Source organism: Peromyscus leucopus, chromosome 23 (genome assembly GCF_004664715.2).
Source record: "Peromyscus leucopus breed LL Stock chromosome 23, UCI_PerLeu_2.1, whole genome shotgun sequence".
Classification (NCBI taxonomy): domain Eukaryota; kingdom Metazoa; phylum Chordata; class Mammalia; order Rodentia; family Cricetidae; genus Peromyscus; species Peromyscus leucopus.
In genome coordinates, this window is record NC_051082.1 from 4,306,561 (window position 1) to 4,450,143 (window position 143,583).

General features: G+C 51.6%; 4 protein-coding genes across 4 annotated transcripts in view; 1 reads left to right on the forward strand and 3 right to left on the reverse strand.

Moving 5' to 3' along the window:
• The window catches only part of Coro1c (coronin 1C), a 73,892-nt gene extending 57,973 nt beyond the window's left edge, over positions 1–15,919 (reverse strand). Inside the window, exon 1 of the mRNA XM_028861680.2 lies at positions 15,802–15,919. The gene's annotated coding sequence lies outside the window, so the exon portion shown is untranslated. The remainder of the gene's footprint in view (positions 1–15,801) is intronic.
• Positions 15,920–47,448: 31,529 nt separating this feature from the next.
• On the reverse strand, positions 47,449–107,513 carry Ssh1 (slingshot protein phosphatase 1). Its single transcript, XM_028861678.2, is given in 16 exon segments — positions 47,449–50,269; positions 52,832–53,387; positions 56,604–56,804; positions 58,210–58,356; positions 59,466–59,512; positions 61,691–61,716; positions 61,719–61,818; positions 63,564–63,657; positions 65,538–65,732; positions 67,713–67,778; positions 69,093–69,161; positions 74,896–75,017; positions 75,400–75,464; positions 79,199–79,302; positions 102,763–102,803; positions 107,389–107,513. Coding segments are annotated over 16 exon segments (3,135 nt in total). The 5' UTR covers positions 107,458–107,513; the 3' UTR covers positions 47,449–49,036.
• A 9,436-nt stretch (positions 107,514–116,949) lies between these two features.
• On the forward strand, positions 116,950–135,051 carry Dao (D-amino acid oxidase). Its single transcript, XM_028861679.2, is given in 12 exon segments — positions 116,950–117,172; positions 121,056–121,255; positions 124,356–124,470; positions 125,397–125,473; positions 126,452–126,494; positions 126,496–126,518; positions 128,503–128,557; positions 129,953–130,057; positions 130,823–130,905; positions 132,154–132,271; positions 133,409–133,507; positions 134,450–135,051. Coding segments are annotated over 11 exon segments (1,041 nt in total). The 5' UTR covers positions 116,950–117,172; positions 121,056–121,064; the 3' UTR covers positions 134,582–135,051.
• Positions 135,052–137,101: 2,050 nt separating this feature from the next.
• Positions 137,102–143,583, reverse strand: part of LOC114686978 (SV2 related protein) — a 69,096-nt gene continuing 62,614 nt past the window's right edge. Inside the window, 5 exon segments of the mRNA XM_028861683.2 lie at positions 137,102–138,645; positions 139,162–139,251; positions 140,751–140,832; positions 141,934–142,045; positions 142,785–142,892. Coding sequence (XP_028717516.1) covers positions 138,439–138,645; positions 139,162–139,251; positions 140,751–140,832; positions 141,934–142,045; positions 142,785–142,892 — 599 coding nt within the window. The 3' untranslated portion in view covers positions 137,102–138,438.

Below are 143,583 nucleotides of genomic sequence, written 5' to 3' on the forward strand. Positions count from 1 at the left end.
CACTACTTAGTCAATGGAGTTTTTCCTCTTGCAATAAAGTTTTAATAATTCTTTGGAAATTTCATTGTTTCAAGAAATGAAATTACTAAATTCTCTGATTTGAATAATAAGATAAATATGAAGGCATGTTTATAAAGAACCTCTTAAGACTAGTCATAGATAAAACTAGCAGCATCTCAAAACAAAACCTAGCCAGGCATAACCCTAGCCCAGGGATGCTGAGGTGGGAAGGCCAGAGTGGTAGGCTGGCCTGGAGAAGCAGTCAGACACTATCTCAGCTTTTCAAAAACTTAGCTTCAGCTGAAGACTTCTGGTCGTCTTTTTGATACCCTATGTCAGCAGGGATACATGAATACACACTCCTGAGGGTGTGTCATAGGAAGCTGCATGTGAACACAAAAAACTATGGTTCTGGTGACAGACGAGTTTATCCTGACTGCCATCTACCTGCCTAAGTCCTTCTGGTCGCCTGGTTATTGTTTCTTCAGCTATAAACTAGGAAACGAAGGTGAACTGTTTCTTTATCATCATACAAAGTCCAAGTCTACAGACTGTCCGTCCGTCACTGAGACTCATACACACCTCCCTAGGAAACACACACAGGCCACTGAGAACAAACTCATCTCTAGCAACCACGGGGTCCCACACAACACACTTAAATGTGAATGATGAGTAGGTCCTTAGAGCTCTCATTCATTTCTTCAACAATGACTTTTAAGCCCTAGCCATGTGCCTGGACCATGTTGGACACTGTGGGAGACTGACAAGCCCCTGCTGTCACAGAAGTGGCCCTTGAGTTGAACTCTGAGCAGGGGCAGAGGTGAACTGGACAAGAGGCAGACAATGGCATGGGAGTCTGCATCAAGAGCCAAGCAGTCTGAACATGGCTGGCTTCAGACAGCCTGAGACGTGGCAGTGCAGAACGGATGAGGCGAAAAGAGGGCAAGACACCAGCGTGCTTAGGTCACACCAGGCTTTAGACCGTGTTATGGATTTCATCTTTCCCTGCAAAGCATTGGGAGGCACATGCACTGCCCCGACACACTCACACACCACTGTTGAAAGTCCAGTGTATGGGGTAATCAGTGTGGCATTTTAATAGCTCCTTCTGAACACAGATGGGGAAAGGATACAGGTGGGAGCCCTGTCCAGGCCGGAAGTGGCAATCCCAGTGGAACCAGGACAAAGTCAACTGGGTTCCAAACACCTAACTGATAAGAAGGGCATCAAAATTGATCCTGGCATTATAAGGAAGCCATTCACTGTGAGTGCAGAGGCGCACACACTACTGCATGTGTGTGCAGGACAAAGAACAACTGTGGGAACCACATCTTCTCCTCCCACCCTGTGGGCTCTGAGGACTGAACTCAGTGGCCAGGCTGCATGGCAGGCCCTTTCACCCAGTGAACCGTCCCACTTTTGATCCGCACAGACAGACAGATGGCTGAGAGCACACCCCTCCTCCCACCTCAGCAGCTGCTCCCAAGACCCTTCTCATCACAGCCAGGTGCTCAAAACCAGGACAAAAACAATGACCTCTCACACCGACACGACACAGCGGGGCCTGCTGCTTTAAAATTAGAGTACTTGGGGCTGAGGGATGCTCAGAGGTGAAACATCTGCCTAGCGTGTGGGAAGCCCCAGGTTCAACAGTCAACCATCCCACACATACAAATACAGGGGGAGGGGGAGGGAGGGAGAGCGGGAGGGGAGAGGAAGAGGAAGAGGGAGAGGGGTTCTCTAGTGACAGAGGAGAGCGTGAAGCACAGTGACAAGTGTTGACAACAATACTCTCATAAGTGGCTGCATTTACAGTCTGGAGGAATCTCTAAAGAGTACCAGAAATAACAAACACCTACAGATTCACAAATGTAGTAAACTCTAAAAACTGCCACAATGACATACAAACACCCACGAATACACAAATGCAATTACTAAACAATTCATTTTTGTTGCCATTTATAACACTGAGGCCCACCGTTTTTCCATACAGTGTGTACAAATGAGTTCTTAGTGACTGGGACGGCACAGACGAAGCAGTGATGCTCCGCCCTACCTCACTAACCTGCACTCCAATTCCTCTGGGAGGGACCAGGAGTCCCCAAGGCTTCCTCCGCACCAACTCCTCCAGGGCAGTGAGGACATCTGCAAGGTGGCCAGCATGTCGAAGGAAGGGGCACGCTTACCCGGATACACACATGGCTTTTCCTGAATCCACTTTGACAGTGACTCCAGATGGTCGCAAACCTCCACCCGGAAGTGAGATTAGTTCTTGTTTAAAGCTAAACTCACTACAAAACCAAGCTGTAAGCATCCCCAGCTGGTAAGACGCAGCAGCCTTTGGTCTCAGACTCCAGAGGCTGAGCAGGAGAGTATCAACCGCAAGACCAGCTAAGGCTATACAGTGAGTGTGGGGCAAGCCTGGGCTCAGAGCCAAACAAAACAAGGGGCTGGGGAGATGGAGCAACCTGCTCTGCAAGAATGTGGGTATGAGTTCCGGATCTCCAGCACCCACATAAAAATCCAGGGGTGGCCAGGCGGTGGGGGCACACACCCTTAATCCCAGCACTCAGGAGGTAGACAAGCGGATCTCTGTGAGTTCAAGGTCAGCCTGGTTACAGAGTGAGTTCCAGGACAGCCAGGGCTACCCAGAGAAACCCTGTCTCCAAACAAACAAACAAACAAACAAACAAACAAACAACCCAGGGGTAGCTATACCTGCCTGGAACCCCAGCACTGTGGAGCTGCAATGGGCAAGTTCTGAGAGACTTCTAGCCAGCAAGCCTAGCTGAAATGGCAGCTTCTGGTTCAGGAAGGACCCTGTCTCAGCGCAGTAATGCAGAGACTGATGAGGAAGATTCCTAATACTCTGACTCTGGCACACTCATGTCCATCACATACTGCAAATATTCAGAATTTATTCAAGAACTCAACCAAGTAAATTTGCAATAACCAAACTGTGAGCTGGCGAGATGGCTTAGTAAGAGTAAAGGTGCTTGTGGTTAAGCCTGATAACCTGAGCTCTAAATCCCATCCTCCAGACCCACATGGTAGGAGAGAACCAACTTCTATAAATTGTCTTCTGACCTCCATATGTATTCAGTGGTCCATGTGCTAAATAAATTAATATGGGTTGTTGAGGGGTTTTGTTGTTGTTTGGTTTTTGAGACAGGGTTTCTCTGTGTAGCTCTGCTATCTTGAAACTCATTCTGTAGACCAGGCTAGCCTGGAACTCAGAGATCCACCTGCCTCTGCCTCCCGAGTGCTAGGATTAAAGGCGTGCACCACCACTGGCCGGCTTTTTTTTTTTTTTTTTTTTCTTTCTTTCTAAATTTTGAAGAAAGGAAAATACAAGTAAGTCTCTACCCACAAGTGTGTCATACAATTATTCAATTATTCAATTAATATGTATTGAGCACCAGCTGCATGCAAGCTAAGTTATACTGAGAAACAAAGACACAAAAATATTAAGCATCCTTAACCTTCAAGAAATACAGAATATAATGGTACCGATGTTCCCATTCTCCAAATAGAAACTAACTCAAACTTCACTTAGTATTTAATTTCTATTACTTTAATCTAAAAAGTAATTAATTAGTGCTAGCAGAAAAGCTACTAACAAGCATCACAAACTAGCATCTACTTTTGTAGCACCATGTCTAAACTTCACTTTTTGGTTTTGTTTGTTGTAGTATGGTTTTTGTTTTTTGTTTGTTTGTTTGTTTGTTTGTTTTGAGACAGGGTCTCCCTCTATAGCCAGAATGATCTCAAAATCACAGGGCACCTGTGAGTGGAATGATAGAGCCTGTAGCTGTCACAGCAGTCAATCACTGGATAGTCTGTGATAACAAGTGAGACCTAACTCAAGCCATCTGCTTGGTTCCCACCATTCAAAGGTCAGCTGAACCAGGGGAAGAGGAGCTTCAGGAAGATGGAGATGAAGGTAGACGAAGCTCTTAGAAGGCCAGAGCAGACATGGAAGACTGGTCACTGAGGCAGGAGGCCTTGGGATGCGTGTCCTGCAGAGAAAAGTTAGGGACTGGAGCATGGCTCCTACTTCTCTTCCACATGAATCTTGGCAAGCAAGATCCAGGATTCCACCACTGCCATTAACAGTTTAATACTACTGAACATTGAACAGATTCTCTCCATGTAGGCTGGGAACTTGCTCACAGGTTATGATGTTGAATTTATATTCAAAACCATCTGCGCCCAAATACACAAGTCAGTCTCTGGACTACAGGGAGTCCTGAGTTGACGAGGGACTGCAAACACTATCTCCAGGCAGAAATGGCATCTGGGCTTGGGGCCATTCAGGACTCCATGGTCACAGCTAGTTCTCCTGACAATGCAGCTCAGTCCAGGGCATTCAAGACACCCTCACACTGCATGAAACCGAAGTGGCAGTCTTAAGGAGGAAAAAACCCAAGCCTCCCAGCTTTCCCAGCAAAGCTCTGCTGTAGAGTAGCAGTGTCCAGCACGAGAGAACCCAGGGCAGCTACCCCATTCCTCAGAGACAACGGGCCAGCAAGACAGCCCAGAGAGGAAGCCACTTGCCACGAGAGCCTGCTGACCTGAGTGCGATCTCGAGAATCGAGGAGAGGTGGAAGGAAGGAGAGAGCCAATTCCACCAGCTGTCCTCTGACTCGACAGCCACACCACGGCACGGGCACCCCGAGAACACACACAACGCGCACTCACACACAGTAAATTTTAAAACAGACAACACATCTTACCAAGTATCATCCAAAGAGCAGCGGCCTGCCCTTGCTGGCTCCAGCCATTCTCTTGCTTGCCAAGAAAAACTAAGATGACAATGCTAAGCTAAAGATACTACTAACTACAGAATGAGCTCACTGGCTCACTTTAAAGCAACTGTTCTCATAAATCCCAAGTTTGGATCTCAGCTCAGGCACCTGAATTCACATGCACACCCCCATACACCGAGAGACATACATACATACATTATATGTACACCCCCACCTCTGTCACACACAGACATATACACATAAATACACTATATATATATATATATAAATTTTAAAAATAAAGTTTGAAATCCTTCTGCTTAATGTAGACAAAACGTTATATGAAAATGCACAAATATCACCCAAAATGCTTTATGCCCTTTATTTATTTATTTTAGTTTTTTTGAGACAGGGTTTCTCTGTGTAGCCTTAGCTGTCCTGGAACTTGCTCTGTAGACCAGGCTGGCCTCGAACTCAAAGATCTGCCTGCCTCTGCCTCCTGAGTGCTGGGATTAAAGGCATCTGCCACCACCACCCTTTTTATGCCCTTTATTTTTTAAATATAGAAATTTCATTTGAAGTATGTTCTAGTTCTATAGAGCTTGGCTATTTAATAAATTCCTAGAAATATTTTTAGATTTACTTATTTTTATTTTATGTGTATGAGTATTTGTCTACATGTTTATTTGTGTCCTACATGCTTGCCTCGTGCCCTCGGAGGTCAGAAAAAGGCTTCAGGTCCCTTCAGGTCCCTTCGGGTCCCAGGCTTCAGGAACGAGAGTTACATATGGCCGTGAGCCACCATGTGGGAGCTGGGAATCAAAGCTGGCTCTCTGAAGAACAGCCAATGCTGTTAGCCACCAATCCTCTCTCCAGCCATAGCCATTCACTATCTTTACGGAAGAAATGCTTAATTCTGGAAAGGTAAATGCCTGTACCTACGTCTGTGCCCTGGGCACTCCCAATTCCATCGCCTCCTTTAACTGATCCTGTCTTCCCTGCTGGGTTAGGAAAATGGGCTGACAGTCCAAGAATTAGAGGTTATATAAAAATACTGCACATAAACAGCAGGCACAAATATTTACCAAATGATTTCAAGTTTGGTCTAAAATAAATATTTGGCTATAGACTTAGTACAAGTGTTTAATTGCAGCTTGTTCTTAAGTTGGAGCAATGCTGCTTCTAGTATCCCTTTTCTTTGAAAGCATTATAAATGTTAATAAAGCCTTAATTTCTTCTTACTCTATGTTACAATAAAATGTATGTTGAAATAGAAACAATGTAAAATTTAAAAATACAAATAATTAAAAATAAATCTCTCTGCTTAGTGGGGATGACAGCTCAAGTTCACATGTGTCCCCAGGCACCACTTGGGCAGCATGCACACTTTCATATGAATAAATCGGTCTCAATTCTTTAAGTCTCTAAGAATGACAGGAATCAGAATCTTTAACTGGGAAAGAATGCTGACGGTTATGAAAAGGAATTTCAGTGTGTCTTGTGTGAAGTAAGCAAATAATGATTAAACTTTCTTCCTCAGAAGAGCTGCTTACGAACACTGTCAAGCACTCCCCAATGCCAAGAGCTGGGAAGCACCCCCCCCCCAACACTCTCATCATGCTGGTCCAGAAACAGCTACAGCTCTGTTCACCCGGGATGGGGGACCTCAGCAGCTGTTAGCACCTGGGGACTCAATTCCACAATGTGGCTGTTGCTCCTCCGCCAAGCCACCATGTGACTAGACTGTCTAGTCACGTGACAGGCTGTCTTGGCTCCCCAGAGGCAGGGACAACCCCAGTGGGAAGCAGTGGTCTTCACTTGGCCTATCAGAATCCTTGTGGCTTTAGCAACAGCTGCAAGTGCTGTTTCCCTGGATGGTAACTCGGTGTTTTCACGTGCTGATGGTGACTGTGCCATCTCCAGCAAGATAAAGTCCCTTTAACTAGCCTTTAAAACAGTTAAAGAAACTGTGATCACTGCTTAGCATATTGAAAAAATAAAAATGAGTAATACTGTCCACAATCCCCAGTGCCATCAATTCATTAATTAAAAAGCAGGACATCTGCCAGATGTGGTGATACACACCTGTCACCCCCAGCACTCCAGAGGTTAAAGGAAATGACCTCTAGCTCAAGGCCATCCTGGACTACAGAACAAGTTCCTGGCCGGCCTAGGCAACATAGTAAGACCCTGTTACAAACAAAACCTAGGAAGTGAAGTCTACCAAAGTTTATCCAAGACCTGCCACACCGTCACATTTCTCTGGCAAGCATCCACAGTCCTGAAAACATGGACCAATTCACCAGTGTTAATCCAGGCACAACCAGACTCTGAAACCAGCATGCAGCAGTACACTGCAGTGACCAGCCCAGTCCCTGGTCTCAGTCAGTAGGTCTGGTAGAAAGAAGCCCACAGTAGAAGTTAGGAGAAGGGATGCATTACACTGGCCCAGACCCTGACACTGGCAGGGCTCACTGCAAAAAGGAAATGCTGTTTCTAACTTAAGGACTCATACTGTACTACACCCATCCTACCTTCAAACTGTACATGAAATTCAGGGGAAAGATGAGTCTCGAAGGCTCCTGGAGCACAGCTCTGACAAAAATCTAAAAAGCCAGAGGCAGAACAGCTGGTGTCTCCAGCGCTGACCAAGAATAGAGCTACTAGGAAGCTCCAGACAGGCAGCTGGATTCATGGAGGTCAACAGTGGTGCCTCCCAGGCAGCCAGAGTGAGGACTCTCTCTACTAAAAGGACATACTCCTTAAAACACAGCCTGATACTACAAGAAATGTCATTCACAGATTTTAACAAATCTTTTTGTTTGTTTGTTTTGTATTTCGAGATAGGGTTTCTCTGTGTAGGCCTGGCTGTCCTGGAACTCACTCTGTAAACCAGGCTGACCTCAAACCAAGAGATCAGCCTGCCTCTGCCTCCTGAGTGTTGGGATTAAAGGCAAGTGCTATCATGCCTAGCTTTTTTTTTTTTTAATCTTAAAAGGAAGTGTTTGTAACTGCCCAGTGGCCTCTGATGCCCTAGAGGTGGAGTTACAGAGCTATCAGCTGTCCACTGTGGGTAGTGGGAACTGAATCAGGTTCTTTGTTAAAGCAGTGCACACTCTTAACCCCTGAACCATTTCTTCAGCCTCTGATTCATGGTTTTATAAAACAGATAACTGCATGTGTTATTTTGCAGCAAACAGGAAGAACTTGCCTTTCCTTCCCCCAGTACTGACAATAAACCTTGGGTCTCAAGCACACTGCCCTAGAGCTCCATTCAGCCTCAGCTGTAGTTGTGAATTCAAAGGTTCAAAGGCAGGCATGGCAGTCATTCCCAGCACTCGGGATGGTGAAGCAGGAGAATCCAAAGTTTGAGGCTACAGAGGTTCTTCTCCCAGAGAACACTCCACTTCCCACAGCACTGTCAGCCACATTACAATGCAATCCCTTCCAAACTCTGAAGAGACCAGTCTTGTACCTGGAACTAAGTCCGTGTGTCCTTGAAACAGACAGAAGGAGAGGCAAACAGACCAAACAAACACAAGCGTAAGGCCGAAATACAGACACACATTTGAACAGGCATCTCCTGACAGGTGCAAAAGCACAGACCCATCACTTCCCCCTCCTAAAATTAAGCATTCTTCCCTCTTCAGAGACTGAACTTGAACTCAATGTCTAAAATGCTCAGGCAAGGGCTGGAGAGATGACACCAGTATATGAGCCCAATATGTGCTCTTTTTTTGTTTGTTTTGTTTTGCCTGACACTGTAAGAAATGTCATTCACAGTTTTTAACAAATCTTTCTGTTTGCTTGTTTTGTATTTCAAGACAGGGTTTCTCTGTGTAGCTTTGGTGTCTGTCTTTCCTGGAACTCACTCTTTAGCCCAGGCTGGCCTCGAACTCAGAGATCCACCTGCCTCTGCTTCCCAAGTGCTGGGATTAAAGACGTGCGCCACCACCGCCCAGCCCAATATGTACTCTTATAGCTCAGTTCCTAGAAGCTATGACAGGCTACTCACAACATGACAGGATGGAATGCCTCAGGCTTCTGTGGGCACCTACACTCATGTACATGCATCATGTACACATACATACACACACACACACACACACACACACACACACACACACACACGAGCATGTGTGATCACGGGCTAAGGTGGGACTGAGGACCCATCACGTAACAGTTTAGCAGAAGTACATTAGCTCACAGATTCTCCTCTCCATAGCTGCACTCTCTGACAGACATTTAACAGTGAGAGAACAGGAAAGCGGTTGATGTCTACACTGTCCTATACACTTCATGTGCCTTTCCTTTCGACTGATAACAACCCTGCAAGGTTGGGTGAAAATACTACAGTGGAGGAAACTGCTCAGAGGGACTACGGGAGTGGCCAAGCCACAGCTAGTCAACAGTGGTGCTGAGGGCGAAACCCTGGGCGGTCTGGCTGTGAAAGCCTACACTGCACGATCCCTGGCCTCGGAGCCACTACACCCAGTCTTAGAGCAAGGCTCTACCATAGGACCTGGAGCTCACCGAGACTGGGTCGTTGGCTAAGATTTGGAACTGCCCTCCTCTTCTTCACCACCCTGCCACTTCAGTGAATGAGAGAAGATGTATCCCCAAATGGTTTATCCTTTTGCAGAAAGACAGTAAGGGAGTTGTTTTTAATTAGAATATCAGGAACTAACATAGGTGAGAATATTCACTCCAGTCACTGCAAAATACACTAGAGCATTAAACAGAGGATGAGAAGACACCTTTAATCCCAGCACTCTGTGAGTTCCAGGCCAACCTGTCTACACAGTGAGTTCCAGGATGCCAGGGCTTCATAGAAATACCCTGACTCAAAAGAAACAAGTACGTCACCTTAGGATTTGAGGTCTACCCACTCCTCTAAGTGCACTACACTCTGGCACTTGTGGTGGCTACCACTGACCAGTGCCATCAAGGCCAGCCTGTATGCACCTAGTGGTTCAATCATATCACACCGTTTGCCCCATTGAAAGAGGCTGTGTCCCAAGCATTACCGCTCATCAGATGGAAGGAGCCCAAACAAGTATGGCCTGGCCTCAGGGAAAGGTCTCCAGCTTCAGTTTGACATCTGAGCATTTGATACCAGTAGGCAGAGAGGAATTACCTGTCCCTCATGCTCTCTCTATAAAGGCAATAAAGATGTCAGCAATCAGGAAACCTACTGTCTTCAGGATAATCCCAGCTAACTTGTAAATTGTCCTTCACCCAGTAAATACCCAGTGGGCACTAGTGACTAAGCTGTGAACAGCAGAACGCCAGTCTGCCTTCCATGGGGCTCTTCCTCGACCTCTGCATTCACCGGGAAGACAGCTTCCTACTGCCTGCTCAAATCCATGTCCAGATCCTTGTATCAGACAGCAGTGGTCTGTTATGATAGTTAAGGGCAGGAGCAATGGCAGCCAGTGTGAACCTGTCAAGGAGTCAAACCACACACACACACCCCCAGACAAAAAGAGTCTAGAGAGCGGGAGGGAGTGGAGTAATAAGCTCCTCAGGAGACTTGAGAACTGACAAGTCAATGAGGAGCCTGGAGAGGACAAGGCAGGATGCCATCAGAAACGATTTCCATCCACAGCCACATTAAGAAGTCTGAAGCTGGCAACACAGCTCAGTGGTTGAAGACACTCAGAAAACAAGCCTGCAAATCGGAGCTGGATCCTCAGAACCCACAAAGCTGGAAGTTGTCTTCTGACCTCCACAGGTATTTATTCTGTGGCAGATGTGCCCACCATTACACATACATATGCATGCAGACACATGTGCACACCATTCATACACACATATTTCACTCATACATACACATCATTCACACATGTACACCACTCATATAGACACATCATTCAGACACACAAACATCATTAGTACACAATAAATGAAATTAAAAGAAATAGATCTGGACTTACTTTGGAGGGTGGACAGCTCCAGTATCTGAAAAAGCAACACTTTTTGCTCTACAGCCCCTTCAAAGTGAATTAATTCAATTCTTTCCTCAACTCTCTCACATGTGGCTTTTAACTTACAGAACTAAAATGTCAGATCACTTGGGAGGCTGCGGCAGGAGAACTGGTGTGAGGTTGAGGCTAGCCTGGGCTATAGTGAAACCCTGCTGCAAAACAAAATAAAAAGGAAAACAACAAACCAGACAGACAGACAGATAAAAATGTGGTTTAAGGTCTAAGTAAGTAATTTTTAGTTTGTAAGAACTTACTACTTTAAAATTTTAGTTCTGGTGCTTCAATGGGCACTATTTAAAAAAAAAAAAAAAAACTAACTCACAAATGTAACTGAAAGGGTGTGTATAAAAATAACCTTAAAAATAAAAACATGCTGGACAGAGGTGGCACATACCTTTAATCCCAGCACTCAGGAGGCAGAGGCAGGTGGATCTCTGTGAGTTCAAGGCCAGCCTGGTCTACCAAGTGAGTTCCAGGACAGCCAGGGCTACACAGAGAAACCCTGTCTCAAAAAAAAAAAAAATTTTTTTTAATTAAATTAAAACACAGTATCAGTTTTAAAAATATACAAAGAGTATAAATAGGTCTCCAAAGAAGACAAGCAAGTGCTGGTGGACCTCATAGAACAATGCTCGCTATCGCCCTACAACAGAAACCAGGCCCACATGGTACCACTCACACTCAGAAGATGGTTAGAATCTAAAGGGCAGGGAATAACAAGTGTTGGTAAAGACGCAGAAAACTGTAGCCTTCACTCATTGTGGGTTAAAAGTGCCAAACACTGTAGCTGCTTTGGAAAACACCATGACAATTCCTCCAAATAGTTAAATACAGGCTTACCAGATAACTAACCGGCAATTCCATTCTCGGGTCAATATTCAAGAGAAAAGAAAATACATTTTCACAAAGAAACTTATACATGAATGAATGCTCATAGCAGACTTACTTGCAGTAACTAGCCCAAAAGGCAAACACCCAAATATCCACCAACTACAAATGAATAAACAAAATATGGTATGTCCATACAATGAAATAGTATTCAAGCATAAAAATATATCCCATATATACTACAGAATACATAAATGTTTTTGTTTGGTTGGTGTTTTGTTTTGTTTTGTTTGAGACAGGCTTTCACTGTGTTGTGTAGCCCTGACTGTCCTGGATCTCACTCTGTAGCCCAGGCTGGCCTCAAACTCACAGAGATCCTCCTGCCTCTGCCTCCCAAGTACTGGGACAAAAGGTGTCCGCCACCACTGCCAGGGCATAAATCTTAAACTATGTTTAAAGTGAGAAACAAAATCCACATACTGAATGTTCTAGACACAGTATGTCCAAGGAGGGCAAATCCACGCGGAGGTAGATTAGTGGTTGCTAGGACTGGAAACAGAGAATGCACATGGGACTTCTCTCCTGGGTGATGAAATACTTTAAATTGAGTGTAGTGATTAAATGGCCGAACTACTCTGTGACAATCCTACACCCTGGTGAACTGTGTACCTTAGGTGAGTTAAACTGCACGGCATGTGAATTACAGTGCAATAAAGCCACTATGAAACAAAAAGAACCCACCGTGCACTGTCAGAGGACTAGGCAGGTGCTAAAATAATAGAGAATCTTGTCTGTGAACTTCAGAACCTCAACTAGGGCAACGAAAACCCAAGAGATTCCATTACTCAACATCTAGGTACTAGGCCATGCTGAAATATTCATGAAGAATTCCATGTTTTAATACAGAAGGCTGTCTCTAGTTTAAAAGACACAGGCAACTACCAGAAGAGTTCTGATAACTCGGAGACGCTGACGCAGGGAAGTCACCCAATGGAACACAAGCCCCAGAGCCTTGACCACATGGGTCAGTAGACAGTGTCAAAGTGGCTTTCACTGCACCACCCAGGAGAGTTCAGGCATGGCAATCACTGTTTCTAAAGCACCAGTTTGTGACATCGAAATGTTAAATGAACATCGTGCTCTCCTAAAGAACTGAGCTTTTCACATCCCCACTTATTTAGCTAAGAAACTAATACCTTACCACTTCAAACATTCTATCACATAAGCATTAGAGCGACTCCCCACACGGCTGGAGTAGATCCCAGAAGTAATGTTTAAAAATGCTATTTAACAGGCTGGAGAGATGGCTCAGAGGTTAAGAGCACTGGCTGCTCTTCCAGGGTCCTGAGTTCAATTCCCAGCATCCACATGGTGGCTCACAACCACCTGTAATGAGATCTGACACCCTCTTCTGGTGTCTCTGAAGACAGATCACTGATATACATTAAATAAATAAATAAATAAATAAATGTATTTAACAATCCTGAATCTAATCTTAAGTTATATATAGACACAAATACTGATTAACATAATCTAGTCAAAGTAACAAATAGCCATGAAAACTTTAATGCCGCCCGCAGTGACATTTCTGCACGATAATTATGTTAAAACTCATGACACTGGGAGACTGGAGATATGGCTAAGTTTGTTTTTTTTTTTTTTTTTTTTTTTTGAGATACAGGGTTTCTCTGTGTAGCTTTGCGCCTTTCCTGGAACTCACTTGGGAGCCCAGGCTGGCCTTGAACTCACAGAGATCCGCCTGGCTCTGCCTCCCGAGTGCTGGGATTAAAGGTTTGCGCCACCACCGCCTGGCATGGCTAAGATGTTAAGAGCACTTGCTGCTCTTCCAGAGGACCTAGGTTCAGTTCTCAGCACCCACTCAGGTGGCTCACTATCATCTGTAACCCTAGCACCAGGGGATCCCACTTCTCTGGCCTCTCAGGGTGCACTCATATGCACATACCCACCACACACACACACACACACACACACACAAACACACACAAAACATAAAATAATAATAAAAATCTCTTAAATTCATCAGGCTTTAATGTATAGTCCACATTTAAAACATAAGTAACACATACATACAGAGAAAACTTGTTCTGGTTTCTTTTATTTATTTATTTTTTTATTTTTATTTTATGTGCATTGGTGTTTTGCCCGCTTGTATGTCTGTGTGAGGGTTTCGGGTCTCCTGGTACTGGAGTTACAGACAGTTGTGAGCTGCCATGTGGGTGCTGGGAATTGAACCCTGGTCCTTTGGAAGAACAGTCAGTGCTCTTAACCTCTGAGCCATCTCTCCAGCCCCATGTTCTGATTTCTTAAAGCAGTGTGCATCTGACCTTTATATCAGTCTGTCTGTCAACTACCAAAAGACAGGGCACTTCTAGACCTATAGTACAAGGCAAGTCTGCTTTATGTTTTTTTTTTCTATTCATGTATGTGTCTTAGGGTTACTATTGCTGTGATGAAACACCATGACCAAAGCAACTTGGGGAGGAAAGGGTTAATCCAGCTTACACTTACTTCCACATCATAGTTTATTATCAAAGGAAGTCAGGACAGGAACTCAAACAGGGCAGGAACCCGGGGGCAGGAGCTGATGCAAAGGCCATGGAGGGTACTGCTTACTGGCTTGCTTCCTCATGGCTTGCTCAGCCTGTTTTCTTATAGAACCCAGGGCTAGGAGCCCAGGGGTGGCCTCACCCATAACAGACTGGGCCCTCTTCACATGAATCACCACAGGCTTGCCTACCACTTGATCTTACGGAGGCATCTTCTCAGTTGAGGCTCCCTCCTCTCTGGTGACTCTAGCTTGGGTCAAGCTGACAGAAAACTATCCCAGTACAATATGCAACCTCTTAGATCCGATGTTTCATATCAGGCTGTCTACCCAAACATTGCTGAGTGTGAAACACACCTCCAAGTCTCCCTAGGTCAGTCTTCTGACATACGCAGAACCAAACACTCAACAGCCTTTAGCCTCGGAGCTCCTCGGAGGCTGCGGGAGGGAATATGAACTACCGATCTGTCTTCACAACTGAACAGGCGGCAGGAAGCAACTGCTTGTACTTCATCGTGTTCCTGCCTCTACTAGCAGGCCCTAGTGTCAGGGTTCTGCCAGACAAGGACAATGAGACGCTTTATTATATAGGGTGACTAAGAGCCTCCCGTTTTAGAATATAATCCTGGCAATGAAGGCCATGGTAGGGGGGTTACAATATTTTGTGCCAACCATTTCCAAAACTAAACATATGTGGCACGGTGTATAAACACGCTCTGCGGTCAATTCTTTTTAAATGCTTACAGGAAGGGAAGGCCTTAGGATCTTGCAATCCTGGGAGAGATGAACAACTTGCAATTTGCTTCTCACTCCGAATCCCACGGCCGAAATGTGTAGAGCAAGCCGTTCCGGCACCACAAAACAAGGGCAGCCCACATGAAGGCCAAATATAGGATGCGATTCTAAACCACGATGGAGCGAAGCTTGCATTTCCTTTTCCAGCCTACAAAAACCCTTTGAACACTCCCAAAAAAGGACGTCGGGGCCGGCACCTCCCTCCGGGAGGAAGCCCCTTTCTTCTCGGCAAGCCCTGCAGCCGGCCACTTCCCCCCCAGCGCATTCACATCCCTGAAGAACGGGGCTGCTGTGCGTACACCCGCGGGGGGACCGGCGGCGGAGCCGGGCTGGGCGTCCCCACCCTCCACCTCTGATGTCATCCTGGCCATCTCGGCGCGGATGAGCCCCACCTGCCCCGCGGGTCATTCGGTTCCGCACCCGGCCTCCCTCCAGGGTTAGTTAGTCCTCCGGGCCACGCCGCTGCAGCCTGCCCCCGCCCCAGCTCTTCAGGGTCCAGGAAGGCCATGCACCCCGAGCCAGGCGGAGCCCCGGGCGGGCGGGCGGGCGGGCGGGCGAGCCGGCGCCCTCGCCCCGCGCACCCGGCCCCACGTGAGCGCCCAGCCCCGGGCCTCCCCGCAGCCCTCAGCTACCGCCTCACGGTTGCCGGGCCCGAGGCCGAGCGCCCGCTGCCCGCTGCCCGCTGCCCACCGCCCGCAGACGGCCATTCCCCGGCCGCAGCACCCGGGCACGCGCGTGCGCCCCCCCCCCCTCCGCCGCAACACTCCGCGCCGCCGGCTCCTGTCAGCCCTGGAGCTTCACACGCCGGCCCCCCGAAGGCCCGCCCGCCCGCCCCGGCTCGCTCCCGAGCCGCCTCGCCTGGGCGCGCGCCGCTTACCAGAGCCCGGGTGCCCGAGGCGCCGCCGCCGCCGCCGCCGCCGCTGCCGCCGCCGCCCGCCGAAGTCCCAGCTGCAAAGCCCCGCGAAGCCTCCAACCGCTGCCGCCTCCCGCCTGGCACTGAGCGCCGCGCGGGGGAGGGGCGCGGCCGCCCGCCGCTGCCCAGGCCTCCTCGCGCAGGCCCCGCCCCCCCGCCCCGCGCCACGCCCAATCAGCGCCGCCGAAACGCGCCTCGCCACGCCCACTTCCGGAGGTGCGGGGTTAAGAGGCCCCGCGACTCCTTAGCGCGCCCCCTCTGGTAGCGTGGGGCAGCGCAGGGAGGCTCCGAGCCCACGCCCGCTTCCCTGGGCATTTGAATGGCCGGGCGGCCACGCCCATGGGCTCCTTCGAGCCCCGCCCAGTTCTTTAGAACCTGAGTGGGCGTACTTAAGCCCCGCCCACCGGCCCTGTGGCGCCTCCCTATGCACTGGGTCTTCTGGTCACCGCTAACTGCCCATCGAGCCCGCGATCCAGGCCCGGCCCCCGCAAACCTAACTTCCCCAAGCTCAGCACCGCAAATCCCCCGCTCGGAGATCCAAAAGCCCGGTCCCGGAACCCGTCATCATCCCTATTTGCTGCACCCCAGGCCCCGCCCACGGCCCTGCTGGTCCTGAAACTGCAAGGCCCGCCCCCAGATTCTTAGAAGCCCCGCCCCCAGATTCTTAGAAGCCCCGCCTCCGTCAGGGCCGGCTCACGCTTCTCACCCACGCCCCATTCCTCCCACTACTGTCCTGAATCACAGCCCAGGACCGGGTGGCCGCCCTTGGGCTCGGCCACACCTTACCCGAGAGAGCTAATGACTCCTGTCCTCAGGTGAGGCAGTGGAGACTCCCTGCTAAAGTCCCTCCGTAAGTCAAGAGTAGGCGGATTCCAGTCCCAGCCCTGTTACTATCGGACGGAGCGGCCCAGGGGACAGTTTCCTCACTTCCTTGGGTCTCAATTTTCTAATCTTGAGTGTGAGGTTATCCCATTCCTAGCCAACGCCTTTCAGAAATACCGAGATCTAAGGAAACTGGGACTAGGGAACTGGGCCAGCCGAGGGGCTGGGTTGTTTCTTTCCCAAAGCGAGGCATCTTTACAATTCACAAGGGGGACGGATTTTCACTTTGTTTCAGCCTCAGAAATGTCCAGGAATCTAGCTAGGGTCGGTGCTCAGTGGTAGAGGCTCTGAATTCCCTGTTGCAGGACCTGCGTTAAGCTGCCAGCTCAAAACAGTAAGCAATGGGACCCGGTGTGGTGGAGCATGCTTTTAGAGTCAGCACTCGGGAGGCAGAGGCAGGTGGATCTCTCGGAGTTTGAGGCCAGCCTGGTCTGCAGAGTGAGTTCCAGGACAGCCAGGGCTACACAGAGAAACCCTGTCTCAAAAAACCAAAAATCAAAATTTAAAAAAAAAAAAAGCAGTGTGTGTGTGTGTGTGTGTGTTGTGTAAATCAAGGTCTACCAGAACCAAACAGCTTTCTCCGCAAGTTTTTTTTTTTTTTTTTACTCTCTTCAATGCTCTTTTAAAGACGTTTATTTATTTTATACGTGTGCACCTGCATGCTTGTCTGCCATTACCTAGTAGGTCAGAGGACGCTGACAAGTAGCCCGGAACTGGAGTTACAGGGGCTTGTGGGAGAACCACAGTGGGTGCTGGGAACCAAATTCGAGTCCTCTGCGAAACGCTCTTGAACACTTCTCCAGCCCCAAAGCTTGATTTCTTTATCTGTGATATGGAAATGATGACGGCCCCTCCCGGTCAGTGCTTAGTTTCTGACTTGTGACACCCAGGTGGCACCTGTGTGGTGACATTGATAGTGTGGAGAATGGGTTTTGTCTAAGCAGCCGATGCTAACAGGAGGGACTCAGTATTCCACACCCAGCAAGCTTTGCCACCCCACTTAAGTGAGACAGAGATGGTAAAGCTCCTATCAGTCGCTGGAGTATGGCGATGCGGAAAAACCAGTTGCTCTTGTTATGATCCTTTATTTAGTTAAACGAGGGCATAGATTCTGGGGGCTGAGTGGGTCAGGGAGGATGAAGAGCAGCAGACTGCTTGAAAGAGAACTGAGAAGTACCGGGAACACTGACCACGCCTTTGGAAACAGATGCTTATCCAACACTTACCCATCCCTTCCAACAGCAGGCACTGGGTGCCTGGCCATGAAGAATTGTCAGAAATTCTTCCAACAACCCTGTGGCCATAGGAAGAATTCTCAAAATCCAGCTATAAAGGTGAAGACACAGAGAATCAGAGACATGAACTTGCCTAAGGTTGCCCAGCACAGACCAGGTGAAACCCACATGACTCTAACTACATCCTCTGCACTCTTGGGAGCTGGTTAGTCATTACCCCAAACTGCCTCAGGGGCAGCAGACAAAACCGGGGGAAAAAAATAGGGACTTTGGATTTTGACAGACAGATTTAGTCACCGTCTGACAGATATTAGATCACTTCCCCTCATCTTATTTATTGGTGTGAGTGTGTGTGGTATATATGCACCTATATGTGCAGGGTGTGTGTGTATGGGGAAGTCAAAAGAAGACACCAGGTATACCGCTCTAGTACCGATTTCCACCTTATCCTCTTGAGACAGGCATCTCACTGAACCTGAAACTGGGCTGGCAACCTTGAGAAATCCCCAGATGTTCTCCCTCCAGCTGTAACAGTGCTGGGGTTATAGGAAACCACAGCTGTCACCAGCATTTGACATGGGTATAAGGATTTGAATTCAAGTCCTTCCTGCACAGCAAGTGCTTTTCCCTGATGAGCCATTTCCATGGTCCATTTCCTTCTTTTCTACACTATATATGGAAATGCAAATGCTTACTTCAGGAAGTGATTTGGAGGAAGGAAGAGTCTGGGATTTTGTCCAGAAAAAAAAAAAAATGACAAGGGGTGGTGGCGCACACCTTTAACCCCAGCAATCGGGAGGCAGAAGCTGGTGGATCTCTGTGAATTTGAAGCCAGGCTGGTCTACAGATCGACTGAGTTCCAGGACAGGCTCCAAAGCTACACAGAGAAACCCTGTCTCAGGGGGGGAGGGGAGTGGGAGGGTTGGGTTTTTGTTTGTGACACAGAAGATCTAACCTAGGGCCTCTACCAGTGAGTTCACCCCAGCCCTCCCAATTTAATTACCCTCCCACCCATGTTGGTGGAGGGTTGCACTCATATGTATGTGTCAGGGGACAACAGTGAGAGTCTTGATCACACCCAGTCTTATTTTGGTTCTTCTTTGGGTTTTTGTTTTGTTTTGGGGTTTTTTTTTTTTGCGGGGGGGGGGGATTTGGTTTTTTGAGACAGGGTTTCTCTGTGTAGTTTTGGTGCCTGCCTGGATCTTGCAAGGCTGGCCTCGACTCACAGAGATCCGCCTGGCTCTGCCTGCTGAGTGCTGGGATTAAAGGCGTGCACCATCTCCACCTGGCTGGTCTTATTTTTTGAGACAAGGTCTCTGAGTAGACTTGGAATTTAGCAACTATTGGCTACTATTGTGTAACAGTTTCCCCCAAGATTGAAACATTCCATTCTGCTGGATGCTCCTCAAGAAAGAAGACAAACAACTCAAAATAGCTTCAGGAAGTCCCTGAAACTTACCAGATTCCCTTGGCTCCTCCCTGCCAGAGTAGGCAATAAAAGCCGAGAGTTCTCAGAGGAGCCGAGCTATAAAGGAGAGACTCTGAGAGTAGACTAGTTGCCTGGGAGAAACAGAAACCAAGCTAGCTGCCCGGAAGAGCTTTAGACCAACTGGGGCACCTGGAAAGGACACCCTCCAACCTGCTGAGCCGCCTGCAGGCTGTGCAGTGTGCTCCAGTTCCCAGCTTTATCAGCTGCCACCCGTGCTGGGGCAGGCTTCGATGATACACCTGTCTAAGTCATTTCCTTTTCTGTAAGCAATGCCTCACCCATACACCTGTAAGTGACCCCAATAAAACTCATTAGTTCACCAAGTTGGACTTTGGCAGTATCTGTGCTTTGGTATGTCATGGGTTCCCTATCTGGGGTGCATAGACATGTGTGCTGTGCCTCCCCAGGAAAAGTTCTGTCACACAACAGCTAGACTGGATGTCTACCTGTCTTCATACCCCAGCACTGGGGTTATGGGTGCACGCCACAAACTTACGGTTTTGCGTGGGTGTTGGGGATCCAAACTCAGGTCCTCATGCTTAAGTACTTTACCTGCTGAGCTAGCGATCCATCTGTTCTCCCTCTCCCCTATTCTTTGAACGATGAAATTAGAAGTAAGATATGTGATAACAGCAAATCCCTGCCGGTGATACCACCACAGCACCAGTCTCGAGGACTTCACTTCCGCACTGCCCATTTCTGTCCCTGGTTTTGTCCCTGGATTGGTGGGGAGGGGACTGTCATATGGAAACATGGAAAGCCAGATGCAGTGCCACCTCACCTTCCTCCACATCTGCCCCACATGTGACCAGCTAGCTGCTCCATCAGGAACAGAAAGAAAACTGTGTAACCCTTTGCTGTGAGAGAATTCTTCCACGTCCCTGAGGTTCGGTTGAAAGTAAGGCCTGCGTGGACCTGGAAGAAACCTTCAGTCTGTGCCTACTGGCCCTGTGCGAAGGGACTTGGGTCCAGGTAAGGATGCTGCCCTTGAAAGCTGGTGGTACCTCAAATTGAGAGATATTTAAATGACAAAAGATAGGAGTGAGTCCCAAACCACAAATAGACAGGTGCCAGCTCATGGGCCAAGGAGAATCACAGGACCTGCATACAGACTTAGCAAATAATTTTTCTCTACCAAATGGGGACATGAGTCTTAAGTTGCCAGGGCAACTGGAAGCTAATGGATTAGCCCCGGGTAGCATTACCAAATAATAATAATGATAATGATTTACAGACAGACAGACAGAAAGACAAGAGGTTTGAGTAATCCCAGAGCTCATGTTTTCTAATTGATCAGTAGAAGATCTTACAGTCTATTAAAATTCACCCTACATTGACCAAATCTCTGCTTTGGGTATTTTGCTCCGCAAAATAAGAAAAGCAGCCAGGGGGGAGGGGCGGGGGGAGGCAGTGGCGAACGCCTTTATCCCAGCACTCAGGAGGCAGAGCCAGGCAGATCTCTGTGAGTTCGAGGCCAGCCTGGTTACGGAGCCAGATCCAGAACAGGCACCAAAACTACACAGAGAAACCCTGTCTGCAAAAAACAAAAACATAAACAAAAAAAGCACTGAATGAGTAACATAGGATGCTTTTTCTTTCTTCCCCCACCCCCAATGCTGGGGATTGATCCCATGTTAAAAATGCATTCTTCTATATTCTACCAGTAAGCTATACACTCAGCCCTAGATCCTTTTCTTTCATTAGTTTGTAGAGCATTATAGAGTCACTTGTAGATGTAAGAACCAATATGAAATGAACAAATCACATGGAGCCTTCAGATGTTTTCTGGCAAAACTGTAATACAGTATTAGGAATCTGTCATTGATATCCACATAATTAAGATAGAAAATACTCTCATCCCCAAAAGGGTCTCCTCTGTCACATTTAACCACATCCATCCTACATCCCACCCCCTTCACCACTGGCCACCATTCATTGGGTCTACATTTCTAGAATTTTGGCTTCCAACACTATCATAGAAATGGAATCATATAATCCATAACCCCTAGGAACCAGTCCTTTACACCCAGGACAAATCTCCGAAGCACACATGAGTCTTTGCACGTATGAATAGTGTGTCCCTTCTTAGTGTTGAGTAGTGTTCTGTTGTATATATGTATTTCAATGTGTAAATATTAAAAACATTCTAGTTTTGAGGGCTGGAGAGGTGACTCAGTGGTTAAGAGCATCAACTGCTCTTGCAGAGGACTAGGGTTCAGTTCCCAGCACCCACATGGCGGCTCACAACCACCTGTAACTCTAATTCCGGGAGATCTGATGCCTCCATGGGCATTAAGCACATGAATGGGACACATACATGCACACAGGCAAAACATTAATGCACGTTAAAAACATATATTTAAGTCTGGGACTGGAGAGATACCTCAGCCATTGAGGACACTGGCTGCTCTTCCAGAGGACCTGGGTTCGACTCCCAACACACACAGGGTGCCTCACAACCATCTCTAATTCCAGTTACCTAAACTCTCTGAGGTTTGTTCTTGCCATTTATGAAATCAGGATAAAACAGTTCACAGTGAGAGACCTTGTCTCAGAAAAAAAGAAAAAAAGCTGGGAGTAGTGGCACGTGTCTTTAATCCCAGCACTTGGGGGGCAGAGGCAGGTGGATCTCTGTGAGTTTGAGGTTAGCCTGGTCTACAGAGAAAGTTCCAGAACATCCAGTGTTATATAGAGAGATGTAATGTAAGTAAGTAAGTAAGTAAGTAAATAAATAAATAAATAAATAACCAACAACAATAAAAAAAATGGAGAATGAGGAAGACATCCAAGGTCGGCTTCTGATCTCCACACACGGATTGGAGCCCGGCCTGTTGATGACACATACATAATGCCAACACATGAGAGGCAGAGGCTGGAGGATCCCTGTGAGTTTGAGGCTACCCTGGTCTACATAGGAGTTCCAGACCACTAGGGCTACATCCTGTCAAGATCCTGTCCCAAAAGTAAATAAACTATGCATGGCAGCTCAAGCCTGTAATCCCAGTACTTGGGGTTCAAGCCTTTACTACATAGTAATTTTGAGGCCAACCTAGGCTACATAAAACCCTGTCTCAAGAAAACATGTATGTCTGTGTACCACTTGTATGCCTGGTATTTGTAGGAACCAGAGGGTATCAGATCTCCTGGAACTGGAGTTAAAGATGGTTTTGAGCCACCTGGGTCCTTTGGAAGGACAGCCAATACTCTTAACCACTAAGTCATCTCTCTGGCCTGTTTTTAAGAAATAAATTCATATTCATATTCATAAAGGCGTGGTGGTGCAGGCCTTTAATCCCAGCACTCGGGAGGCAGAGGCAGGTGGATATTTGTGAGTTCGAGGCCAGCCTGGTCTACAGAGCGAGACCCAGGAAAGGCATCAATACTACACAAAGAAACCCTGTCTGAAAAAAACAGAAAATAAATAAATAAAATAAAATTAGGTATATGTGTGCATGTGTGTGTAAGAGTATGTGCACATGAGTGCCCGGGTCCTCTGAGCCACCTGATGTAGGTCCTGGGAACTGAACTCAAGTCCTCTGCCCTAAACCACTGAGCTACCTCTGAAGCTCTGTTTTGTTGCATTTTTGAGACAAGATCTCACACAGCCTGGGCTAGCCTCACTATGTAGCTAAGACCGGCCCTGCTCACACTCACGTGAACTAATTCACTCAGAGAGCCCAGTGTTAACTCCTCCATAGGCAATGCCTCCGTGACCTAATTACCTGCCTTTTAAAGTTATACTGAGCGCCTACACAACTGTGCCATGAACCTTAGCATGTGAATTCACAGATGTGGAGTCCATGAACAGTGAGGATCAGTCACGTGTGTGTGTGTGTGTGTGTGTGTGTGTGTGTGTGTGTGTGTGTGTACATACATTAAACTCCCTTCCGCCATGGAACCACCTTCGCTGTGCAACAGGAGGAAACAGGAAAATACATCTCAGTGCTCTCAGCTAGAGATGTCATCAGAGGAACAGGGTGTGGCTGGGTGCTGGAGGCAACCTGCACCTCACCCCGGAGGCAAAAGACAACTCCCAGGACCCAATCTCTGCTCAACCCCTCTTGAAGTCAATATCTCTGGCCTTCCAGTGTCCATAACTCCTGGAAAGGCTTGTGGCTCAGTAGGAACATGGAGTGTGGTCTCAGGCTACTCTCTCTGTGAGGGAGAATAAGTAGTCCCAGGCTACCAGAAGCTATGGAAGTTTCTTAAGCAGGAAACAAAATAATTTTGTAGAGAAGTATTTGTTACTTAATGATGTACAAAGACCTTCCAGATGTGCTAGATAAAAAGGGGGTCAGGAAAGAGTGAGTCTTGTTTTATAAAAAAACAAAATAAGACGGGTGTTGGTGGGGCACACCTTTAATCCCAGCATATATGGATCTCTTGAGTTTGAGGCCAGCCTGGTCAACCTAGCAAGTTCCAGGACAGGCTCCAAAAGCTACACAGACAAACCCTGTCTTGGAAAAAAAATAAAATAAAATAATGGCAATTATTTCTGAGTGATAGAATTTTGGGCATATTAGCCAATGTTCCACTTAGGGGGGAAACAATGAGCTAGACAGACAGGTAGATGATAGATAGATAGATAGATAGATAGATAGATAGATAGATAGATAGATAGATAGATAGACGGACAGGATAGATTTTTTTATGAAGTTTGTTTCTCACCTGATCTTGGAACTTGAGAAGCCCTACACTCTGCCACCCTCCTTGGAGACTCGGGGAAGCAAGAGATAGAGCTCAAACTCCTGAGAACCAGACAGCCAATGGAGCAGATTCAAGTTCAAGTGATAAGTCCTGAGAATCAGAAGCGTCAAAGGCACAGGCGTCCCAGCTCAAAGAAGCAGAAGGAAGTCAAGCATGGTGGCCCAGGTCTATAATCCCAGTACAAGGGAGGTAAAGACCTGAGGGTTGTCTTCGCTACATAATAAGGTCAACCTGGGCTATGTGAGACCCTTTCTCACAAACAAACAAAAAACAAGCAGATAGAGAAGAAATTTTACCTTCCTCAGCCTTTTGGCTTAGGTCCTTTGTGGGCTGGATATGTGCCTATGTAGGGAAGATCATCCACAATTAGTGCATCCATTTAAATGCTAATCTTTTGCTGGTGGCTCACACTCTTCACCCAACACTAGGGAGGCAGCTGGCTCATAAATTTCAGGGCAGCCTGAACCCCCCCATTGCCTCTGGGAACCCCTCACATACTCCCAGACACACCCAGAAATCATATTTAATCAGCTACCTGGACATCTATTGTGTCGTCAAATAGACACCCAGGATCAACCATGATGGTGGGTTAACTTCCTGTCCCTACTTCCTGGTCTGTATTATCTCATTTTCCCGCAAGCGTGTCAGTGAGTGGTTGGCCATCCTACAGGAACAGCATTCCGTAAATCCATGGTCCCTAAGCCCAGTTGACAGTCCCCAGCAGAGCGCCAGATGGGAGGATTTCCAGATGAGGCAGTACCCCAGATTTTCCAAGAACTTGAATATGAGTCTTGTCACCCAAATTGCTCGCTTACCACGAGAGTCTCATTATGGCAACAATAAAGCTTGAGACGGCCACGCTTTGTGTCAAGGTGCCCGCCGGCGGCACATCCAAAGCCCAGCCAGGCTAGCGCCACTCAAATAGGAAGCCTCTGGCACCGTGAAACGGGAATTAATGCTAATTAATCCAGCAAAGGCTTGCGCCCGCCCGCCCAAGGCTCTCAACTGCAGGTGCCTTGCTCCCTGTGTCCCCCAAGGGACAGTCGGTGATATTTAGAGACATTTTGGGTTGCAGCAGGCAGAAAAGTGGACCTGGATTCTGGAGGGCAGAGTTGGGAATGCTCTTCAAAACAATCTACAGTGTGAAGGACTGCCCCACAAAGAAGTGTTGGGCCCCAAACACTGAGGAACCCTGTCCATTCAGACGTATGGAACCTTACTGAGTCCCACTGGGTAAGGGACTTTGAGGAAAAGATTTTTAACCCCCTCCCCCCACCAGCTATGCTTAGGGATGGGGTCTGTTATGTCTACCCTACAGTATAGAAAACAGAGTAGGGGTTGGGGATTGAGCTCAGTGGTAGAGCGCTGGCCTAGCAAGTGCAAGGCCCTGGGTTCAGTACTCAGAGGTCCTCTGGTGGGGGCAGGGGGCAGAAAAAGAAAACAGAGGCTTCCAGCGTGGAAAGGACTTGAGAATATATAGTTGGTATATCTTGTGCAATCAAGGATCACATGGCAGAGCTGGTAAGATGGCTTAGCACACAAGGTGCTTGCACACAAGCCTGAAGACCTGAGTTTGATCCCAGGATCTCCAAGGTAGCAAGAGAGAACTGATTTCCACCGATGTTCTGTGGCACGGATGAGCCTGTGCTTACATACAAGCAAAAGTAAATAATTAATTAAAAAATAAAAGTGTTGCCAGGCATGGTGGTACATGACTTTAACCCTAGCACCTGGGAAGCAGGATGTTGTTTATAACAAAATCTCAATCGTTCGATGTTACCAATTAAGACTTGGGAGTCAGATGCTGGGGTGAAAGCCTGCTAGCTCAGAGAGGCAGAGAAAGCACCCAGCTGACCTTCCTCCTCAGCCGACACCCCAGAAGCCTTTCTCTTCTCCTATGCCACCTGAAATAAAACTTCTCGAACTCAATGTCCCTCCCTTCTACTTCCTGTGTGTGTCTCTCTCCATCCTCCTGACTCTCTCTTACTCTCTATGGTTTTTCCTGTCAACTGGTCTCTTGACCTATTTAATCCTGCTTACAATATTCAAGCAGAAAGCTCTTGGATTGAAAGTGTGTGCCAGGGCTAAACCACACCACAACTAGAAACAGGTTTTTTTTCCAGTAAATAACACAATCTCAGGGTTCACAGTGTGATCAAATATCCTTTAACACAGGTAGAACTCTGAGTTCAGGGCTAGCCTGAACTACATAAAGAGTACCAGGTCAAGTAGGGCTATGTAGTGAGACTTTCTTAAGATGTGAGTATGGAAGCCGGGCAGTGGTGTCTCACATCCTTAATCCCAGCACTTGGGAGGCACAGGCAGGCAGATCTCTGAATTAAAGGCCAGCCTGGTCTACAGAATGAGTTCCAGGATACCTAGGGCTACACAGAGAAACCCTGTCTCAAAAGAAACCACCACCACCACCACAACACACACACACACACACACACACACACAAACAAACCCAAAACGTAAATATAACAAGTTCAAGACCAGAATGGGCTTGCGACCCAGACAGAGGTTCTCCTGCCCCCTACTCATGCTAGAAATGAACTTCAACAAGGACTGGGAAGCCGTAGAAGGGCTGGCCGTGGGTGTGTCTTGTTGGAATCCATCAGGCTGCTCTGGCTCCCAAGTCCCAGCTCTCCCAGAATTGATCTGTGAGATCCTGGGCACATGGCTCATGTAGCAAGTTTCAGACGTTATTAGGAACCGGGTATGTTTGCTGCTTTTATACTATGGTGTATGTGCGTAGTCTGTGTTGTAGAGGATCGAACCCAGGGTCTCATGTTAGTTAGGCAATGCTCTGCCACTGTACAACACCCCCGAGTCTGGCTGTTCTTTTTGATTTTTTGTTCTTTATTTTGTTATTCCAGACAGGGTTTCCCTATGTGGTCCTGGCTGTGTAGCTGGTCCCTGGAGTTCGCCTCCTTCTCTTCTTGTTCTTTCTTCCCTTCCTCCCAGATTTTTCCTTCTATATCGTCTCTCTGCCTGCCAGCCCCACCTATCCTGTCTCCTGCCTCGCTACTGTTTGTTCAGTCTTTATTAGATCCTCAGGTGTTTTACACAGGCACAGTAACACAGTTTCACAGAGTTAAACAAATGCAACATAAACAAAAGTGACACACCTTAAAATGATATTCTATGCCAGGCGGTGGTGGTGCACACCTTTAGTCCCAGCACTCAAGAGCAGAGCCAGGCAGATTTCTGTGAGTTCGAAGCCAGCCTGGTCTACAGAGCGAGATCCAGGAGAGGCACCAAAACTACACAGAGAAACTCTGTCTCAAAAAAAAAAAACCCATAACAATAATAATAATAATCATAATAATAATAATAATAATCTACATGCATGCATGGTTATAAATCCTTACAGCCATTCACTCACCAGTGTTCCATCTTACCTTCTGTCACCTCACTGTCCTCATCTGTAAAATGGGGACATAATTGCACTTACTCCAGGGGGGCTGTCCAGGGCTGTCTGGAAGACTTCATGTATCCATAGAGACTCGGGGCAGGAAAGATGCTCACAACCACCTGTAATCCCAGGTGCAGGATGATCTGAAGACTCTGACTTCCACAGAGACATGCATCCAGGAGCCTGCGTATACATGGCAAATACATGCACACGTGCAGCACACAATTACAAGTAAAATAAAGCCATATAAAATCATAAGGGGCTGGAGAGATAGTTCAGCCGTTAAGAGAATGGTCTGAGCCAGGTGGTGGTGGCACACACCTTTAATCCCAGCACTCGGGAGGCAGAGCCAGGCGGGTCTCTGTGAGTTCGAGGCCAGCCTGGTCTACAGAGCGAGATCCAGGACAGGCACCAAAACCACACAGAGAAACCCTGTCTCAGAACAACAACAACAAAAGAGAGTGGTCTGCTCTTCTCGAAGGGCTGAAATCAGTTACCAAATCCCATTTCAGATGGCTCACAACTGTGACCCAGTCCGGGAGGATCCAAAGCCTCTGGCCTCTTTAAGCCCCTGCAGGTGAATCTCTATGAGTCCGAGGCAGCCTGATCTACACAGCAAGTTCCAGGCCATCCAAGGCTACATCGTGAGACCATAAATAAACAAAACCCTTTAAAAAGAGAAAGAAATTGAGACAAGGGCCAGCTGGTCCCTACCGTGAACACTGTCATTCACGAGAGCGGCCCGAGCATGCAGGAGGTGACTTCTTCAACCACTAGTTTCATTAGTCAATGCTGAGGTGGAATTCTGGAAGCTTCTCTAACAGACAACCACAGCTTCATCCCTTCTGGAAGTTCCAGGATGATCTTCCTCCCACCCAGGGACACTTCTTGCAGACCAATGGGGGTTCCTGCTCTGAGGTCAAGTTGAGGATGTGCTGTTTAAGGTCCCATGTGCCTCCAGGGATGGCTGCCTGCCCTGTTCGGAATCAATACTCAGAGCTCACAAAGCCTTCGACAAGGCTAAAGCATCACACTAGGCTGCAAATGATCCCTGGATGCCCTCCCCTACAAAGAGAAATCGTGTGCACTGTGGACCTCCTGAGTGTGCAGCACCTACCTGAATCCATTGCTTCATTAATCTGTATCATGGTTCAACAGAGTGCCTTACAGCGGGCCTATTCTACAGATGAAGAAACTGAGGCTCTGAGGAGTGAAGGCCTTTAATTCACACCCCACAGATGGATTCAAAGATTGAGCCTGTCTTATTTTGTGACATAACCTCACCAAGGCGCCATGGGATTGTCTAGTAGCAAAGAATTGTCTAGGAACTGGGCAGGTGTTAGTACACTCTAGGCTAGGTCCTAACATGCGCATCCCACCTAAGATATTTAAAACAAAGCCGCGTGACAGTAGCACATGCCTTTAATCCCAGCACTCAGGAGGCAGAGGCAGGCAGATCTCTGTGAGTTGAAGGCCAGCCTGGTCTACAGAGTGAGTTCCAGGACACACAAAGCTACAGAGAGAGATCCTGTCTTGAAACAACAACAACAAAAACTTAAACAAAATTACAATTAGTGTCTCCTTTTAGACAAAGAAACTAAGGGTCAGAGAGGTCCAAAAACTGACCCAGGGTCACACAGCTTGTAGGTAGTGCAGCTAGAATTTGAACCCGGTTCCAAGTGCAGTTCTGTGGGTGTTTTATTCCATTTGCTGCTTCTGTAAGCAAGTTTAAGTCAGACACCAACATGAGTTCCACTCCTTTAAAACATTCCAGATCCTCCAGTGCCTGGGATGCTGAATAAGTATTCATGGAACACACTGATGAGACAAATCGAGGCCCTGGACGTCTTCGAATGCCCTGGATCTGTGCATCATACAGGGGCAGCTCTCAAATGTGAGTGGCAGAGAAATGGAAATCTATTTCTTTCTGTAACGCTTATTCCAGCGATGTGGCCGCTGCTGAAGCCAGATGTTTTTGCTTACTCTGCTCTAGAGGATGCAGAGAAAAGCAGCATTAACTTACAGCAGGCTGGGCTCGCTCGCTCGCTGCCCAGCATGGTCTATTAGATGGTTTAGCTGGGCACGAGGAACAAGCTGTGAACATCTTATTGTGGACACGCTCACGGCCACAAATCAAAACCCAATCTCCGAGAGGGGGCAGAGCAGAAAGGGCAAGTGGCTGCAGATGTGGCGTCCAAACACGCCCCGTGACACAGGAACTCCAATCAGAAGGTTATGCGAGGTCACAAATAGGCCAGTCCCTGGACAAAACAGGAAGCAGCGATCTGGTGACTGAAGCGGGGAGACTATGGAATGCTGGGTCATAAATCTTAAAGGCACTCCTGTCTTTGATCCATTATCTATTGCTGTAGAAGAGACACCAGAACCATTGCATGACAGAAAACCAGCACGCCAATGTTCTATTTCTGTGGTTGGGAATCATCAGGAAGTGTCTACTTCATGGGTTTGGCTCTGGTAAAGTCTTTCCTGAGGTTATCATCAGCTGAGAGCTGGGGCTGTAGACAGCTGGAGGCTTGATGGGGACCCATGGCCTCTCCCAAGTTAGTGGAGAGGTTCAGGGGACCAAGGGAGATGGGCGTGACTGAGAATGCCTGCAATGGCGGCATCTGGAGGCTGCACTACCGTTTATGACCTCACATCAGCAGTGTTCTGTCAGTTCTGCCGTGTGCTCAGACCAGCCTTGATCGACAAGGAAGGGATGTGTCTCAGTCAGCTGGAACTGCTGAAGGGCGTACCACAGGAGGATGGCTTGAACACGGAGACCAGATGCTGCCAGAGTCAGGTGCTGCTGAGGGTGCGCACCCTGGCTTACACATTTACCTTCCCACTGAATCCTCACACGGAGGAGTCAGAGAGTGCTCTGTTCTCTTCATTTTCTTACAGGGGCATTAATCCCATCACAGGGTCTTAACCATCAGAACCCTGTCCAAACTACTTTGCCAAAGTCCCACCTCCAAATCCATCACACTGAGGTTGGGACTTTAACCTGGTGCATTTTCAGGAGACACAAAATATATCTTAGAAGTGAACGTTAGTGGGCAGAGCTTGTTGAGGCCCTCTTAAAAGTAGGCTGCCACCGGGCAGTGGTGGCACACACCTTTAATCCCAGCACTCAGGAGGCAGAGACAGGTGGACCTCTGTGAGTTCGAGGCCAGCCTGGACTACAGAGTGAGTTCCAGGAAAGGCGCAAAGCTACACACAGAAACCCTGTCTCGAAAAAACAAAAAAAAAAAAAAAAAAAAAAAAAAAAAAAAGAAAAAACAAAAACAAAACAAAATAAAAAGTAGGCTGCCATTTCTGAGACTATTGCCTAGAAAAGGTATCAGAGGGGTGAGGAAGTGGCTCAGTTGATATTTATTCAGCACACATGAAGTCCTGGGTTTGATTCCCAGGGCCGCATAAACCAGGCATGGTGGTGAATACCTGTCATCCTAGCACTTAGGAAGTGGAGGCAGGAGGATTAGAACCTCTAGGTCATTCTTGGCTGCATAGTACATTCAAGGCTAGCCTGGGCTACTTGAAACCCTATCTCAAAAGCAAAACAAAACACACACACACAAAGAAAAAAAAGAGCCGGGTAGTGATGGTGCACACCTTTAGTTCCAACACTCGGGAGGCAGAGCCAGGTGGATCTCTGTGAGTTTGAGGTCAGCCTGGTCTACAGAGTGCGATCCAGGACAGACACCAAAACTACACAGAGAAACCCTGTCTTGAAAAACCAAAAAAAAAAAAAAAGAAAGAAAGAAAGAAAGAAAAGAAAGGCGAGAAATAGAAATATATAAAGGAAAAGACCACCAGAGACGAGACGGCAGGAGTTAGGACTGTTTCAGGCAAAAAGATATTCATGGGAGCTTGATTTTCAATAGGAAGAATTAGGAGGTGTCTTAGTCAGGGTTACAATTGCTGCAATGAAAACACCATGATCAAAAAGCAACTCAAGGAGGAAAGGGTTAATTCTGCTTACACTTCCACATCACTGCTCATCAGGGAAGGAAGTCAGGACAGGAACTCAGTGCAGGAACCTGGAGGCAGAAGCTGATGCAGAGGCCATGGAGGGGAGCTGCTTACTGGCTTGCTCCTCATGGCTTGCTCTGCTGTGGATATTGTTCTATATAAATAAAACACTGATGGCCAATGACCAGGCAGGAGGTAGGTGGGACAAGGAGAGAGGAGAATTCTGGGAAGCGGAAGGCTGGGGGAGAGACACTGCAGCGACCGCCAGGAGAAGAGCATGTAGAGACGCCGGTAAGCCACCAGCCACGTGGCAAGCTATAGATTTATAAAAATGGGTTAATTTAAGATAAAAGAACAGTTAGCGAGAAGCCTGCCACGGCCATACAGTTTATAAGTGATATAAGTGTCTGAGTGATTATTTTATAAGTGGATTGTGGGACTGCGGGGCTTGGGGAACCTGGAGAGAAGCTCTCAAGCTACATTGCTCAGCCTGCTTTCTTATAGAACCCAGGGCCACCAGCCCAGGGATGGCACCACCCACCATAGGCTGGGCCCTCCCCCATTGACCAATTAAGAAAATGCCCTACAGGCTCGCCTGCAGCCTGATCTCACGGAGGCATTTTCCCAGCGGATGCTCCCTCTTCTCCAGTGATTCTAGCTTGTGCCGAGTTGACATAAAACTAGCCACCACCACAGAGGCCACAGGAATGCATCTTACAACCTAGCTAACTCTAGCACAGCATATAACAGGTTAAGATTATTCCGCATGGAGCTCTCAAGAGGAAGGAGAGGAACACCATCTCCATGCTTTGGGCAACGGTGATTTCCGTGAATGGGTATGTGTCACACCGTAAGCACAACACTGAGGATCGGGGAGCCCCGGGGTGGGCCCAAAGGAGAGAAAACAGTCACTTTTTACGTTTGCCTCTGTCTTCCCACACTCCTTTCTCCTTACCCATCCCCCCACAAAGTTGGCAGAACCAGGCTGTCTTTTTTGTTTGTTTGTTTTTCGAGACAGGGTTTCTCTGTGTGGTTTTGGTGCCTGTCCTGGATCTCGCTCTGTAGACCAGGCTGGCCTCGAACTCACAGAGATCCGCCTGGCCCTGCCTCCTGAGTGCTGGGATTAAAGGCGTGCACCACCACCGCCACCCAGCTCAGGCTCTCTTTTCTAACTGGAGGCTCAGCAGCCACCTGCCGGGTTTGCCCCCACAGTAGACTGGCCAGCTGGTTCCAGGGACGATCTTTCATTCACCTCTCTAATTCTGTCACCCACACCCATGAGAACCCTGAGAACCCTGAGCAGGGCTGGGAAAGGCCAGGGTCCTCCTAGTCCCTGGGTTATTAGCAGACGGTCATCTTCTATTCCCATCCTCCCGACAGGCCAGTGGGAGATACCAGCCATGTTCTTGACCCCTAACACATTAATTATCCAGGGAGCGCAAAGAAAATGAGCCCTTTCTGGAAGAAATCTGCAGCCCCATCTGGTTCCATATCCCCTCAGGCTCCCAGGCCTCAAAAAGCTTTTTGTGGCTACAGACACAGGTTTCTTCCAGGAAAAATGCTGCAACCTTAACCAATGTCTGACTGGAGCCGAGGCTGCTCAAGTGAGAGAGTCAGCTGTGACCTACCCCGGCCCACCCCCAGTCAGTCAGCAAGCTAGATGTGACAGAGACAAAGGCTATGCTTTTCTGTTATGGTTGTAGCACCCATGGAAGCAGCTGGTGGACGAGACCAGCTCTGATGCCAGAATGCACATCTCTGGGAGTGATGTGCCCTGGGAAAGCCACTTCACCTCTGTGGGTCCGGTTCCTGTCCTTGAGAAAAACAGGGCCTGCCTCTCATTTAATGAGATAGCATTTAAATTCTAAGGCAAGCGTAGGACACATTAAAAAAAAAAAATGACGGCCACAATTATGTTATTGTGCTAAGGGGAAGGGAACAGGAAAACGCACCTGCTGTAAATTTGTGGGTGCCCACCGTCCCATAAGCCCTTGCACATTCTCGATAAGCTAGTCCCACTCGGTAATTTGGGGTGCTTTTTAAAAATCGTGTTGTGGCTTCTTTATCTAGAAAGGAGAAGTGCGGGAGACAGTCTGGGGCAGAGCCTACCAAAGGGTTCAGTACTCGGGGAGCTGGCCCTTTGTCCTGAGAGAAAGTGTTGCGTGTCTGTGGGGAAACTGAGGCACTCCAAATATAAGTGTCTTCATCTCTGCAATAATGAGCTGCATCTCACAGGTGATGTTCAGAGGGTCAGCTATGGGACTGGGACATGTTTTAAATACATGACAAAGGGTGGTGGTGCATGTCTTTAATCCCAGCACTCGGGAGGCAGAAGCAGGCAGATCTCTGTGAGTTCAAGGCCAGCCTGGTCTACAAAGTGAGTTCCAGGACAGCCAGGGCTACACAGAGAAACCCTGTCTCGGAAAACCAAAACCAACCAACCAAACAATACTGTTTTACTCAGCTGTGGTACACACACACACACACACACACACACACACAAATATTGCCTGCTAACCTGTCAACAAACCTTTTTCATCTCAAAGAAGAAAAAAATGTAGACTTCTTTCCTTCATCAGAATCTCTCTTTCCAGTGTCATGGGGTCCCAGGTCTGGATGCAGGGTCCTACCTGTGCACTGCCCTGTCCTGGCTCCACCCCTTCCCTTCTAGCCCTTTCTCCTATCCTTGCCTGAGTGAGCCAGCCTGCCATGCCTGCCTCGAAGGGCCCACAGCTCTAGGCTTACAGCTCTGGCTGTGAGTTCAACCAGTTCTCCTCTCCCTCCCTCCCTCCCTCCCTCCCATGGATCCTACCTACCAGGGTTTTCTCTCTCTCTTTTTTTTTTTTTGGTTTTTCAAGACAGGGTTTCTCTGTGTAGCTTTGCACCTTTCCTGGAACTCACTTGGTAGCCCAGGCTGGCCTCGAACTCACAAAGATCCACCTGCCTCTGCCTCCTGAGTGCTGGGATTAAAGGCGTGCGCCACCACCACCTAGCTCCTATCAGGGTTTAAAGATGGTTTTGCCTCACCCTGAAACGACACTGAAACATGTTCCTTAATGACAATACTGCAAGGTGCTAGAATCATAAGAGGCGACAACTGGCTTGTTGAGGGAAGAATGCTGTGTCCACAGATCCAAGAGCAGCAGTCTCAAGACTTCAGAGCAGCTGTTAAAAGTAAGGTCACTGTCTTGTTTGTTTGTTTGTGTTTTATTGCAGTGAGGAGACACCGTGACCTCGGCAGCTCTTACAAAGAAAACATTTAATTGAGGCAACATCTTACCTGAGCCATGATCAGAGTTTCAGTCCATGATCATCATGACGGGGAGCATGGCGGCGTGCAGGCAGGTGTGCTGCTGGCTACATCTTGACCAGAAGGCAGCAGGAAGTCGACTGACTGTCACACAGAGTGAAGCTTGAGAAAAGAGACCTCAAAGCCCGCCCCCACAGTGACGCACTTCCTCCGACAAGGCCACACCCACTCCAACAAGGCCACACCCACTCCAACAAGGCCACACCCACTCCAACAAGGCCACACCCACTCCAACAAGGCCACACCCACTCCAACAAGGCCACACCTCCTAATAGTGCCACTCCCTTCGGGGGCCATTTCCTTTCAAACCACCACGGTCCGCTGCATGGACTCTCCCGTCCACACATGCTTGCCTGCTGTCCCACTTTCCGATGCAACCTGAGGTGGTTTCCAGACATCTTATCTTCGACTCCCATCCGTGAGTAAATGAACTTGGCTTCATAAACGACCTAGTCTCGGGTGTTCTATGACAGCGACAGAAAACAGGCAGACCAAGTCACCTCAGGGACCAAGCCTCCCATCCAGCTGCCTAGGCCCAAACTATGACACACTTCTGCTTCCTCTACGGGCCCTTGTGGCCTCTCCAGTGTGCCTCAAGTGAGCTCACAACCACCTCCTGTCCCCATCTCCCTCACTCACAGGTGGTCGGGTATCCACTCAGTGGTCTTTCACTGGGCACTGGCTGAGTGCCAGGTGCCCGTGCTGGCACTGGCCACCGGCAAGCTCACCGAGTCACTGGAGCCCATCCTCATCGGCTTCCTCCTCTCTCTCCAGGACGCTTTCCGCCCAAACCTCGGGTGCGGTCTGCAGTACAGTGTGGCTGCGACAGGTTCTGTGTTGGTGCCGGTGTCCCGAGGGGGCCAGTGTCCGGCGTGGGCCGTGTCCCCCGCATGGACCAGTCCCCCGCGTGTTGCTGTCCTCTACAGCAGATGCACATGTAGCCTATAAACGTTTGAAGCAAGGCTCGGGTGACCGAGGAACTGAACTATGTAGCTTACATACAATGTGGTGATGTCTCGGGTCTGGGGGAACCTGCCGACCCCACCCCGTACAGTTTCCAGCCCCTCCACACTCCAGCGCCCCGAAGCTCAAGTCCAAGTGTTTCCTGATGACGACCTCCAGCACTCAGCAGGGCCGGGGCCCCTCCCTCCCATCACCTGCCCCGGCCTCTGCCTGTCACACCGGTCTGCTTAGCATCTCTGGAAACCAGGGCACTAGCTTCCCCCTCCTCCTAGAACATTCTTCCCCACGCAAACCCTACTTTTATATCTCACTCTTTGATTTCCCCAACCGGGGTTCCCTTCTGGCTTCTGTGAGTGGAACCAACACGTCATGGTGTGGAAACTCCGTGTCATGGTTAGGGCGCTGCACCAGCACCAGGCTGCCCTTACTGGCTGCCAGGCCTCCAGAGATGTTCCCCAGGGATTCCCCCCACGGTAATACAGGAAGGGACTTTACAGGGAAGAGGGAAGGTGGCCAGCAGGAAGGGCGGGGCTTGTGCCCATTTCCTTTAAGACTCAGCCATTGCAAGGAAGGCCAGGGAAATGGTGACTAGCCTTTGAGGAGATGGCATGGGGCTTGGAAGTCCCACAGGCCTGGCAGGGCATAGAGCAGCTGGTCAGGGGCGTGGCAGACTCCACGTCCCCAGCTCTCATCCACTCAGATCCTCTGCGAATACAGTGTGGCACCAGCACCCTGCAGGAGGGCTCTTGTAAGAAGAACTGGGCATTGGGCCCAAACGTTAATCCTAGCACTGGGGAGGCAGAGGCGGGAGACTCTCTTTGAGTTTCATGTCAGGGTGGGCTAGAGAGTGGGACCCTGTCTCAAAACACAAACCCAAAGAGAATGAGACACTGTGGCAGCAGAAGAGGCTGTGGCTGTCACATGGTGTGTGTGTGTGTGTGTGTGTCTGTGTGTGTCTATCTGTGTGTGTGTGTCTGTGTGTATGTCTGTGTGTGTGCGCACACGTGTGTCTGTGTGTGTGTGTCTGTGTGTGTGTGTCTGTGTGTGTGCGCACACGTGTGTGTGTGTGTGTGTGTGTCTCTGTGTCTGTGTGTGTGCGCGCGCACGCGCGCGCGCATGTGTGTCTGTGTGTGTGTGTCTGTGTGTGTGTCTGTGTGTGTCTGTGTGTGTGTCTGTGTGTGTCTGTGTGTCTGTGTGGACCTGACACAGTCATCCCAGCCCTGCAGGTGAACCCTCCTGTGATTCCAGTGTTGGGGGTCCTCCTAGGAGAGGAGGAAGCTGAGCTGGGGGAGGTGGGGCACTAGAGATGGTCCCGAGGACCTCAGTGCCCGAATCCTCTGTGGATCAAAGTAAGGTGGGGTCTGCGGGGCGCTGAGCTGAGCTCCATGGGTGGGACAGGGAGGTTGACCTGGAATCCCACGGACAAGGCCAGGAGGTCAGTAGGTGTGGCCCAGAAGGGTGTGCAGTGGGTTTGAGGGTACCAGGACGCTCTCCATCCTGTCCTATGGCATCCCAAGCCCCTATGCTGCTGACACTGTCTCCCCTCTTCCCTTCCGTTTGGGGGTCCCAGAGGACAACTGGTCTTCCCGACCCCAGGGCGCACTGTGTATCCCTTTCTGGACACAGATCCTGGGTGGGGGCAGAGCTGGCCCACTCTCTTGCACTTGGGGGACTGACTTCACCCCTGGGGGCGGGGGTGGGGGTGGGGGTGGGGGCTCAGTTTCCTGAGGTGTACTGTGGAGGGGGGACGACAGGGCTGACTGCTTTGGATTTGATTTCAGGATGGGTGGTGCGAACCAGCAAAGCACTTGTAGCCACGGGGGGAGGCGCTCCCCTGCCTGTGTGCAGCCCACCCTCAGCCCAGGGAGACCGCTGATCGGCCCGCCCTAAGCTTAGTCAGGCTACAGTTGGGCTGGAAGAAAGGTTAAGGTCCGGCTGGACGCACAGAGAGACAGGTTCTCTCTGGTTCTGTCTCCCATCAGTGCAAGAGAGATGCTATTACTATAACGATAGGAGGTGCAGCGGAGACCGGTGCACTTAAGGAGCACCCACTGTATGCTTTCCATGTCACTCACTCTCCATACCGCCGCTAGTGTTGCCAACATCCCCGACCGCACAGGAAGCAGCGTGCTCGGAAGGGTAGAGAGACTTGGCCACAGTCACATGACTGGGCTCATGCTGAGAGGCCCAATTCCCACTCTCCTAAGACCCCTTGAGCCAACCTTGGAGGGTCTCTACTCTCCCTCAGGTCCTCCCCACATCTTTGCCACCCTCCAACCAAAAGACAGCTGCTGGAGAACTCTGCTGGGATTAAAGGCACGCACCACTGGGGCCCAGCCTCAGCCTGCTTCCTTATTGGACCCAGGACCACCAGCCCAGGGATGGCACCACCCACCGTGGACTGGGCCCGCCCCCATCCATCACTAATTAAGAAAATGCCCTGCAGCTGGATCTGATGGAGGCATTTCCTCAGTTGAGGTTCCCTCCTTTCAGACGGCTCTAGCTTGTGTCAAGTTGACCTAAAACCAACCAGCACACACTTCACAGGCTTATCAAGAGAAGTAGATGGGGCATGAGATCCTCAGAGCCCAAGAGACAGCGCGTGGACTCGGTGAGCAGAGGGTAGCCACCACCCCGGGTCACCTATGGCTTCTCAGGTGAGGTCCAGGATGGTGTGTAGCTTGAGGGAGCCATGGAGGCCTTCTGGCACCTAGGAAAACCACAAAAGGATGGGGCAGGGGCATTCTGGACCACAGCTCAGTGGCACAGGCCTGTATCCCAACCTAATGGGGAAGCTAAGGCTGGGTGGTTGCAGTTTCAAGGCTAGCTGTAAAAATCCAGTAAGACCAGGTCTTAGAAAAATTGAGAGGTCACCTAGCCTAGGTTCAATGCACAGAACTGCCTCCTCCCCACCTCCAAATAAAATCCATTTGGCAGAGTCCATATAACCATGGCCAGTTACCCTGACCCTCAGTTTCTCTCTTCGAAAGTGTGTCACTAATACTTGTGACCCCAGCTCATCACAAGGGATCAAGTCCTTTAGCCCACCACCTAGTCTGACAGGGTTGCACAGAGCCCCCTCCCTCGGGGGACGTCCCGTTTACTTTGCAGGTGCGTAAAGCTCATCGGAGACCTGTGGTCCTCCCGGCTCAGGCTCACGCCTCCTCTACACCCTGTGATTGCCTGTCACCAAGCCTGTATTTTAAAGGCTATTCAGGAAAAAACACCAGCAGCTACTAGGACAACAAGGGCAGTGAGTTCCATCTGGGGAGAAGGATGGGGCTAGGGAAATTCTGTGGGCCTGGCTGGGAGCTGGACCAGGCAGGAAGTCATCATCGGGCAGGCTGGGTACTCAGGATCTCCTCTCAGGGTTTACAAGAAGAAAACAGAGAATCAGGACTGGGTGTGGTGGCATCTGTAATACCAACGGGAGGAAGGCTGAGGCAGGATAATTACTACAGGCTTAAAGCCAGCCTGGATTTTAACGGGGTGAGACTGTGTCCCAAACAATAACAAAAACAAAATAATCAAAAAAGGTAGCCAGGAGGCCGGAGAGATGGCTCAGCTGTTAAGATAAAAGCTGCTCTTCCAGAGGCCCTGAGTTGAATTCTCAGCATCCACATGGAGGCTCATGACTGTAAGTCTAGTTCCAGGGGATCTGAGGCTGGCTTCCAGCCCCTAAGGGATCTAGGTACACACACATAAAATAATAATTAATAATAGTAACAAACAAAAAGAAAGGTGGCCAGGCATGGTGGCACAGGCCAGCAATTCCAGCCCTGGGGAGGAAGAGGCAGGAGGATGAGAAGTTCAAGGTCACCTCAGCTACAGAGCAATTCTAGGCCAGCCTAGCTACAGGAGACCTCTCAAAACACAAAAACCAAACCAAACCCAGAGGAAGCATTAAAGAAAAAAAAAAAAAAAAAAAAAAAAAAAAAAAAAAAAAAAAAAAAAAAAAAGCAAGCAAGCAAACAGAAAAATCCCAAAGCAAAGCCAAAAATAGAGAATTGAGAATTCCTTAGGAAATCTGCAGGGGCTAGATATCCAGCTAGCCTTGCTTCCCAGATAAGAGTGTGTGTGTATATGCGTATGTGTGTGTGTTAAACTGCGCACATGTGTGTGGGAGATCGGGGAAGTTTCCCTAATCCTTGCCCAGATGCAGGCCTTGCTCAGTCTGGTGCCCAGCCCACCCAAGCCCTACTTGGGCCAGAGCTCGCTGCCAGGCGCCACCCCAGCCTTGTGTTGTGGCAGATGTTTTCGGAGATACCATGGCAACCGCAGAACAGGATGTGCCTCTGCCTCTGGATTGCAGCAGGGACAAGCCCACGCTCTCAGGCTGCCCTGCTCCCCTCCCCAAGGGAAGAACTGCCCAGGACCTGGTGTTGATTCTAGAGATCCTGTACTTTGGATGGGGTCTGTGGGGGAAGATGTGGGCACTTCCCTGCTAAAGGTTGCTTCTCCGGTGACCCTGTGTTTGTGTCTCTTCGCCCTTAAAGAGGTACCAAGGAGGCAGGAAGCAGAGGATCTGGTCAGTGAATGGGCCACACATTGTCTTCCTGGACATTACTGTCCTTGAAGGATGACATGTCACAACCTGGACCAATGTCACACAATACACAAGATCATATAGTTCAGGGGATTTACTGTGTGCTCATTATGCAGGCGCGCGCACACGCACACACGTTTTGTTTTTCGAGACAGAGTTTCTCTGTGTAGCCCTGGCTGTCCTGGAACTCACTATGTAGATAGACCAGGCTGGTCTCAAAATCAGAGATCTGCGGGCCTTCCTAGTGCTAGGATTAAAGGTGTGCACAACCACACAAGGCTAGTGATATATTTTTTTAAAATAGAATTTCTCTATGTGGCCCAGGTTGGTTTCAAACTCATAATCCTTCTGCCTCAGCCCTCCCAGTCGCTGGACTACAGCTATGTCACACTGTAATTGATTTACTTGGTAACTTTTTTCTAACTTCATGATGAGGTAATTTCTGTTTTCTCTTTTTTTGGTGTTGTTGTTATTGTTTTGTTTTTGAGACAGGCTGGCCTGAAGTGATGGTTCCTGGTCTTCCTGTCTCCCCGCTCCCAAGTGCTGGAGTGCAGGTGTGCACCACCACTTCTGGGCCGTTAGGTCTCTCCTGCCCTCAAGTCCCTCGCTGTCAGGCCCGGCCCCTGGACCATGAATCTCCTCATCAGCTCAGCTCTCAGGACTTTGAACTGTGTCCACTGGCTTCCTTACATCTTCAAGAAGGTGGGCAGTGGAGTGAGGGGCTTCTTGGCCTCCAGGACAAGGTAAGACAAAGTTCTGTTTTAGAAACATGACTTCTTGTAGCCTTGAACTCACTTTGTAGCCAAGGATGACTTTGAATGTCTAATCCTTCTGCCTCCAACCCCTCGGTGCTAGGATTACAGGTATGGAACACCACACACACATTACTGTCTTTTTTTTCTTTCTTTTTTCTGGTGTTAAGGATTGAAATTCAGCCTCACACATGCTAGGAAAGTACTCTACCCCTGAGCCACATCCCAGCCCTGAGAATCAGTCTTTCAGTGTTAGGTGTGGGTACGTCCTTCTTTGGCTTGGGCGCACATAAAGAAGACATTTTATTTGCTGGAACAGTTTACCAAAAAAGGAGTTTTGGGCCAAAGATGGGCTCTTTCCATGTCTACTTTACTTGAATATACATGAATAGTATACATGAATACTATTGGGAGCCACCTTGGGTGGCCCAGCAGTATGGAACGTGAAATGGGACCGATTTCTGCAGGGCTGAAGGTCCATCTTCCTGCTACACCTAAAGAGACATCAAGGGCTTCAGAGGTGGCTCACTAGCTGAGAGCACTGGCTGCTTTTCCAGGGGACCTGAGTCTTATCTAGTCCCAGCATGCACACGACTGCTCACAACCACCTGTAACTCCAGTTCCAGGAGATCTGACACCCCCTTCTGGCCTCCTTGGCCAAACACACACACACACACACACACACACACACACACACACACACACACACACACACCACACACATTTGGGCAAAACAACCACACAGAAAAAAAGCAGCATCCTTATACTGTTGTGAGGCTTTCTGAAACCCCAAGCCTTCTGGAGCATCTTCCAAGCTTTTGCCATGAAAGGGCATCCTCGCTCAAGTAAACACTAGGTTCCTCCCTAGCAAAACCACTCACACGGCAGGTGTGATCTGGATTGTACCCAACCCTGGGATGGTTACTCTGAAGATAAAATCAAGGTAAAGGCAGCTAGCCAGTTGAGGACATTCTCCCAGGGCCTGGAGCTCACAGGTATCTGGTAAGTCTGAAGAACACCCACATGCTGTTGGGTGTGTGTGTGTATGTGTGTGGGTGGGTGTTGTCTCAAAGTATGTATAGAATGTGGTTGTAACTAGCAAAGTGTAAGCCTACATCACATTCTTATTTCAGTGGTTTCTAAATAAGGCTATCAGAATTCCCAGAGTAGTATGGGAAACGTACACATTGCTGGGCCCTGCCCCGAGACCAGTGGTTCTCAAACTTCCTAAGGCTGCGACCCTTTGATACAGTTCCTCGTGTTGTGGTGACCCCTCCTCACCTCCCAAGTAACCATAGTTATTTTCATTGCTACTTCATAACTGTAATTTTGCTAGTTATGAATTTTAATGTAAATATCTGATATGCAGGATATCTGATGTGACCCCTGTGAAAGGGTCGTTCAAACACCCCCCCCCAGCCGCTGCCACCACCCACCCCCACCCACAGGTTGAGAACCGCTGCCCTAGACTGATTTGCGGGTGGAGCCCAGAGAGGTGTGGGCTCCAGGTGGAATCTCTCGGCTTCCAGGGAAGCGCTCGGACCAGAGATCTATCTGTTTAAAACATGTCTGAGAGGAAGCTGGGGACGGCTTGGAGGTGAAGAGCGAGCCAACGCTTGCTGGTCCTGCCGAGGGCTGCAGTGGTTAACTCCCGGCACCTACGTGGCGGCTCATTAATTTCAGTTCCAGGAGATACAGTGACCTCTTTTGATCTCCTTGGACACCAGACATGCATGTGGTACACAAGCATGCATGTGAAAAACACATCCCACACACATGAAATGTAAAAATCTTAAAAAACAAACAAACACCCCACATTTCACAGTGGGAAGTGCCAGAGCCGGATTCTACTCCTAGATCTGTGCCGCCGCCCCCCCCCCCCAGCCTTTCCAGTCAGAAGGTGGAATTAAGGGCCTTGTACCCTGGAAGCTGGTGTTCCACCACCGACTGAGTCCTATGCCCGGCCATACTTTTATATCTTTTGGAGATGAGTTTCACGTTGCTGTAGCTCAGGCTGGCCTGAATCTCAGAACAATCCCCCTGCCTCAGCCTCCCGAGTGCTGGGATTACAGGCGTGTGCCACCACCGCCTGGCTTGTATTCCACTTGTCCAATCCCAGGCACCGGCAACAGGTCTGGGAAGGAGAACAGCCCTGGGGTGGTCCCGGGACTGCTCCTCCCGCCCTCCAACCTTAGAGAAGGGGCTCAGACCGGCAGGTACAATAAACTAAAAAAAATGAACGCCCACGACAGTGACGGGGAAGAGCATAATGGACGCCTCGGCAAGGGCTCGGGCACAGCCCTCCATACACAAGGACACTCTCATGACATTTATAAAGGGAATGTTTATTTTCATCACAAGAAGCACACAGACTATATACAGTACACACCAACAGAAGTAAAAAAAAAAAAAAAAAAGTGCACTATGCCCCTACTGCAAATTCACAGTACAAAAGATACTGCCTTTTAAATATATCATATAAAAAAATTTAAAAAAAAAAATCAAAGTTGTAATGTGATGCAGGGAACTGGCGGCGGCGGCGGCGGCGGCGGCGGCAGCCTTTGAAAGGTGAAGAACGTGCGCGGTCTGGTGTGGCTCCTCTGGGGTGAGCTGTACCCACAATCTGCTGCCGGGAGCTCCGGGTATGGACAGAACAGGGGGTGTGAAGGGGGGACTAGGTGGTAACAAACCTCTATAAACCAGAGGACCACTGTGAGGGGTTTGGGGGAGGTACTGGGCTGTGGGTCAGCGAGCGGCGGGGCCTGCACCACCTCCCAGCTGCCTGGCAAACCAAATCACATCCTCCATCGGCTACCATGGTGTTGGCCGACGTCAGCCTGGCCTGCGGGAACTCAACAGCGCCACTTCTCGAAGGCTCTGTGGAGTGGTCTCGAACCAGAGTCAACTGCACAGCAGAATAAACCTAAGTGGAGCGGTTGATCTCAACCACCAGGATGAGACAGAGTACCCAGCCGCGGAAGATGGGAGCTGAACAGTGGCGCATAAATACACAGTATTTGTAAACGATCATTAAGGCACTCGATTGTAAAACAATAATTACAGTGTAGAGGAGGAAGCAGCCATCTTCTCATGCGGCAAGGCCGACGACCAGGCTGCGCGGTTAGGACTCCTGTTCAAGGCAGGGACTGAGGGAGGGGCCGCGGTGTCTACTGCAAAAAGGAAGGATGAGGTGGCCACCCTTTTCCAGATGGCCCCAGTGGATTCACTGCAGATGAGTCTAGGGTGATTTACTGCATAGTTGGAGGACACAGTGTGTGATGTGGCATACACCAGGTTTGATCGGGTACACACATACACACACAAATGCATACACGTTATATGCACATAGATTCACATACATATATGCATGCAGAGTGGACTCACACACTCCAACGGTAACAAAACAAAGAGCTTTGGATAGGGGACCATCAATGACCTTCATCTGCTCTTTCTTGTCAGCAGGAACTCGGGAATGGGGACCAGGTCAGATGCTTCTGCTCCATCATGCTGGCCAGATGATACCAAGTGTCTACCTACCCCGCTTTTTTGCCACAGGTAATGTATTTACCCCATAGGGTTGTATGTGCTTCTAGAGAGCTCTGCTAAGTGACCAGTCAACCCCTGGGGAAATGAATTCTGGCACCAATAACTGCCATCCACTCGGAAGTAACTCCCTTTCATTAGGGTGTCCTGGGCGATGTTTCTTAACGTGGTCTTGTTCTTGCGAGAGGAAGATCTATAAGACGTTTGAGATATGTTCTGAATTACTCATCTGAAGCAGCATGCTTATTGAGCATCTCTAGCCCTGTTTCTTGTTCTTGTTCTTGCGGAGGAGATATGGTTCCTGAAGAGCAGGAGACTCGTAAGCCTTCCAGGATGGGCCCTGAGACAGGCGCACAAAAGCACAGGCTGGCTGTCAAGGTCTGTTCTCTCCAAACGTGGCTCCATCCTGCAGCACCCTCTGGGCTTCTCTGGGGCAGAGGGAAGGGCTCTCGACTAGTAGGGCTGGATCTTCTGCTAGAGCAAGCTGTGGAGCAGGACTAGACCGGGCCAAGCAGCACAGCTATCTGGGTACCTGTGAGTCATCGGCATGACTGAGCCGTGTGGTGTTGGCAGGGGTCTTCACACTGAGAACGAGGGGCTCGGGGATGCACCCTGCTCTTCGTTCACGTCATCAGGCATCCATCCCTCTCTGTCCAGTATCCATCCCCCTCACACTCCAGGAAGCCTTCTGCATTGAGGTAAGGCGAGGCCACCACAAGGTTTAGGCTTCTGGGAGGCTATGTAAATGCAGGTGAGTGGAAACGGGGGATGGGAGGGGGGGCAGCTGAGAATCCAGGGCATCAAGCTACAGAGAAAGCTCTTCATTCAGTGAAGACAGCAGTCACGCTGCATACATCCCTCTGCTTGCCCTGGGTGCCTCTTCTGTGCGGACCTCATTTGCTAAGATTACACACAAAGCATTAGCCAGGCAAACTTTTTTTTTGGGGGGGGGGGGTGGTAGTGGTGGTGGTCAGGATCTATGTAGCCCTGGACTCGGTGATCTTCCTGCCTCTGCTGGGATTAAAGGTGTGTGCCACCGATCCCGGCTGGAACAGGCTTTTCATGAGACAAGGAGAAGTTGTCACTGCGGAGGTGAGCCTGGTGGCCAGGCAGGATAATGTCACAGAACCCTTTAAATTAAACACCGGTCCACACAGTGTTAACAGATAGATCCCACTCTCCAGGCCAGAACGAAAACCATCAAGCCAGGGGACTCTTCTAGTGACTTGGGAGGAGCGGGGGAGGGGGCCAACGCCCTGCTGTTCGCACCCTGTTGGCTGCCAGGCCAGTGCTTCTAAAAGAGGCCTCGGTTTGCCAGGAGCCAAAGACCCACTTCAGCCTGCCATCCTCCTGTCCTTATCCTTTGGACAGAACAGGACAAACTGTGGTTTTCAAGCTCCTATCACCCTTCCAGACGGCTTCAAGATCTGGCGGAAGCCTATCATTACCTAATCTAAGGGATTATTTTGACACAAAAATTGATCTACCATATGAAATTGAACTTGGCGACATCCATTAAAGTTGGCTTTTTTTTTAAGTTTGCTTTTGTTGGCTGAGGGAGATCGGAGGAAGCCCACAGGGTCTCAGGAATAAGTAGTGGATAATCACTTTTTAAGGTGATTACTGTTGACGTTGGTGGGAAAACAAATCCCTGTGAAATAACATACATGTGTTTTGTTTTTTTAAATCATGCCAGGGAGAAAAGCTCTGAGACAGAGGTTCACGAAGACCCTGCACTAATGATGAGGACGAGCCTTGTTCCTGGAAACATTTTTGGGTATTCTCCAGGATGGCCATTTTGGGGACTCCCTTCTAACCAGTGCTGGGTAACTCCAAACCATGCACTTCCGGAACACAGCCAGCCCTGGAAGGCTTTGGGGTCTCCCTCAGCTGTCTGGCTGAACCAGCCCACTGCAGGATGGAGCTGTGGTCGCCTCCACAAGGACTCCTTCTGCACAAGAGGGAAAGGGAAAGGCTGGCGCGGTTTGGGGCACGAGGAGGAAGCATTTGGTCTGTGACATCCAAGAAGCACAGGAGGCCTTCTAAAATGTCCCAGGTCTTCCTGTGGTACCACACTCAGCCCCGAGGCATCACATATATCAGTCAGCAAGCTTTCTATGGAGAGCCTGACAGCAGATGCCGGAGGAAGGTAACACCATCCCATCAGGGTTACTCTGTTTGAGGTAGAGTCTCACTTTGGGGCCTAGGTTGGGCTTTTAACTCATGATGGACCTGTTGGATCTGCCTCAGCTTCCTGATGTAGGATCACAAAGCTGTACCACTGACACCGAGTGCATCTATCTCTCGACAAACCCTTAAAAATGCAGCCTCCTAGCCTGGGGCATGATGGCATTATACCTGGGATCTCAGCATTTGGGAGGCTGAGGCAGGAGGATTGCTGTTGTTGAGTCAGGGGCCAACTTGGGCTACGCAAGGAGATTCTAAAACAAACAAACAAACAAACAAACAAAAAACGTAAAACAAACTGAATAGGCAGAGGGGCCTGGCTGAGTTTGAGGCTTACTTGGTCTACACAGCAAGTTCCAGGACAGCCGAAGCTACATAGTAAGACCTTATCTCAAATGAGGGCGAGCGCTGGGGGGGTGGAGAGAGAGAGAGAGAGAGAGAGAGAGAGAGAGAGAGAGAGAGAGAGAGAGAGGAGAGAGAGAGAGAGAGCGAGCACACGCCAGGCGGTGGTGGTGCACACATTTACTCTGGGAGGCAGAGGCAGGTGGATCTCTGTAAGTTTGAGGCCAGCCTGGTCTACAGAGTGAGATCCAGGACAGCCAGGGCTACACAGAGAAACCCTGTCTCGAAATAAAAAAAAAAAGGAGAAAAACCAAAACAAACCCCCAAGAAATCAATCAGAGTGGTGCCCATGCTCATCTCACAGGGTGTCTCGTCACAGTCTGGCAAACGCCAAACCAGGCCCTTCCTCTGGTCATTCTGCTCTCCCTTCAAAATACTTAAGCACTGTCATCTTGGTAAACACCAGACAAGGTCTCCAATCTGAACCCAGCGGGCCCAGGCCTCCTGATGCATTGAGCTAACCTGCGCTAACACCTGTGTTGTGGCCCGCCTCTTTGGCCTCCTCACTACTGCATGGGAGAGCTGGAGAAAGGGAAGCAGTATTCTACCGACAGGAAGGAGTGCTCTCCCCGTGGGAGGGGAATCTTGTCAACACCTGCGAGGCCTTTTCAACAGACTCGCTCCTCTAACAGTGACTCCTGGAGAGGGACCCATGAGAAAGCATCCCTCTGCTGACATGTCCTTCCTCTCACCAAATATGGGGGTGGCACCTAATGAGCGGGGGGGGGGTTGGGGTGGGGAGGGGGGATCACAGTGTCTCAATAGGAGAAATCCACATCCCGGCCCCGCAACCTCATGGACACCAGCTCGTCCCATTCCCAAACATAATGATGCCTATTAGCAGCAGATGTGGTTCAGCGATGCCCGGAGTCCTTCCCCGTGACTGGGTGACATAGGCTTGATATGCTAGCAGCTGAGGACTCCACGTACCCCACGGCAGGCGCCAGGATGGAGGGCGACACAGACGACCGCCACGCCTTCCTCTGTTGATTTCGCCTGGTTGTACTTGGGATGGTCAGGGTTCAAAGCCTTGAAACTTCTGGGGGTCCCCACCTCCCCAAAACATCAAAAACAAAACCCCCCAGCCACCCCCCCAGATTCTCTTGGAAAAACCCCTTTCAGACACAGCATGGTTCCTCAGGACGAGCCTTGGTCGTTACTATTTTAAAAACAAAATGCACAGTGAGAAGAGAGGTAGAACTTGTGTCGTCGTCGTCGGAGAATTCTCCCTCGAGGACAGGAACGAGCTGGGAACGTGGGCTACAGTGTCGACATCACCACGGTTCTTCTCTCACAGGTTGCAAATTAAACATTTTGGATGGACAGACTCATTCTCCTATCTCCACCAGGCTGGCCTAAAACTCGCTCTTATGGCTGAGAACGACTTTGAATTTCTAATCCTTCTGCCTCCACCTCCAGTGCCGGAACGACAGGGGTGCCCTACCATGCCTGGTTTTACGGGGTGCTGGGGAATCAAACCCAGGGCGTGGCGTGTGGTGGGCAAGACTCGAACAATGCAGCCCCAGCCGCAGCCTGTGGGTCCCTTCTCTTCCCAAAGACAGGGCTTTGGGACCGGCGCTGTCCGGCTCCTGGGATTCCAGGTCGCCCAGGCCCCACACTGGGTCTCCTTCATGTGCGCTACGTACTTCTGCTTCTCCCTGATTCTCTTTGGCAAGAGTGAGGAAAGCCTGGATGACTGGAGTTAACACAAATCAAGACGTGAGCGGCGCGTGGCGGTGGATCAGGACACCACGGGAAACCTCAACCCACACGGCAGGATGCTTGCCGGGTCAGCTTTTACTCATCCTCGTCAGGCTTTTCAAGTGTTCTGGGACAGATTTCCCTGATGGTTTACAGGCTGCAGTGGGGTCCTTCGGGGCAGCCTGGGCTTCGTGCGAGAAGGAAGAGGGCGCACACTTGGCGTCCTGCGAGTCGGCGATGGTGGAGGCGTCCGCCTCGCTGGACAGGTCCTCCGTGGAGAAGTTGAGACTTCCCAGCTTGGCCAGGGAGTGGGACCGTTTCAGCGGGGACGACACCGTGAGACCCGCCAGCCGGAGTCGCGTCTCGATCTCCTGCGCCCGCTGCTTCACCAGCCCGGGCTTCCCTCGGATGCTGTGGATGCTGTCGCTGCTGGAGCTCCGGGTCAGGTTGGAACTCATGGAGGAGGAGGTGGGGGTGTAGCACACGGTCTTCAGGAAGTCTTTCGAGAAGTTACTGGTGTGATCTAGGCGGAGGAGGGTGGGCGTAGGGCTCTTCACCAAGGTTCCTTCTGGAGGCTTCTCTTCGGTCCCTGCTTGGCTGCACAGGCCTGGGTGTCCAGGCTCCTGGCCCTCCTCGGGGATGCTAGCCTCCAGCCTGCTGGTGGATGGCGGGTCCGAAGGCACGCTCTTCAACCTCTCCAGTTCTTTGGTGTGCTTTCGGACCAGGCCCGCCTTCTGCAGCTGGATGATGGACTCCTGATGCTGCATTAGGTAGCTATTGGTGGTCGGCTTCTCCGCCTCATTACTGAACAGAAGCCTCAGGTCCTTCGCGGGCTTTGGGTCTTTCTTACCTGGCGATTCTTCCTTCATCATTTCCATGCCGCCAGCGGCAGCGGCAGCGGCAGCGGCGTGCTTATCACAGTAAGAGTTCTTCAATAGGAGGGACTTTGGGAGGGCTTTGGAGCTTTCTCTGGAAGGCTCTAGAAGGCTTGCCGGTGGTGGTTCTGGGGAAGCCCCAGCCACAGATCCACTGACGGCGACAACATCTGGCTTCCTCGAGCCTGCTGGTAGTAGGAATGGGGGGTTGTTGGTCGGACCAGAGGCCGGCCTCTCTGAAGCTTGGGACCTGCTGCTCGTGTGGGTCACCGGGGAGGAGGCGACATGGGGCAGGAAGGCTGGCTGGGTGCAGATGGCAGGTGCACCGGGGTCTTCATGCCGTTCCACAAAGGCCTCGGGAGGCCCACCAGCCGCGGGGTACATGCAGTCAGCACAGGATGTGTAGGAAGGCTTCACTTTACTGAGGATCCCGAACACAGCATCGCGCTGCAAGAGACAGAGTACCATGAGCAAATGTGATCCCGAGCCAAAGAAAAGCACAAAGAGGTCCGCGGGGGTGGCGGGGGTGGGTAGGGCTGGCCGGCAGTGTGTGTGTGAGTGTTTGTGTATGTGTGTGTGTGTGTGTGTGTGTGTGTGTGTGTGTGTGTGTGTGTGTGTGTGTATGTGTAGGGGGGCATTGGGAACACACTGGATCCCGAAGAACAGAGGTCAGAGCGGCCTAAGGGATGTCAATCTTTCTCGACTTTCCACAAGTCAAGTCGATGTCCTGGGCAAACCTTAAGCCACAGGGCCGGGTTAGAGTCTCCTAGCACCTCCCTTCTCAATCAGTCTATACCATCCGCCAAGCTGACCCTTCCCTGGCCATCATCCGTTCTGGAGGAGAGTGACAGGGTTGGAGAGCCGGCTGATGCTCCTCCAGAGGATCTGAGATCGGTCTCCAGCACCCACATCAGACAGCTCGTGGTCTACCTCCAGCTGCAGGGTAGCCAACGCCTCTGGCTTCCACGAGCACTGGCACTTGTGTGTATAAACCCACATGCCGACGCGCAATTCAGAATAACATTTAAAAACAAAAGCGACTAGAACTTAAAGAGCAAACAAATCCAAAGCAGCACAGAAGGGGGCTCCCCCTGGCTGAGGGGGATCTGTACTGGGGTAACTGCAGTTTGAAGACAGAGCCCTTCCTGGACAGCCTAAAGCCTAACTTGGGAACCATCAACCTGCCATGGCTCTTGGACTGTCTCCAACACAAACTCAAACACATGAACTACACGTTACGCGGTCTCCCAAGGACATCACCTGCCTTTAGGTCACTGGGGCCTCAGTGAATGGGACAAGGACGTCTCTCTCTTTGCCCTCCCTGGCAGGACCACCCTGCACCAGCTCAAAGGCCAATCAGCGATGAAGGAGGAGGAGGGAGAAGGGTGGCCGAGGGAGCCGGCGCATTCTGCCCGCGGTGAGAGCCCGGAGCTGGCGGGAAAAGGAGCCTTCCAGATGACGGTTGTGGAGGGGGTCTTAGAACTCCGTTACAGGTTGAGCCTGGGTGAACGCTCTTCCTATGATTCCAAGAGGCTAATACCATTCTGTGAGGCCAACTCCAGTCTCGGGCTCACAGGCTCTGTTGTCGTCCACCAGCCTGGCTTGTCGGTGTCCCCAGGACACCACACAGAGGCTCACCAACATGCCAGGGAGGCCCCAGCCACTCCCCACTTGCACCTTTCTCTGCTGCCCACCAGGACACGGACATGCAGCTCCTGTCCCTCACACCAGGTTCTCTGCCCAGATCCTGACTTTCAGTACAGCACGCTTCTCAGCCTGTCCCTTAGCCAGCTGCCCTCCACCAGGCCACGACGGACCTACCGCCCCCTCGGGTCAAGCTCTGCCCTCCCTCACAAGCCTGCCTTCCCCTACCCCCATACACAGTGGGGGGGGGGGGGGGGGGCTAAGAGGCACAGAACAGGGCAGCCCAGCACACCACAGTTCATACGAGGAGTCGGCCATACAAACAGCTGCTTGTCTCCAGGTCCAGTCCTGGTGGGTCCGGGTGCTGAGTCCACGGAGGCCCCCACCAAGCTGCTTTCCTGGTCACCATCCGGTGACTCACAGTCAGGCCACTGGACGGAACCACAGCACCACTGTCCCAGACAAAGGCCTTTTATGTCATCTGTCCTCTCTGAGGGAAGTGGCGGGCAGTGGGGGAGGCATGCAGTTCCTTTCTGGTCTGGAACGTATTTCATTACTTAAGAGACCAGCAAGCAGATAAACCTCCTGGGGTGGTTAGGTGGTTTGTTTGTATTTTTGCTTAGCATTGGAGCAGAACGTTAATTACAAACCAACTTCTACTTCAGTGTCGCACGCCCCCGAGAGTTTTCACTGCAGGGACGGCGAAGGGACAGGAAGCTCCTGGCCCCAGGCCTTCGGTGAGTACTGAGCGCAAGAACAGGCAGCCTCCTCAGCCTCCACAAGGACAGCCCTGCTTCTAGGTCCCTGCTGCGTGCGTGCGTGGACAAGGAAGACGGGGTGTGGGACCAGGCACTTTCTGAGCAGCCTGAAGTCGGAGCAAAGGCTCCCTGGACATCATCCCCCAAAGACGGCAGCTGCAAGGGACGCAAGGAGCGGAGGGCTAATGTGAGCTGGAAGGTGGGGCATCAACTGTCATAACGGAGCATTCAGGAGGAAACACACCTCTGGGATTTGTTCCAGAGCCAGCCAAGGGGAGAGAGCTGGGGGGCTGTGGCAGGGGCAGTGAGGTGAATCAGGACCACTACCTATCGATGCAGGGGTGAGCTGGGGTGAAGAAACGGAGTTGGAAACCCCACCTTGGATGGGGGAAATCACAAGGCTCAGATATCCCTCACGCACGGCATACCCACTAGCTAGGCACATGCTACAGAGTCAGGTAACAGCAGTCCCCCCCTGAAATAAACCCCTGTGGGCTGGAGGGAGAACAGTAGCCCCGCAGGGCAGGCCAGGAAGGTGCTCTGCGGGGTGGGGTAGAAACGACGTGGCATGCTGTTCCCTACAACAACGGTCCCCTCCACCACCTACCTCAAAGTCCTCGGGGCAGCTTCTCTTGCTGTTGTTGTTGTTTAGGTTTTCCTGGTCCAGCCAACTTCTGTCTAGCTGGGTGGAGGCCCGCCTCCACCTCCCTGCCCTCTGGCCAGCCCCCTTCTCCGTCTCCTCCACGTGTGGCAGGGAGCCACCTCGGGCTTTGGGGCTCCCGAACTCCAGTTTCCTCTTGACGTCCTTTTCACAGAGCCTGGCAGCTTCCTGGGGATGCTGGACCAGCTTGTGCGGCTCGGCGGGCGGAGCCGGATCCTCCAACAGAGCATCCCTCTCAAGATCCTCCAAGTGGACCGGGCCGCCTGCCTCATCATGGTGGGGGGGGAGGAGGAGCGGGGGGTCCGAGAGTCTCCGGAAACAACAGGGGAGAGAGGGTCCTCCTGGGGCCTGGCTTCCTGGGAGCCCCGGCTGGGCGGCATCCTCCAAACCCGGCAGCCGGGTGTCCAGGGCATCGTCCAGGGTCTCTGGCAAGAACACGCTGGGCTCGGCCGCAGGGTCCTCGGCAGGCTGCTGGCGCCACAGCTTGTTGTGCCGCTGCTTGCTGCGGGGAGAGAGGGCAGGAGGTGAGAGCCGGGAGGGAGGCAGCAGCAGGTCCGAGCATGACAGGCAGGGGACGGCCTGCTGTGTCAGACGACGGCATCAGCGGGCAGAGCCCCCCTCCGTCTGTCCGTCCGTCCGTCCGTCCGTCCACTCACCTGGGCACGCAGGGAGGAGAGCACCCTCCGTCACCACGGCCCACATGAGGAGCCTTTCGGGGGCCGTTAGCCACGTGGTGACAACGTGGCAGAGGCAGAGGGAGTTCTGACGGAGGCGGGTGTCTTTGTGCTTGTGTTCATCTTATCCCGTCGCTGACGGCTCTCACTCTGTTTGGTTTGTTTGTTTGTTTGGTTGGTTTTTCGAGACAGGGTTTCTCTGTGTAGTTTTGGTGCCTGTCCTGGATCTCGCTCTGTAGAGCTGGCTGGCCTCGAACTCACCGAGATCCTCCTGCCTCTGCCTCCGAGTGCTGAGATTAAAGGCGTGCGCCACTACCGCCGCCCCCGCCACCTGGCTCTCATTCAGGCTTTTTGACCCATGAGAGTAACAGTGTGAGAAAACTCAGGGGTCAAAGCTGAGCGGGTGTCAGGTTCTCTGCACACTAGGGTATCGAGGTGAACATGACCTTACAGGGGAAGATCCCAGAAAACCCCTAAGTATTTGTTTCAGGCAGAAACCACGGGTCCGTTTTCCATGATTTCCTCTTTTTCTTTCTTTCTTTTTTTTTTCTTTTCTTTTTTTTTTTTTTAGAATCAAGGTCTATGTAGCTCAGGCTGGTCCCAAACTTAAGTAGCCAAGGCTACCTCGAGTTCCTGGTTCTTCTACCTCTTCCTTCCAATTGCTGGGATTACATGCCTGGCTTGAATGAATTCTGAAATTTTTATTATTTTTTTTATATGGAGATAGAATCCAAGGCCGAGTGCCTGACAGGCAAGCATTCTATCATTGGGCTACATACTCATTCTTATGGCATTAAAAAAAAGACAGTATTTTTTTAAAAAACAAATTATTGAGGATTTCATACGGTATATTTTATCACGTTCACCCCCGCTTCCACTGCCCCCAGTCTGTGTCCTTTTTCTAAAGCAGGCTCCTAAGCCCAGTATGCGCAGCCATTTTAATCCCAGGTGTAGGGCGGCCCAGGGGTCTGCCCCGGAAGCCATCAACGGTCAACAGCTGCTACGTTAGGGACAGGGGGCTGGCACTGTCTTTATAGCACGTTTGAAGGTATAAGCCAAGAATGAGAGAGAGAAAAAAACTTCCGAGTGACAGAGGCCACTGCTGAGGTCACCTCCACCTCCCCAGGACTTTGGGGTAAAACCCACACTGTGGGGGTGCGATGGAGAAGTTAACAGCATCGGCACCCACGGAGGAGCGCCGCTGTCCTGCAGTGCAGGGGCTCACCACGGTCACTGCCCCTTGCCCCGTGGGCCCCTCGACAGACCAGCCCCCGGCTGCAATCCAGGCTCCACGCTGTACTGCTGTGGGCCCGTGGGAGACCCTCAGCTGGGCTGCGGCGGCGTGGGAAGGCGTCAGGGGACTGGAGAGGCTAAGGGAGAGCAGGGAGCCCTCCTCCCCCTGCCGCTGCCTAGGGACCTGAGGACACGCTCCGAATGACATGACACTGAATGTCATGGTCCAGAGATGGCTGCGGCGGCGGATCTCCGTGCCTGTTCGTCCCCGCGGGAGCAGTCCCGCCTTCCTAAACCTGCCTGAGGAGCTGAAGGACCTCGCTTCTGGATTCCTTCCAAGCCCAGTCAGAAACGATCAGGCGGCTACTTCTGCACAGACTGGACATCGAGCAGGGAGAAAGCGAGTCCTCCCATACTGGCGTCCGTCCCAGCAGCCTGGGACTGCTGGGGAACCCTCACCACCCTGACAGGGCCCCCCCCCACCTGCAACAAGTGCTGCCTCCCTACAGCAGTCAACACATGTGGGTGTGAATCTCTCTCTTGGCACCCAGACGCTGACGCTGTGACATGAGACAGGTCAACCTCTCAGCATTGGCCTCTTCTCCTCGCTTGTAAAACGAGGAGCCGAACTTTGAGGTGGGAGACGGATTTAGCGGCCACGTGGATTAACTTAGGAGCGGTTAGCTTGCCAAGGACCTGTTGTGATTGCTGGTGCCACCTCACAGAGCCCCGTCAATTTTAAGACGGCAGTAAGCCGTGCGCCATCCTGACCGTGTTTACGTACACAGCCTCCCTCGCGGGACACATTCACAACACCGCACCGGGATCCGTCTCCGCAACCGTTCACGGTACACAACACACGTTACCAGCCGTCGGACCTGAACCGTCCCCTCTCCAGCCTTTGGCCACCAACACCACATTCTCCACCTCTGGGGACCTCATACAGGCATGGGGCCACACAGCTTTTCCCGATGGCTCCGACGTTTGTTCAGGGTGTACTACACATGCCAGAATTTCCCTTTCCTTCCTCTTTATGGGGCGGGAAGGAGATGGGATCTTGGTATGTGGCAGAGATTAGCTTTGAACCCCTGGCAATCTTCTAGCTTTAGTTCCCCAAGCAGCCTCGCCTACCACCAGGAGCTCCTTCAGCAGGCAGAGGAAGATTCCTATGTGCACTCCGTTTGCTCACCCACCCATCCGCCAATGGACTCGTGGGCAGCCTTCACCTCTGGCCTACTGTGAATAACACTATCATCAATACAAACAACCCCATTATAGTCTCCGGATTTCCAGCCTTCTGGGTGTACACGGTAAAGTGGGATTTTTGGATCATGCAATGGTTCTACTTTCAGGTCTTTGAGGGGCCACGAGCATCTGATAGATGACCTGGGTGTCAAATCCTTAGCACAGAACAGGGGATTGGGCTTGGAGAAGGTTGCCAGGCTCATCTGCGGTGAACCAGACCCATGGGCCTCTTCAGCCCCTGAGTCTGGCACAAAGCAGGTACTTAGTTAGGAAATGGATATGCTCAGGCCCACACCACATACCAGGACATGCCCTGGATGAGCAGTTAGGCACCTTCCCTCGCCCGGCAAGACAGGTTTTCTATGAGTGCCAACAAAATCAAAACGGATCCCTCCTGGAAACCACTAATCACAGCCCGAACAATGGTTGCTTTTTTACAAGCCGGCTCCCCTGAGAGGCTGGCTTCCAGTTGTGGAGGCTCCTGCCAGGCCGACAGGAGAACAGTGGGATGCCCGGGCTGGCGAGGCCAGCTGGGTCTGCCAGCCTGTCTCTAGGTATTCACTCACCTTGCATCCAGGATGCCTTCATACTCAGACAGCTGTCTCATAAATCCTGCATTGGGCCGTGTGATGCTCCGCTTCTGCTTGACATAGTTATACGCCTTCTCCAGGGGCCAGCCAAATTCCTTCATCGCGTAGGCTATGACCGTGGATGCGGATCGGCTGACGCCCATTTTGCAATGGACCAGGCACTTGGAATGATTCCTTCTGCAGGGATGGGGGGGGGGCAGTGTTAAGAGCAAGGATTTAGAGCCTTCCCTGACTTACCACTTGGGTTTTACTAACCTGATTTTTTTTTTTAAAGCCCTCAAGTTATCACATAGCTCCAACCCTCCTCTGTCCTAATGTTTATGGAACAGATCTCACACACCCTCTAAAGGAAATAACTCCACTGTGAAATCAATTAGCACACAATGGGAGAACAGATGAACCCGCACGGCCTGTCCCAACTTCGCAGGGCCTGCTTCAAAACAGTCTCCCTCGCTGCTGGGAATCTGTGCGGCCACCTAGGCCGCTTCCTGGGCAGCACCTGGACAGTTGAAGGGATTTCTGCAAAAGCCACTCAGCTGCCACAGAGGCCCTGAGTGAGCGGCTGTAGAAAATGGGGTCAGCAAGGCGAACACGCTACACCCTGGGGAGAGAGTGAGCGCCCGGAGGGAGTGAGAGGCTGTCAGCAATCTGGCCAAGAGAGAACCGAGCCAGGGGGAAGACGGGGCCAATCGATCCGGGTACTTGTAAGGAGGTGGTGCTGGCCCAGGCGCAGCTGATCTACAAGATACACGGGGGACAATGACCCTCTCCTTGGTGGAGAGGGTGAAGGCATGCCAGGCTGGCAGAGGCTGCGTCTGGGAAGCTGGGGTGGGGGCGAGCGGGCTCCAGCTTCCTACACTAGGTGTTCAACCCCATCCCCACAGCACCCTTCTTTCCCGAGTCCTACATTCATAAGCAAGGAGCCTGGAGTCTGTGCCCTGGGAAAGCAAGAGAAGAGGCATTTGGTAAGGACACACCTTGGATCTTTGACTGGGAGACTCCAGCGGAAGAGGGTTTTTCTCCATAGCATGGGGGTAAGGGATGGGGTGTCTATGCATTGGATTTCAACACAATTGCTCCAAAGGAGAATAAGGAGGGGCCTGGGCTCAGGGACAGTGGAGATGGCCCCATCTTGGGACTGCCCTGTTCTAGGCACACAGGAACATGGAACTACAGCCTGTATTCTCTGGGGGAACTATTTAAGAACTCAAGGCCCAGAATGTGCTGGACCTTTCCGGGATGCCCCAGAGAGCTCGCCAGTGGCACTTGGTATTGGACACTGGCCTGGCATCAGGGTTAATGATGAAAACTGGGCTCAATGTCACAATCATGGGCAGGCAGGAGAGAACATGAGGGCATCTTGGGGAGGCCAGTATTTCCCTGCTTTGTGCCTGGTGTCCTGAAGCTAAAACCAAAGATCCATCAGACAGCAGAGCCTCTCCCGGCACTGGACTTGTGAATCCCGACCACCTACCCCGGGAGCAAGGCTGATTACTTCCACATCGGGGCTAGCTCCCATACCTAGCCTGCCACGCATTTCTGCCCACCTGTTCCTCCTAAGGCCAGCTCCCCGCACACTTACTTCGCTTTGTTTATAAAATGATATGCTTCGTTCCAGTGAGCAAGAAGGTCTGTGGTCTCCTCATCGTAGACTCGGATGTTATGATATGCAAACAAGCCAGGGAAAAAATTGTCTATTTCTCTAGTGACATTTAGAATGTAGTCAACCCTGCAGAGGAAAGAAGCAAATAGCCTAGAGAATCAGAAATGAGGAAGGAGAAAAATAAAGTAACAAAATCACTGGCAGAGAAAAATTAATTTATATACACACTAAAGAGCGTATGTTCCTGGTGAGGTTTTTTTTTTTTTTTTTTTTTTTTTTTTTTGCTTAATAGTCATTTTCGTGTGTTTCCTCCACATGACAAGAATGTCTTAAAAACAAGAAGCCCCCCGCTCTAATTTCGTTAAGGAGCAGAGTGTGTCCTTCTACCACTCAGGTTCTATTTGAGAGCATCTGCTAACCCAAATGCCACGGCCCCTCACCCTTAACCAGTACATTCATTTCCAGAAAACCAAAACAATTTTGGTCATTGGAAAATGTCTCAAATAGGTTTTGCCGTAAATGACAACGAATCACGTATTTATTTCCAGTAAGACAGAAGCATGACGCCTAGCCTCTCACTGGACAATGACTCTGCTGGGGGGACGACACATCGTGACCAGAGGTTCTAAGGATGTATTTTTAAGCTCTGTTTAGTCTCGGTTTTCAACTGCAGTCAGTTCCAGAAGGCTGGCAGGCACATCAGACCACAGAACGGTGATTCTGTGACTGTCTTCTTGAAGGGTTCGGTTTAAAGGTTCACGCTGGCTGCTGAGCATTTCTCAGGACAGGCAAGTTTCTGCCCAGCAGGAAGTGTACAGTCACAAGAGTCCCACTAGGCACCAAGTATTGCCAGGAGTGGTCCAGCGTTCAGGGTTGCTGATGGCCAAAAGGCCAACAGAGATGTGCGTCCGCACTAGGGCTCTCGGCAGTTCTGCTGGGGGGTAAAGCTGTGGGTGGGAGCTCAGAGCCCGCCCAGGGCCGGGCCGTCCTCCATTCCCAGGGTGGTTAAGCTGTTCCCAGATCCCCACCTCCCCCAAGTCACCTAAGACTCCAGGAAAAATCTAGAACCCATGGATTACTCCGGGCAGCATTCTGAAGCACATAAGACCCTCCAGCCACTGCAGAGACCAGGCTGAGGCAATTAGGGCAGGCGGGCCAAGGTCCATAACCTTCCCGACAGAGCAGCGACCGCCTAAGCTGCCTGGAGCAATGGGGGACGTGGGGAGCAGACTCACCCTGAGCCCTGCAGTTCCTCCAGATTGGATGCATTCCACTCGGAGCCCTGGGGGACAGATCACACAAACCCCTGTGAGTGTCACAGAGCTGCTTGTGGGATGCACAGGGCCCCTGAGAGTGAGGCCTCAGCCTCAGAGCAGAAAGAAAGACCAGAAAGGCCCGGAGAGGGAGAGGCAGGAGTCTCAGAGGAAGCAGACCCTGCCAACCCCCCACTTCATGGAAGCTTGCTTCACATCCCCCAGTCTTCTTAGCCAGCACGGGCAGTGACCTACAACCTCATCAGCTACAGAGGGGACCCTACTCCTCTCCTGGCAGGTATTTTGGTATTAATTTTAAAGTCCTCACCCTCTGATTCTGAAGGATGACTGGAGCTCACACAGAGACTTAGGAACACCGGCATTTACGGTTATTCACAGGGAAATAACGGGGACCCAAAGGTCTACCAGGATGAAACCATAAGACAAATGACAAGAGATCCTTAGGATAGGCTCTTCCAAAGAAACCATCCCACTTCCAAAAGGCAGAGGCAGGAGGATTGCCATGAATTTGAAACTGAAGGCCAGCCAGGGGTATACAGTAAGACCTGGTCTCAAAACAAAACAAGCCAGGTGGTGGTGGCACACACCTTTAATCCCAGCACTTAGGAGGCAGAGGCAGATGGTTCTCTGGGTTCAAGGCCAGCCTGGGCTACAGAGTGAGTTCCAGGATAGCTGGAGCTACCTACACGGAGAAACCCTGTTTTGAAAAACCAAAAGAAACCACCCAGAAATAAAACAAATAAATCATTATGTTGGTAAGGAAAAAATGGACTAGACAAAGAAGAACAGTGAGCACAGTCTCTCTATACAGGCATCAGAGGAACCCAGCGCTCTGGGCCTGAGTTCCAATCCTAACACTACAAGAAACTGAAAACCGGAAAAATGAATGCATTAAAATGCTATGGTTGACAACCTCAACACGGGAGATTGGGACGACCCTTCACATCCTTAACATGCCTTCTATTCCCAACTGTCTGCAGAATGCAGGACTGGACACTTGAATACTTATACAAACTGTACCATTAAAAACTCCTCTCTTCCTGACCATTCAAAGAACACAGACGAGAGACACAACAAAGCCATCGCCACTCTGGAGAATGCGGAGGCCTGCGGTCCTGGCAAGCACGCCCCGGTATCTCAGCCTCCTCCTGACTTCGTCTCCTGAGCTTCCCAGGTCCACTGCGGCCCGGGCTCTGACCATGCTGGCCTCCTGCAATGTGAGCTGGATCTCCGTATCTGAGGGACATCCTCACTCACCAGAATTCCTTTACTGTCTCTCATGGAAAGAATGACCAAGCCTCCCCAAACCCCAGCAGCTCCGGGGGAGCTGGGAGTCCCCTGGCCATGATCACCACCTAGTGGAGAGAGTGGAGGAGAGGCCTTCCCGTGCCCTCAGGGAGGCCTGCCAGCACACCCTGCCTGTCTTTCCAAGTGATTCAAACCCACCCATTCACATCTCAGTGGATACAGCATGCAATCTGTACATGCAGGGAGATTCACATATAAACACGAACATAAAAGTACACACATTCAACACTCAGGAGGCTGAGGCAGAGGATCACAAATTCTGGATTAGCCTGAGCTACGGAGTGAGCTCCTGTCTCAAAAACCCTCTGTTCCCACTACAAGCCCACACATACACATGTGTGTGTGTTTATGCATTTATGAAGACCGAGGTTGTTCCCCTCAGCGGCCAGCCGCTCCTGTAAGACACATTTATTCTTCTAACCATAGTTACCATTCATATTCAAAACCAGGCCTACAGAAACTGCACTTGTCACCCCCAGAATGTATCTTATTTAACCGTCACTATCACCCCATGAAGTGCAGAGGCAAGAGGACTCCCCACCGGGCCACAAGGCAGGTGAGGTGGTGGAGGGGGACCTTGCTAGGTCTGACCTTCAGTTGGACTAACTTTAACAACCTGCTTGCCTTTGAAAACCAGCCAGCTGCCTTCTATGGAGATTTACGGCATGAAGACACTGAGCCGGAGGTGCCCAGGTCATCACGGGCGACATGGCAGGGGTGGACCCTTCTTCGGTGGGCTCTGGGAGCAGGGCTCAGAGGGGAACAGCTGGGCTATCTGTGTTTCAGGTAGATGCCAAGGCACAACTCTGGGGCTCCGTCAGCCTGTGTCTGTGAGCACGGTTCCCAAACCAGCATCCACCAGGGGCTGCGCCTCTTACAAGATAAAGATGATCGAAGATAAGGAAGGCTTGTCCATCTGGCCCAAGATGAGCAACATCTCGTTATCGATGAACTCCTTGAACTCCTTCAGGTTACAGTTCATTTGCTTCTCCAGCTCATTGCGGATCTGCGGGCGGGACAGAGAGAGCAGAGGTGATGCTGGGCGGAACCCAGGAGGGGTGATCTGCCCGGAAAGCCGCCCACCTCTGCACAGTGCTGTTCACAGAGAGGGCGGGTCTGTCCTCTTTCTCCTGCCCAGGACGATGCGTCTGGACACAGGCAGCACATCTGGGTGGGCTGCGGGCACTGCCCCCCTCCACTTCCACCTGAGCCCAACGGGGGGAGGCCCACTGTGTTCAACAAGGAAGTCGGATTTTTTTTTCTTCCTAAGATCTTTTCTACTGAGTTTAAAACAGTTTCCTTTTCACTATTAAGTACCAAAAACACTGCAGCGAGAAGGTAATGTCACTTTCCTGCTGGAGAATCAGGTGGTCAGACCAGGCGATCTCTGTGAGTTCAGCCAGCCTGGGCTAAAGTGAGTTCCAGGAAAAAGCGCAAAGCTCACAGAGAAACCCCTCAAAAACCAAAAAAAAAAAAAAAAAAAAAAAAAAGTAACTATCAGTTAAACATGAGGATTCATGGCTGAGGCGGGAAGACCGAGGTTGAGGCAAGCCTGGGGGGGGGTGCGCACAGTGAGTTCCAGCCAGCCTGAGCTACAGAGGGAGATCCTGACTCAAAAAACATCAAAATAATAAATAAATAAACGGGCCCTTTAAACCTCCTATAATTCACTGTATCCTTCAAATAAACAACAGATAGGAACGTCAAGACAGCTTAGCAGGTAAAAAGAATCCAACTACCTGAGTTCGAGCCCCAGAATCTACACAGTGGAAGAAGAAATCGACTCCTGCAGGCTGTTTCTCTCCCTCACATGCGCTGTCCACCCCACCCCTGGCCCCAGTTAAATATATAAAATAAGTACAATGATTTTTTAAAAAATTTAAGATTTTTATTTTATGAGACCAAGTCTCACTATGTAGACCAGGCCGGTCCTGAAGTCACAGAGAACTTCTGCTCGTGCTTCACGTGTGTTCTGCTGTGCCCCCGCGCACAGCCTCCAGTGTGTGTGCCCCCGCGCACAGCCTCCAGTGTGTGTGCCCCTACGCACAGCCTCTAGTGTGTGTGTCCCCACGCACAGCCCCGCGCACAGCCTCCAGTGTGTGCGCCCCCGCGCACGGCCTCCAGTGTGTGCGCCCCCTACGCACAGCCTCTAGAGCGGTCAGGCTGTAGGTGTTCAGGCTGTAGGTAATATCTGTGCACCACGTGCATGCAGTGTCTACCGACACCAGCAGAGGGCGTCCGATCTCCTGGAGATGGGGTTACAGGTGGGGTTGTGAGCTATCTCGTGGGAATGATCTGCAACAGCAGCTAATGCTCTTCTTAACCAAGAAGCCATCTCTTTAATTCCCACAGCATCCCCCGCCCCCGGTACCCCCAAAGCAGTGGACAACAGAAAAACTGATCAGGGAGCGCTTATAAGGCAGAGGGAGCAGCCTGAGATTCGAATCTCCTGTACGGCAGGGGGCCGAGGGGACACACAAAAACAGGAAAGGTTATGGAAGGCTGAGGCTCCTTGGAGGAACCTAGGACCTTCTACACCTGTCCCCAGGGCTCAGAGAGGGCCGACAATCCGTTCGTGGTCTCCGGAATCAGACTAAAGCCCAACTTTAAGCCTGGGCTTTCCACACCTTAGTACCACGACAGAGCAAAGTGCAGGGGAGCCTCCAGGGCGGACAAACGGACTCATGGGAAAACCAAAAGGTCCTGGGCTTGGGCCTTCGATGGGCTGGGGGAGGGGAGGGGGACTCTTACTTCCTTAGACGTCACATTTTCAAGGTCCTGGCTCATCATGATGCTCCTGAGCTTGGCTTTAATGAGACGCTCAGTCCGCTCCCCCTCCGTCGGCCTAGGAAGAAAATGTACAGGGAAGTGTAGAACTGAGAGACGGAAGCCTCAGAGGGACATCGGACCCTCACGGGTCTGACCTCGGCTTGTGCAGGCACATGTTACGCTGGGTGTGTGTGTGTGGAGAAGCTCCATCTCCAGTCCCCACAGGAGGAGTCCGGTGTGGAGAGAAAGCAGGTCAGTGGGCATGGAGGGGACGGGATCCCCACAGGCCACACACTGTAACTGCCAATGTCCCGCAGCCCTGGGCCATCAGTCTGCACCCGACACTACTCCCTGGGCCACTGTTGCAAGAATCCTCACACAGAACCCGAGTCTGTGACATCCCTGTGAAGTCTACACGCCAGCCCCGCTAATTAACTCCCAGGGCCATGGAGACTGGGACAATCCTTTCCCCAGTGACTTCCAAGGGCTCAAGGGGCCATCATCATTGCGTCTCCTCTCATAAATTCTTGGTGGTGTCTGGTCATCTGAGCAACTCTTCTCTTAAAACTAGTCTCCCAGCCGACACCTCCCTCTGAGGGACTGTGATCGCTGAAAAGCCAGAGAGAGCATGGCCTCGGGTCACTCTCTCTATTGAGGAAGTTGTGAAGGCTGACAGCCCTCTGGACCAAGACACCAACACATTGGAATGAATGTTACTACCCACCTGGGGGACAAGGTCTGGGCCCAGAGCACCAACAGATGCAGGGGGGCATACAGAGAGGCATATTCCTGTGGCAACCTGACTGAAGCCCAGGAGTGCCCCCCACAACTGTTTTTAAAGTCAAGTGTGAGTATATGAGAGAGAGAGAGAGAGAGACAGACAGAGAGACAGACAGACACAGACACAGACACACACACAATCCCTTCTTTTGGAGCAGCGTTTCTCAACCTGTGGGTTGACATTTTAGAAGGTGAATGACCCTTTCACAGGGGTCACCTAAGACCTTAGGAACACACAGATATTTACATCGTGATTCATAACAGCAGCAAAATTACAGTCATGAAGTAGCAATGAAACCAATTTTATGGTTGGGGGTCACCACACCATGAGGAACTGTATTAAAGGTTGGGGACCGCTGCTTCAGAGCCAGACTCAGGTTAAAAGTTCTACCTGCTCCAGGAAGGAGCTCTCAGTCAAGGGGCTGCAGGGAAGAATGACCTTGAAAGGGCCCAGTGCTGGGCAGTGTGACCTTGAGAGGACCCAGTGATGATCAGTGTGACCTTGAAGGGCCCAGTGCTGGGCAGTGTGACCTTGAGAGGACCCAGTGATGATCAGTGTGACCTTGAAAGGACCCAGTGCTGGGCAGTGTGACCTTGAGAGGACCCAGTGCTGGGCCAGTGTTGTGACCTTGAGAGGACCCAGTGATGATCAGTGTGACCTTGAGAGGACCCAGTGCTGGGCAGTGTGACCTTGAGAGGACCCAGTGCTGGGCAGTGTGACCTTGAGAGGACCCAGTGAGTGATCAGTGTGACCTTGAGAGGACCCAGTGCTGGGCAGTGTGACCTTGAGAGGACCCAGTGTTAGGCAGAGTGACCCTGAGAGGAGCAGGTGTTGGGCAGTGTGACCTTGAGAGGACCCAGTGATGATCAGTGTGACCCTGAGAGGACCCAGAGTTGGGCAGTGTGACCTTGAAGGAACCCCATATTGAGCAGTGTGACCTTGAGAGGACCCAGTGCTGGGCAGTGTGACCTTGAGAGGACCCAGTGTTGGGCAGTGTGACCTTGAGAGGACCCAGTGTTGGGCAGTGTGCCCTTGAGAGGACCCAGTGATGATCAGTGTGACCTTGAGAGGACCCAGTGATGATCAGTGTGACCTTGAGAGGACCCAGTGATGATCAGTGTGACCTTGAGAGGACCCCGTGTTGAGCAGCGTGGGGAGGCAGCCCGTGCACATACTTGTCCACAAACAGCGCAGGGGAGTCCGGCCTCGTGGATTCCAGGTCCTGCATGGCGTTCCACTCATTAATGCAGCTCTGCTCGGAGCCGATGCAGCTCTCGTAGTAGGTGGCCCAGATGAGCGCCACGCCCCCAGGGAAGTAGTTGTGCCTTCGAGCCACTTCGCAGGCCTTGTGAAGCACCTGCAGGGCCGACCTGGGGGAGGAGAGGGGCGCTCGGGAGTGGGGGCATGGGCGTGGGCTCTGCAGCTCACGAAGGACCCTCAGCCCTCCGCAGTGGGACGGGCCACGCGAGGTGTGTGAGGGACCCACGGCAGCCAGGGACAACTCTCAGTTCCCAGAGGCCGTGTCAGCTAGGCTCACAAGTGGACCGGCTATCCCTCATCATTTCCAGAGGAATAAATAAACACCAGCGGCAGCAGGCCCCACCCCCTGGCCCCTAACTCTCCCAAGCTGGCTGGGTCACATTCCAGCAACCAACTCCAGAGATCTGTTTCTGAGGGCACAGCAGCCCGGAGTATGGGCAGGGCTGTATTCCAGGCACCTGCTGATGGGAGAGAAAGGTCTTTAAAATTCAGGCTGAAAATCCCTCGGTGAGTAGGCTGCCAAGGGAGGGAGGTGTCGGCCAAGGCAGAAGCGGCCCTTGAGGGGAGGGCGTCACCAGATGGGGGGTCTGCATGACAGGGCACAGACTCCCCAAGCAGCCTCGTTTTCCATAATTCTATCTGTCCTACCGTCTAGGCTGGTTGGGGGAAAGAAACTTGAGCCAGTGTTTATTACATTCAGTTCTGGTTCCTAAGAATTAAAAAAATGTGGGCAAACCCCAAACAAACCAAAATAATGGTAATGATAATGGTAATAATAACAACAATAACAACTTGGCTGGAGAGAAAAGGGGCAGCAGTGACCCACAGAAACATTTGGGGCACTCACTGGTTTGATCATCCTCAGGACACTGACTTCGTTACCCCCACCCACCTCAAGTGATGTGAGCGGAGTTAGCCTAGGGTAACAGAGGAGGAGAGGGCGGCACCGAGATAGCCCGTGAGAGAACTCTTTCGGGACTGACTCTCCCTGCCCCGGACAAGAATCGTTTGGAAACGCGTATCTGATGCTTCTCGAGCTCCAAGTCTTTCCTCGTTTATTCCAACTGATCTGCTGCCCTTTTACAAGAACAGTTTAGCTCACAGGCGTGTCCAACTTTTAGATGCTGCAATGTAATACATTGTGAGTATGTGTGGCCCCAGGACCCCAGGCTGGACACGCCTAAGACAGAGCTGTAAGAGGAGGCTGGCTCAGGAAACTGTGGACACTGCCATGTTCACCAACAGCCACCGCAGAGAGGCGGGGCAGCCTTCCCCTTCCCCGGCCGGGATCCAGGCCTTACAGCTGGTATTCTCAGGCCTGACCACCACGAGGACACCCGCCCAGCTGTCCTGGCATGACATACAAGTTCGTTCACGTGTGCGGAGCACCTCCCTCCGAGATGCTTGAAACTCCAAGAGGAGTCTCACGTTTCTCTTATGACCCCCTCGCCACTGGCCGCTCCAGCGGAGGAGAGTGCTGGTCCCTTCACTGCACAGGCAAAGCACCTACTGGGTGCCGCGTGGACGGAGCCAGAGAGTGTGTGCCAGGATGGCACTCAGCAGGTCCACAGATCAAGCTGCCTCTTCAGCACTAACACATTTTTTCAAATGGGTAAGGAACTTAAACAGATCACTTCCCATCAAGGACACACAAATATAAAATGCCTATGAGGAAATGATCAGTGTCAACAGCCGTTAGGAAAACGTAACTCATGTGCTGCTCATTCAAAAAACCTGAGTCTCCCGCACCCAGGTCTTCAGCTCACAACTCCAGGGCACCCCACACCCTCTTCTGGCCTCGGTGCACTCCTGCAGTCCCTCACGCAAGTGCGCGCGCGAACACACACACACACAGACACAGACACACACACAGACACACACACACACAGACACACACACACAGAGACACACAAACACACACACAGACACACAAACACACACACAGACACACACACACACACAGACAGACAGACAGACACACACACACACACACACACACACACACTTCCAAACAGAAGTGATTTTTCTAATCACGCTGTCAGGTAGGAAACATTTTCCAAGGAGCTCAAAGTCCCCCGAAGCACACTTACCACATGGCCTGGACAGACACGGGCTTGAAGATGTGCATCCTGCCTGCCGTGCTCACGCTGAAGCCGCTGAGAATGGAAAACAGGAAAGACACTGAGGAGTCAGGCGTTCAGTCACGTCACTCCTGGACTCTGGGTACAGCTTCCACCCCCCAGATTGGGCACCAGCATGGCTAGTCACTTCCGGACCCCCACCCCACCCCGAGCGGGCTTGGGACCAGCATGCCACCGGCTGTCTGACAAGGGACGGCAGAGAAGCCACATCAGACAGGGACAAAAGCAGAGGAGACTCCTGTGGATCAGGACTTGTTTCCAAGCTGAGTGTGCGCAGGGTGGCCTCCAGTGTCCTGTCACCTGCCTCTAGCACCACACACTCACCTCTTTTTCTTTACATAAAAATAAGTTAATGGGTTGGGGGATTTAGCTCAGTGGTAGAGCACTTGCCTAGCAAGCGCAAGGCCCTGGGTTCGATATTCAGCTCAAAAAAAAAAAAAAAAAAGTTAATGGAAAAAAAGTATCTTTCTTTTTTTTTTGGTGGTGCCAAGATCTAAAGTATCCCGCCACCACGCCACACCCCCTACCTTAAAAAAAAAACACCCCAGTGATCCCAGCACTTGCCCTGAGCAGATCTTTCTGTTTCCCTCTGCTCTCGCTATGAGCCCGTCCCGGAACCCCACGGCAAGGGCAGCTCCCTTCTCTCTTTTCTACACGGGCACTGCGCTTCCCCGGGAGCAAGTGCAGGTGGCACGGCAGCCCTGCAGCCCCCAACCTGCCCAGGCCGAGGCGGGAATGCTTCCTCTGCAGCCCCCACAGCGGCACCCGGAACTCCGCCGTGTCTGCCAGCTGCATCCTTGGCACCCCAAATGTGAGTGACCCTGCGGTGTCTCACTCACCTGCGCACTCCTGGGGCACAGCCCTGGGAGGGCCCAGAAGGATTTACCCAACACTGCAAGTATGCTCCCCAGCAAGAGACATGGTGGGCAGACACCCACGCAGTGCTATTTCCTGAGCAAACCCCTAAAGAACAGCCAGAGCGGCCTTCCCTTGGGCCCGGCTAGCCTGTAACAACCTCACACACCAGGCTATCCAGAGAGACGCACGCTCTGTTGGTGCTTTGGTGTAGAGGGAAATAATGAAGTATACAACATGTTTAGGTAGACGTGTGATTGCATACACGTAGGTCTGTGTATCAAGTGCATGTCTGTTGCACACGGAAGTCAAAAGGGGGTGCAGGATCCCCTGGAACTTAAGTTACAGGTGGCTGTGAGCTGCCACATGGGTGCTGGGACCCAAACCCAGATCTCCTGCAAGACCAGCCAGGGCTCTGAACCCGAGCCACCTCTCCAGCCCCCGGGAAAGAATCTTTCAAAGGCGTTTCCGTACCCATCCCCATCGAGGTGGATCTTGGTGTCGCTCCACAGGCGAAGGACCATTCCGATGGTGCAGCTTTTGCTACATGGGGAAGAGAAGACACTGGAGTCAGTATCTGCCTGTGTACACGCGGTCTTCCCGCGGTGTCTCTGCCCAGCAGCTCAGGCTGCAGGCACCTGGCCCGGCACCAACTGCGGGGTCTGTAGGGCGGAGGGGCTCCCAGGCTGTCTGTGCAGTGTCCACTCACGGCTGGATTCCAGAAGACGCAGGCCTAGAGCGTCCCTGCTAGTGGGCGTGACAAAGTATCTCAACCGTTTTTGGTGTGGCTTTAACTCCACAACGATGGGGGTTCTTGGGGTCCTGGGGCAAGCCTCTGATCACACACACACACACACACACACACACACACACACACACTCACACATACACACACACTCACACATACACACACACACACTCTCACACACACACACTCACACATACACACACACTCACACATACACACACACACTCACACACACACACATACACACACAAACAATATCTGATCACACCGTGCACACACACATACATTCATACACGCACGCACGCTGCGTAGAGTGTCACACCCAACGGCGGCGGTGCACAGTCAGGTAGTGCCAGCCCCGCCCAGATCTCTGTCCTGGGTGACAGGAGATGGGAGGTCCCCACACCTCCACTGCTCACACCTCTCTCTCCTCTCCTCTCTCTCTCTCTCTCTCTCTCTCTCTCTCTCTGTCTCTCTCTCTCTCTCTCTGCCTTTTATGTTGCTGTCACTCCACAAGCCAGTTCAATCCGGTTCTGTTTTGCCCATCCTAGCGGTGAAATGATCCTCACCGACGATGACGGTAGAGACTGGCGCCACTGATAAACAGAGGGGAAGGTTTATCTGAGGGGCTCCTCAGATTGGGATGAAAAACTCTCCAGGTATTTGAAGAGCTGGCTTTTGAGAAACTGCTGCAATTGTGCCAGGGCAGCCCCGAGGCTCTCAGAAATTCCAAGCGTCTATCTCTGCATGGCTTACAGCTCTGGGCGCAGGGGTAGTGGTGAGGGAGGGCAGGGGGGGGCATGTGGGGGTGGAATGTTACTTCTTCCTGTGCCTGGGTGACCAGAGCTCTGGGGCTCAGGAAGAGAACTCCCACTCGAGATACAGCCTACCTCTCGCCATCCTGCTTTTCAGTGTCCACGGGGAAGGAAGTGTTAAGTTCTCCAGGTTAAACTGGACTAAACATCTGGCTTGGTGAACTCCTGTTTCCCCCCTTACAATCCTACCCATCTGCAAAGGGCTCCCTCTATCTCCTTTGGGGGGCTGCAAAAGGAGATGCCTGTTGAGCCCCACAGGGTTTTGAAGACTATTGGGCCATGTCAAGGCCAAGAAGGCATCCTTCGGATGCCCCAGAATGACAGAGATTGCTTGGGTATGCACCCTGGGATGTGTTGGCAGGTCTGGAACATTCCAGGGAAAGCAGAGGCTGAATCTGAGACAGTTTCTATCAATCAACTGGCCTCCTTCAGACCCAGCCTCGTGCAAGAAGCAGGTGACTGGCACACCAGTGGACAGAGGTCCCTGGAGGACTAGGGCTCAGTGTACTATGTGACTCTGACCAGTAATGACAACCATCTCATGAATCCGTGAACATCGCCACGGCTGTCATTACCGTGACTCTCGGGCATTCCCATGGGACTCACAATGAAGTTGGAGAGTGAAGGCAGCTCTGGGGTGACACACAGGAAGTGGGGCAGGGAGCTGGGTTAGGGAAACTGCATCCTCACAAGTGACAAACAGCCCCGAAGGAGGAAGCAGGTAGGAGCAGCCGTGGGAGAGGGGAGCAGGTCCCAGGTCCCCGTGGGTCCAGAACAAAGAAGCTGGCTGAACCGGGGCCAGCCCAGAGGTGCAGGCAGGAGACACAGGCTTGAGAAGACAGCCCGCTGTGGATGATCTTTACAAAAGCAGGAAGAAATGACGGGCAGGGGCGGCACACCAGCTCACGGCACTCAACCTGCCCCTGAACCGGAAGCAGACGTTAAGCCCAGGTCAGCCCTGAGAAGGCCTAAGGAGGAGACTGCAGCCACCACAGCTTTAACACAGCCTTTTAAACACGGTCCTTGTGGGTTCTCTCCCTGGGAACTCATGAGAATGTTCTTGGGGTTAACACGGCACCCCAAGGAAACAAAATCCTATGGCAAGAATTCAGGAAAAGAAGAGAAGCATCATGTTCGTGGGGCAGTGGCTTCTGGGGAGGCCCAGGGAGAAGAGGAGTCTGATACTCAGCGCTACAGAAGCAGCTGAGAAGGCGGGTCCTGCCCTGACTCACCCCTCCCTGACCCACCTCTCCCTGAGCACATGCCCAGGCATAGGAACATGTATCCTGGTTGCCTCTGTCCCCATTGTAGAAAAGGCTTTAGTTTCTTTTGACCCCTTTCTATTTTTCTTAAAATTTACTTTAATTATTTACTTATCTTTTATGTATGGGTGTTTTGTCTGCACGCCAGCAGAGGGCATCGGATCTCAAGGGACTACAGTTTATAGGCATTTGTGAGCAGCCATGTGGGTGCTGGGAATCGAGCCCAGGACCTCTGGAAGAGCAACCAGCACTCTTAACCACTGAGCCATCTCTCCTGACCCGTAGAGGTCTATTACCGTGCTGGGGTTGATCCTGCAGCCAGGCTGTAGCTCTAGCTCAGGGCCTAGAGAGGGAGACACTGGACACACAGCAGAGGCAAGATGACCACAGGGAGAGCAGGACCCACGAGAACCAAAGCCAGAATGCTGAGAGGTGGTGAGGACGGGCAGGACTCCTCAGAATGGGTGGGGATGAGGGTGGGAGCCCACAGACTGCAGCTGGAGGCATGAAGCTGCGTGCATAGGAGCGTGTTTAACGACCTTCCGTGACCTTGGACTGCAACGGCACAGGCCACGCACGCCTCTCAGGACATGGCTGCACTCCCAGCATGTGAGGAGGGCTAGCAAGTGCGCGCACGCACACGCACATGCACACGCACAACACACCACATACACACACACACACACACACACACACACACACACACACACACACGTCCTCAAATGAGTGAACGGGCAAGGGATGCACAGAGCCGCGAACGTCAGCAGAGACACAGTGTCATACGGCACTGTTTCCTACGGTCACAAGGTGCCATTCTTAGACTCTGCCCCTGTGTCACAGCAACTGGAACAGAACGGTGTGGTGGTAGCCAGATCTTGAGTAACGAGAACTGCCGGGGAGGGCCAGGAGACTGGCACTGGGGATCTAGCTGCCCCGCCCAACATGACCTTGGGAGATGCCAGAGTCTACACAGAAGCCAGAGGCTGACTGAAAGCGGCCTCCAGGACACAGTTTCCATGAGGTCACCATCCATCACGAGGTGGGACTTTGTGGTAATGGAACTGTTTAGGGGTTGGTTGCACCCCCTCGACTGGTGCTCTGTAAGAAAAGTCCAGTAAACTCACTGGACTCAGCAAACTGGATTTTGGTAAAGTCATACTTAGGTCTGTCACTGGTGCCCATCTGGGATGACTGGACGTTCATTTGCATCCCCTGAGGAAAAGTTAATGCAAATGGGGTCTACTGAGCCTGAGTCCTGCCCCATACATCCTGAGCGACCCTGGTGCATCCACTCAGCTTTTCTGAGCGCTGGGGGACAGCACTGTGCTCTGCTCTGCTGCACAAACTGGACTCCTGTGAGGCTTCCGCAGCGAGGACCAGAGCTGTGTGTGTGTGTGTGTGTGTGTGTGTGTGTGTTGTGGGCTAGTTGCACACTAGGTGAAGGCGTCTTGCTGTGACTGATACAATAAAAAGCTGGATGGCCAACAGCTAGGCAGGAGGTAGAGGCGGGACTTCTGAGTAGAGAGAGAGAGAGGGGGGAATCGAGGTACATCAGAGATGGGAGGATGAGTGGTACTCGACAGAACACAGATTCATCAAAATAGGTTAATTTAAGTTATAAGGACTAACGAGACAAACCTAGGCTAAGGCCGAGCTTTCATAATGAATAATAAGTCTCCATGTCACTATCAGTGGGCCGGTGGGCCGATGAGAAACTACTAACACCGGGGGGCCACAGGCTACAGGAGACAGGCCCCTGCTCAGGACTCGAATAGGCTACCAGAATGGTCTCCATGGAGTGAGAAAAATTCCTGCCCCAGAAGGTTCCTACAGGGCTGGGCCATCATCTGAAAAACCGTTAACTTCGACACGGCCAAACACGAATGCCCTAGCCTGAAAAGCTGAAGCAGGAGGATCAGGAGTTACACTTACACACACACACACACACACACACACACACACACACACACACACACACACAAAGACGGCCCCGCCCACTTCTACGAGCACCTCCTGGCTGGCACCTCCACCCCACAGCTCCCACGCCGCATCGGCTCTTCGAGCTGCTCTACCAACAGACAGCACATTGGCTGTTCTTCCAGATCCTTCCTCGGCACACAGTCGCAGACACAGTTCCTCCCCCTTCCTTGTGGCACGGCGAACTTTCCCCCGATGCCACGGGAAGAGGAGTCACAGAATGATTTATCCCCCTTCTGTTGGCATGCAGTAAGTACAGTCTTGGTCACCGGCTTATAACATGGCTGCTTGGCCACAAGAAGACCCAACTGCGGTCATGTGACCTCTGAGACTTTCCTCTTGCTACCGTCTCCGCCTGAACCACAATCCGGGTCCTGCAGCCGCCCCCCACACCCGACCTCACCGCGATGCCTACTGGACCTTGAACCCCTTAGACCCCCTGGCACCAGCCACCTGCCTGTGCTCTCACAGAAACCTGGCCTGTCGCCTTCCCGGGGGTGACGCGGTCTTCTGTGCTAAGCTCAATGCACGCTGTGACATCTCGGCTGACCTGGGACCTAGCCTGCTGCCTCCTGCACAGGGCAGGACAAAAGCCCATCCACTTAGCAACGAGTATGGGTAATGGGCGAAGATCTAGGGTTTGCAATGACCTCCCACACATGGGTCATTTCATGCCACGCTGAAATTTACTTCGCCTCCAGTCCTGGGGAACCGCAAACCTTGAAGCTTCCACATAAGGACGCGTCAAAAACAAACACCAAATCTACGGGAGACCACCACTGGACCTGGCACTTCACACAAGGCCTACGAGGCACGTCCCCCTCTGCAGGCTGCCTGACTCCAGCTTGTCCTTTGACGCTCACGGTCGCTGTCACACACTCAGGAGGCCTCCCTGTGCAGGATTCCTTTACAAGTTGGAGGGCTCCCCCAAATCTCTCTATCTGTAGAAACTGGGTCCCCACATCGGCAGCATCGAGGAGATGGTACATTTATGAGCTGAGACCCGGTGAAGACGGCACCCGGTTCCACCCTCAGAGCGAATTCATGCTGGCCTAGCCTAGCTTCCGCCGGCCGCCGCACCTGGCTTCCTGTCTCGCCCGTGATCTCTCCTGCAGTGTTCCCACTCCTGTGATGTCATCCCCACGGCCAAAGAGAGGCCTCCCATTAAGATCTGCAGCCTCTGAAAGAGCAGGCCAAATAAACCCCTTTCCTCTGTGAACTCCCCGGGGATTTCGGGAGAGCAGCGGGACAAGAACAGGCACACGTCTCCTCTCCAGCCGCTGGCTCTGAGCAGTGTGCATCCTCCAGCAGGCTCATAGCAGCAGGGAAGCGAGAGTTAGAAAAACATGCCCCGTTCCCAGAGCCTGGGTGGCCCGCCATCTTCTGGAGGGACTCACCCCAGGACACCAGGAAGGCCTTTTGCCAGCAGTGACTCCTCTCCTGTTCTGACGGGAACTGCCATCCCCGAGACTCACCTCTCCTTACTGGAAAAGTCAACTCCCAGCAGAATGTTCTCCTCGGTGTCCTGGCGCCCGCTGGTGTACACCACGACCATGTAGCGGACACGGTCGGTCCAGACGCTCTCCAGGCGCACAGCCTGTGGACAAGGGGGGGGGGTCGCCTCAATGGTTTGCCCCCCTTCCTCTGTCCGCCAAACCAAGAGCAAGGGCTTCGGTTCTTGACCCCCGCCCACATGAAGGCCAAGTGCTTGTGAGGAGAACCAGAGGGAGCGTGCGCCTGGCCCAGGGGACGGCCAACTGCATGCAGTGGGGACGCGAGGGAAATGTGCAAGTTACGTTCACGTTTAGCGCAGATGCATAAGACGCCGTGGAGACGTGAAGTCTCTGCTGGCCCCTTTGGGGTGCTAGGCAAGGAGCCCAGGGCATCCTACATCCCAGCGATCCCTCTACCACTGAGAGAAGAGGTGTCAAACTAGAGAAGGGTTCTCACTGCATTTGGAGACCACCCTCAGCTCTCACCAGCTTAATTCTGTCTTCACAGCGTAGGAGGTTGATCATCACTTGAAGGTGCTGAGGCAGGTCACCTGGGGGGCCAACAAGGAGAGATTTAAATGGAAGGCCAGTTCCAAGGCTGGGGCGACGCGGTGGTCAGTGGTATTTGCAACAAAGACTCTGGAAGACACACGTGGGCCCACAGGAGAATGTCTTTGTAGCCAAGCAAACATTCCCTGGCAAGGCAGGGAGGCAGAAACTACGGTCATGGTTGTGGATGTAGAGGTGCCTGCCAAGGGCTGAACTGTGAGGAAAAGGACTGAGTGTCACCTGCCCTCTTCAAACTCCTGGGCATTTTTCACACAAGACAGATGTTACTTCCAGACCTGGTGGATGGGAGCGGGGCGGGGGAGCCTATCTGACCACAGACAACAGCCACATGCTGGGTGTCCAGGAAAAACAATCTATCATTCTCTTTTCATAAAAAAAAAAAAAAAAATTATTAGGGTTGGAGAGATGGCTCAGAGGTTAAGAGCACTGGCTGCTCTTCCAGAGGCCCTGAGTTCAATTCCCAGCAACCACATGGTGGCTCACAACCATCTGCAATGAGATCTGGTGCCCTCTTCTGGTGTGTAGGCAAACATGCAGGCACAACAGTGTATACATAATAAATAAATAAATCTTTAAAAAAATTATTAATATGTTCTTTTTTCATTGCTAAGAGAAGTAAAAATATAGTCATCTAAAGCAGCAATTCTCCTGCCTCAGCCTCCTGGGATCTGGGACTGTGGGTATATACTACCATTCCAGCCAAAGGAAGTAGTTTTTATTTTTTAAAGACTTTAAAAATGCACTGAACGTTTGTGTGGTGGGGTTACGTGTACGTCTACATGTAGTTGCCTGCAGAGTCCCGAAGAGGACGCTGGATCCTCTGGAACTAGAGTTATAGGCGGTTGTGGGCTGCCCAGCAAGGACGCTGAAAACTGAACTTGGGCCCTCTACAAAAGCAACACACGCTCTTCACCACCGCGATCTCTCTGCAGACCCACTCTATCCCCTTCTTAGATACAGAGTCCACACAGCCCAGTCTGGATTCAAACTCACAACCCTCTTCGGGTGGGATGCGAACGTCTCTGGGAAGTACCCAAGGTCTGGAGAGTGTGCAGGGCCAGGCAGGCAGCTACTGGAGGATGGGAGGGCGTTGGAGGGGTGTGGGAGCCGGGACGGGGTGCAGTGTTGCTAAAGTAGATGTCGGGATCCCAGGTCCTGCCTTTCCACGCCCTGAGGCCTGCGTGCCCTCTGAGGGAAGGCTCGCTGGTGAAGATGTTCCCCTGGATGAAGGTACAGGAAATAACTCAGCAAAGCCACCCTTTCCGATGGTGCACAGAGCTCCAAAGAAACCCCATTATCTCTTTTGTTTTATAGGGAGCTGAGGGTATGGACGGCTCCATGGAACACAGCACTTGTCCAGTTATGTGCACAGCCCTGGGTTCGAGGCCCAGCACTGCAAACAAAGTGAAGCATTCTCTCCACGCCGGGAACCCCGGAAGGACAAAGCTGCTTAGGTAAGCAAACACCCCGGAAAACCACAGCTACCACGCCTGCTGCCAAAGCACACTGTCCTCTCAAGGCACGGACGCGTGACGTCCAAATGGCACGTCTTCTCTCGCAGAGAAAACCAGGTTTTTAGAACCTGCTCCTGTCTGTAGTCGGGAGGGCACAGCTCATGCTAAGTGTTCTCCCCACGATAAATAAGATCGGCAAAACACAGACAAAAAAAAAAAAAAGCCACAGTGCCTCCTATCTGATCCTTCCAGGAACGGGACTCAGCAAGGACTGCTTTGAAGATCCTAGCTCACATCGGGAGTTCCCCACTGCCCTGCTTTCTCTTAAGAGCCTAGAGGGTTTCCAATGCCACAGGGCCACACAGCCACCAAGGGCTGGATCTTTTGTCTGTCCGGGTCCTCCCACCATCCACCCCCAGCCACAGAGATGAGAGTAATCCCACCTCCACGTCTGATACATGTCCAAGTGAGAGAGGCATTATCGCACATAAATAAACTGCTGACATCCCAGCCCGACATCCACAGACAGATCAGAGGGCAGAAGCCTGGAGTGCCAGACCCTCCATTGACGGGCGGGCTGAGGCGACCCAAGCCCACAGATGAACCCTCTGGTGACTCTCCACGGTGGTGAGGGAGGTAACAGAGAAAAGGAACAGCCAAGGCTGTTTGCTGGCCATCCCAGGCCAGCCAGTGCTTCTCTGCCTTCCTAAGCTCATCACTGGCCCTGGGCTTCAAGGACGGAAGACCCGATCTGCCAGCGACCGTCTTCCTGCCTGCGTGCATTCAAGGGACACACAGGCGAGCTTTCCCAGGGTCTGACACAAAGCGGCTTCGTACGTGTTGCCCGGAGCCCACTCAAGGTAGGGACACATTTCACACTTGAAACAAAGCCTGAGCTTCGAGTCGCCGTCTATGATACAGAGAGCAGCAGACTCGGAAGTGACGGCCGGTTTAATCACACTGTAAGTCACTGTGGCGATGGTCACAGCAGCTCACAATGCCACCCACTGGAAAAGTGGGTGCATGGTTGTGCACACCATCTCTGTTCTGCCTCCCGAGTGCGGGGACTAAAGGCCTGTTTGTCTGGTTTTGGTTTTTTGTTTTTAATTTATTTAACTTTATCTTATGTGCATGAAGGTATCAGATCCCCTGGAACTGGAGTTACAGACAGCTGTGAGCTGCCATGTGGGTGCTGGGAGTTGAACCTGGGTCCTCTGACAGTCAGCGCTCTTAACAGATAAACCACCTCTCCTGCCCCTGTCTGTCTGTGTTTAACAGAATGGTTCCACTACGTGACTGAGGTGTCCTGACTACACTATGTAGCGTAGGCTGGCCTCGAACACCTGATCCTCCTGTGAGTGTTGGGCTCATGTCTTTTCCACACACCACACTGCCTCCTTGTACGGGGCAATGATTTTCTCAGACGACAACAGACCTAACTCTCGGTTGACAGGATCAGGATGTGAAAACACAGGCTGAGCTCCGGCATCTGACATGAACTCCAGGCCGGAAAACTCTACCTCGGCACTTAGACCTGAGATGGAGCTGGGTGAGGAGAGGCCAGGCTCACCAAGTGATCACAGGGGTTAGGAAATATGCAGGGGCTCCCTCGGTCTCATCCCAGCTCTTCTGACAAGGAGCCTCCCTACCGTGTGGACATTCAGACCCCAGCAGCCTCCCTCAGAAGGACCCCGGGGCCATGGCCTGGGACAAAGGCCCCCTTGTGTACAGGTGCCTCTTGAGTTTCACCTTCAATCTGGCTTCATTTCTAGAGTCAAGCAGCCTAAGAAATCCAGGCTCGGTACTCGACAGACATGCTCACCAGTCTGTTTTTGGACCTACATCATTATTCCATTTGACCAGCTCTTATCACTTTAGTCCTCTCCAAAAGATAGCCATTATAGGATAAAGACATCCTGTCATATGACTGCTCAAGAGTGCACCAAAGGCTCTTACATCGCCCCATCGAGGTTTTCAGATGTTCAAGTGAGATTCGAAGAGCCTCGGAGGCTGTTTTCAAAGGGACCGTTTACAGCTGTGATACATGCTGGCCCATTTAAGTCCCACTGTATAAGCTGAGATGTTCAGTTAACAGACAGAGAACACACAGGGAATCTTTGCATGCCCACAACGGTGCTGGTCATTGCAAACCCATGATGCACTGCTTCCCTGGCCATGAGACCCAGCAAATGACTTCCCTCCAGCTGTGGAAGGATCTCCTGTGGCACAGAGAGGGTCCCAACTTGAAGAGTTTCCGTCACCTGCATGCTTGTGAGGGTGCTGAAGACTCCGCTGGCCCTGAGGACTGTTTCCCTGTTGTAGAAAGAGGGCCGCTCCTTTCACCATGAAAAAGCTCTCGCTCAAGCTGGGGAGAACAAAGTTAGAGCCTGGTTAGCAGATTTTTCGAGAAATACAAGCAAGACATGCTGCAGACAGAACACCGGACAGACAAATGGCACCTGACACTCAGTGGGATGGAACGTAATGGCCGCTGCCGCAGTTCTCAGGGGCAAGTGAGGCTTTCGTGGTGCACGCCTTTAATCCCAGCACTCGGGAGGCAGAGGCAGGCGGATCTCTGTGAGTTCGAGGCCAGCCTGGTCTACAGAGTGAGTTCCAGGAAAGGCACCAAAGCTACACAGAGAAACCCTGTCTTGAAAAAACAAACAAACAAACAAACCAACAACAAAAGAAGTCAGAATGAGGGGCAGGCCTATGATTCCTGTTGCTTACAAGACCAGCCTGGGCAAATAGAAAGTAAAAAAAAAAAAAAGACAGAGCCGGGGACAGAGAGCTCAGTGGTAGAGCATTTGTCTAACATGCAAAAGACCCTACAATTAATCCCTAGTGACACACACATGCACACACACACACCTCTGTCTCTGTCTCTCTCTCTCTCACACACACACACCTCTGTCTCTCATACACACACACCTGTCTCTGTCTCTGTCTCACAACACAACTTTTTGTCTCTCTGTCTCTTTCTGTCTCTGACACACACACATACACACACACACACACACACACACACACACACACACACACGCCCCCTGTAATAAGGCTAGGATGCACAAAAGGGCAGAGAAGGAACAAAATAACAACAAATCACAAAAACCAAACAACAACAAAACACATTTTTGCAATTTTCCACTTATAATTTGGTTAATGATTTTCTGCTTTCAGGAGCTGGAGAGATGGCTCAGTGGTTAGGAGCCCTGGCTGTTCTTCCAGAGGACTCAGGATCAGTTTCCAGCACCCACATGGAGGTTATCAACCACATGTAACTCCAGTTCTAGAGGATCCCACACCCTTTTCTGGCCTCTGAGGACACCATATATATGTGGTATGCAATCATTAATGGAGACAAAAGACCACACAGATAAAATAAAATTTAAAAAAAAAAAAAAAAAGTCGCCGGGCGTGGTGGCGCACGCCTTTAATCCCAGCACTCGGGAGGCAGAGGCAGGCGGATCTCTGTGAGTTCGAGGCCAGCCTGGGCTACCAAGTGAGCTCCAGGAAAGGCGCAAAGCTACACAGAGAAACCCTGTCTCGAAAAACCAAAAAAAAAAAAAAGTCTTCAGGTGGGTGGTGGTGATGCATACCTTTAATCCCAGCAAAGGCAGAGAGGCAGGCAGATCTCTGTGAGTCTACAAAATGAGCTCCAGGGCAGCCAAGGCTACACAGAGAGAGCCTGTCTCGGAAAACAAAACACAAACAAAAGAACCTTAAGTTTAAGAATTCGTGGGGAAATGGAAGTTATTATCTACAATACGAAAAGACAAGCTCACCTTTGACACCCAATGTTAGTGGCTAAACATTATGATCTACAGCTAAGGCCCCTTCGAAGGAGGCTGGGAGAGGCTACACATGCCCACATCTCAATACTTGAAAGGCCAGACTGGGGCCGGAGAGACGACTCAGTGGTTAGAGCACTGGCTGTTCTTCCAGAGGACCCGGTTCAATTGCCAGCACCCGCCTGGCAGCTCACAACTGCCTGTAACTCCAGTTCCAGAGACTCTGACATCATTATACCAATGCACATAAAAAAAAAAAAGTTAAATAAATTATTTTTTTAAGAAAAGGTGGGACTGTGAATTCAAGCCAGTCTGGCTATCAAGAGCCTACCTCGAAGCAAGCTAAATCTAGCATGTCGTTCTGAGTGCTAAGAAAACACCAGCTGGGCTTGCACGCAGGCCACTGGCTTCTGAGATAACCTGGCTTCCGTGACAGTGGATTCATTAAAACCTGAACTTTTCCTCATTAAGTTCTCATGGTAAGGGGCTGGAGAGATGACTCTTCGGTTAAGAGCACTGGCTTTGCTTCCTTCCAGAGGACCCGGGTTCAATTCTCAGCATCCACAATTTCCTGTAACTCCACTTCTAGGGGACTCGACACCCTCACACAGACATACATACAGGCAAAACACCAATGCACATAAAATAAAAAGAAGTCACTAAAAAAAGTTGAAAGGGAAAAAAAAAACAAACAAAAAAACCCCTCATGGTAAAAAGAGACTGTTCAACTCTGAAAAACAATGCTCAGCTCGGCCCTCTAAAGCACCGAGCTGTGAACACTGACAACCTGTTCACAAGCCCCGGGACACTGGGGGACACCCAGTGTCGTCACAGACGCACACAGGAGGATCATCTTCAGGATATATGCACACATGCTGCACCTTCCCACCCACGCTGTCTGTCACACACCTGCACCCAGCAAGCCAGGGTTATAAGCAGTCAGGAGTCTCTGCAGGCTCACTCCCAGGCAAAGCGGCGCTCATAGTCAACACCCTGCATGCAAGAGCCGCGCTGTCTCCTCTGTCTGGCTGCAGAATCCCCTCCCCAACCCTTTCCTGCTCATTTCTACAACTGAGCTTCCAGAACTATTCTGATCTCCACTACACCCATCTGAATCTCCAAGAGCCACCGAGCCCAGGAAACTTAAAACAGCCAACATTTGATCAAAGCAGCTGCCGAGTTAATTTTCAAGGCAACATCAACTCCTTTTGTTCACTAATTTGAAAAACAAAAACAGGGGGGAAAAAACCCAACTCAGATTGACCAGAAACCAGAGCATGCTGGAAACAACAGCCAGCCATTAACAGTGACCTTTGCCTTGGAAACCAAGAGCAAAAATTCCCCTTGGTTTCCCTCGTATTTCCTTTGGAAAAAAAAGAAACAATGATAAAGAGCAGGCTGCGCTCACCCTGTGACCTGCTCTGAAGTCAGCTGTTCCTCTGGCTGATAAGAAGGGGCCTCCCCCTCCTCTCATGGGGTTCATCAGGGCCCTGGAGCCGCCTCCATTACTGTCCACAGCCAGCCGGAATGCTGCAGGGAACCCCACTGCTCTAAGGGCTGCAAGGTCCCCTGTGTCCTGGAAATACACAGGAAACAGCGGACCCAGAGGCCAAGACGACCCTCGGGCTGAGACCTGAGATGATGCTGTGGGGAGGGTGGGAGACAGCAGACAAGACGAAGCTACTTCATGGCCTGGATCCCAAGATGTGTCCTGGCCACGGCTGGTACGTGGCCTCTGGTGTCCACAGGTGGCCGAAGCCGGCACCCGGTTTTCTATGCTGAGCTCCTGATGCCCAAGAAGCTCAAGACCCTGTGACCTGCGGCCCCCAGGGAACCCTCTCGGACATCCATGTCAGTCACGGCGCACGCCTTTTCCTGGGTACCCAGGGCAAGGACGCATGCCAATCTACCAACCATCCATCCCAGACAGTGAGAAGAAGAAGACAAAAAAATCCTCCTTCTTACAGGAGATGTTAGAGTCCTAAGAGTTACAGAAAGTCTGACCCAGACAGGGGCAGCATCCTCTTCCACTACCCTAGGAAGTCTCAACCCCTCCCACAGCCCTGTTCAAGGCTTTTATCTCCACAGCACAAGTCCGTTCTCAGACACCGCCTGCTACCCTCGGGAAGGCCGGGTAGGGAAGACAGACAGGACCCTCGGTCCCCAAGCCCCGGCTCTCACACAGACAGAGAGTGCCATCCGAACCAGCTCCCAGGGAGGACAGGAGTCAGGCGGCGGCTTAGCGGCTTACGTACTAATGTGGGCTGGAAACCTCTGGACGGCAGAGGTACTGGGTTGGCCGGAGGAAGACACAGAAGTCCGAGAGATAAAAGAGTTCCATGGCCGCGGATGGCGTTCACATCCGTAGTAACCCCGCTGAAACAAGACGGTGCCTGCAGAGACCCAGTCGTCCGTCCACAAGGCACGGCCAGCCCGGCGATAGGCAGAGGGGCTTTCCAGAGCAACAGCGGAGTCCCGCCTCAGAGGATGGCCCTACCCAAAGAGCAAGAGGCTCTTGTGGCCCTCGTCGTTTTCTGATGTTTTGGCTTAAAAAGGCCCTTGTCCCAGCATTTCCTGATGAAAGGGGCCATTCAGAGGAAACAGAGCCGCTGAAGGCTCTCCAGTCAGGGCGCTCCCACGGGCTTTACCGCGGGCGTTGGAACAAGCAATGGGTGTGCATTAGGAACCAGGAGGGAAAACAGCTGGCCACCGAGGACTAACCCCCAGCGAGAGGACCCCATCCTGGGTCAAAACCACATCCAGGAGGAGGTGGCAGGGCATCGCTTTCTTTCAAATCCCCACCCACCCATCCCTCCAGGCAGGGTCGTGGGCGGCTGCCATGGGTAGTGAACAAGGCATTTTCAAAAGCAGCTCTACATCCTAAAAAAAAAAAAAAAAAGCTTCAGTCCCATTTCTACATTTGTAGCTACTTAACGTTCCTGGTGGCCCTCAGCTTAGGACACTGCAGATGGAGGAGGGAATCCCATGTGCTTCTGTGAGGATCTTCAAGAGGTGTGAGGTGTCCCAGCAGGCCACGCTCCAAAGCTAAAGCAAGTCTCTGACCCCAAAGGGCTGGAGATGCCACCGCCGCAGCCGCCGAGAGCCTTAATTTATAGTTAAAGCACAGGATCCTGGCAGGGTGTGAAACAGGAAGAGCTGGGGACCTGGACCAGTCCCTGAGGGAAGGAGTACTGAGCAGGAGCCCCTGGAAGGTCTTGTCCGGAAGCCTCTCCCAGCTCCAAACGATCATTTAGCCCTCACTGGAGGAATAAGTGAATCACACACTCCTGACTCAGCTGATGTGTAAACCATTGCTCATCCAGAAACACACACACACATCTTCACCGCTGGGACTGACTTCCCATCCATGTGCCCCATACCCACCGTCTCAACCACGAGGTGGTGGCTTTCCTGCTCCCCCAGATAAGAACCTGCACCACGGCACAGCTGCAGTCTCTGCCCACACCTGCCCTGGTGGCCCACCACAGCGTCAGCAAGAACAGGCGGCAGAGATTGTGTCCCTGGCCCCCCTTCCGAACATCCAGACGCAGAACACAGAGCAAGGGCCGAGGAACGGCCCAGAGAAACAACTCCAGGCTAGGAAGACTTGGCTACAGAACGCCAAGGACTATCTGTGTGCCCAGGGGATAATCCAAAAGGCAGAGGACCGGTCACATCATCTGCCCACTGCCGCCACCACCACCTCCACCACGGCTGTGGATAGGATACATCATTCAGGCCTTCTTCGCTGAGCAGGGGATGGGGAGACACCGTGGGAGCAGCGGGGATATGCTGATCGAGTGTTCAAGGCTGGCTTCTCATCGCTATTCAGACCCTGATCACCGAGTAAACGAGTAAACTCAAGCTGTGGCATGTGAAAAGCTGTGAACCATACCCTTGGCTGGTGGTACAGCGCCAAGAAGTTCTCAGCACCGGCGTGCACGGTCCCTACAGGCACTGGGAGTGACCGTGAAGGGTGCCTTGCAGTCTAGAGAGCTCACCCTCCACCTCTACACCTAATTTCTACAATGCCATTCTTCTGACAATAGATCCACGATGGGAGAAGAACCAACTGCTGGAACTGTGCAGGAAAACAGGAGCAGGAGGGGCTGAAATGCTCCAGCTCAATTCCCCACCTGCCCCATCCCCAGGACGACAGGGCTCTCTGTCCCACAGCTGAGGGACACTGGGGCATTTAGATGGATTCACAGCCCCCGGTCCTGGCAACGTGAAGTTCAGGATGTAAAGAAGGATGGAGACTATTTGGAGATAGATCAGGGAAAGGCTGCGAATGGGATGGAAAGTCCTCTCCAGTTTCTCCATGGCATCCTCCTGATGTCCAATGTCACAGAGAACTCCGGCTGCCCTAGACATCTTTATTTTCTGCCTTCAAGCACCCATGGCAGAGTCTGGTTCCAAATGCCTTCTTCAGAGTGTAAGAAAACAAGCTCTGGGGACACATCTTCAACCCATGCCCCAAATGGGTCCCGGAGAGGGGGGACACTGGGGTTCTCTGTGGGGCACGGTGTTTTGGAAAGGGGTTATGGCAGAAAAAATGCTGGCAGGGCCAGTTGCTAATGCCTTTGGTGCTGAGCCGTGTATTGTTTGGCTGGAGGCGTAGGCTTCCCTCAGAGAGAAGGAATGTCCAGAGGCATTGCAGACAGTTGGAGACATTCTCCGGGCCAGCCACATAGCCCTCCTTCATCCCAGCTGGCAGGAGCAGGCAGCTAGGACCTATCAGCGAGGCCACAGGAGCGAGACTTTGGTCTCTGCTCAGGTGAGACGGCCAGTGAGTCGGACACAGCTCTGCAAAGCTTAAGGTCGTCCCCCGTGGCCCTCAAGAGCCCTCAGGCCTGCCACTGGACCTCACCGGGCAGGCCGGGCCCTAAGTCTTCTACCGAGGGCTGAGGTATAAAGGCTGCATTGTTTGGGGGCTCTCTCTGCAGCAGCAGAAGCAACCCGGCCAGCCAGAATCAGCAGGAACATGAAGGCAGGAGTTTTTAAACAACTCAAAAATTCCAAAAATGGATGATCTCAGCTGTCGCAGGTACTCGTGGCTTTCTGTGGTGTGAGGCCCCACAGGGCATTCGTTAGTCGGTGAGGCACAAGCTTTCCAAGAATCCTTCCTTCCTCAGGCTGCAGGACCACCTGGCGCTGGCCTGCTTCATTTCTGTGAGTACAGCATGCTAGCATAAGAAACCTACCGCACAACTCAAATCCGGTCAGCGTGCCCAAAGAACTGAATGGGTGTTTCATTAATCGATGGTATGTAGTCACACCTTTAGTTCCAGCACTTGGGAGGCGGAGGCAGGTGGGTCTCTTGAGTTTGAGGCCAGCCTGATCTACACACATTCCAGGCCATCAAGGGCTACAATGTCTCCAAAAGAAAAAAAGAAAAAGAAAGAAGAAAGAAAAGGAGATAACAGTAGGAATGCCTGTTGAGTACTCGTCAGCCCTCAGCACCCAGCCTCCACTCGAGACTAGCTGCTACAACAAGGAATGGGAGCATTCTGCCTGTCTCTGGCCACAAGCAGGGCTGCACGGCTCCTAAGCATGGCTGTCCACACTCTTCCTCAGCCCCAGAGCTTTCTACCATGTGCAGCCATCTAGAACTAAACTTGAGCTACCTACCTACCTACAGCAGCCACAATCAGCCTTTCCATGTAGCGTACCATCCACGCATCTGACTTTGGAGTCGGGCTCTGACTTAGGATCTCCCACACCCCTCGGCGCATCCTCTGCCGTTCCTCTCCTGTGGTCCCCAGAAACCTGTCTACTCCAGGGCTCTGCGCACAGACTCCTCACCCACCTCCCCACATGGTGCTTGACAGAGAAAATCACAGCTCTTCTCTGGACCAGTCCTTTGTGCGAGGTCAAAGTCCGAGTCCGAGTTCCACATCCTGTTCCCTGACCCACTGGTTGTAAACTGCTGCCTTGCCAGTAATTTTTAACTTGATAATTGGATGCGGGGGCCAAGACACACCCACTTATCCCAGGCACTAACATAAGTAACAGATCTGAAAACACTGAATGAGCTAGAAAAACACAAGCACAGACTGTACTGAACAAATACACCAGAGGGCTGGGGATGTAGCTCAGTTAGTACAAAGCCCTGCACCGCACAAGCCAGGTGTGGGGCTGCACACCCCACCCGGAACCCCAGCACTTGGGTGAGGGAAGCAAGATGATCAGAGTTCAAGGTCACCCTCTGCTACACAGCAAGTCTGAGCCAGCCTGAGCTACATGAGACCCTGTCTCAAGAAAAACATCTATCATCATTAACAAACCAAACAAACTAATTTACTAAATTGGAAAGTACCTCCAGAGGACAGGATATTAACACAGTTGGGAAGTATCCTCCCAAGGATACAGCCACCAAGACTTCATACCATGGGGGGGGGGATTCACGGTCCAGCAACCCACAGGTCAAGAGCTTGGTCTCGGTCTCCTTCACACACTGCAACACAAACCTAATCACAAGGAACTAACACAGTCACTTAAAGGGCATTATTACTAAATTATGCTCTCATCAAGGAACACCATTAATCCCAGCATCCAGATGCAGAGGCAGGAGGATGTCTGTAAGTTCCAGGCCAGCCTGGTTTACATATGAAGTTCCAGGCTAGGCAGGGTTACATAGTGAGACCCTGTCTCAAACAAACAAAACAAAGTAACAATAACAACAGTAACAAAAAAATATGGTCTTGGATACAAAGTGTCCAGGTCATGAAAGTCAAAGACCATGGAATGTTCCAGATGGAAAGGACAAGTGCAGTGAGAAACCCTGACCTGGACTCTCTTCTACAAAGGTAGTCACTGAAATAATGTTTCTGTAAGTGTGAAATGATTTCAAAATTAATAAAACAAACAACTTTATACCCCATGTCCCACCCATTCAGGGTTACTGAACCCTAGGTTGGAAGCAAGATAGTTCTACAGCTGAGCCACACTCGGGTCCAACTACCAGATCATCTCTTGGTTGTTTCATTTTGTTTTCTGAAATACCACCTCGCTGTGCTGCACAGGCTGGCCTTGAACTTCTGATTCTCCTGCCTCTACCTCCTAAGGGATGGGATGAGAGGTGTGCACCACCATATTGTCCTTTTTGTTTTTCGGGACAGGGTTTCTCTGTGTGGCCCTGGCTGTCCTGGAACTTACTCTGTAGACCAGGCTGGCCTCAACCTCAGAGATCCGCCTGCCTCTGCCTCTTGAGTGCTGGGATTAAAGCTATGCACCGTCACCACCTGGCAGATGATCATTTTTTTTAACTGGCATATATCACAGCTTCCCTTTCCACCACTCAGGTCATTTACCTTCAGGCTTAGTGGCCTCCTGCCTGGGCCCTCTTTTTCCACTTGATGTTTCCTGGCACACAAGCTGGAGTTTTCTGCTTGATCTAACAGTTCAGACTTCGAGAGCTTCTTCCTGGTCTATGTAAGAACTGATTTCACCACTTTCCTGCTCTGAGACCACAGGTTTGGACCAGTGGATGGGGGGGGGGGGGGGGGGGATCTGAACTTCACAACCTCCCATTACGAGGGGCAGAGTGATGGGACCTGTCAGGAAGCATCTCAGCACCCCACTCGCGATGTCTGGGGCAGCTGCAGCTTTGGCTGCTGTCCTCACCTCTCAGGACCAAAGCTGCCCTGGTTAACTGGCAGGATGGGCAAGATCAGTGCTCAGAGCCACACCTAAGGCAACCTGCTGCACAGCCATCCTCCTGGGTCTCCCTCTGGGTATCTCCAGGTGTGATGATACGGGATGATAGGAAGCATCCTTCCCAGGAGCTGACAGGCTTGAGCTTTGGTTTTCACACAGGGTGGTCTCGAACCAGTGAGCTCAAGGGATGCTCCTGTTCTAGCCTCCTAGGTAGCTAGGGCGACAGCTATACATCATCACACCTGGTGGTCTGACTTGCTGGTGTCTAAGGGTACCACTAGTCAGGCAACCGATGTTTTCCTTCGGCTCTGATGACCAGAAAACCTGAAGTCAGACATGCAGCCAAACTCCTCTGGGAACTACCAGTGTGTCCCAAGTTCCTCCCGTAAGGTTCCCCACTTTATTTCCTCCTCCTTACACACGTGCAGGCACACATGCAGGCCACATGCAGGCGCGCGCGCACACACACACACACACACACACACGTTGTAGAATATTATTTTAAGATGTGTTTGTTTATGCTGTGGAACATTTAATGATGCAAAGATGTGCTACATTCTTTTGCTGCATTTGTCTAGCTGTGAAGCTGTGTGACTGTGCCTGTCTAAAACACCTGATGGTCTAATAAAGAGCCAAACAGACAATAGCTAGGCAGGAGAAAGGACAGGTGGGGCGGGCAGGCAGAGACGATATATAGAGGGAGAAATGTGGGAGGAGAGGAAGAAAGAGAAGGAGCAAGAGAATAATGAGAGGAAGATGCTAGGGGCCAGCCACTCAGCAACACAGCCACCCAGCACACAGCCAGCCATGGAGTAAGAGTAAGACTTACAGAAGTAAAAAAAAAAAAAAAAAAAGAAAGAAAAAAGCCCAGAGGCAAAAGGTAGATGAGATAATTTAAAGTTAAGGAAAGCTGGTTAGAAACAAGCCAAGCTAAGGCTGGGCATTTATAAGTAAGAATAAGCCTCTGTGATTTATTTGGGAGCTGGGTGGCAGGTCCCCCAAAAACCAAAGACCAAACAGCAAAAGAGTAGAAAAAATAACCAACAACACACGCACACACAAGCACACACACGTGAGTGCACACATACTCTAGATATCAGATTTGACAGCAAGACATCTCGCTGGCCCCTCACTAATGTTAAGCTCTGTTGTGCTCTATGGACCAATTGGTAAGATGTTTCGAAACTCTTTTAGAAGGAGTTGTGGTTGACATGACCTCAGCTATCCCTGGGGGGGGGGGGGGTGGTGAGACCATTTTTACTCAACACAGTATCCCCAGCACTCAATGCAGAACCCACAAATACTGAACACACACTCACTGATAACCAAGCAAATACCCAACAAAACACACCCCATCGCCAGGTAGCTTCACTCGTTGCTATTCTGTATGGGACGCTGTCCCATACACACAGGACGGCTGATCAGGCATTCCTGGAAGTGGGCTCCTTGGGGAGGTACTGAGAACCGAACCCCAGGCCTTGTGTATGTCAGACAAGTGATCCACCACTGAGCTATACACGGCGCTGCTACACAGTCAGTGGCCTCAACTCCAGGCATGTACCTGCAGCAGACCAACACAAGGTGGCTACCAGCTCTGCTCACCACAGCCCATGCCCATGGGAGCTCTGCAGACATGCGTATCAGGTCCAGGTTTTGGGAAACTTGCCCAGAGAACTCATGGTCAGCCCATGCCTGGGAGTGAACTCTGCGGTCATAGGGCATCCTCAGCAGAGACAGCCAGAGTCAATTCACAACTAATGGACCTCTTAAGTCTTTTAAAAAACACCTCCAAAAGTAGCCACTTAAGGGCCAGAAAGATGGTTTAGGGGGTAAAGGTGTCCGCTGCCAAGCCCAACGACCCGAGTTCAATCCCTGGGACCCACATGGTAGACGACAAGAACTCCTTCAAACTGTCCTGACTGCTTCCTGTAAGTTGTGCCACGGGCTCACAACGGCTCACACACACATACAGGCAATAAATAAATATAAATTTATATAAATAAATAAATAAATAAATAAATAAATAAATAAATATTGTAACAATAGTTTTAAAAAAAGAAAGAAATTTAAATAGCTAATCCAGAAAAGAAAGGGAAGTAAATCTGTAAAAACAAAGGTGCATGAGAATGCCGTTTCCAAGCTCAGAAAGATAAGAGTGTGAGTCAGCAGAACCTTGGAGGAACCGTGCGTGAGTCAGCAGAACCTGGGAGGAACGGTCATGAGTCGGCAGAACCTGGGAGGAAGCGTCCAAGCACTGGGGTTCCCCGCACAGGCCCCACCTGGTTGTCCGGGTTCTTCCCGGGGGAAATCACCTGGACTTTAGCTGCAGCGGAGCAGGAGTGAGTGGTTCTTGGCGACACCGAGGACGACAACAATAATCGCTCTTCTGCACCAAGGCAGGGCAACACCACACCAGGACAGGACCCTCTCTAACGAGGTTGGGGATGTGGGCTTTTTCTCAGTGAGGTGCTAGCAGGTGGCTGACCCAGGTCACAGCCGCACAGGTTAGGTTAAAGGAATGTGGCACACCCCAACGATGAGACCCTGCTGGGCCCACACAGAGCTGGTCTATTTGCTGCCAAGCATGTGTCTACGCCGCCGTCCATTTACACACTGAACCAGGACAGCCAGAGCGGTCCCGCATCTGCCCTGTGGAAGCATCTCACACTGAGCACTCCGGGAATGGGAGCCGGTGGCTGGCTCACTGGCGCCCCCCCCCCCCTGCAGAATGGCTCCTTCATTACTCCTGCTGCTCCCTTTCTCAAACTTGGGGCGCTGATGGGACCACCCCATCATCATCACAGAGCTGCCGGCACCCAGGGCTGCCCACAGGACCACAAACACCACAGATGAGCCCTAAGATTCGAGTCCTTCCTGACAGCTGGTGCCTCTGCGCCCAGCTGAGGGGCAGCCAAGGGTTCCTGGTGGGAACACACAGTCCAAATGCTCAGTGGTCAAACCAGGTCCTTCTGAACTGGACCAGGACCCTGACCCAGCAACACATCGAAAATTTCTGACCTCGTTCACGGTGGGACTCGAACTCCTGAACGTGTTACAAGTCTAGAGGATGATTAGAAGCTCAACACAGACACACAGAGGCTGGCACGAAGCTCCCTCATGGAGCAGTTACGGTGGTAACCACACAGAATGAGACCGGTGACTGGAGACTTTAGGAGCTAGAACCTAATCTTGTCCTTGAGGTGAAGTGACCGGCTTGAGGGGGCATGGCACACATCTCCTTCACAAGATCCTCGGCCTTCTGGTACTTTCTCATCACTCTCTCTCTTTGAGTATTTAATTCTCTTTTGTGTGTGTGTGTGTGTGTGTGTGTGTGTGTGTGTGAGAGAGAGAGAGAGAGAGAGAGAGAGAGAGAGAAGAGAGAGGAGAGAGAGAGAGAGGGAGAGAGAGAGAGAGAGGGAGGGAGGGAGAGAGAGAGAGAGAGAGACTGTCAAGGCACGCGTGCAGAGCTCAGAGGACAGCCTGTGTCGAGCTGGGCAGTTGGTTCTCTCCGTCCACCACGTGGGCTCCAGGGCTGAAATTCCCAGGGTCTTTCCCCCATTTCTCTAGTTTGTGAGACCACGTCTATGCAGCCCAAACTGACCCGGAACTTTGGATCTTCCTGCCTCCACAACCCAAGCCCCGGGACCACAGGCAATGTGCCGCCGTGTCTGGCTTCACCGCCTCACTGGAGGACGAAAACCGCGACGGTCACTCGTGAATGCAGGCAGCGCAGAGTGGCGTGGACGGGATAAGAATGGCCCCCTGGCGTTCTCTTAAAGTCCTAGGATTGGCGTTTCACAAGTTTAATGAAACCCACTGAAGTGTAATTCACTTTAACTGCAACAATGGATTTAATTAAAGCTCTGGCAGAATCAATTTAACTCTTCACCTCTGTCCTCCTTGGTCCCCACTGTAGGATGGCGCTCTAAATTTAAATGTTTCATATATAAATTCTGAGTTTAAAATAAAATCTTCTGGGCTGTCAAGAGAGCTCATGGTTAAGGCGATTGCTTTCAAGCATGATGACTCAAGTCAGATCCCCGGAGATCAGAGAAGATGTCCAAAAGTTTCCCTCTGACCTCCCCAAGTACACCGTGTCGGGGTGCAGAAGACGCAGACCGAACACAAACCGGCGTGTCTGCAGTGAGGGCACCACGCAGGCCTCCGGGTGTGGCGTCACCTCCAGAACCTGGCTGGACCTCGTGTGCACAGCTTCCCTCCGCGCTGCTGAGGTTTGAATGTGAAATGCCTCACAGGCTCACGAGTTTGACCCCTCGGCCTCAGGAGCACTGTCCTGGAATGGAAGGCTTTGGGACAAGAGGCCCTTGGGCCCAGAGGCGGGGCTTCAGGGTTACAGACAGGCGGCAATTCTGGTTCAGTGCTCCTCATCTACTGTATGTGAGCAGGCAGCCCCTCGCTCCTACCGCCACACAGCTGGCCACAGCTGTGCCTTCTCCACCATGGCGGGACTGTACGCCTCCAGACTGAGGTAAAATCAACCCTCCCCGCCGTGTGTTGCTTCGTCAAGTATTTTGTCTCATCGGTAAGGAAAGTAACCGACCCACGTGCTATCAGAACGCCATGAGAAGAGACGCCGCTTCAAGCCCAGGGCCCACACACAGGCTCCCAGGAAACACAGGGATGGTATTTCTGCATGGTTTGCCCTGGCTACCCCACGAGCAAATGCTTGCTTTAGGCGGAACTCAGAACGGTGCTCTCCTTACAAGACTTGTGTGTAAATGGGATGAGCTACTGGACACAAAGCCAACAGCAGGATGGAGTGTGGCCTAAGCCTCCCACCCCGCTGCACCGTTCTCCTTCGTGAGTGTGACAACACCATTCCCGGACCTGTTATCTTCCTCCTCGTCTTGTCTCCCAGTACTTCACAAGGCAGATCCATGCTGCCCATGTCTATAACCCCAGCTGCCAGAACAGAGTCTGGCACGAAGTAGGCTCAGGAGGTGTTTGTTAACAAGAGGATCCTAAGTCGACTGGGGCACAGGTGTGCGGACTGGGACACAGGTGCGCAGAGACTGGGACACAGGTGTGCAGAGACTGGGACACAGGTGTGCAGAGACTGGGACACAGGTGCACAGACTGGGACACAGGTGTGCAGACTGAGACACAGGTGTACAGAGACTGGGACACAGGTGTACAGACTGGGACACAGGTGTACAGACTGGGACACAGGTATGCAGACTGGACACAGGTGACAAGGGACACAGGTAGTGACAGACTGGGACACAGGTGTCACAGACTGGGACACAGGTGCACAGACTGGGACACAGGTGTACAGAGACTGGGACACAGGTGCACAGACTGGGACACAGGTGCACAGAGGCTGGGACACAGGTGTACAGAGACTGGGACACAGGTGCACAGACTGGGACACAGGTGCACAGACTGGGACACAGGTGCACAGACTGGGACACAGGTGCACAGAGACTGGGACACAGGTGTACAGACTGGGACACAGGTGTACAGACTGGGACACAGGTGCACAGACTGGGACACAGGTGCACAGAGACTGGGACACAGGTATAGAGACTGGGACACAGGTATAGAGACTGGGACACAGGTGTACAGACTGGGACACAGGTGTGCAGAGACTGGGACACAGGTGTGCAGAGACTGGGACACAGGTGTACAGACTGGGACACAGGTGCACAGAGACTGGGACACAGGTGTGCAGACTGGGACACAGGTGCACAGAGACTGGGACACAGGTGTACAGAGACTGGGACACAGGTGTGCAGACTGGGACACAGGTGCACAGACTGGGACACAGGTGTGCAGACTGGGACACAGGTGTACAGAGACTGGGACACAGGTGTACAGAGACTGGGACACAGGTGCAGACTGGGACACAGGTGTACAGAGACTGGGACACAGGTGTACAGAGACTGGGACACAGGTGTACAGAGACTGGGACACAGGTGTACAGAGACTGGGACACAGGTGTACAGACTGGGACACAGGTGTACAGACTGGGACACAGGTGTACAGAGACTGGGACACAGGTGTACAGACTGGGACACAGGTGTACAGACTGGGACACAGGTGTACAGACTGGGACACAGGTGTACAGACTGGGACACAGGTGCACAGACTGGGACACAGGTGTACAGAGACTGGGGCACAGGTGCAGACTGGGACACAGGTGTACAGAGACTGGGGCACAGGTGCAGACTGGGACACAGGTGTACAGAGACTGGGACACAGGTGTACAGACTGGGACACAGGTGCACAGACTGGGACACAGGTGTACAGAGACTGGGGCACAGGTGCAGACTGAGACACAGGTGTACAGAGACTGGGACACAGGTGTGCAGAGACTGGGACACAGGTGTACAGACTGGGACACAGGTGTACAGACTGGGACACAGGTGCACAGAGACTGGGACACAGGTGTGCAGACTGGGACACAGGTGCACAGAGACTGGGACACAGGTGTACAGACTGGGACACAGGTGTGCAGACTGAGACACAGGTGCACAGAGACTGGGACACAGGTGTACAGAGACTGGGACACAGGTGTACAGACTGGGACACAGGTGCACAGAGACTGGGACACAGGTGTGCAGACTGGGACACAGGTGTGCAGAGACTGGGACACAGGTGTGCAGAGACTGGGACACAGGTGTACAGACTGGGACACAGGTGTACAGAGACTGGGACACAGGTGTGCAGACTGGGACACAGGTGCACATAGACTGGGACACAGGTGTGCAGACTGGGACACAGGTGTACAGACTGGGACACAGGTGTGCAGAGACTGAGACACAGGTGTGCAGAGACTGGGACACAGGTGTGCAGAGACTGAGACACAGGTGTGCAGAGACTGGGACACAGGTGTCCAGACTGGGACACAGGTGTGCAGAGACTGGGACACAGGTGTACAGAGACTGGGACACAGGTGTACAGAGACTGGGACACAGGTGTGCAGACTGGGACACAGGTGTCCAGACTGGGACACAGGTGTGCAGAGACTGGGACACAGGTGTACAGAGACTGGGACACAGGTGTACAGAGACTGGGACACAGGTGTACAGACTGGGACACAGGTGTGCAGAGACTGGGACACAGGTGTACAGACTGGGACACAGGTGCACAGAGACTGGGACACAGGTGTACAGACTGGGACACAGGTGTGCAGACTGAGACACAGGTGCACAGAGACTGGGACACAGGTGTACAGAGACTGGGACACAGGTGTACAGACTGGGACACAGGTGTGCAGAGACTGGGACACAGGTGTACAGACTGGGACACAGGTGTACAGAGACTGGGACACAGGTGTGCAGACTGGGACACAGGTGCACATAGACTGGGACACAGGTGTGCAGACTGGGACACAGGTGTACAGACTGGGACACAGGTGTGCAGAGACTGAGACACAGGTGTGCAGAGACTGGGACACAGGTGTACAGACTGGGACACTGGTGTACAGAGACTGGGACACAGGTGTGCAGACTGGGACACAGGTGCACATAGACTGGGACACAGGTGTGCAGACTGGGACACAGGTGTACAGACTGGGACACAGGTGTGCAGAGACTGAGACACAGGTGTGCAGAGACTGGGACACAGGTGTACAGACTGGGACACAGGTGTACAGAGACTGGACACAGGTGTGCAGACTGGGACACAGGTGCACATAGACTGGGACACAGGTGTGCAGACTGGGACACAGGTGTACAGACTGGGACACAGGTGTGCAGAGACTGGGACACAGGTGTACAGACTGGGACACAGGTGTACAGAGACTGGGACACAGGTGTGCAGACTGGGACACAGGTGCACATAGACTGGGACACAGGTGTGCAGACTGGGACACAGGTGTGCAGACTGGGACACAGGTGTGCAGAGACTGGGACACAGGTGTGCAGAGACTGGGACACAGGTGTACAGACTGGGACACAGGTGTACAGAGACTGGGACACAGGTGTGCAGACTGGGACACAGTGCACATAGACTGGGACACAGGTGTGCAGACTGGGACACAGGTGTACAGACTGGGACACAGGTGTGCAGAGACTGAGACACAGGTGTGCAGAGACTGGGACACAGGTGTGCAGAGACTGAGACACAGGTGTGCAGAGACTGGGACACAGGTGTCCAGACTGGGACACAGGTGTGCAGAGACTGGGACACAGGTGTACAGAGACTGGGACACAGGTGTACAGAGACTGGGACACAGGTGTGACCAGAGACTGGGACACAGGTGTGCAGAGACTGGACACAGGTGTACAGAGACTGGGACACAGGTGTACAGAGACTGGGACACAGGTGTGCAGACTGGGACACAGGTGCACAGAGACTGGGACACAGGTGTGCAGAGACTGGGACACAGGTGTACAGACTGGGACACAGGTGTGCAGACTGGGACACAGGTGTGCAGACTGGGACACAGGTGTGCAGACTGGGACACAGGTGTACAGAGATTGACCACCAGGTATCTGTCACCAAAGTGCAGAGGGAAATGTCAAAAGACTCTGTTGTGCCCTGGGTAGTTCAAGATCACAGTCCATAAGACAGCAAGTCTGACCTGTAGGACTCCACAGGCCACCCAGGGCACACCAGGCACCAAGGCTAGAGCCTGTCAGAAGAATTCTTCAAGTATCTCCAACCCTGCTGGGCAGGGCTGATTTCTCACAGAGCCACAAACCACTGAGCAAACAAGGCAGATGGATGACTTCAGCCGTTAAGTTTCTAGCAACCTGTTACTCAGCTGCAGGTGACTGATAACCCTGACCTATACTCCTGCCCACATCATCTCCCTCATGAAGCACAAAGTGGGTGGTCCACACCTCAGAGGACTTTCCTGGCCGAGTGTCAACAGAGGCTCGAAAACCCTCTGAAATAAACCCTTGAGCAAAGCAGGGGGACACCCAAGAGTGGGCAGGCCAAGAGCAGCGTTTCCAAAGGGCAAGTGGCAAAATGGTCTGAAGAGCAGAGCAGGCTAGCCCAGCTGGACGCTGTAGGGCAGGGACAGAGGGCAGCCACACTCCCAGCGGCTCTAAAGAGTGGAATCCCCTGGGGAACCCCAAGCCAAGACCACAAGATGAAGGGCAGAGAGAGGGGTAAGAGAGTTCATGGCTTACCTCCAAAACCAAAAAGAACCCAGAAGGCCAAGCCTGCTGCCTTGACCCAGACATCCAGGGGGCAGGTGCTCGAACAAAAGAAAACAATCGTGTTTATGGCCCTGACTCAGACACACTCGAACAAAGACGAGCCCCCCACTTCTGATCCACACTCTGGGGGTGACACAGCCGTGTCTTCTCCCCAGTGCCCCACTTGGCACACAACTACTGAGCCCCATACCAGCCTGGGAGGCTCCCAGGATGGCGAGGGAACCAGGAGACACTGCTGGGAGAACCACACGCTCACTGACACCCATGGTCTTTTGGTTTTTCGAGACAGGGTTTCTCTGTGTAGTTTTGGTGCCTGTCCTGGATCTCGCTCTGTAGGCCAGGCTGGCCTCGAACTCACAGAGATCTGCCTGGCTCTGCCTCCCGAGTGCTGGGATTAAATGAGTGCACCACCACCGCCCGGCGACACCCATGGTCTTCATCACACTGCTTCCAGAAGAGGCCAGCAGCCAGGTACATATACAGAAGGCCAGGGGGTCACTATGGGGCTGGGGGTGGGGTGGGCACTATTTAGCATCTCCTTCATCTCGATGCCTGGTCACTTTCCAAATGTCTTCAGAGTTAGACCCCTGGTGCCCCAGCATCTCACGGGAATGTAGCCAGCTGTGGGCTGCTGGCTGCTCCTAGCCAGGGCACCCTCGGTGACCTTCTGAGGCTGGGACACATACATACAGGCCCACGCATTCTCCTGTGCCAGCAGCCCTTCATGGCGGCCACACCCGAGAAAGACATTAAGGTCACACATAACCAACCAACACTCATCTGGTCCCACACGAGGAACTTTCCACAGGCCACTAGCCAGAAGGCTATTTTCCAGTCCACAGATAAGCCCCACAGAGACAGAGGCCAGGGCCTCTCAGGGTAAAGAGCTTGGTACGGTGGCGGGGCCGGGATCCACACACAGACTTACCCGACTCAGGGCCCCATATGCTCATCAGCCACAGCCCACGACCTCTCTTGTCTATAATTAACTGCAGAGTCCGATCTTCTCCCTTTCAACTGTGTAAACGCCATGTGTGGGAAGAGAACGCGGTCATATCAGTAATAAGTGCCCTGATAGCGAGAGATGTGATAAAAACCACACAGAGTTTGCATCACAAGGGGCGGAGACCAGCCTCCATCACAGACAGACAAGAGGAGGGCCACCTGCTCTCTCTGGTACCCCGACAGTCCCACGTGAGACGAGAACACGTTTCAGCAGGCAGTGAGGAACGAAGCCTACTGAAAAGGACATGGCTTAGGGGACCGGGTCAGGGAGCAGGAGCTGTCCTGTCGGATTCCCAAAAAGAAAAGGTATGTGGGCAGGACGAGGGAAGGAAGGGCAGAACACAGTGATGTGGGGGACTGGGAGAGAGAAGCGGGAAGGACCATGGGGGGATTCACTGGGGTGCACTGACAGGTGGCCCAACAGCAGGTCTAGTCGATGGCACTACTCAAGAGACATAGGAAGGAGGAGGCAGGGGGACCCACAAGACTGAATGGGATTCACCAACGTGCTGCAAAGAGATGAGTCAATCTAATCTCTACCGTGACCCTGAAGAGCACGCCATCACAGCTGTCCCTCGGTATCTATAGGGACAGGGGGAGGGTGTCACTCCCACAGAAACAAATATGCAGGTGTGCACACTTTGTGGCGATCTGTAAGAAAATGGAAATGGGGTAAACCGTCACAATACTATATCGCCTAGTAAATCAATGACAGTTAAGAAAAAATTCTGTGCGCCGCTGGCTAAACCTTAGGCCTAAGCACATGCCAGCAACAATGTAACACTGAAACCTTCCAGCCACAGCTGCTGACACCAGTATGCAGAACCCTGGGCGACAGAAGTCCAACTGTCATCGCAGAGAGCAGAGGATGAAGGGAGTATTCCCACCCCACCCCCACAGGCCTCCCAGGCTTCCCTTCTACCTCAGAAACTGAATAACGGCTGTTTACCATTCTGGACCAATCCAAAGCAAAATCTCTCCCTGGCTCTTCCGCCTCAAACAAAACCACCTGGCGGGGGCGGGTCCACCAGTCCACGTTTGTTTTGTTTTTCTAGGAGACTAGAGAGAGGAGCGCGGACATGCAAATGAGCAGTGTCAAAGGTCAGACCGAGACACAGAACTTCCTTGTTAGAAAGCAGGCGGCGGTCCTCTGCCTGAGAAGGGGCGGAAACCATCAAGGTGAGTCAAGAAAACTAAGAGGAAGGCTGGTAGCACAAACAGAAGCCAGCCAGCCACCCCTCCCCGACACGGGAACCCCGCATCCCACTCCAGTTGGGGCTTTCTCTCCCTGTGGCCTCGATGGCTTTGGGATCCTGTGTTGGAAGAAGGGTCCAGCTCCGCCTGGTTGGATCTGACATCCCAGGAGCTACCGGCCATGAAGTCGAGGGGAGTTCTGGGTTCTGGTTCTGGAACTGCCTTCAGTCCTTCAGTCAGCTCCCTCATCTGTGGGTCCAAAGGAACTGACTCCTCTGGACAGCCAGCGGGCCCCTGGGCCATCAGCCTGGAGGTACTGCCTCCAGTGCCTGACTGTGGAGTGCATGCATGTGTGCGCGTGCGTGCATGAATGCATGCGTGTGTGACCTGGTTTTTCAGCAGGGTCTTGTGATGTAACCCTGGCTGCCCTTGAACTCTGCAGGCCCCAGGGATCCTCTCGCCTCAGCCTCTCTAGAGAGCTGGGGGGGACAGGCTTGCCCCGCCATGCCACAGACAGTTCACTTTGCAGAGTATCAAGACTTAAGCTTCGGATTCATCACCTGGAATATAGAGGTGTCAGTGTCCTAGGACACCACCCCTCATCCTGTGTCAGGCCCCCCCAGAGCTCCAAACCAGGCAGCTTTCCCTTTCACTAGTAAGACACAAGGACCAGGGACACAGTTTCTTATCACGGCTCTGAGTTCTCTACGCTACCAACATCTTCAAGCACGGTGCATTCTGCTAATTAAGGGCAATTAAAGACAAAACAAGCTCAAGGCTCTCTCTGGCCCGATGCCCAGAGAGGAAGGGATGGGTGGAGGGTGGAAGGAATTCTGACCCAAGGGAAGGGTTGCAGAAGGCAGGCGCAGGAAGCTGCAGAGGCTTTGGGGGCCCCACGCCCCTCATCAAGTTCTCCTCCCAGTTCCGGGCCTGCACCCAACATCCAGATTCCACAGGCCCTCCTCCTACACACGGACGCCATGGAGCAACAGGCAGCCCATTACTGCCCCCGGGAGTCAGCATCTCCAGCCCTGGAACCTTACTCTGGGCCACAAGCTGCTCAACACCAAGGGCGGGAGAGGCAGTTTGCCCTTCTCCCAGCCTAACCTGAGCGACGAGGATCTGGCACCTGCTACAGCGACCACTTTGTTTTCTGCGGGACAGGTGTCCCCACACGTCATCCTCAGAAACAATATGGCCCTGACCAAAGCAGAAGACTTCCTTCCCTTCACTCAAACGCACGGAGTCCAGAGGCAGACTAGACATAGGTCTGTTCTGCCAGAGTTTAAGCAGACCACCAGAGCACAGCACTGAACAGAACCCAGCATAGTACTGAAAGGCTGACCCTTCAGACCCTTACTTTTTTTACAGTTACTGGTCTTGATCCTCCCACAGTAAAACAGACTTCTCTTTGTAAGAATTCCCGGGGGGACTGGCTCAGTGATTAAAAGCATTTGTTACCCCTGCAGGTGACCCTGGGTTCAGTTCTCAGCACCCACAGGGTGGCTCCCAACCATCCAGAGGCATGAATGCAGTGTGTATACATGCAGACAAAACACTCATACACATAAAAAGAAATCTTTAAATTAATACAAGTTTGTAAAAAAAAAAAAAATACCTGAACGTTTGTCTGCTGCATTTACATATTCACATTCAATGATTGGTTCAGACTTCAGATGGGCAAAGAGAAGACAGTCTGCATTTTTGGCAAAGAAGAGCCAAGATGACTTTGGTGTCCCTGAGTGAATACAGTAAATGATGACTACATCTTAAGGGAATTTTTTTAAAAACATATTATCTGAGAATTTGGCTTGCATGTATCCCTATTACAGGTGGTTGAGTCTCCACGTTGGTCCTGGGAACTGAACTCAGGCCCTCTGCAAGAGCAGCCAGCGCTCTTACCGCCGAGCCGTCTCCAGCCCTGAAGAACATTTTCAAGTGAGCACAGCCGCAGGTCAGTCCCAATCTCACACCACAAGCCCACCTCACAGGAACCGACTGGCAGAGCAAGCCGGGGATCCATTTCCCAGAAGCGATGCTCTGACTTCAAAACTAGCAGCAGCAGCTTGTCGAAAGCAGGATGAAAAACAGGGCATCGTGTATCGGTTATTAGACACAAACAGGAATTTCTGCAAGAAGATGTATCAGGGGCCGACGAGAGGGCTGAGCGGCCAAGGTGTGCTTGCTGCCAGGCCTGAGGACCTGAATTCTCTCCATGGGACCCACATGGGAGGAGAAAACTGATTGCTCCAAGCTCTCTCTCTCTCTCTCTCCTCTCTCACTCTCTCTCTCTTTCTCACCTCTGTCTCTCTCACACACACAAATGTAACAGAGAAAATGGAGTAGAGCACAGAAAAGGAGTTACTTGCCTCCTTTCCCAACTGCTGTATCAAGGCAGTCACAGGGCTGGGGTATCGTTCAGCGGTGGAATATTTGCGTAGCACGCCTGAGGCCCTGTGTGTGATCGCCAGTGGGCCCTCCACCTAAAGCAGTGAGTAGCTAAACAAGTATGATTCTTCTCAACTTTTTCATTTACTGTGGCGCTGCGGATGGACCCAAGGCCTTGCTCACAGTGGGCAAGGGCTCTGCCACTTTATATCTTTATATGTTTGTGAAGACAGGGGTCTTACTCTGTGGTCCAAGCTCGTTTCTAACTCCCAGTCCTGACTCAGTGCGATACAGGTGGATTCCACCACATCCAACTCAACATATGTATATAGTATTTCTTCTTTCTTTCTTTTTTTTTAGGCAAGTTCTCACTATGCAGCCCAAGCTGGCCTTTAAACCCCTCAGCAACTGCTGGAATTACAGGTGTGCACTACAACCAGGCACCTATACAGCAGTATCTCACCAGGTAGCCTTGGCTGGCCTCGAACTCAAGCGATCCACGTCCCCGCCCGAGGGGTGAGATACCAAACACGCAGCACCATTCCCAGCTTCCACGAAGGCGCTTTCCCACAGGTCAACGCCAGACTTTCCAAGCCCAGCCACACCATTCCTTACCTGCTTGTGAGACCTAAGAACACACACAAGTGGACTCACCTGAGGTTCAACTTCCGCTCTTCATCGCTGCCAGCCTCCAACTGCAGAGAGAGAAAGAGAATGTAACCCCGCTGACGCCGACGCCGCTGCTATCAACGCCGAGACGTCGCTGCTATCATCGGCCCTGACAGCGGGCTCCCCCGGGTGCCGGGAAAAGATAAAGGCATCCAGGAAGAAGGCTGGCGTGTGCGACAGACACACCCCCGCCCTCTGCTTGCCAACCTGATGCGCTGTTCCTCTGAGTCATTCCCGCCACATGTTTTCAGGTTCCCAAATGTTTACCCCCCATTTCCCGGCACAGTCTATCAAGAGCTGCCTGGGAGCCGAGCCCCTAGGAGGCAGAGTTCCCAACACATTCCTTCAGCCCTCTAGGCTCTGGCCTGGCTGGCTCTGAGCCTTATGTTGGTTTTGCTTTTAAGGGAGACGGTGTGTGTATGTGTGTGTGTGTGTGTGTGTGTGTGAGTGTGTGGCGGGTGGCACAGCGATGTTGTAAGGAAATCTATTTCTCTGTCAAGCCAGGCACTAGTCAGTCCATCTTAAAAAAATCCATTGGGGGGGGGGGGGGGTAGCACACACCTGTCATCCCAGCTATGAAACAGGCTGCGGCAGGGGACTGCTGGAGCTGGGAATTTAAGAGAGCAGCTCAGACAACCTAGCAAGCAGGACCTGTCAAAAATAAATAAATAAAAAAAAAAAAAAGCCATCCCATAGAAGGTAGCCAGGCACTGAACTCTAAATGTATACATGTTAACCCCATCACTAATTTTTTTTTGGGAGGAAACATAAAATGAGAAGAAAACACAAGGCTGCCCCAGGGGAACTTGGTATGTTTTTTAAGTACCCAGTGAATGGAAGAGAATGGGGACCTGTGTGATGGCCAAGACTGACACCGGACTGGAGTCAATCCAGTCAGCGGTCAAAGACAATAGGGAACGGGTGTAGAGCTAAGGTAGGAAGGGAAACAGACAGCAAGGGCCATACAGCAAGAGGGGGCACCTTCGACCAAGAATGAGCACGCCCTAAGGCCCCGCATCCTCCCTGCATGAAGATTCCGTGTACAACTTCACAGATACACACACTGAGAATGGACCACATTTGCTCCGGGGCTGTAAGGGAGAAGGAACTGGAGCAGGCTCCACACACCACAGGGCCAGAGGGAAGCAAGCTAGCTAGCCACAATCAACACGTCAGCATTTGTTCAACCAAGGGCCACTGGGGCATTTCTGGAGGGAGCTGCTGGCATCTAGTGGGTGGAACATGGGATGCTGCTACACAAGAAGGCTCTGGCCACGAGTGTCGGTGTCAGCATCGAGGCTGAGAAAGCCCCGGCCCAGCCCAAAGTGTCTGGAGACCTGCCTGTGCCTAGAAAAAAAAAAAAAAAGAAAAAAAAAAAAAAAGAGGGACTATGTACATTTGTCAAAAACAATGTTACTATGCACTGGGGGGGGGGGAGCTGCTGTATCTTCTTCTGGGCTCCCCTCGTTCTCACAGGGAAGTTCAGATAAGGTGAGGGGAGAAACAAGAAGCATGAGATGATTAAAGATCCAGAAGGAAAGAAAGGCGGAGGGGGGTGGGGGGGTGGGGGGTGGGGGTGCAAACGGGACAGGGCAGGATTGCTGTAGGGCCAAGGGCTGTGATTTCGCTTGGTTTCCCAGGCTTCGCAGGTAGCCTTGCTGTGTCAGGAAACGACTGTGTCCCTGACTCATAAGAGAAGTGGCGTTTTGATAAGTAGTGGTGGTGATGGGGGGGAGGGGCGTGTAACAGGCACCACGGCCATTTCTTTCTCAGCCACCCTCTGAGGTTTTTCCATCGAAAGGTGATGTAAGGCCAGGAATGCCGGAGGAGAAGAGACGGCAGAGACCATCCTCCTTAAGAAGTAATCCAGGCCTCTCAAGATGAGCTGACTCGAGACAGGAAGCCAAGTGGAGGAAGGGCGGGCCAGAGGCACAGCCAATCTGGACCCGGGTCTCCCAACTCAAGGCGGTGGCACCTGCTAGCTCCTCTTGGCCTTGCTCCCGGCCTCAGCACATCTGGGAGGCAGTCTCGCCATCCCAGGAGCATCCCGTCTGTTCTACCACTGCAGACAAATGCCGCTGACGTACTAAAGTTAGAGAAAAGCTGTCTGGGATTTTAGGGTTTCCGCTTGTGCTTTTTGTGTACTTGTGTGAGAGGTGTGTGTGTGTGTGTGTGTGTGTGTGTGTGTGTACATACATATGTGTGTGTGGATGCTGGAGACTATGACGTTGTCTTCCAGGTTGAGTCAGGGTCTCCTCACCAAACCCAATCTTAATTCCACCACTCCGGCCGAGTAGCTTGTTCTGAGGATTTCCTATCTCCACCTCTCACATCCCTGGGATATGTGGGCTCTGGGCACCTGGCCCCTCCCTCCCACTTTCAGGATTCGCCATTTCCCAGCCCTTTGGCTGAGTTTATACTCTGTTAACTGGTCATTGAAATTTGGTTTTAAAAGTTGTCTTATATAGCCAGGCAGTGGTGGCACCCACCTTTAATCCCAGCACTCAGGAGGCAGAGGCAGGGAGGATCTCTGTGAGTTCGAGGCCAGCCTGATCTACAGAGTGAGTTCCAGGACAGCCGGGGATACACAGAGGAACCCTGTCTTGAAAATAAAACAAAACAAAACAAAATTCTTATGTAATAATTTAATATGTAGGCTGGGACAGGGCTGCAGGCAGCTGAGCAGTCAAAAGCACTTGCTGCTCTTCCAGAGGACCTAAAATCAGATGCCAGCACCCTCATCCTGCAGCTCACAAACAGGACGCCCCAGCTCCACAGGACCCAAGGTCCTCTTCAGATCTCTGTGGGAACCTGCACTCACATGCACATATTCAACCATCCATCCATCCATCCATCCATCCATCCAGAGACAGACAGACACACACACACAGACACAATTTAATTTTTTTTGTGTGTGTGTTTTTTCAGACAGGGTTTCTTCATGTAGTTTTGGTGCCTGTCCTGGAACTCGCTCTGTAGACCAGGCTGGCCTCAAACTCACAAAGATCCAACTGGCTGGAGTGCTGGGATTAAAGGCATGCGCCACCACCACCTGGCTTTGAAATAATTTTTTTGGAAAAAAATATACAGGAGCTGGAACACACACACACACACACACAGCCCTGCTTCAAAACTTAGCACTAAAAAATAATAAAATGATAAAAGTATCCTAATGAATGTCCTGAAAAAACTTTTACCTTCATATAATGGATCTTTCATTCATAAAATGATACACTGACTCGTGACACAACCTGATAAACCCTGAAACCATTGTGCTAAGAGAGAGAAGCCAGGCAGAGGCAATACTGTATGTTTCTGGTTATATGAAATGCACAGAATGGGCAAATGTAGAGAAAGGAGCTTGTGAAGGGCCGCCTGGAGTGGGGGTGGGGACTCGGGAGGGTGGGGTGCTGAAAAGCTTCTGGACTTAGGGGTGACCTACTAAAACTGAATTACATACTTCCCAAAGGTAAAGTCACAGGCTGTGAGTTACATCTCAACTAAAAAAAAAAAAAAAGATTGAAAACCTAAAACTGTGTCTAAGGCAGGAACAGGAAGTGATCAGGTGTTCAATCACCAAAAACAATATGGAAGTTGGTCAGAAATCCAGGCTGAAAGCCAGGTGCGGAGGGCCCTTCTAAAATACCGCACCTGGGCGGCGGCGGCAGGCGGCCAATCCCACGCTTGAGTCCAGCTTTGTCTACACAGTGCCAGGCCAACCAGAGCTACACGGTGGGGCAGAAGGAGGGAGGGAGGGAGGCAGAGAAAACGGGGCTGCAAAGGCCGGTACAGTCCCTCCCCTGAAGCCACACTCTTCCCTAAGCCGCTGTAGTTTTTTTGTAGAAAGAACACGAGATAAAGAGGATAAAAAGTACTTTGTAAACTGATGTGGGAGAACCGAGCTGTGTGGGAAGAGAGTCTCTACTACAATCTAAACTTCTCAGTTGCCCTGCCTGATTGTGTGCAAAGAAGAGAAAAAAAAAAAAAGAAGAGGCAACCAGAACCTTCTGCCTGGAGATAAAACTCATGAAAGAGCCTCAGACAGAAGGGACCCTGGAGGCTTAAACTCACAGCCACCCAGCAAACGTGCCTGCCAGCCCCGGCTAGACTGAGACCCAAACGCCAACCACACGGGGATACAGGGGGTGTTGAGCCCGAGTCTCAGGCAGGCACACACACAACCCGGGGGGACAGGGCCCAGATTCCAGCTGGCAACTTCCTGGGCCTGTAGGGCTGGTCCGGGCGGGCACAGCGAGGCGTCCCCTGCAGCAGGCTGGGTCCTCAGGGATTTACCCGCAGGCCTTCGGCTCATCGGGGGAGGGGGGGGGTTGAGACGGGCCGGGGCAGCGCAGCCCAAGGCAGGCCGCCCTGGGGACCCGGGGGCGCGCCGGTGCCCATCTACCCCGACTCTCAGCAGCACGAGCCCAGGCCCCCAGCGCACCCCGGGAGCGCGAACTCAGAGCCGTTCCCGGTGCCCGGCGCGCTGGCAGCAGCATCTCCCCGCGACCCCGACCCCGCGCATGCTCAGTCCCCGGGACGCGGGGACGCCCGCACCCCAAGGGCGGACGCGCCTCCGCTTCGCACCTTGCGGGAGGGCGCGGCCCGGCTCACCTCGCTGTTGCTGGCGGAGGAAGACGCGGCGCTGGGCGTGGGAGAGCGCTGCAGGGTCACCAGGGCCATCGCGGCGCGGGCCCGGCCCGGGGCCTCCAGCAGCCGGCCGGGCAGCCGCGCCGGGCCCGCCCCTCCTCCCTCCCTCCTCCTCTTCCCTCCTCCCTCCCTCCCTCCCGCGTCCGCCCCCGCCCCGCGTCCGCCGGGCCCGCAGCGCGCAGGCGGTGACGCGCATGCGCCGGTGGCCGGCCCGGGGCGGGCCCCGCCGCGCGGTCACGTCCATCCACCCGCGCGCGCGCGCCCCGTGGACGGCTTGCTGCAGTCCATCCCGCGTGGGCCCCGCCTCCGAGGCCCGGCTCGCCCGCCGCGTAGGGGAAACTGAGGCCCCGGAGGCTGGCCGAACCAAGGCTTTGTAAAAAAAAAAAAAAAAAAAAAAAAAACCGCACCCGCTGATTCTTTCAGGAAAGTTATTCCGCTCCTACTGAGTATCCAGAAGCCAATTAGGCGTGCCCTCCGGGACTGTTAAATCCGCTTGCAGAGCTGCTTTGCATGGGGTTCGGGTGTAGTCCTGGAGCAGGGTGCCCCAGCTCGCTCCAGGTCCTGGATTCCAGCCCCGGCACCACCAGGAGCCGATCTAATCTAAGAATTCCTTCTGGTGTCTAGAAACCTAGGGAGCCCGGTGGGAGGGAGGAAGGCTTCTCTATGGAGTCGTGCAGGATCTGTGAGCGGGATTAACCGACGAAGGGAGAGAGAAGCCATCGGCCAGGGAACCGTGGGCCGACCAGAGGCCTGCCTGCCCAGGGAGGGCGACAGGAAGGAGCGGGCACGTTGAGATGGCTCTGGAGAGGTCGCCAGTGGAACTGCGGAGCCCCGAGGTGGAGGGAGTGCAGGAAGGATGAGGTGCCCAGCGCCTGTAAGGGGTGGAGGGACCCCAGCAAGGTGGTCCTAGGCGACTTGGTAGCAACTTCTCTTTCATACAGCCCCCACCCCTACCCTGGACCTCCTGTGGTGCCCAGGCCTTGCAGATCATGGATCTCCAATCCCTCTCCTCCACCTGGGGTTTAATAGACGGCTGCACCTTCTCCGGCTGCACCTTCTCCTCAATGCCCAAGCGGAAACCCAGAAAACCGTCTGGCGCCTCTCTGCCTCTTCCAGGTCCTGGGAGTATTTAACAGTCCTGGACCTTAAAAAGGATTGTCTTTCTTCCTAAATTTTTATTTATTGCTGGGCATGGTGGCGCATACCTTTAATCCCAGCCTTCGGGAGGCAGAGGCAAGTGGATCTCCGTGAGTTTGAGGCCAGCCTGGTCTACAAAGCGAGTTCCAGGACAGCTATGGCTGTTACACAGAGAAACTCTGTCTCAAACAAATAAACATTATATATATATATATATATATATATATATATATATATCATTGTGTGTGTGCGCTATGCTTGTGAACGCGGCATTCAAGGTCAGAGGACAGCTCTGTGGAGTCAGCCACCTTTCTTTGGGCTCCAGGAATCAAATTCAGAGAGTCAGCCTTGGTGAACAGGCTCCTTTACCCCCTGAACTCTCTAACCAGCTCTCACTGGGCTAAAATTGTGGTTCCACTGCAATGTAAGGAAGTTTCCAGTCGCTTACTTCTAAAAGCCACCTGTTAGGTGCAAACAGTCAGGTTTATAAAGATCCCAGGGTGGCCCCAGTGTGGACACAAAGTATTCTCCGCGGTTTCAGATAGCAGCTATGCCAAAACAGCAGGCAGGGGATACTTTTTTTTTTCCTCGAGGAGAGACAGGGTTTCTCTGTATAGCTTTGCGCCTTTCCTGGAACTCACTTTGTAGACCAGGCTGGCCTCCAACTCACAGAGATCCGCCTGCCTCTGCCTCCCGAGTGCTGGGATTAAAGGCATGCGCGATACTTTTTGTCTGTGAACGTGGTCCACAGTTTTTTCAGCATTAAGTAAACAGGTTTTGGATGGCAACACCTCTCAGCAGGGCTCGCCTCAGTTTGGAGCTGCATTTTGACTGACAGATGACCATGAGTGGTCCAGGATGTGATCCAAGAGAACGGGAGTATCTTCTCAGCCATTGGCCAGCATCAGGCACAGTCCAGTCTTTTTTTTTTTAATTTTATTTTATTTTACAATACCATTCAGTTCTACATATCAGCCACGGATTCCACTATTCTCCCCCCTCCCCACCTCCTCACCTCCCACCCCCTCCCCTAACCCCCACTACCCTACCCCCCCATTCCCACCATCCTCCAGGGCAAAAGCCTCTATGGTTCTATGGGTTGTGGTCTGATTGTTCTTTATTTTATATCTAGAATCCACTTATGAGTGAGTACATACCATGACTGTCTTTCTGGGTTTGGGTTACCTCACTCAGGATGATTTTTTCTAGTTCCATCCATTTGTCAGGCACAGTCTTCTGAGACATCTTTCCTGTGTGTCGGCACCAAGTATGGTTTCCTTATGATTATTTGATGCCCTCACATTTGGGGGTCCCTAGAGAAGATAATCCCCAGGCTTGCTTAGAGGTGGTGTATTAGCTGGTTATATATCAACTTGACAGAACTAAAGTCATCTGAGAGGAGGGAACCTCAACTGAGAAAAATGTGCCTCCAAAAGATTTGGCTGTACAAAAGCTTGTAAGGCATTTTCTTAATTAGCCCATGGTGGGTGAGGCCACCCCTGGGCTGGTGGTCCTGGGTTCTATAAGAAAGCAGGCTGAGCAAGCCATGGGAACAAGCCAGTAAGCAGCACCCTCCATGGCCTCTGCATCAGCTCCTGCCTCCAGGACCCTGCCCTGGTTGAGTTCCTGTCCTGACTTCCTCAATGATGAACAGTGATATGGAAGTGTAAGCCAAATAAACCCCTTCCTCTTGAGTTGCTCATGGTCATGGTGTTTCACCACAGCAACAGAAACCCTAACAAAAAGGTGACTCTGTCTCCCCAGTCTCTGACCAGGACTAGTTCTCATGCTCTTGGTTTAACCTCTGCCTATACCTCGGCCGCTGGTCCCTACACCAATTCCTGTCTACGGGTGTAGGGACCATTCCTGCCTATACCATTGCCCTGGTCTTACTACGTCATCCTGCCACAGAACCCCTCTCAAGGCCGGCCCCACCCCTTCTCACTTCCTCCTTCAGCTAAAAGGTTCCTGTCCCACACTTAGACATCACCTCCCTGCCCCAAGACAGTGTCCTTGCCAGGACTGCACAGCCCTGCCCCACCTCCAACCCCGACAGCACTCACCTGCCTTGCCATTTCATCTGTATCGACCCCTCTGTACCTCAGGCATTTAGCCAGGAGCATCCCGAAGAAAGGTCTCAGAGAGGAGGCTGGGAGCGGGTGTGTGAGTGTGTGGGTGCAGGAGGAGCTGCCAAATACTTAAGAACAGACCCTCACAAATTCAGTGACAGACGCTATGATGATTTGTTATTATTTTCATTTGCATATATATGTGTCTGCGTGAGGGTATATGCATATGCACGTAGGTGCCCAGAAGAGGGCACCACATCCTCTGGAGTTAGAGTTACAGGCCGATGCCAGCTGCCCAGCTCTGGTCCTTTGCAAGAACAGCAAGCACTCTTTAATGGCTGATCCATCTCTCTAGCCCTGAGATCGAATTTTAGGATAGCAACGTTAATATATAAATCTGCAAGGAACAAAACATCAAAACTTAAAAATACAATACCAACTCCAAGTTTGGGATTTTTTTTTCTTTCACCCCAGGCTCCTGTATGCTCAGCAAGGCACTTTATTGATTTAATTCTGTCTTGAGTTGAACATTTTAGTCTTGGGGCTGAAGAAATGAGTCAGTGGTCAAGAGCACTAACTACTCTGGCAGAGGACCTGGGTTTAATTCCCAGCACTCACATGGCAGCTCATAACCATCTGTAACTCCAGTTCCAGGGATCTGATGCCCTTTTTTGGCCTCCTTGGGCACCAGGTATTCATGTGGTACCCAGACATGCAAGCAAGCAAAACACCTATGCACATAAAATAAAATGAATTAAAAATTTTTTAAAGATTGAATTTTTTTAAAAGAATGAACATAGATTTATTAAAGAAAAGTGAGAAAGAACACCCAGGAATGGGAGAGGCTTCAGGGAGAAATACTCGAAAAGTTTGATTCTCCTAACCCACATGGGCACAGCATGTGGCTTGGCTCTGGAGTCCTGTAGGACAGTAGGGAGGAGATAAAGGACAGCTTGCGGCCAACACTCTCCACAACTCTGTCCAAGCAACTTCCAAGGATCCAAGGAGGGCACCAGTCAGCAGGAGGAACTCCAGAGGCTCCTTGCATCCTGCAGATTTTCTTTCTGTATTATTATTTCTTAATTAGAACTTGTTTAATCATGTTTGATCTCAGTGAGGTTTCACTGAACGACCCAGCCTAGCCTTGAACTCATGACCTTCCTGCCTCTTCTGGCAAAGTGCTGGGATTGCAGGCATGAGCCACCATGCCTAGCAAGTTTCATAGCTACTAAAATCCATGCTGGGGACCTAGGGAGATAGCTCAGTCTGTCTACCATGCAAGCTCGAGGACCTGGGTCTGGATCCCAGCACCCACAGAAAAACTGAGTGCAGGAACAAGCGTCTGTAACCCCAGACTCAGGGTTGAGGAAGTAAACAAGAGAATCCATGGAGTTCGTTAGCCCAGTGGAATTCTGTGAGAGACACTTTCTCAGAAAGCAAGGTCACAAGCGATTGAGGAAGACCTTACGACCTCTGGTCTCCACATACATGCGAGCATACCTGCACGTGTGCACAGCCCCACACAATGTTACTGAGCTGTCAGCTCTCACCCAGGCATTATCTAAGACATTGCTTAGCACGCATGTTAGCGATGCAGTTTGGCAACAGGTAATTGCACCATCGCCACAACCCCCAACTCCCCCCACCCCATCACTTCCTCCAGGAAGCCTTTCCTGGCCTCTGGCTGGGTCTGATAGCAACAATGTTCCGGGCCTGCCCTGTGTGTCTTCTGGTTCTTTGTTTTGTTTCTCAAGACAGGGTCTCACTGTGTTAACAGCCCTGGCTGTCCTGGAACTCACTCTGTAGACCAGGCTGGCCTCAACCTCACAGATATCTCTGCCTGACTCTGCCTCCCGAGTGCTGGGACTCAAGTCCTAACACCATCAGGTCTGGCAGGAGATATTGGTTCTTGTCACACTGTTGTGAATCTCACTTCACCCGAATGAGGAAGTAGAGCGTTTAAGCTGCTCACTAAAGGTCACAGTACCAGAAAAGGGTGAAGCCCTGCGGCTCTGCTTCAGAATTCAAACAATAGCCATTCCCTCAGGACAGCTTAGGAAGGGGAAGGCAGGAAAACGATACTGATAGTTTTACATTTTAGGAGCAAGTGGTTTGCAATTCCTCCTTTACCTGCTTGCTCAGAAATGAAATTCCAAGTTAATACAGCCCTAGAAGGCTGAACCACAGCCCATAAAAATGTCCATATCCCAGGCCAGGCAGTGGTGGTGCATGCCTTTAAACCCAGCACTCGGGAGACAACGGGAGGTGGATCTCTGTGAGTGCAATGTCCAACTGGTTTAAGTAGCCAGTTCCAGGACAGGCTCCAAAGCTACACAGAGAGACCCTGTCTCAGGAAAAAAAAAAAGGTCCATATCCCAGTCCCCAGAACATATCACCTTTTGGATTCAGCACATACAATGTGTTCAGTGTCGAATGAGTATAGGAATGCTATGTCACAAGAAAAGGGGATGCTGCCGAGGCGATGATGTTAGGATGTTTGCTCGGGGTTTGAGAAGAATGTTCCCTAGGCCTGTGAGGGTGAGGGTGGGGAGGGAGGTTTATAGAGAAGTCCCCTTTGGGGCTGAATAGTGTCTATTAATAATCTTATTCTCAGCACTTTGACCAGTTAGGAGTCCCTGCACTAAATGTTGGTCATCACATGAAGAAGGGTCTCCAGCCAAGGTTGAAGAAACCGATAATCTGTGGATATAAGCGTAGATATTTGGAAGGTAGTTTGTCAATAGTAGACTCCTCCCTGTGACCCCTGACCTCCTGGGCTTTTGAGCAGGTTTACAGCACAAAGCCTGAAATCTTTCCTGCGGCAGGCTCAGATCCAATGCAAAAGCCGTTGGTGACCTCCATAACCCTTGTACCATTATTGGCCCGTGAACACCTCTCACCGGGCAGATCCGTACTGTAGGATGCCAGGACCACAGCTGTCTTTTCCTGGCCCCCTGACCTGCACAGCGCCTTCCAGTACTGTGAGACGTACCCACAAGGGAGGGGATTTTCAGGTAAATTTCAACCTGATTGTTCTGTGCCTGCAACCAAAGTGTGTTGTGTCTTTGCAATTGGTTTTTACCATCGAGTTCTGGTGGGCAGCCAAGGACAATGGTGCCCTGTGTCTTTTTTTGGAAGCCTCTGTCACCTCCTTGACCAATAACTCCAAAGGAGGTATCCCGCATCTTGCACCCATGTTTTCTGAGGGAAGCACTGCCCATCCATTCAAAGCCCCTGTGTTCAAAGCCTGTCTTATTAAGAAAGCAATAATAATACGTTTTAAGAAAATCTATATAATTTCTGATATCACACGTAGGAGGACATTGCAGGGAGAGTTTCTACATATGGAATTAATGGTAGAAATTATAAAGGAAAAAAAAACAGAGCAGATTAAACAAAATTATTTTGAGAGTGGATCTAGCTATGGAGACCAGGATAGCCTCAAATGCACAATCTTCCTGCCTTAGCCTTCCAAGTGCTATATTATAGATATAAGCCACCATGCTGCCTAAAAATAGACTTAAGTAAAAATATAGAGATATAGATACAGCTGTGGGGGCGGGGGTGGCACATGCCTGTAATCCTAGCGCTTCAAGGCTGAGGTAGGAGGATCAGGAGCGCAAAGCTAGCCTCAGCTATGTAGCGAGTTCAAGACCAGCCTGGGTTGCATAAAGATACTTTGTCTCAAAACTGAAGCAAATAGACTTTAAGTCTCTGCTAGATAAGTAACATTTACAACCGAGGGAGGGATAACATCTATACACACAGAAAGAGTGCCCTCAAGTCAACAAGAAAAATAGAAAAATACTTGACGTGCCTCAGTGTAAAAGGAGGGCCAAAGAGAAGGAGGAAGTAGCTACAAAGGTCAACCAGGATATGAAACTATGTCAGGGCTGGGCCAATGAAGGCAGTGCACACTCTAAGGAAGCTCTTGCTGTCCAGGTGGGACAAGTAGAGCTGGCTTCTGAGGTGAATACTCTTCTGCATTTGTAAAGAGACAAAGCCCCCCTGGAGAGCACAGTGGGTCAGATTTCACATGTACAAACTCCTGGGCCCAGTGGCTGCATTTTTAGGAGTTGATCCTAAAGCAGCAGCAATTAAACAAAGGTGCCAGAGAAAGACATCCAGGACAACTTTGCAGAATCAGGAAATAAGAAAGGAAGCCAGGCACGGTGGTTCACACCTGCAGTTCCAGCCCTCGGGAGGCTGAGGCAGGAGGATGGAGGGTGCCAAGCCTGTCTGGACTAATTAGTGAGAACTTGTCTCAAAAGCAACAAACAAAAGTCAAAACAAATGAGACAGAGATGGCCATGTGGTGGCATGCTTGACCAGAATGCCCAGGGTTTGATCCTCAGCGCTATCAACCTGCATAAACCAGCACACCTTTAATGCTGGCACATGCCGGCACTTGGGAGGCAGAGGCAGGAAGACCAGCTCTTAAGCGTCATCCTTGGTTCAGCAGCAAGCTGGAGGCTAATCCGGCTAACATGAGACTGACCAGACTCCACCAGAGGGCTTGTTTTCTTTTCTTTTCTTTTTCTTTCTTTCTTTCTTTCTTTCTTTCTTTCTTTCTTTCTTTCTTTTTTTTTTTCTTTTCTTTTTTTTTTTTTTTTTTTTTTTTGGTTGTTGTTTTGGTTTTGGTTTTAGTTTTTTTCGAGAGACAGGGTTTCTCTGTGTAGTTTTGGTGCCTGTCCTGGATCTTGCTCTGTAGACCAGGCTGGCCTCAAACTCACGGAGATCTGCCTGGCTCTGCCTCCCGAGTGCTGGGATTACAGGTGTGTGCCACCACCGCCCATCTCCTCCTTCCTACTCCGGCTTCTGACTTGAGAATTCTCTCCGGTTCTGCCCCGGCCTCAGTGTGTTAGAGGATAACAAGGCAATTGTGTTGTTTATCAACCAGGTAGTAACTCCGTAACTCTGGCCAAATAAAAATTGCTTTCATAGCTTTGGGGCCTCTGATTCCAATGATTATATCAGTTTAAGCCTCTTCTGGGATACCTGGGGAGATAATTTCTCACCAAATGAATGGGGGCAGGACAGAGAGATAGAGAAACAGAGAAAGAGAGACAGAGACAGACAGAGAGAGAGAGACAGAGACAGAGACAGAGAGGAAGAGAGGAAGTGGAGGGAGGGAAAGAGGGTGATCTGTAATTTGTCTAATTTTTCTGTTTCTAGTTTGGGGCCAAGGGCATTCTCATGTGAGCTTTTCGACTGGGTGTGTGTTAACTTCCAATGGACATACGCAATAGAGTTGGGCCAGCGTCAGGTCTTCGGCAGGCACACACTTGGCTCTCGAGGGTACTGGACCCCAGCTCTGAAGTGGCAATGGTAAATACCGTAAAGGACTGGTCCAGCTGAAGGGCTCAGAACCAGTCCCTTCAGATGAGCCTAACACAGAGCGCCGTGGGATGGGAACAGGAAACGGACACAACAGGGCTCGCTCTTGTGAACCTCTGAGGGCTGTGCAGTGAATGAGGAGCTGGGGCTGCCAGGTGTGAGAGACACACGTGACTGTTCAAGATGGAGACAGGACGCTAAGTGTAAAGGGGGCTTTGCCGTGTGCACTTGTAGGTTTTGTTTTGTTTTTCGAGACAGGGTTTCTCTGTGTTGCTTTGCGCCTTTCCTGGAACTCACTTGGTAGCCCAGGCTGGCCTCAAACTCACAGAGATCCGCCTGCCTCTGCCTCCCGAGTGCTGGGATTAAAGGCGTGCGCCACCACCGCCCAGCTTGCACTTGTAGAGCAGGCTGAGGCTGTACCTTGGAGGCAGGGTACCTGCCTAGCATGCATGCCGCCCTGGGCTCTCTCCCGTGTCATGCATGCTTCCTGCATCATCTTCCTTTGTGGTAAGTGTCGCTGAAGTCGAGGCTGGTGGTAGAGGCTGGACCATCACAGTTCCCCTCCTGTCTCTGGGCCTCAGGATCCTTATCTGTTTATCCAGACGAGTTTTGTTCTCCTATAGCCAGGCTGGAGGTCTAGCCTTGGCAGAAGGCAGCCTGGAGTCCTAGGGCTTTCGTCTCTGGGATACTGAAACAGAGAGTCACACATCCTCACTGCCCAGACAGGCGTCCCTCCTCGGTGAGCTGGCTGGCTGGCCTGGAAGTCCCTGTCCTCTGTCTTTGGCCCACAGTGGGCCCAGAGAATGATCCTCCCCTCTGCTGAGTGGCAGCAGCAAGAAAGGGGGGGGGGGAGGCTCATCTCCAGCTGGCCAGGGAGATAGGTCTTCTTGTGCCCATGAACCCCTCCCTCCCCACAGGCCTGTCCACAGGGGCTTGGGATCAGCCAGCAAAGTCAGGCTGCTCACTAGAGCCAGGGGACATGAGGTCCCTTTGCCAGGCTGAGTTCTGTCCCTGGGAGCAGCACGGTGCCCAGCCCCACCCCTTGCTCTGTGCCCCCTCCACTGCCGGAGACTTTGACCTTGTGTTCCAGTCCTTGCTGGTGGGCAGAGGGCTGAAGTCAACACACCCCGGAATCGGGAGCATTCCTGCGGGAACCGGGAACCTGCAACCCCACATCTTTCTTCTCCAGACACCCGGCACAAGAGGTAAGTGGCAGATGTACGCTTGAGCCAGGGCAGGGGACAGAGCAACATGGTGTCTTCCCCAGGTCAACAACTGTGTTTGAAATTGGTGACCAAAAAAAGGGACAGGCAGGAAAACATCCTTCAGAGAGATGGCACTGTACCCCTGGAGTCAGGTGGGAACAGCAGGTTAAGAATGCCATCTCTCCAAGCCTCAGTTTCCCCTGATCTAAAACATGGAATCTTTTGTTTGTTTTTCAAGACAGGGTCTCTCTGTGTAGCTCTGGCTGTCCTGAATCTCTTCCTCCCTCCCTCCCTCCCTCCCTCCCTCCTCCTCCTCCTCCTCCTCCTCCTTCCTTCTTCTTCTCTCTCTCTCTCTCTCTCTCTCTCTCTCTCTCTCTCTCTCTCTCTCCCTGTGCTTTATAGAACTGAAACTCTCTTTGTAGACCATGCTGGCCTCGAATTCACAGAGATCCTCTTGCCTCTGCCTCCCGAGTGCTGGGATTAAAGGTGTGCACCACCACCGCCAGGCTCAGAACTCAGAATCTTTGAACAAAGTTCTTTATCATAGTATTGATTAATTGATTTGGTATGGGGGACTCCCACATGCCGCACTCTGCATGGGGAAGCCAAAGGAAAACTCTGGGACTCACTTCTCTTCTGCCATGGGGGTCTCAGGAGTGACACACAGGCTGTCACGCTCAGTGGTAAGTGCCTTCACCAGCGGAGCCATCTTGAAGGCTCTGGGATATGGGACTTTGACTCATCTTAGAACAGGGTGAATTTGAGAATTAGAAGGCGGTTGGATATAAAATGCCTGGTGCTGAGCTGAGCCTAATAAACACACCCTAAAGGGTCTTTGTCATCATGCTGGGGAGCGGGCTTGATTTTCAATTCAAAGACGAACTGGAAATAGGCACGGCACAAGCCATATGGTGTGGCCAGGCAGAGCTGGCTTCTCGGTTCTACAAGTCCTTCACGTCCTGCCGAGAGCACGTGACAGTCAAAGGCACAAGCTGCCTTCTCCAGTTGCTTTGTCGGGGACAAAGGTTATACTCGGAGACACAACAAGGAAAAGTCAGGGCCGGCTGATTGCTGTCTGCTTAAAGATTCACAGAGTGCAGTGGGACACACGCAGGCGGGACTGGATGAGATCTGAGCACGGCCCCCACAGGCGGTGGGTGTGGCTCTCAGTTGTACCTTCTCTCCTTCAGCTTCTGTCCCTGGCTTAGGATGGCAATAAAGGACATCTCAGCCAGGCGGTGGTGGTGCAAGCCTTTAATCCCAGCACTCGGGAGGCGGAGGCAGGCGGATCTCTGTGAGTTCGAGGCCAGCCTGGTCTACACAGCGAGTTCCAGGAAAGGCGCAAAGCTACACAGAGAAACCCTGTCTCAAAAAAAAACAAAATAATAATAATAATAATAATAATAATAATAATAATAATAATAAAGGACATCTCCTAGAGCAGCCAGCTGTAAGGATGAAGGGCTTGCGTCTTCCTGATGGTGGGGTCCAAAGAGGCTCTCCTGGGCCATGCTTATCCTGACTTCATCATCTCTCTTTGTCTCTGTCTCTCTCTGATAAAGGCAATAACCCCGCTGGTTCACCTTCGAGGACACATACTCCAAGCACTCTCGATTATAGTAACTGGCCAAAACAGGAGCATTGCATCTCCAACATAAAAATGTCAGCAACCGCAAGGAAACGGTTGACTTAATAACAGAACTGTGTGCCCTTGCAGGCCCAGAAGTTCATTACTGCAGGCATGGATGAACTTACCTGAGGCTGGGTCCACGGCTTCTATAGCCTGGCTCCTGCTCCTAATGAGGACCGCACGCCTTAATACCGCACTCCAATAACAGCTACCCATGTCGGCGTCAAATGTGATTCATTTCTAGCGCATGCTTCTAAAGCAACTGCGTGGGACTCAGAACCTTCCCTCTTCTGGGCAGGCTGGGAGCTACGCCCCCTTGTCCAGTCAGGTCCAGTGACCCAGCTAGGCTCACACAATCAGCGTGTGTCAGAGCTAGGCCAAGCTGAGCATGTCCGCCCTGCTAATCCAGCACACTATGGACTTCTATGTACTGTGTGCTTTGTAGTGTGTGCTGAGTACTATGCACTGAGTACTGTGCTGTATACTAAGTACTGAGTACTGAGTGTTGTATACTAAGTACTATGTACTGAGTACTGAGTGCTGTGTGTTGTGTACTGTGCACTGTGAACTGTGCACTGAGTACCATGTGCTGTGTGGTGAGTACTGTCTAGTGTGTGCTGAATACTGTGTAGTGTGTGCTGTGTACTATGAACTGTGTACTGTGCACTAAGTACTGTGTGCTGTGCACGGAGTACTTACTGTGCACTGAGTACTGTGTACTATGTGCTGAGTACTGTTACTGTGCTCTATACTAAGTACTGAGTGTTATATACTAACTACTGTGTACCAAGTACTGAGTGCTGTGTGCTGTGTACTGAAAGCCCACCAGGCACCGTAACAGGAACCACCGCAGAGCCTGGAGTTGAATCCTCAAGGCAGCTGATGAGGTTGGAGTGACTCCTGTTTTACTAATGAAGTGGTCTTGTCTCGGGGGTGGGGGTGCCGAAGGGGGATAGGAAGTTCTGCTCCCTAAACCCCCAGCACCCAGGGGCGGACTTCAAGCTGCCGCCCTCCGTGTGTGGACTCAGTCCCCATTTTGGCGTCAGAAACCCCGGCCGAGTCCAGCCTTTGTGGCCTGCAGCCATCCCCCTTAGCAAAACTAGGCCGTATTGAGAATGTTCCGCTGTCCAGGGCCCGGGGCCCGTGTTGCCAAGAGCTGGGGTCTGTGGGAGGCCAGCTGAGTGCAGGGGAGGCGAGGTCGAGCTTGGCCCTTCCGGACACACACAACCCCCTTGTTCTGCCTCGCGGGAGCTGGCTGAATGGCGCGAGGTCAAAAGCTGCTAGGCCTAAAACATCTGAAGGTGCAGCCAGCTCAGTCCTCCAAGACAGTCCCATTCCTCTGCCGGAAGAGCGAGTTCTGAGGGCACACCCTGCATCAGGCATGCGCAAAGCCGCATGGGCTAGCGGGGCGGCCTGGCACCCAGCAGGGGTGCCGCAAAGGTGTGCTGCGTTCACTGAGTTCAATTCCAGCACCACCACTTGGTGGCGCTGTGTGCGAGGCACTTCAGCTGCCTTACCTGTAACGTGGGACTAAAAACAGCAGCCCTGACCTCGGAAGGACACAGGAGGCTCGGGTATGAGGATGTGTGAGGCTGTAGTTATGAGGCGGGAGCACAGGAGGGGCTCCCTCAGCATGGAAGCCCCTCCTCTGCACCGACCTGTCGCCCCCGTCCGCCCCTGAGGTGTCTCTCACCAGGCTGCAACTTAGTAGCTTGCCCAGGGTTGACAGCTAGCAGGGCTGAGCCGGTACCCCTGACCACTGGACTACCCTGTGTAACGGTGGCTGGGCACCCAGGGAGCTACTGCGGTTATCCGCCCGCCGAGCGACTTTCGGCACGTGATTTCCCTCTGCACGCCTCCGGGCTTCTACTTGCAAAACAGGGACGTGGAGGATGGAAAGACGGTCAGTAAACAGTAAAGAGCGTGTGCTGCTTTTCCAGAGGACCCAAGTCCAGGTCTCGGGGCTCACAATCACCTGTAACTCCAGCTCCAGGATGCCCTCTTCTGGCCTCCACTGACACCTTGCACTCAGGTGTGCGCACACACACACACACACACACATCCCTAAAAGAAAAGAAAAGAACACATTTTAAAAATTGGGAGACTACCTCTTACGTTCTAGAATCTTGGACTCTCAGTCATCACCCACGGAAGCGACTCGGCAGCAGCGTGTCTGGTGCTTTCTGAGCCGTCAGGAGCCCACCGTCATGGCGGTGACGACAGTGACCCTCAGTCCGCTCTCTCCTCTCGCAGGCTGGTGTGATGCGCGTGGTGGTGATTGGAGCGGGAGTCATTGGACTGTCCACGGCCCTCTGCATTCATGAGCGTTACCACCCGAGGCAGCCGCTGCACATGAAGATCTACGCGGACCGCTTCACCCCGTTCACCACCAGTGATGTGGCTGCGGGCTTCTGGCAGCCCTATCTCTCAGACCCCAGCAACCCACAGGAAGTGTGAGTAGGGGTCCCATGTGGTAGTCTGGGGGCCCATGAAGCTGAGTCCACAGAGGGAGCCTTTCATCACAGTCCTCATCACCATGGACAAAGTCCTCTGCAGAAGCTTTGACCTGACGACATGTATTCCAGCATTTGGGGGGAGAGGGGAGGGGGCTATAAGTTTGAGGTCATTGAGGGTGACAAGAGACTCGGATTAAAACATAAACAACCAGGTGAGTGCACCTACCCATCCTGTAACTCAGGAAGCAGAGGAAGGGGAAGTCACTGCAAGCTAGAGACTAGCCTGGTCTAAAGTTCTGGGCTAGCCAAGAGTACATAGAGAGACTCTGTATTTTTGTTGTTTGTTTGTTTGTTTGTTTTGTTTTGTTTTCTCTGCATAACAGTTCTCACTGTCCTAGAACTCAGTTTGTAGACCAGGCTGGCCTCGAACTCACTGAGATCCACCTGCTTCTGCCTCCCAAGTGCTGGGATTAAAGGCATTCACCATCACCACCTGGCTTTGAGACTCTGTATTCTAAAAATAAATAAATAAATAAATAAATAAATAAATAAATAAATAATAAAATAATAAGAAATAATGAGCTGGGCAGCAGACACAGCTGTGGTCCTGGATCCTACGATAGCCATCTTGGGCACTGTTGATTCCATCCTGCAAGAGTAAGACCACTACCATAGCTTTGTTTGTTTGTTTGTTTTTTGTTTTTGTTTTTTTTTCTGAGACAGGGTTTCTCTGTGTAGTTTTGGAGCCTGTCCTGGATCTCACTCTGTAGCCCAGGCTGGCCTCAAACTCACAGAGATCTGCCTGGCTCTGCCTCCCAAGTGCTGGGATTAAAGGCGTGCGACACCACCGCCTGGCACTACCACAGTGTTTGAGCCAAGTATTATTAAAATACTGGCTAAGATGATGGACACTGGCCAGGTCCATACCCAGGATTCCCAGAGAATGGCTGCATACACCCTGACGTACTTCCTGTCTATGTGTGATCAAGCATGTCCTGTGCAGCTGGGGCAACCAACCTTGTTACAGAAGTGAAAACACATGGCTATTCCTCTGACATGAAGAGCAGCAAAAGTTCTCTGTCCTTGGGCAATTGGGTCCACAGGTTAGAGGCGTTTCCGTTTTATGGCTCTCTTAAGCACAGTGATTTAAACTTCAGCCCTCTAAGGCATCACCGCAGGGCTCATCCCTGAAGCTGGAGCAAAGAGTGGCTCAAGATCTGGCCTGCTCAAGTCTGACCACCCGGGGCCAGATCCCCAGAGCCCACTTCAGAGCTGGATGTAGTCCCTCACATCAGTAACCTCAGGCTGTCCTTGCTGGGGAGACTCCAGGAGGATGCCAGAGAATCGCCCAAAACTCCCAGCCCAGCTAGCCTGGAGCACACAGCAGCAAACGGTAAACAAGGTGGAAGACCAGGGCAGCACCCAAAGCTGTTGTCAGACCTTCCCATGAGGACCACAGCAGGTGTGTGTGTGTGTGTGTGTGTGTGTGTGTGTGTGTGAGAGAGAGAGAGAGAGAGAGAGAGAGAGAGAGAGAGAGAGAGAGAGAGAGAGAGAGAGAGAGAGAGAGCATGCGCGCGCGCACACGTGCGCGTGTGTGCGCGCGCATGCGCACACACGCACACAGGAAATAGATAAATAGTGCTAGGGACTGTGGATGGCCCATTCTGCGATGAGTTCTGTGCACTGGGACCTTTGCTGTTCTTCCTCGAGCTGAGTGACTCACAATGCCACAGCACTTGATGAATCCAGAGCCAGAGCATTGAGGATGTTGACGGAAGAAGGTACGGAAGGCCATGATGTGTGTTTAGCAGCTGACAGGTGTCAACGACAACCCCACAGTGAATGGCATCACGCAGACCGTAAGGCTCTCTCCTGTCAAGAAAGTCTGAAGCCATGTTTCCGTCAATGGTGTTGCTTCCATCTCAGGTCTTTTAACCTCAAACACAGCTCTCCAGGTCACTTACATTTTTTTTTTTTTTTTAAATTTTTTTTGGCCAGGGTCTCACCATGTAGCTCTGGTACCTCCTATGTAGATCAGGCTGGCCTCGAACTCAGAGATCTGCCTGCCTCTGCCTCCTTCTAGGATTTTAAAAGTGTGTGCTCCTACAGAGAGCCTTGATGTTAGCTTCTTGAGGACCTGTAACTGCAGAGAGAACAAGGGACCGATCAGTCACAGAGGCTTCGGCCAGCACACACTGGACGGCCTGACTGGAATGGAGCCAGCTGTGTGCCTGAGAAGAGAGACAGACAGCAAGTCAGTGTCTGTCCCCCCTCCCCACACCCCCACCCTGTGCTCACAGCGGGGGTGCTCAGTTCCAGGCTGCACTGAGTGTGAGCCCGAGCCGCAGGCATGCTCCTCAGGGTGCCCAATGGGGACGCTTTTCTTCCCGGGTTTCCATCTGGGCTGTTCGGAGCACTGGAGGAGTGAGCCCCATGGGTGTGTGGGTTTTGCACACAGCCTCACCGCAGCGCGACACAAGCTGACCTTCTCAACAGTTCTGCCCAGGGTGCCGCTGAGTGACCAAGACTCTGGTGCCATATTGATTAGGAATAAGTTTGGGGTCACAAAGAAAGGGACCAATATTCCACGTGAAGTGTCTGGACAAGGCAACACTTATCTTGATCTAGAGGGTGTGCTCAGAAGACCAAACATACACAGACAGGAAGTGCATTCGATTTTTATTCTAACTCAAGTGGTGACTATGTCTTTTCCCCATTGACTGGGTCCATCCTCTCTCTTTCTCTCTGTCTCTCTCTCTCTCTTTGTGGTTTGTTTTTTATTTTGATTTTTGAGACACAGTTTCTCTGTGTAGCCCTGGCTGTCCTGGAACTCTCTCTGTAGACCAGGCTGGCCTCGAACTCACAGAGATTCACCTGCCTCTGCATTCGGAGAGCTGGCATTCAGTTGGGTAATTGAGTCTAAAAAGAATTGGTGGGCAGGAAACAAAGGGGGAGGGGTCTCAGCTCCAGGTCATCGTCAAATTCCTTCAAGGTCTTACAGGGTGGGGAGCAAACAAGATTTTAATTCCTTGACCTAAACTCAGGTTTTACAGGAATCGGTAGAAGAGACTCAACGTGCTATTTCTTACCCTTCCAGGGAGTGGAATCAGCAAACCTTCGACTACCTGCTGAACCACATCCACTCTCCAAACGCCGAAAAGATGGGCTTGACCCTAATCTCAGGCTACAATCTCTTCCGGGATGAAGTTCCGGTGAGCGGAGAGTCCTTGACCGCGAGGGCGATGAGCCATGGTGCAGAGACACTACAGAGCTAGACCACCCTGTGGGTAGAAAGAAAGGTTGACTGGGGACCAGATTGCCAAGGCTATCTCTCGGGGTGTACGGGGAGACAGAGAGAAGAGCAAGATGGGAGGAAAGCAAGTAGATTTTATGTCAGCACGGTGGAGAATCAGCTGATATAGGTTCGAGGATTGAGCAGGAACTACCTGTCCTTGCCCGAGGTAGCTGACCTTTGAGGGGAGGTTAAGGGAGTTTCCTGGCAGAGTAGGGGTGTTCCCTGTTCTGCTTTTCTGGTGAACAGAAACCCACCTTTAGGCTTGTTTAGCCAATAACAATCTACCCGCTTACCCTGCCAAAGTCCTCTGTTTAAGACAATGTCACTAATTGTGGGTGGGTGATTTGGACCTAACAGGGCACAGATGGGGCTGGGCCCCTGAGCTGAGGGAGCACTCAGAGGTCACAGACACGGGTCCAAATCAGATCTGTCTGTCTGTCTATCTATCTGTCTGTCTATCTGTCTATCTATCTATTTTGGTGGAGTTGAGAGTCGGGGCTTTGTACGTGCTAGGCAAGTATCTTGTCACTGAGCTACACCCCAGCCTCAGATCCACTGAGACCCTCTGTCCCTCCCCTACACACAGACTTTACCCCCCCCCACTCACTCCGATGCTAGACTTGAGGGCTCTGTGGCTTTAGACAAGTTACGACCTCTCTAAGGTCATGTGGCCTGTCTGTAAGGATGCGCACAGCATCCGCCTCAATGGCTGGTTGTGAGGATCAAACAACAGAGTCAGATAAGTAAATGCTGCCGACTGTCACCCAGCGAGCAGTCTGTGAGTGTCTGTTATCCTGATGGTCAAGTCCACCTATCCCTGTGAGCCCGTCTCTGCTTCCACAGGATCCCTTCTGGAGAAACACAGTTCTGGGATTTCGGAAGCTGACCCCCAGAGAGATGGACATATTCCCTGACTACAGGTAAGATTCCTGTCCTGGGCAAAGGACACTGGGGCATGACAGTTCAAACAGAACTATCCAGAAGGCAGCCAAGAAGAGAAGCACTGATTTGCTATCCCATCTCAGTCCCAGAGCCCTGATACCCTGTCCTTCCGATGTCCAGCCCTGTCCTGGGGTTCCTGGTGCACTGGCCTTTGGGCTGAAATGTCAATCAACTCTGTATCCATATGATGGAATACTAGACACAAATCTACCTGTGAAAAAAGGCTTATTTTTAGCTCTTGAGAGTGCTTGTCACAATGGGAAGCAAAGAGAGGGGACGATGAGGTCCCACATAAAGGCCACTGATGGCTTAAGGATCTTTTTCTAACCCTAACCTTCTAATCCCACCACCTCTCAAGGGCTACCACCTCAGAGACCAAGCCTGTGCCTATGGCCTTTGAGGGATGTTCAACATTTAAACTTGTCTTAGTTAGGGTTTTTTATTGCTGTGAAGAGACACCATGACCATGGCAACTCTTACAAAGAAAACATTTAATTGAGGTGATGGCTTACAGTTTCAGAGGTTGATTATGGGGAGCATGGTGGCACACAGGCAGGTGTGTGGTGCTGGCTACATCTTGACCAGAAGGCAGCAGTAAGTTGACTGACTGTCACACTGGGTGAGGAAACAGAACTTCAGAGAAGCTAAATGATTCCCCAGGGCCACAGAGCCATGTGACCACACTCGGATTCCAGCTCAGCCTGTGTGCTTCCATGATCCTGCCCTCCGGTCCTCTCCTCACCTGGCCCCATCCCCCAAAACATCCAACTTCTATTTGCATATCCCAGAATGGCATAATTTGATGGGAAATTCCTCCTTGCATTGAGCTGAATTCCCACCCCCACCCCACAAATGCCACCTGGTAGCTCAGCTCTAGCCACTGGGGACTCAGAGAATAATACCAAGCCAACCCTCAAACTGCAGATTCTGACCTCTTTCCCCCGCTCTGACTCTAGCTATGGCTGGTTCAACACAAGCCTGATTTTGGAGGGGAAGAGCTTACCTGCCGTGGCTGACTGAGAGGTAAGACCGAAAGCTCCCTTTGAGAAGGACAGGTCCCAGGGACCAAGCTGAGGAAAATCCGGGGGTGCTGTATGGGAGCTGTCCCCGGTCCTGATCACCGCTGTGGGCTGAGGCAACGGTTCTGCCCGCGCAGGGCATCAAGGCATCTGGGCAGATTTTCATTTGCTGTACTTCTTAGCAACATCACGCAAGCCTTCATGCTCATAAAAAGGATCGAAATGTTTTTCTAGGTAGATTTACATAGTGTGCATGAATTATCTTTTTTTAAAAAAATTTCTCTCCCTTTCATTTTTCTTCTCTAACTGCTCCTGCAAGTATCCCTAGAACAATGCAAAGTGATGGAGCCAAGAACAGATGCCCCCCGTCTTGTCACTGATGTTTTAATGTGGATCGGTCATGTTCCTCATTAGCAAACATTAGCTGGCGGGATCGTGTACATTCCTATTAAAGGAGACTATATAGTTCCTATATTTTATTAAGATTTTGAAGAACTCCGAAATGAATGGAGACTTTGTGATCTGAGAAGACCTTTTAAAATACAGCTTTCAGGATCCTACTCCACACCTGCTGAGTCCAAGCCCCTGGGGCACCGGTCCAGAATTTGGTTTTCTTTGTCTTTTTGAGATATGGTCTCTCTACATAGCTCTGGCTGGCCTGGAATTCTCTATGTAGACCAGGGCTGACCTGGAACTCACAGAGACCCACCACTCACTGCTTCCCAAGCGCTGGGATTAATGGAGAGTCTCATGTCTAGTAGGTCCAGAATTTTGTATAAGTTGCCTGGGTGAGTGTAGCTATCAGCCAAACTTGGGAACCATGTCACGTGAGAGTTTTCCTGAAGAGACACAACACACACACACACACACACACACACACACACACACACACACACACACACGACTACTCACCCCAGATGGGGAACCCACAACAGGCTCAAAGTCCAGTTTGGTGAAAACCAATGAATGCCTTGCGTTGGTAACAGGAGTTTGGGTGAGGGGTCATTTACAGGAGTAAGAATGACTCCAAGACACAGCCCAGCCCAGCACGGGTGAAAGCTGCCACCCTGGGGCTCTCAGCTCATCTCAGAGGCAGCTGCCTGCCTGGGAGGATCTCCCCTGGGCTGCTCAGCTGGCCCGAGTCTCCTCCTCCCTTAGCCAGGCACTGATTGTGTAACCTGGGGGAGGGGCCTCATGGATCTTGTGTTTCATCTTCCCGAGTCATGTGATGTTCATTAACTTCGCATCTCGGGAGTCACGTGATGTTCATTAACTTCGCATCTCGGGAGCCTTCCCGTTCCTTCCAGTCGTTAACAAATCTGAGGGAACTGCACCACAGCATTGTGCTGACGCGGCTACTCTTGTCCTTGGGACATTGTGACCCCTGACCCGCCTCTTCCCAGGTGTCCCATGGTGAAGAAAGTATGTAGTTAGAACTTCTGAGGGAAGCCTCTGGATAGCTATGGTTTCTAGCTCCTTTGATGGAGTTTTCAGTGCAGGAATCAAACCCAGGACCTCGCAGACACGGCACCACTGAGCCCTTCTCTGGGACATTCAGAGGGGGGGAAGGGTGTCCCCGGGCCCACTGTCTCTGGTGTCATGCTCTGCAAAGGTGCATTGGCCCCTGGTCCAACTCTGCCTCTTCTCCCCACACCCCTGAAGTCTGTCCCTTTTGATATGAAGCACTATGATGACAGCCGAATACAATGAAAGAAGCCTGGGCTTGTGTCCCAGTCTCTCAGTGCGCTGCTCGCTCCGTGACTTTTAGGAAGACCAATCTCCACCTCTCAGTGAGCGGCTGGGGCCACCCAAGAGGGCCTTGTTTTCAAAAGGATGACTTTCAGGCCGCTGGTCCAGTCAGGTGCCCATGAACTAAATGGCCACCTAGGGGCATCTCGTGGGGCTCTGTCCGCAGGAAAGTCCCCTGTGCTGCCCTCCAGGAGGGATGTGCGGAGAAGGGACTGTTTTGATGTCTCTCCTCAACCCAGGTTAAAGGAGAGGGGGGTAGAGTTCGTCCATCGGAAGGTGGAGTCTTTCGAAGAGGTGAGTGGCAGGGGTGTGAGGGGATGGGTGTGGGAGGGAGGGAGAGAGGGAGGGAAGATAGTTCCTGCTGCTGTGTGGGAGACCCCTTCTTAGACTTTCGGGGTCCCTGCAGGCCTGCCCCAGGCTCTAAGCCTTGTCTCAATCCCAGGAGGCCTTGGGCGTTCTGAGGGAGGAGGTGTCAGTGTGATGTCAGGGGTGGGTGGGGTGGGGGGGGTGGGTGGGGGGGTAGGGGGCGGGAAGGGAGCAGTGAAATCACGGCGGCCAGACGGCACTGGTTTTGTCTGACCCCAGGAGGGTTTTAGAGGCAGAGTCAGCTCTGCTTCACTCCACGGTTCAGACCCTTCCCTGCTTCCCACTGACATCTGGGGTGACATGGCACTCAGCTGGGACCACAGGCACACCATCAGCATGAGCAGTGATGAGATCAGGGCCAGCGTGTCCTATCAGGTCAGCTACGCGACTTCATGTAGTCCCAGAATGCAGAGTAATGCTTGGCACAGGCAAAGGCCGGCACCTCCAACTGCTGGTGTTGAGCTCCTGGGGGTCAGGGCTGGCCCAGATGGACACTTGGGCTGACTCTGACATGGCTCCCCTTCCTGGTGGCTCTAAGACAGAACACACTGAGCAGTTTATGTGTCCATGATGGCCTTGAGGGGAGTCACCAGGGATGGGCTGGAAGCATGGGGGTGCTTACTGTGTCTGACTTGGCAAGCGTTTGGGGCATAGGCAGAGCCGAAGCCAGTGTCCTGGCAGAGAGAAGGTAAGAGGATCTTAAAAGGGATCTGATGAAGATGAAGACTGGAGCCATCTTGGCTTAATAGAAAGTTTTTTTTTTTTTTTTTTTTTTTTTTTAAAGGTTTCAGGGAAGTTCTCCGTCTACAACATTCTCTGTCCAGCAGTCTCTCCTCAGGGTCACACGGCATCCTCACAGGAGCCTGTAAACATTATTGTCAGCTGAGTGGTGGTGGTGCACACTTTTAATCTCAGCACTCGGGAGGCAGAGGGGGGTGGATCTCTGTGAGTTCGAGGCCAGCCTGGTCTACAGAGTGAATTCCAGGACAGACAGGGTTATATAGATTAACCTTGTCTTGGAAAAAAAAAGAGAGAGAGAGAGACAGACAGACAGACAGACACACACACACACACACACAGAAAGAGAGAGAGAGAGAGACAGACAGACAGACAGACACACACACACACACACAACACACACACACACACACAGAGAGCGCAGCTGAGCCTCAAGGAGCTAAGGACATTCCTAACCAAGGTCCCTGGATCACCAGCACACCTCACCCGGCACCCCAGGCAGCAGACAGCTGTGGTGTGAGAGTCTGAAGGGGCCAGGGCACGGCACAGTCCTCACTCCTCCCTGTCCCTTGTCCTTGCTGCCAGGTGGCAAGAGGAGGCGCGGACGTGATCATCAACTGCACCGGGGTGTGGGCTGGGGCGCTGCAGGCAGACGCCTCGCTGCAGCCAGGTCGGGGCCAGATCATTCAGGTGAGATGCTGCCGTCAGCGGAGAGCTGGCCCTGCCTGCTGCAGCCACTCCAAAGCTGGTGGACGGCGGTGTCGGGCGACTCCAACCTTTGAGGTGGTGACCTATTGAAGAAGTAGGGACCAACCTACCCCCTGTACCCCAAATGTTCCGTTTTGGAATTTCTTACCCAAAGCAAAGTGGGTGTGGAGATGTTTACCCAATGTGAAAGCCGTAGCACAGGCCTGAATTATTAAGAAAACAGCGAACCTTTATGAAGTGCTTATCAAGGGCCAGATACGTTGATCATTTAGTCCTTACCACAGCCCTCTGAGACGGTCCTATCATGTCACACCGCCACTTAACTGGAGCACAGAGGTGTCAAGTAACACATGCAAGAATGCACAGCAGAAAAGGGTGGGACTGGGGTTAGAACCCGGGATCACTGGTGTGCGGGTGTCACGACTGTCCCATGCTTCTCACGATGCATGGGACATATATGTACGTGATTGCCTATTTGTGGGCACACCGATGGGTATGGCCACATGCACATGTGCACGTGTGTGTGTGTGTGTGTGTGTGTGTGTGTGTGTGTGTGTGTGTTTGCTCCTGTGAGCTAAGGTTTTTCTATAGACGTGTGGTGAGGACATGGGATGCTTCAGGGAACGAGGGGAGCTGTCTGTCAGGTGATCCTCATGCAGTTCTGGGTCAGGGGAATGAGGGGAGCAAACGAAAAGGGGGGCCATCAGCCTCGCTCCCTGAGGAGGTGTGTCTGCCTTGAATCAACAGGTGGAGGCCCCTTGGATGAAGCATTACATCCTCACCCATGACCCAGCCCTCGGCATCTACAACTCCCCGTACATCATCCCAGGGTAAATCTCTGACTGATCTAAGGTCTTAGAGGGGACACTTTCGTGGCCTCCTAACACTCCATCCACCTGCCTAGTGTTTCTCCTCCAGGTTTTTCTTCCTTCCTTCCTTCCTTCCTTCCTTCCTTCCTTCCTTCCTTCCTTCCTTCCGTCTTTCCTTTCTTCTTCTTCTTTCAGTTTTTTTTTTTGAGACAGGGTTTCTCTGTGTTGTTTTGGTGCCTGTCCTGGATCTTCCTCTGTAGCCAGGCTGGCCTCGAACTCACAGAGATCTCCTGGCTCTGCCTCCCGAGTGCTGGGATTAAAGGCGTACGCCACCACCGCCCGGCTTCTCCTCCAGGTTTTATACATGGGCTTGGGCAATGAAATCCCTAGGATGGTGGGATTTAGCCTTGACTGGACCTTACCTTGAGCATCCCTCTTGGTGGCGGTGGTGTAGAGCCAGGACAAAGACCCTGGATACACAGGCTGTGGCAGACACCGAAGGTGGTGGGGATGGCCCAGAGGGAGCCGGGAGAGCAATGGTGTTGACGGTGCTGTAATGTTGACCTCAGAGGTGATGGCGTCTACGGGGCAGTGTGGAGAGGTTGGCAGGGCTGTTGGTGTTGAATGACAGTGGCATGGTTATTGATGGGGAAAGATGGTGCTGATGGGGACGTTGACAGGTGTAGGGTGTCAACGTGACGATGTTAAGGAGATCAGCGTCGTTGATGGTGGTGATGGTGGTGGAGGGGAATGACATTTGGTGTTGATGAAGACGAACCATGTTGCTAGCATGTTGGAGATGATGATTTCCAAGGCAGTGAGTGGTGTGGTGGTGCTGGATGCCTTGGGAGGGGAGGTGATTTTATTGGCGTGGCGGAGATGGCAAGGTCATGGTGATGTTGCTTTCGTGGGATAGAGGGTGACTAGGTTGGTGTTGATGATGATGCTTGTCGTGTGCTGCTGTATCTGTCTTTCCATGAGTTCTAGGGGGTCTGAACTCAGGTCCTCACTGCTGTGCTGCAAGTCCTTTGCCCCCGAGCATCTCCGTCGTTGATGGAGAGGATGGTACTGCTGGCGATGATGGTGCCAGGGATGGGTAGCACAGTGGGTTGATGGAGATCACAGGGGCAGCGGGGTGTATTTAGCGGGGATGGCGATGTTGACAGGAGTGGACGACTCCGTGGAGACGATCGTGAGGGAGAAGGAGAGGAGAGAGATGCCTCCCTCGGCAAGGCTTCATTTTCCTCAGAACTCTTTGTTTTGATCTAGGTTCAAGACAGTTACTCTCGGAGGTGTCTTCCAGCTGGGGAACTGGAATGAATTAAACAGCGTCCATGACCACAACACCATTTGGAAGAGCTGCTGCAAACTGGAGCCCAGCCTGAAGGTGAGAGGTGTCAGTGCCCTAGACCGGGGCAGCTTGGTCCTGATGGGGGGAAATGTGCAAGTTAGCCCCAGAGAGAGACCCGAGTCTACAGCAGCATTTGACAGTGTTCAGAGAAGTCCTCGCTATGCGCTAATGATACCTAATTGGTCTTTCTGAGAACGTCCTTTATAGGGTGACATCTTAGTGTTTTCACAGAGAGCAGGTGTCCTTGATGCTTCCGTTTTCATGTTTGCCTGATCATGGTGATGCTGAGGAGATGGGTGGGAGACAGTGTTGGGGTTGGCGGTGACAGAGCTTCAGTGGTGGTGACATGATGGGAACCGTTGGTTATACCAGAACAGTGGTGGGTGGTTATTGATATATATATAAACTAGTATGAGGTGACAGAATGGCTCGGGGCAAAGGTCTTGTGGCATTAGCAGAGTCCAGGTCCCCAGAACTCCTGAAAAGATAGATGTAGCAGCATACATCTATAATCTCAGCGCTCCTATGGTGACTCAGAAGGTGGGGACCAGGATTCCTCAGGGTTGTGAGCCAGCTAGCCTCGCACATGTAGCAGTAAATAGACCTTGTTTCAAACAAGGTGGAAGGTGAGGACTGATACCTAAGGTATCACTGTGGCATGCATGCACATCACATATAAACACATACATATATACACACACACATACACACACATGCACACATATGCACATCACACACACACATGCATGCACCTGCACATCACACACACACACACACATACACACACACACACGCCCCACACACATACAGGCACATGCACAGGTGCACACACATGCATATGCACACACACAGGCACACACATGCACATGCATGCACCTGCACATCACACAAACACACACAGGCCCACACACACATACAGGCACATGCACAGGTACACACACACAGACACACACATGCATATGCGCACACACAGGCACACACACACACACGCACACACATACACACACACACACACAGGAAGAGGGGGATGGCAACTGATAGCGTGTGACCAAACAGTGTGGTGGTGACTGATGAAGGGGTGGTGCTGAGATTCTAAAAGCTAACTCACAGCTTCCTAGAGTGTCAACAGAGAAAACCATCTAGGTAAGTTGCCAGCATTTTTTTTCTCCACAGAATGCAAGAATCGTTGGGGAACTCACTGGCTTCCGGCCAGTCCGGCCTCAGGTTCGGCTAGAAAGAGAACAGCTTCATTTTGGATCTTCAAGGGTGGAGGTGTGTTGAGTCAAGGGAAGTGACGCCCGCCCCATCTCCAACAACAACCACCACCATTTCCCAGGAAAAGCCACTGACTGACGGAGATCAGGTGGTGGCCACCCCCTCCCATAAATGGAGACACCGGGATGAGGTGGGGAAGGACTGAGTAGAGAGAAATGGTATTTTATGCCAAGTGGCAAGACAGACTTGTGACTGTCCCTTGTCCACCCTGAAGCTCTTTGGGTAGGAACAGCTTTCTCTGCCCTCCTGAGAAAAAAACAGGACTTCCATTGGTGATGTCACCTTGCTTAAGTCAGACCGCTGGTGACAGGCAGGGCTGTGTATAACTCGAACCCGACTTGAGACATTTCTAGGATGTTCACTGTGTAGCTGTACTATTTGTTATCTTTCCCGGGGGGGGGGGAGGTGGGAGCTGAGAGCATTGACTCCGTTGGTTAGTCTGTGCCAAAGACACTGAGCTGAGCAAGTGTGGGCTGGAAGTGACCCCTGGACCAAGGTTACTCTTCTCCTCTTAGATAGGGGTGTGTGGAGGGTATGTGTGTGAACACTGTGTGCATGTAGACAGAGGGGCACAAATGTAGGTGAGTGTATAGAGGGACCATGTATGTCTCTACAGAGCTGTGTGAGTGTGTGGGTAACGATGATGAAGGGAACGATGGAGCAGATGTCCCTGACTTCAGGGGTTCACGGTTCCGCATCTCCTGTGCTAGGGGATGAAGCAAGAGTCTAGGGTCCCATCCTACCCCTCCTCAAATACTTTCCCTTAAGCTAGTCCCAAGCCCTGCCCAACATCCTGCTAACACACTTGATGGAGCTCGTGGCATCGGGTTTCACCAAGGCTCTTTAGAAAGTTCCAGGTCTTCCAGCGTAGCCAGGCTTTCCTGAGCACTCCTTGATATTCCTTTCTGTCCCTGACCGTCATCTTTCTTGCTTCTCCAGGTCATCCACAACTATGGTCACGGAGGCTACGGACTCACGATTCACTGGGGTTGCGCCATGGAGGCAGCCAACCTCTTTGGAGAAATTCTAGAAGAAAAGAAGTTGTCCAGGATGCCGCCATCCCACCTCTGAGGATGCTAGTGACCATCATTTGCACCATGAGAACACCCCAGTGCCATACAGACAATTAACTGACACTCTCTCCTTGATGATTTTGCAAACCTCCCACCTCCCCGGCTTTCTTAGGCAAAGGTGTGGGGAAACCCTGATGCTCCACTCATCCATCACGGCCTGGTCCTTCCCATGCATCCCATCTGGTAAAGCATCTGCAGGGATCCTGGCTGGTCCTAAACTAGTCTACACGAGACAGGCAAGATCTAAGATCATGTAGCAATCCAGTTCTCCCAACAGAACGATGGTACTGTGGCTGGTTGTACTGGGCGGCAGGGTCTGCGCTCAGTCTGTTAGGAGTGGTCTGGAAACCTTTGCTTAGAACTCTGATGAGTGGTTTGCCACACATTTGATGTCACCGGTGGAAGGGAGGCTCCCGCCCTCGGCACTCCGCTGGTCAACGTTATTAAAACACTCTTTGGATTGCCAAACTCTCTTCAGGGTTGGTCCTAAGACATGCTTTCCTCTCTTTCCCACCACCACGAGGGGCGTCTTGGTGGTCTTGAGGAGACTTGATCTAGGTTGTACGTGTATGTGTGAGGGTCAGGGAAAGAGGGGGAGATCATAGTTCAGGACCTTGAGCGTGCAAGGTAAGTGCTCCACCACTGACCGAACCCCACCGTCTTGAGACCTGAAATCAGAGAGAGGAGCGTACAACCTTGGTACACTGAATGACTATTTTTACATTTGTTAATCTGTCGTGTCCATGTGTGTGGGTGTGAGCATCCATGGTCGTGATATCTTGGGGTCAGAGGACAACCTGTAGTGGTCAGTTTTCTCCTTCTACCCTGTGGGTTCCAGAGATCGAATTCAGGGCATCAGCAAGAACCCCTACCCACCGCGTCACCTCACCAGCCTACTGAACATCTGTCGACATTTTCTGAAATACTTTCTCATGTGGAGAGAAACAGATGACATCCCCACTAATAAACAGGGCGTCTGGAACAGGGTGGCTTCAAATCAGACCCCAGCCCTACTGCTCCGGGTCCATTTCTGCTCCGGGTCCATTTCTGCTCAGAGGCATGGAGGCTCCGGGGCAGACCTTGCACTGCTCAAAAACACTGATCTTAAAAAAAAAGGTATTCTTTTGTTGTGTACATGTGTTGAGAGGTCTTAAGTTGGGGTTTCTATGTAGCCAGGGGTTGGACTTGAACTCATGATCTTCCTGCTTCTGCTTCCCAGGTGCATGGAGTCATGCCCAGGTAAAGCAGAATCTGTCCCTCTCTCTCTTCCTTCCTCCCTCTCCCTCCCTCCTTCTGTGTCTCTGTTTCTCTCTCTTTGTCGCTCTGCTGTGTGTGTGTGCACGTGTACGCACATGTGCGTGCAAGAGATAGAAAGAGAGAGTGCATGTGTGCATGTGTGAGTGTTTTGCTGTTGAGGGGGTCTCATGAAGCCCAGGCTGGCCTCAAACTCACTATGTAACCGAGGATAACCTTGAGCTTCTGACCCTCCTGCTTCCCCCTCCCAAGTGCTGCGATTACAGGTGTGTACTTAACTTTAAACTTAAAAACACTTCAAGAGGCCAGGCAGTGATGGTGCAGGCCTTTAACCCCAGCACTCGGGAGGCAGAGGTAGGCCTCTGAATTCGAGGCCAGCCTGGTCTACAGATCTAGTTCCAGGACAGCCAGGGCTGCAAAGAGAATCCCTGTCTCAAAAAACAAAACAAAATGAAAAAACACTTGGGTAGAAACTACAACTGTCTTCATTGTAGGCCCCCAGAGAACACTCCTGCCCTGACTTCTAGTTTCTTCCTCACTGGAGCTGGGTTATTTGAGGATGAAGAAGTGAAAAAGACCAGTTGGAGGGAGGGAGAGAGAGAGAGAAAGGAAGAGGAAGGGAAGGGGAGGGGGAAAGGATGGGAGAGGAGAGGAAAGGAGGAGAGGGAAGAGGGGAGGGGGGGGGAAGGGAGGAGGGGGAGAGGGGAGGGGAGAAAGGGGAGGAGAGGGGAGGGGAGAAAGGGAGGAGAGGGGTGAGGGGAGGGGAGAAAGGGGAGGGGAGGGAAGAGGAGAGGAGGCAAAGTGCAGGCTGCCAGTTGTTACTCAGGAGAGCTGAGCTGTCCAGGAAAACTTCAAGAAATTCCAGATTCAAGGAAACGTGGCCGAGCTGGGCAGTGGTGGTACACTAGGGAGCCCGAGACAGGAAGGTCAAGGGAATGGGGCTAGCCTGGGCTACACTGCGAAAGTCTGTCTCAATTATCAACAACAACAATAATAATAACCACAGCAAATGAAAACGTGACTGTAAGGACGCGGTTAAAGGAGGGCTGGACGCCAAACTGTCTCCATGAAGAGGCCACCGTGTCCTCCTCCCTTTGACAGTGTCGTCTCCATCAAACTCGAGGTCCCGATGCTGCCCGCAGCCGGGTGGCTGCACCTCCCAGGAGAGAAGATTGTGTCACTTCCTTGGATGGACCGAGTTAGCCGACGCTGGGGCGGAGTGTCACTAGACGCTGTCACCAATGACCAGACATAGGCCCTGTGGTGTCCGTCACCAACGTTTTAATAAGAGATGAATGCACAACGCACACCCGGCTTCCTTGCAGCGTGCGCATTGAGCCGTGGGTCGGTTTCCTCTGGCCTTGGATGGGGCCTGGCGGTTTCCTTCCTTCCTTCCTCCCCCAGAGCGTTTCCTCCCTTAACCTCGGGAGAAGGCTCGTGTGTTTTGGAATCTGGGAGTACACGTGGACTGCCGAGACCTCCCTCCGGCCCTTCCTCCCGAGGCCCAGACAATGGCTTTTCCCCTCCCCGCCGACATGGACTTCTCTGATCCTTGCGCCAGGGCATCCTCCCAGGACCCGCCTCTGCAGGGCCAGCGCTGCCCTCGACAGACGGGCAAGAGAGAAAGCAGACCCAGGAGGAGCAGTGAGCTTCGGGCCCCAAGACTGAGTGGCCTGCAGCAGGGGCTTCACCCCGGAGACCCCTCAGCCCGTGCAGCTGTCCTCACACGGCACAGTCCCGAAGCCTGAGTAAAGTGGGACTCACCATTCTGTAGGGCTGAAGAGGGAGCCTGAACAGAGGGCCCAGAAATCCTTTGGCTGCTTCAGCCGAGACCGGCTTTGGGCTTGAACCTCCCCTCAGCCTCAGTCTCCAATTTCCAGGTTGGGGACCGAGGTAACAGCTTTCTGAGGCGATCCCCTGGTGGGCACCTAGCTCTCCCCAGAGACATAATAGGACCCTCTGCAGCCAGAGATAGCAATTCCAGAGGGAGGGGGGCCAGGCGGGGGCTGCTTGGCTCAAACCAGATGCACATTTATCTGCCAGTTTCCACCCGGCAGGCCCCAGAGAGACATCTAGAAGGGCCCAGCCAAGGAAGCAGTGGGTGTCTCTGGCTCCATAAAAGCTGCTTGGGCCAGACACTAGCTCACCTTAATTCCAAAGAAAGCCTGGGGCCAGGGAGCAGAAGAAACCTACTGGACGAAATGGCAGGTGTCACTGGAGTCGTCTGGGCCCAGACTGTATCTATGGAGCTCTGTGGGTGGTGGCTCCCCAAGGGTATGACTGGGTAACTATATGACATCTGCTCAGCTGGCCCTGAGCATCCTGGGACCCTCCCACAGTAGCAGTTTCCCCATGCAGATGCACAGTGATGTACAAACCTTCCCCCACCAGAGAGAACCCCCCGGAGTGAATGCCACCCCGTCTTCCCGGGATGGGTGACCCTCGATGAACATGGCCAAACACAGCTAAGACACAAAACCCTGTTGGTCCACATCACCCTCTTGGGTAAGTTCTCGATGTCGGCAGTGACCTTAAGTGGCCCGGCTGGGCTCTGCCAGCTCCCTAACCTCAAAGACCAGCTCAACCCCCAGGGGTCGGTCATCACTCCTGAGAGCCAGAGTTCGACCTGGGGACGGCTGCACTGCTGGTCCCCCGACCAACCATCTCCTGGCCCCACTCCCGGTGGCTGGACTCTTGCAGGCCTCGGCCTTTGGTCTCGATGGGCAGAAAGCAGGAGGCCACGGCAGCCAGGAGGCAGCAGCCGCTGTAGACGGCCAAGGTCAGGTACACAGAAGATTCCAGCATCACCTGGGGAGGGAGAGGGAGGTGGAGAACATCTCAGAGCCACAGGCGGGCTGTATGACGGACAGCAAGCTGAGCACCCCCCCCCCCCCCCACCGCCCTTTCACACACAGGAGACTGAGGCTCAAGAGGGTAGACAAGCCACCAGGTATGGTGATGCACATTTCTAATCCTAGCACCAAGAGGCTGAAGCAGGAAGAGTGCATGAGTTCAAGGCCAGCCTGGGCTACAGAATAAGACATATCTCAACAGATAGCCTAAGGAGCATATTCAAGCTTATATAATAAGGATAGGCTGAGATTTGAACTCAGGTCCCGTTGGTCTTAAGATTCTGTACACTGGCCGGGCAGTGGTGGTGCACGCCTTTAATCCCAGCACTCAGGAGGGTAGGGGCAAGAGGATCCTGAGTCCAAGAGAGTCCCAGATATACAGTAAGACCCTGGGTCAAAAAACCAAAACCAACCAAACAAGACTATATTCACTGCTGGCTGCCTCCTGGGTCTGTACTGGGGCAACACTTGCCTGAGCAATGAACGGAGTTATGAGGGCGCCCACTCTCGCCATGCCGCTGCAGGTACCCAGGCCCAGTGCCCTCGTCGCCGTGGGGTACACCTGGAATGTCAGTGTGTCAGCCAGATGTCATGGGGAATGCAGAAATCCCTCACCCCTTCCCAGTTAGACAGACAGGACTAACTCCCCTGGGCAGGATGGGAAAAGGGCAAAGGAGGTCGGAGGTTCCCCCAAGGCAGCGAGCACAAGGTTGGCCGTGAGCAGGAGCCCATTTACCTCTTTGTGTTTCACTGTGGGGAGGTACTCCACAATTAGATTTTCTAGTTAACAACAGTGTTTCTAGTTAGCAACAAGAGTGTTTGCCTGGCATGGTGAGACCCTGGGTTCCATCCCAGTATAGTGGAAAAAGCTATGCATACAGTTCAGTAGGGAGCGCTGGACACCATGTATAATACACAATACACACACATAATTACTGATTATACATAGGTGTCTAGCACATGGCTGGAACTCCATACAGAAAGAAGAAAGGGATTAAATTAATACTACAGTTCTGTTTTTCTCTGCTGGAGAGCTTCAAGAGTTCCAAGCTGAATTCGGCAATGACTGCTCCCTGCAGGTGCTGTGACCTGTACTTATTTCAGCCACACTGCATGAACCTTCTGCTCATCCCAAGCTAATGGAAGCAGGACACAGATGGGGTGCACTGCACCCCCAAGACGCTTCTGCATGTGCCATTTTGAGTGGCTTCATTCTGTTGGAAAAGCCGTTGGCCCGCTCCCATGCCCGTGTCTGGCTTTCTACACTAGTTTTGTTTGTTTCTTATTTTGTTGTCTGAGAGTGTGTTTGGATGGATGACTGCCGTGTGTGTGTGTGTGTGTGTGTGTGTGTGTGTGTGTGTGTGTGTGTGCACGCCCTTAGAGGCCAGAAGAGGGCGTCGGAGGCCCTGGAGCTGGAATTATAGGCAGTTGTGAGCTGCCCAATGTAGGGCTGGGAACCAAGCTTAGGTCCTCTGGAAGACCAGTGTGTGCTCTTAATCACTGAGGCGTCTCTCCAGCTCCTAGTCTGGGTTTTCACAGGCTACACAGACACCTACCACTTGGGTGGATTGTCACCTATTCAATTAGTTCTTCAGGGTCACCAACGGCCAGCTGGCTGAGGTTTAGCCAGGCTTAGAGAACGTAAAAGTTTTTAAAAATATGTTTTTGTTTTATTTTTCTTCTTCTTCTTCTTCTTCTTCTTCTTCTTCTTCTTCTTCTTCTTCTTCTTCTTCTTCTTCTTCTTCTTCTTCTTCTTCTTCCAGTACTGGGGTCAAATCCAGGACCTCCATCTCTTTAACATCGAGCTGCATGTCCAGCTCATAAACATTGCAGAAGGTTGTCTCCAGGAAGGGAGGATGTGGGCCCCACCCCATTCGCTTTGGTGATACACACCTAGGCAACCTCTGGAACTCTTACACTTGTATGAGCAGAAAAAAAAAATGATTTCAAGATAAGTGGAAGCAATGAGGGGGCCACAGGGGCCACCCAGAGCCAAGAAGGATTGATGTTCTGGTCTGACCGTCCCCCCACCCCCATCCCACTCTCGGGCGCCTCTCCTACCTCAGGTGTGTAAACATAGGCCGCTTGGAAGCCTCCCGAAATAAATGCTCTTGCAATGAAGAGTAAGAGGGTGAGCACGTTTCTGGGGAGGAGAAAACAGCAGGTGAGGGTTGTTTTTTCTGGCAAAGGTCCCCCTACCCAGCACATCTGCACAGCTCTAGGGGCTGTGACTGAAGCTCTCCATCCTGCACACCCGGCTGACGGAGGGGAACACCTGTGGTACACAGCTGGGGATGACAAAGGGGACGATGATGGTCTGAATGGTTGAAATTCAGGCTGAGGCTTAGTGACAGTGCACTGGCTTAGCCTGTTCGAGGCCTGGGGTTCCAGCAGGACCGCAGATGGCTGTCTTAAGGCATTCCAGATCCCTAACTCTGGCCTCTGTTGTTCCCCTCAATGACCCAGATGACCAACCCTTCCCGGTCTAAGCCCCACCTCTCCCTCCCTCCTCCTGTGGCCCACTGATTCTTCACTGAGATTGGTCTGGGGGCCCCTCAGGGGTCACATCTATATTCAGGGGCTCTTAGAAGTTGGGAAACTAGAGAAATGGATCTTCAGTAGGGTCTGTTTGAAAAAAAGGTCTATTTCCATCAGACAAATCACTTTGACACATGCACAACGTCTGTGGCCACGTTGAACTCTTATTTGGGGGAGTCACAGTGTGGTGGTTTGAATAAGAACGGCCCTCATAGGCTCATAGATTTGGATGCTTAGTCATCAGGGAGTGGCACTACTTGAGAAGGATTAGGAGGTGTGGCTTTGTTGGAGGAAGTGTGCCACTAGGGGTGGACTTTGAGGTTTCAAAGCCCAAGCCAGGCCCAGCATCTCTCTCTCTTCCTGCTGCCTGCAGATCCAATGTAAAACTCTCAACTACTTCTCCAGTGTCCTGTCTGCCTGCATGTCACTGTGCTGACTGCCATGAACTACCTCTGAACTATAAGCCAGTCCCAGTTAAATGTTTTCCTTTAGAAGAGCTGCTGTGGTCATGATGTCTTTTCACGGCAATAGAACAGTGACTAAGACACATGGGAACTCTAAACTTGAAGTTCTTAGAAATGAAACGGAGACGTATGGTCCCTTGCTCCCCCGGCAGAGGCTTTGACCTTGAACCTGACCATCTGCTCGTCATGAAGTGCCAGGAGCCTTATCCTGGTGAGGGGTTGGGGTTCCTCCTGATACCCACCTTCCAATGCAGATGAACAGTAGGAGGCTGCAGAGGGAGAAGATGATGAAGCACAAGGCCATGGTCTTCTTGCGGCCCAGGCGGTCGATGACCCACAGAGTCACAAGGACACCTGCCAGGAGAGCAGGGACATGGTAGGCAGCTCCTCAGCTGGTCCCTAATGACCCACCCTGTGTCATCTTCCACTCCTGAGATTGGACCAGCTGAGCCGAATCCATGAGCTCCAGGTTCTGGTCCAGCCAAGGCCTGCTGCATCTCTGTGAGATTCAGTGAAGCGGGAGACCTGGGAAGCCACTTCCAGGTCCCTGATCTATTCAGAGCAACCAGGAGTGGGTACTGTTTTACGTCTCTCAGGGGAAGGGCGATATGTTGTTAAAAGGAAAGAGGCAACTGATACAGGCACCACGGGAGCCTGAGGCTTCAGAACTGTGCACTAAATACACTTCTCTCTAAAGTACATGACCTCAGGTATTCCATTATCATCATGGGGAAGAGATTCCCACACATCTGAGCTGCAGATTTTCTGCCTGGCCCTTCCTTATTATGGGTGCAGACGAGGGCAATGGGCCCTGGCATCAGTATGTGACCCTTGCTATGGGCCAGAATTGCAGTAGGGTTCTTGTGACAGTGTGTGGCTGCTTGCTGCAATAGCCCAGGAGTCTGACTCTTGGAACAGAATGCTTGAAATTAGGAAGCCTGACTTGTTAGCCTTCAAGTAAGGCCTGACTCCCAGGCCTCTCACCATAATTTGTAATGTGTATCAAAGAGCTGGAAAAATATCTCAGGTCCTGCTTTTTCCTTTTCCTTTTTTAATCCTAAACAGATGATAGGCTTTCCTGCCCCAGCCTCACCTGGGAACTCAGACAGAGTGGTCCACAGGAGGTCCATGTAATCCTCCTTGCTCAGGTACTCACAGGCCAAGCTGCATTTGGCTTCCACCGCCTTTTTCCGGCTGGAGACTAGGGTGAGGAGAGAAGAGCACCGATGGTAACGCAATGTTGCGCCACAGCTTCCTGCACCCGAGCCCTTTGTTGTGGAAATGACTTGTACAGTGTAAAGATGTGCTACATTTGTTTAACTATGTAAAGATGTGTTACGTTTGTTTATGCTGTATTTGTGTAACAATGTAAAGATGTGGTGCATTTGTTTATGCTGTATTTGTTTAACAATGTAAAGATGTGTTACATTTGTTTATGCTGTATTTGTTTAACTATGTAAAGATGTGGTGCATTTGTTTATGCTGTATTTGTTTAACAATGTAAAGATGTTACATTTGTTTATGCTGCATTTGTTTAACTATGTAAAGATGTGTTACATTTGTTTATGCTTATTTGTTTAACAATGTAAAGATGTGTTACATTTGTTTAGGCTGCATTTGTTTAAGGATGTAAAGGCACCAGATTGGTCTAATAAAGAGCCGAACTGGCCATAGCTAGGCAGGAGAGGGATAGGTGGGGCTGGTGGGCAGAGAGAATAAGTAGGAAGAGAAATCTAAGGCAAGAGGAAAAAAACAAGAGGAAGAAGAGAGGAAAGAATCCAGGGCCAGACAGACATGGAGTAGGACATGCAGAAAGAAAGGTAAAAAGCCCTGGGGCAAAATGAAGATGAAGAGAAAGAGGTTAATTTAAGTTAAAGAAAAAAATAGCTAGC